The sequence below is a fragment of the Malus sylvestris genome, chromosome 7 (assembly GCF_916048215.2).
Source record: "Malus sylvestris chromosome 7, drMalSylv7.2, whole genome shotgun sequence".
NCBI lineage: Eukaryota > Viridiplantae > Streptophyta > Magnoliopsida > Rosales > Rosaceae > Malus > Malus sylvestris.
In genome coordinates, this window is record NC_062266.1 from 19,239,001 (window position 1) to 19,350,978 (window position 111,978).

General features: G+C 38.4%; 4 protein-coding genes, 2 long non-coding RNA genes and 2 pseudogenes across 9 annotated transcripts; 5 read left to right on the forward strand and 3 right to left on the reverse strand.

The window, feature by feature from the left end:
* The first annotated feature begins 16,799 nt into the window (after positions 1 to 16,799).
* On the forward strand, positions 16,800 to 19,988 carry LOC126630582 (probable serine/threonine-protein kinase At1g01540). The gene is made up of 7 exons (XM_050300710.1): positions 16,800 to 17,527; positions 18,378 to 18,482; positions 18,568 to 18,690; positions 18,802 to 18,972; positions 19,076 to 19,205; positions 19,301 to 19,510; positions 19,599 to 19,988. Exons 1-7 carry the CDS (start codon positions 16,974 to 16,976, stop codon positions 19,626 to 19,628), a joined length of 1,323 nt encoding a protein of 440 aa, XP_050156667.1. The 5' UTR covers positions 16,800 to 16,973; the 3' UTR covers positions 19,629 to 19,988.
* A 5,430-nt stretch (positions 19,989 to 25,418) lies between these two features.
* Positions 25,419 to 28,176, forward strand: LOC126627914 (protein BPS1, chloroplastic-like). Of its 3 annotated transcripts, none has more exons than XM_050297480.1 (2): positions 25,419 to 25,592; positions 26,892 to 28,176. In XM_050297480.1, the coding sequence occupies exon 2, from the start codon at positions 26,905 to 26,907 to the stop codon at positions 27,961 to 27,963; it is 1,059 nt and encodes a 352-aa protein (XP_050153437.1). In that variant the 5' UTR covers positions 25,419 to 25,592; positions 26,892 to 26,904; the 3' UTR covers positions 27,964 to 28,176. The 3 variants fall into 3 exon arrangements, with proteins under 3 accessions (XP_050153437.1, XP_050153438.1, XP_050153439.1); XM_050297481.1 differs by lacking the exon at positions 25,419 to 25,592 and adding an exon at positions 25,624 to 25,781; XM_050297482.1 differs by lacking the exon at positions 25,419 to 25,592 and adding an exon at positions 25,626 to 25,777.
* Positions 28,177 to 33,626: 5,450 nt separating this feature from the next.
* LOC126627913 (mitogen-activated protein kinase homolog MMK2) lies at positions 33,627 to 38,709 on the forward strand. The gene is made up of 6 exons (XM_050297479.1): positions 33,627 to 34,089; positions 35,232 to 35,361; positions 35,842 to 35,979; positions 36,812 to 37,144; positions 37,487 to 37,670; positions 38,017 to 38,709. The coding sequence occupies exons 1-6, from the start codon at positions 33,926 to 33,928 to the stop codon at positions 38,187 to 38,189; spliced, it is 1,122 nt and encodes a 373-aa protein (XP_050153436.1). The 5' UTR covers positions 33,627 to 33,925; the 3' UTR covers positions 38,190 to 38,709.
* A 3,901-nt stretch (positions 38,710 to 42,610) lies between these two features.
* On the reverse strand, positions 42,611 to 60,965 carry LOC126630151 (probable polygalacturonase; annotated as a pseudogene).
* Positions 60,966 to 61,506: 541 nt separating this feature from the next.
* Positions 61,507 to 63,178, forward strand: LOC126627912 (putative UDP-rhamnose:rhamnosyltransferase 1; annotated as a pseudogene).
* Positions 63,179 to 69,843: 6,665 nt separating this feature from the next.
* LOC126627915 (uncharacterized) lies at positions 69,844 to 71,950 on the forward strand. Its single transcript, XR_007625174.1, has 2 exons — positions 69,844 to 70,613; positions 71,825 to 71,950. It is a non-coding gene; the product is annotated as an uncharacterized LOC126627915 (long non-coding RNA).
* Positions 71,282 to 72,488, reverse strand: LOC126627916 (uncharacterized). The gene is made up of 2 exons (XR_007625175.1): positions 72,296 to 72,488; positions 71,282 to 71,442 (listed from the first exon to the last, which is right to left on the reverse strand). It is a non-coding gene; the product is annotated as an uncharacterized LOC126627916 (long non-coding RNA).
* A 20,428-nt stretch (positions 72,489 to 92,916) lies between these two features.
* Positions 92,917 to 103,777, reverse strand: LOC126627911 (mechanosensitive ion channel protein 1, mitochondrial-like). 2 transcript variants are annotated; one of them, XM_050297477.1, is made up of 7 exons: positions 103,514 to 103,777; positions 102,194 to 103,131; positions 101,808 to 102,085; positions 95,218 to 95,318; positions 94,445 to 94,552; positions 94,017 to 94,238; positions 92,917 to 93,938 (listed from the first exon to the last, which is right to left on the reverse strand). In XM_050297477.1, the coding sequence occupies exons 2-7, from the start codon at positions 103,018 to 103,020 to the stop codon at positions 93,837 to 93,839; spliced, it is 1,638 nt and encodes a 545-aa protein (XP_050153434.1). In that variant the 5' UTR covers positions 103,021 to 103,131; positions 103,514 to 103,777; the 3' UTR covers positions 92,917 to 93,836. The 2 variants fall into 2 exon arrangements, with proteins under 2 accessions (XP_050153434.1, XP_050153435.1); XM_050297478.1 differs by having other exon boundaries at positions 102,194 to 103,143.
* Between the last annotated feature and the right edge of the window lie 8,201 nt (positions 103,778 to 111,978).

The following is a 111,978-nucleotide window of genomic DNA, read 5'->3' on the forward strand; positions in this document are numbered from 1 at the left end:
GTGCACGGCAATGAAGTGTAATGAGTGTAATGGTGCATGAAATGAGTGCAAGAATTCTAGTGCATGAAGGGGACAAGGGTGATTATGCATGGCATAGGTGGAAATGTGAGTAAGTGGTGAATCAATGAGTGCAAGGAAGTGAAAGGATATTGTGCACATGGTAGACAAAGCAAAGGAAGTGGAATGATGTAACAAATGAGTCAATTGAAGGAACATGGATGATGATGCACGGCATAGGAATCCAAAGGGAGTGCAATGGTGGTGCACGACAATGATGGAAAGGTGAATAGTGGAGTGACACCTCTTTGTGGCTGAGCTCTTTATCCTTTTTACATTAATTCTTCTTTCTCTTTAACACATTCCTAGCCTCTTTAGTCTTCAATTTCATCCATCCACCTTGCTCCATGCATGTGCTATCCATTCCAAGCCCAAAACTGCTCCAAAATGCACCAAAATGTACCGAAATGCATCTTATTGCTTTATAAGGCCTATGGACCTACACACACACAAAAATAGCTTAAAATACATAATTAACTAAAAACTAACAACATAGATGCATGAGAACAAGCTAGCTCAGTCGCATAAATATGCTCTTATCACTAGGATTAATTAATATATTAATTAATCAAACAAATAAGTTCGTTTTAGACCTTGGGTTAGTTTTGGGCCTCAAGGCCCAATAGGCTTCGAATGTCAAGCCCATTGACTTAAGTTGTATGACAACTTAATGAATAAAGATTCAAGAGGGCCCAAACAGCCCAAAGACCATAGAAGGCCGGCCATATTGATGAAATAGGGTTTAGGTTCTTTTTGTCACTTAAGTGAAGTGACTACATAAAGAACTTTATAGCCAAAATTCATTTAGGGTTCTTTTAGAGGAAATTGGATAGAACAAGTCTCTCCTTCTCTCTAGGAGGCCGGCCTCTTGAAGGAGATTAGCTAGCAATTTTTTCTCCTCCAAGGTTACTCATCTCTTCTTCTAGTATCTCCTTGGTGTGGAGACTTAAAGGTTCTCTATTTTGGGAACTTAGAGAATCCATTCTACCATCCTCATCCAAGAAATCCATGGAGCTAAGAAGTAAGGAATTAAGGCCCTATCTCTTGGGTGATTAACCTTTGCTTATGCAAAGAGGAATCAACAAAGGTAAAATATTTCTCAACTCACTTTGTTCTTGAGTTGAGTCTTGGTTCACCACACTCACTAGGTCTTGAATTTCATGGGTAAAGTTTTGTTTTTGAGTGCATACAAGCATGATTCCACCTTTAGTTGTTAATTGCATGTTGTAGATGTTGCTCAAATGAACTTGTCTTCATAAATTTTTCCTTCAGTTCATACAGTGGGCAATCGACCTGGTAAGGCCAATGCCGCCAGCTACTAGGGGCAGAGGCATGATGATCGTGGCAACTAACTACTTCACCAAATAGGTGGAAGTAGAGCCTATGACAACCATAACTTAATCGGATATAGAGCGCTTCATATAAAAGAACATCATCTGCCGATTTGGCATCCCTCAATCCATCGTCACAGACAACGACCCGCAATTCTTAGGCAAAGAAGGTGAAGTTCTTCCAAACATATGGCGTCAAGTAGCACATGTCCACGTCAAGGTATCATCAAGGTAATAAGCAGGCTGAAGCAACCAACAAGACGATTCTCGACTGCCTCAAGAAATCCTTGTCCAACAAGAAGGGAAAATGGCCAGACGAACTTCCCAGATATCTATAGGCGTATCGCACAACCAAACGACGAGCAACCGATAAGACTCATTTCTCCTTGGCAATTGGTTCAGAAGCCATCATTCCTCCTAATGTCATTATGCCAAGTATCAGTACCTTACTGCCAAGCATCGAGCAAAATAGAAAGGAGATGGCCACAAACTTCAATATGGCAGAGGAAGAACGCAAAAAGGTCATCACCTATATCGTAGCCTACCAACAGCAGTTTCTCTCTAGCTATAACAAAAAGGCCAAGATCCGGCAATTCCAACCCAAAGATTAGTCCTAAGAAAAGCCTTCATCATTGCCCGTAGAGAAGGCTCCAAAAAAATGGATCCCACCTAGGAAGGTCCGTACAAGATCAGCAAAGTAAGCGGTAAGAGTAGCTACACCCTTGCCACCATGAACGACAAAGAGATCAAAAAACAATAGAACCCCTACAATAAGGTCCGTACAAGAAGTACCATGCATGACCTCCCACTAAATTAAGGTTCTATGACTCAAACAGCTTGATAGGTACCACCTCTTAAGCCGAGTATTATCCAGTAGTTATGCAATTCCTACCTTATAGCTAAGTTTTCATTCATTTCACTCGTTTTCAATAAGGAATTCAGAAGTAATTTACAACTTGGCTCGGTTGTATGCTTACAACAACTGATCATTCTTGCACTTCAAAAAAAGATCGCGCCCTTTTTAGGGACTTATCGCAGGAATTGCACCCCCTAAGGACTAACCATGCTCTCCAGTGCGAGAGGGTTAACCAATTCCCCGACACCCACATGGGTTTGCTCTCCAATGCGAATGGATAAAACACTCCGACTATCCATACGTGGATGAGTTGGGTTATCCTGGTGTAACTAGGTGCACGATGGCTTGTGCCAAGATTCCTAGAAGTAGCCACAATGGTATTTTTCAAGGCTTAACTAACTGAAGGATTTTTGATCTCTTGGCCTAGTCCGAGAGGAACCAAGCATTAGAGATGGATGAGGCACATTACGCAGTACGCCCAATGGACGGCTACCTTGGAACCCTAAAACTGCTACCGAGTGCACTAAGGTAGCTTACAGTTTCAAAAAGACTACTTATGGCTTGCCCTTCGAGCAGTAAGTTGCGCTAAACTCATACAATCGCACATCTTTATGAAAGGTTAAACAGTTAATGTGCATATACGAAGCTTTATCCATTGCCGACATGCTACGCAGTCGATAAGTTTCATCTCCGTCAAGCGCGGAATGATTGTTTAAATCTATACTAATTCCTAAAGTGTTGTGATACTTGATACGCAACTCACATAATTGGTTACATAAAGAGCAAAGAGTTTTCTCGGTCCTTTGCCTACAAAATTCCATACAACCACGTACTTTTGATACGAAAGGCTAGTGAATTTCATGTCCCAAAAATCTTTTAGTATGTTGTGATGCAGGCCACACATCTCAAAGGATTGAAGAAAACCAAAGTTAACAGCCAAGTGGTCATGCGAATTCGTCTGCTTCTGTAAGTAAAGTGTCCGGCTGCCAACCCTATGGCTAACAACTTTGCAAATGTTCTATATCAAAACCTATGGCTATATAGGCTACTTAAGCCTGTCCGCTTATAAAAAATAAGCATGCCTGCCGCTAGTTTAAAGGTCAAAGGTTGGGTATAAACAAAAGAAGTGAAGATAAAGAAAAGCGGATGAAGCAAGTTTATTAAATTTTCTAGCAAATTGATAGATAAATAGAAAAGGCCGATGAAGTTCAAGAAAAGAAAAAAGCAACAAGGAAAATAAAGAAAATCCTAAAGGCTACCTAGAATACTACTCTTCAGTAGCTTGGACATCTCACAACTACTTGGTCACCACACCTTCAGTAGCCGCCACACTCTCAGTAGCGGTATCATCCAACGCTTCACCCCTAGCTGCCACAGCCTGGGCACCAACTTCTCCGACTACTTCACTAATGGAAGCCTCAAAAGTAAAGGAAATAAAGTATTCCAGAGAAATAAAGAAAGTCTTGAAGTCTTTCCTAGCAAACTCAAAGTTTGACGACCTACCAAAGAGATGATATACATAACCTAACTTGTAGAAATTGGCCTGACTCTGAACAAGCGAAGCCTTAAGTCCAACCTTTTTATCTTTCAGCTGCTCATTCCCTCAAGTAGGCCAATATGGACACACTACAGCTCATCCACTTCCTTCTTCAAACTTTCATTGATCTTTAATGCATCTTAGAGTTACAACATTTGGGGTTCAAGCCTATTGATGATTTTCTGGAAGTGGATCACTTGATTCTAAGAAACAATCAACTCTTCATCTTTTGCATAAGCAGTAGAATGAAGCTCAGAAACGACATGCTCAAGATCTTAAATCTGAGGTAAGTAACGACCAATCTCCTTATTTTCACTTTCATACTTAACTTGGATCACGTCAAGCTTAGTCTTCAAGTCAACGATCTCCTGGCAAGCAGTCCCAAGTTGTAGAGAAGTAGGGGCAGAGGTATTGGACCCCTTCAAAGCGATGAGCTCAAACTCCAACTTTTTTATCTTCTCAGCGAAAGAATAAGCCTCAGTTGCCATAGTGGTTGCCACCTTCTTGGTAGCCTTGGTATCCACTTGGTCAAAGAGCATAGACTCAACAGCCAGAATCGTCATTTTCAGCATCATGGCAAGTAGAGCAATTCTCCTATACTAGGTCGTATGCTTTGCAAAGGAACTTGGGCAAACAACCCCTCTGACGCCATCAACAAGTTCAGCACACATGTCCATGTCTTCAACCAGTTTGGGCTTCAAAACGCACGTATCTTAGCAGATTCTCCAGAAACAAGCTTGGTGGATTTCTCGCAACTGCCCATTCGAGCAGTTTAGCAAAAGCACAAAATAGCCTAAAGACTAAGCAGTCTACCTACCGGTGATGAAAATCATCGAAACACGTAGCTCAGTGGAAGAATCAGACCCCCACTCTCCACTTATCTTTAAAGTCTCTTTGGCCAGTCATGATCTCCCTTGCTCGAATGATCGAAGAGCCTATGGCAAGATCTCAGCTACCCAACTCCATCAATATGGCCTATGTCAAAGAAGTACTAGAATTCATTGACGGTCAGATCCAAGTAAAAGAATTGGCTTAGATTGAGGAATCCCACCATCACACGGACCATATTTGGAGAACATTGAGCAAGGGCACACTACATGCAGCAAACCACTTCTTAGAAGAAACGTAACATAGGAAAAGTAAATCCCAACACGAAGTAGTAGAGGTGAAACTTGATAGCTCTCTAAGCCCCACTACATGGCTCACAGTTGCTACCTTCCTTGACACACTTCACAAGCATCCTAAACGAAATGGCATGCCTATATGCTTCAAGGAAATCTTTGAACGAGTCAATCGAAATTAATTTTGAAGTAGCCCACTTTACTCAAAAACCCACTTTGACGATACAACAACGGCATACTATCATTACTCTTGTGGCTTGAAGAAGACATACTCGAAGAAATTCTACAAAGATGCAAGGAAGAATTGTTAGACGGCTGCACCAAAAAAAAAGTGCATCAAGCCCTATGGCCCAAGGACAGCAGCCAATGGAGCCCAGCCCGCGCTGGCTCCCATCTCTCTCTCTCTCTCTCGACCTAACAGGCCTCTCGACACAGTCCAATTGGAGGGGGGCTAGTGCCTCCTTCTCTCTCTCTCTTATCTCTCACACGGGCCAAGTTCAGCGGCCCATAGGCTAAGCCAAGGAATAAGGCTCAAGCCTCCCTTCCTTTATCCAACACGGGTCGAAGTGTAGCGGCCCAAACCCAAGCACCCCAGCTCCCTGGATGGGCCAGCCACACGTTGAGCCCTAGGCTCGGGCCCTAGTCCTCGGTCTAAGCTGAGCCGCTACCGCACCAATCCGATGAAGTAGCCCCACGGCAGCAGCCATGTCATGGTTCCCCAACCATTTTTTGACACATCCTTGACCCCCGTCGAGCTAAATTTCAAGCCCTAAGACTCCTAAAAAATTAAGAAGACAAGGAAAAAAAAAATTCTTACCTTGGTGCAACGTGAAGACGCAGAAAGCAACGAAAGATGGTCCTTTGTACATGCAAGTGAAGAAGATTACTAGGGGAGGGGGAACAAATATCCTCTAGCTTTCTCTCTTTTGTAGGATAGAATAAATTTCTCTCTGAAGTTGATTTAATCATCTACTTAAGGTAGACTTAAATAGACTTTAAAAATAATTTATTTCTCTTTCCTAGAAGGATCTAATTTCCAATTAAAGTGGTTATCTACATCAAAATAGGAAACAATCTTATGTTTCCTAAAACAAATGAAAATCTCTACACATGTTGCCCTTTCCTACGAGCAGCCTAATAGGTGTGAGGGTATTTGTGGAGCCAAAAATAATCAAGAAAATTATAGAGGTGACACGTGGACTTTTGCGTAAAAAAGACTAAATTACCCACGAGGCACACTAGGATTCCCACGAGCATGCAATGGACAATAACGGCTCAATCAAGGAAGAGTCAAAGGTGATCAAAATGGTATTTTTTTTTCAAATCCCTCTCATCACTCCTCATCAAATCCTTATTCAAAAGGTAACTCCCAAATTTCCTATCCACAGCAACAAAGTGTACCTTTCCGTTACAACTACAAGGAGCGTAAGAAAACTCTATAATCTTCAATTGCATGGTTGTGCTAACTATATCATCAATTATGCCTTCAATCAAGACCTCCATTGGACATACTATGTTTAAAGTATGATGAAAAACATTTGTCTTCGTATAATTTCGGTGGTTTTTAGCACTATTCTAAAATCCATGCCTAGTGCTGCCTAGGTGCTAGGCAGCTGGCCACCATTCCAATTAATCCCTAAGCATTTGAAAATTAAGAAAGGGCACCTAGGCCTATGCAAGAGCCCCTCTAGACCGCCTAGTCACCCGCGTAACACGCCTAAACCTGCCGAGGTCGCGACTCTCACTTAGACAGAAATAGATAACTTTCAGCTCTAGGCAACTGGCCACCGTCCCGATTAATCCTTAGGCATTTGAAAATTAAGAAATAGAGCCTAGACCTGCTTAGGAGCCTGTCTTGACCGCCTAGGCGTCTGCCTAACCTGCCCAAACCCGCCTAGGTCACAACTCTCACTTAGACAGAAAATAGAAAACTTTCATTGTTGTGCATTTTATTTTTTTAATAAATTGTAATAGACTTGTTGAATACTTAGATGAACACACACATTATATATATATATATATATACTTGTTTCTCATATTTTCCTTATGTTCTAATACTTTATAATCTATATATTATTCTATTTTGCAGTTTCTCTACCCCAATGAAATTATGTATTTTTCAAGTATAAGCAAACACTTAGTTATACGATATGTAATAAATTTACTTAAATCTGCCTACTCCGTCTAGGCGTTAAGTCCCAACCCACCACCTAACTAGCGCCTAGTGTCTTTAGTTTTGAAACCTTGGCTTTTAGGGAAATAAGTTTCACACTCTCATTTTCTTCTCAAACGACCATGTTTCTTTTTTCTTTTTATTTTTCCCTTCAAATTGAATAAATCAATTGATACTGATAGATCAATTAACAGAAATTAAAATTAATATGAGTATGCTAAAGGAGGACATGAGTGTTTGAAAATCTTGATTTACGTTAAATAATTGCATGTATCCAAGATTTACCTAGACTTAACTATAAATTGTGTGATAAGGCAACGACACATGGTCCCACAGTTTTAAGCTTTGCTTACTTTGTTTTGGTTTTGTTGTTTTGATGGTTGTTAAGCTTATTTTTGTCTCTTTGCACTTTTGATGGTGGTTAAGGTTTGCTTAATTTGTTTTGGTTTTTTTGTTTTTGTGCTTATTTTTGTGGCGATGGGTCTAATCTTTAGTTCCGTTAGTTTTGTTTGTATCTTGTGAGCACATCCAACGGCCATATATCTTGCGGTCTTTCAATTTACAAATGATTGCATGTATTTAATTTACAACATTGTCTTGTGGCATTACCGAGTCTTAAGAATAATCATTTGTTACATAAATACTTATTCAAATACTCTTTATTCACACTAAAAACTATCACTTAGTACGACAATCTAAAGGTATAACTCTTCAATAGTAAGTGATATGTTTTATGTTCGATTCGAATCACGATATTGCTAGCCCATTATTGGACTTAACTCACTCTTCCACCCACTGAAGTATTAAAATGATACCTAGTAAATCTCTATAAGTCCTAACTTGTTTTTTCTCCAATGCATTGGAAGGTAAAACCTATATATACATTTGCGTTAAGTTGAAACTTATATTCCGATTTCAGTATAAGGTTTCAGTCTAAAGATGAAACTCTGTCAAGAAGAAAGAATGCTTTTTAAGTTTTTAACAAGAAAATAAACATTTAAGTTTTAGCTCCGACCATAAAGAGTGCTCAAATTGTTAAGCTATATATTTCAAGTGTTTGAGAACTCTAATGTTTCAGTTTTAACATTTGAGTGCATGAATTGAAGGAGGAAACAGAAAAACTCAAACCCACCATTTATTTTCCATATATAGGTATGAAAAATACATTTTCCATTGGAGATGCCGAACTTTTGAACAATTTTATGTTGATTAGAAAAATTCTTTGTTTGAATCCAAAAAAATAGATAATTCATCAAGATCACATATGTCACTTTACTGCAGTGACGAAAGGCAATTATTCTTATGCATCCTAGTGCAAGTTCGATCCCCTATCCCCCTCTCCCTACCAATTAACAATTTAACCCACTAACGCGATCGTTTGTAAAAAATAAATCAAGATCGATACGAATTTGAAAATGCATCAAATATTTCAAAAGTTGCAACAATTGATGTTAGTAAACGCTTTGCGTGATAGCTCAAGCTAATCTGCTAAAATGTTCACTCTACAACCAGCATTTGGAAGAAAGCCAGTGAGACTCCCACTGTCACATGTCCGCGTCTTGGACAAGGGACACACGCGTCATTTCCTCCAAGGACTTAAATAGAAAGAAAATAAAGACTTAGGTTTAAGTGCTAGCTTGAGATTGTTGTGTTTTTATTTAAAATTTGTTTTTGTTGTGCTTTAAGAATAATCAATTGAAAAATAAAGTAGATGAGCGTTTGAAAAATAGTATTTTTAAAGTGACGCAAGTATGAAAAGCATTGTAAATGCGTTAGGTGACTTTAATGTAAAAATGATATAACTATTTATAATAACAAAAATGGTATATAGTAAAGGAGGTGGTGGTGGCGACAACAACGATGGCAAGGGCAATGGTGGTGATGGTAGTGGCAATGGCAGAAGTATGGTGGCGGCGGCAATTGTAGAAGTATAGTGGTGGTGGCAATAGTGAGCTTTGGTGGTTGGGGTGTAAATGTAGTAATAGTGACAGGAGCGATGGTAGAGGCGGTGGTGACAGTTATGAGTGTGGTGGCAATGGTGGCAGTTGTGGTTATTGTGATGGTAGTGGCAGTGGCGACAACGATGGTGGTGGCAGTGGTGGTGGTATCGATGGCGTCGGTTGTGCTTGTGTTGGTGGCAACAACGGTGGTGGTAATGGTAGTGATGGTGTAAGGTTGTGGTGGTAAGTCGTGGCGGTCACTTTGTTCTCCAATGGATAAAATATGTGTTAAAGGATAATATGGGACCATGATTTTCTAGGGCCGGAGTAAGACGGATTGGAATACGTTTACCTCATAAGTCTAGGCATAAACTCAATAGCTTCAATCTAATTGAGCTACGCAAAAGGCTAGCGATGCCAACACATCACGTGTTCTGGAAAGGTAGGCGAAATATGTCGACTTCGTTAAGATCGACACTTGGAAACCTAATCCGATTGGGGATCAGATAAGTTTCCTACATTATTAAAGATTCCTACAATCCAGGGTTTGGCATGCACCACAAGTAATCACACTTCTAAAAGAAAGCAATATCTACCTCTAGATATCCTTTATTATTCTCTTGGCTTAATACAGATTGCATATCCTAAAAGGTTTTTCTTTCGACTAATATAAATACACTTATTTAGGGTTCATCACTAGTAACACAATTATCGTGCACTTTATTCTCTTGTTCATTGCTTGAGCCTCATATATTGCTTACTAACTTGACCATCAAAGTGCCTTTGGTTGGTACCCAACCGGTACTAAGGTTTGTCTTATGTATGTTTTATCTTTTACAAGTAGTCGAGTTGTGCATTCGCAATTTTGGTTAAAAAAAAATTGGTGTTTTTGTTGAGAATGAACTCATATTCCCCTTACCAAATCACTCTACCACAATCATGTTTACTAAAGAAAGTTCTGTTAACGTTGATGCCAACACCTCGATTGGAACAATCTGCCAATGGTATCACTAAAAACCCTTATACGAACTACATGTGATTTGATTCTTTCTCGACATGGAATGTCATTGAGCACCAATTCCTACCTGAGTCAAGGAACTTTCGTCAAAGATGAACACTGATGTAAAACACATTGTATCATCTTTTGTTAGAACTACACCAATGATTTGATTCTCATTCTCGGAGATATGTAGGCAATCCAATGCGGATTCAATCACAACCCTTCATCAAACCCTTTATTATTTGATAATAAGAATTTAGTTTGATTATCGCGTGACTTTTGTTTGTTCGTTATTTCTTCTTCTTTTTTTCTTTCTTTTTTGTGGTCCAGGGAATCCCCAGATATCCCAAATATCACACTGCTTTGAAAATCTGCAAAAGTGCAAGTCTAAATTCAAAGTATTGGTGTTACAGGAGTTTCTTATGGCCCATCATGTGGTCTGATGTTAGCTTGAGAGACTCGACCAGTATTAAGCGTGGTTACGTAAGGCATACTACAGATAATTGAACATGGCCCCGTTATTTGGAAGCTTCCAGTGCACCTTGCTTTTGAAAAGTTTATGCAACCTAAGAGTTGTAGGTTATAACATTTAAACCTAGGCTCTTGCCATTCAAGGGAATAATCGAAAAGGCGAATTAGAAATCAGCCGAGTGGTGGCTTTAAACTCTAGCACTGAGTATGATTACTTCTATTCTAGACCAGCCTACTAAGTCAAGTACGTTCAATGGTGATCTCGTGCCTAAAGCAGATCTGTATGAGGCATCCAGATTTAGAAATCTTCATGAATGAATTTTATTCCAAATGAGCTCTGTTACGCATAAATGCCTTAGCTAAGCCAGCTAAGTGTAGTTCGATCGAAAATGATCAAGTTAGATACATATAGGGTCTGACAAAAGGATTCTAAAGGTGTTTCTGATCCACATGCAAGCTACCAAGTTCCTAACGAAACTTTTGTGTAAGGTTTAGTAGGAAGAACACATAATTTGGACTAGGAAGTAAGCCCTTTCTTGGTGACACGTTGCAATTATTAAAATGCTTAAACCCGGAATATGGCAAGGTGAATGAACAAACGGACACAAAGTTATAAAACCTCTCACAAATACTTAGATCAATCTATTGCAAGTGTTAGCAATTACTCTTACTTAGCCAACAGGGCAATTAAAACATGGCAGACTGGTATTAAGATCTGGAGGTCATTCTGGACAAAGTTAATCACCTTCTTATCCTTAATCAGATCTATGCATCATAGCAAGTCTCGGAGTAAAAGATTTTTCATAGGGCATAGACTTAAAATCGGAATAGGGTGGTATTCCAACTATCGCACTAGAAATCTTTATAAACGCTAAGTTTAAGAAACAACATTTTTGCTTCAATGTTATCAAGGGAAAACAGAAGCCCCTACCATATAAGCTTATTCGTGTTTAACTTTGTTAGTTAACTCTCAGTTTGTGTACTCTATAAAGATTGTCAGATTAAACCTTATTCCACGATAAGGAAACAAAGGAGGAAAAGCTCTAATTATTCTGCTCTAATAATGACTTGGTAAAAAAAATATGCAAGACAATCCGGCCGCATAAATATAAACGGCCAAAGTCCCATGACTATGGCAAACAATAAAAACACTTGAAAGTCAACTAACGTAAATTCTCATCATCAGAGTTGGCTGCAATAATAGCAGTTTTACCCTTCTCGCTAGTAGACGAAGTAAGTGGAGCTTCTAGAGCGGCGTTGGAGTTGGCAGACAGAGTTGCTTCAGAATCCTCCTCGAGACCAGTGATGGTCCCGGTATATGCAAACCCTTCCAACTTCGTGATCTCGTTTTTAAGAAAACTAGGAATTGGAAAGTTAGCCCTCTTGAGCTCTTCCATCTTCTTCTATGGGGACTAATTATCACAATGGTCTTGATTGGTGTAACCAATGATATAACCTCGATCATGGCCCTTAAAGTATTTCAACTTCAATGCTTTCTTGAAGGCATCGCAGAGCTCCGCTAAATCCACCTCGCTCTTACCTCTCATATTTTGAAGAGCCTCAACATGCACTTCTTCCCTTAACTCTGCCTCACAGCTTAGCCCATCCAGCTCCGACTGAAGGATGGCACGGTTTGCATCGTAGCTGCTCTGTTTGCCCGCTAGTGGTTTCTCCAGCTCCTCAAACCTCTTTTCAGCTGCCTCTCCAATTGAATTTTACACCCAGTTCATCTTTAAGGCCACCTCAAGCTTACAAATCTTCCTAGCTTGTCTAAGAAACGTTGCTTCCATCCACACATAGACCTATTTGTACAAATGTGTGAGAATGGGGGCAAAGATAAATGAATTCGAAAGTTTAGGTTTAAAAGAAAGGAGTTTGAAGACTTGCAGAAATCTTAGAAGAAAAGTTGAATAATCGCAGGCTTTCAAGTCACCTTACCGATTGAATTTGGATAGTCTCGCCTCAGAATCTGCAAATCCGATGGTTGCAATTGCTTGGTAACGTAAAAAGCATTTCCTCATTTCTTGCATATGCACAACTAAGACACCCTCATCATTGGTTTTCTCGGCACTACTTTCGAGGCCACATGCCTTATCTGGAACATCTCATTTATTTTGCAATTGTTACGAGGCAGGTTCACCACATGGTAGAAGAAAATCAAACGGTATGTATTCCGATTTACTCTGAAAGGTGTGGTATTTGGATAACTATCCATCCTCACGTGGAACAATTCTTTCAAATGCATTAATAAGGGTAATTGTGGAACCATGATTTTCTAGGGTTAGAGTAAGACAAATTGAAATATGTATATCTCAGAAGTTCAGTCATGAATTCAACAGCTCTTATCGAATTGAGATGCTCAAACGGGTCAGCGATGCTACCACATCCTACGTTCTAGAAGGGTAGACGAAGTTCACCAACTTCGTTGAGATTGACCATTTTTGTTCTGCAAGACATGGAGACCTAATCTGATTGGGGATCATATAAGTTTCCTATACTCTTGGAGATTACTACAATTTAGGGATTGACGTGCACAGCAAGTGATCACACTCCTAAAAGGAAGCAGTATCAATCTCTAGATATTCTTTAGGATTCTCCTAGTTTAATACTAATTTCGTATCCTTAAATGTCTCTCTCCCAACTAGTATAAATATAACTATCTAAGATTAATCTCTCGTAGCGCAATTATAGTATACTTTATTCTCTTCCTCGCTACTTGAGTCTCATATATTGATTAATAACGTGACGGCTTGAGAACATTTGTCCAGTTCTCATCGGGGCCAAGGTTGTCTTACGTGTGTTTGATCTTGTACATATAGTGTAGTTTGTGCATCTCCTCCACACACGGTGGTGCACAAATTTGGTTCCAACATATGTTTTTTTTTTTTTTAAATTAAGGAGACTGCATTGGCGGGCGGGCACAATCCATTCGATGGGTAGCGATGGAGCTTGACGCCCAGAAGACAAGGTATTATAAAAATTGAAAATTTTCATTAGAGGCTCAACTCCGTTTTATAAAAGAAGCTTTTAAAAACTTACACGCATTTAAAAGTTGCTGTCACAAGGCATTGCTTTTAAAATAACCAAGATATTTTATTTTTATACAATATTTTTTATTGCTTAACTTTAAAGTGAAGCAGCTTTTGGTGAAAAAGGCAATACCAAATAGGGCCTTACCACCACCATATCGTCATGTTTTAATAAATAATGGCATGCATAAGGTTTTAACACGCCATGGTGAACCTGTTTCATGTAAGTTGCTCTCCTTAAAATGATGTTAAAATTCACATAGTAATACCATATAGTATTATTCATCTTCACAAGACGTTTTTTGTTTGAAAGTAAATGATGAATTCAATATGAATTTAGTCCATAAATTGTAAAATAAAATAAAATGAAGCCTTAAACATAAAGATAAAAGCGTAAAATACAATTTTCACTAGTTTTGAATCACTTCAAGGAGAGACAAAAACCCAACCCCAACAAACTCAACCTAAAAACAAGCAAACCAAAATTTTAAAATTTCAGCCATGCCCCGATAGCCAAAACTACAAGCTGACACCATCTATAAAAACTTCAAACTAATTCTTGATCCGTAAAAAGTAATTTTTTGCATTTTTGCAAGATAGGTTTCACAATCATGCACTTCTACAACATTAGTTTCAAAAAAAATTCCCTCTTGCAAGATTAGTTTCATAATTCATGCATTCCCGCAAGTTCAGTTTCAAAATTTTATGCATTCCTGCAATATCAATTTTAAAATTCATGCACTCTTCCAAGATTAGTTTCAAAATTTTATGCCCTTCTACAAGAATAATGTCAAAATGTCTTGCACTTTTGCAAGATCAATTTCAAAATTTTCTACACTACTAAAAGATCAGTCTCAAAATTCCTTGCACTTTTGTAAGATTAGTTTCAAAATTTTCTACACTTTTGCAAGACTAGTTCACCAATCTCTGCAGTTTTGTAAGATCAGTTTCCAAACTCCTACATCCAAATCAACCAAAGCTTCAAAATCAAACACTTTTAAAAAATACTAAAATAAAAAACCAAAAATCTAAAATCCCAATCATTCTAAAAAAAACTCATAAATTTACAAAATAATACGAACAAGAAAAAGAAGAATAGGAGGCGCGAGACAAGTACGGTGAAAAAAAAGTAGCAAAAAGAGGAAAAACAGAATGAAGGAGAAAGGGAGAAAGAGAAAGAGGTAGGATGAAGAAAAAGGAAGACAAGAAGTACATGCCACATGGATGGTAAAATTATAAATACAAAAACAATTAGAAAAACAAGCATTACATATTATCTCTCCTTAAAATAAATAAAAAACTTAGTGGGTGTATTCGATTAGAATTTTAAGGAATTTTACTAGATTTATAAATATGCAGATTTTGATGGAGTTTAATTGATTTTTAAATTATAACGGGAGGTGTGTGATTTTGAGAGATTTTAATTCTTTTTTACAGATCCAGGGGTATTCAATCAGGATTTTAAGTAATTCTCAAAAAGTTTAAGTATATTCAATTAGGATTTTGAAAGAGTTTATAACATTTTAGATGTATTCAATTATAATTGATTTAAAAGGATTTTAAAAAGTTGGATAATTCAAGGTAAATTGAAAGATTTTGTAGTGCAATTTAAGCAGTTTCGAATCTCACATCTCCCTTGAGAATTTGGAGGAACTCACTCAACGTTTACATATAATCTTTAGAAATCATTTAAGCTCTATCAAAATCCATGAATTTATAAATTCATTTAAATCCATCAAAATCTCGATTGGATACATGTAAAGTTTTGAGTGCATTCCTTCAATTTCTTAGGGGAGATGTGAGATTTGTAAATACTTAAAATAAACTACAAAATCTTTCAAATTCCATCGAATTCCTTGACTTTTTAAAATCCTTTAAATTCAATTTCTAATTGAATCATTGAAAATCCTCATTGAATACTTCTAGTTTTGTAAAAAGAATTATAATCTCTCAAAATCTCAATTGAATATACCACTTAATTTTTCTTCAAAATATAGTTTTATAATTTGTCTCTATTTTTAAATATTTTTAAAATTGATAATGTTAGGAAGACCAAATTTTTAAACCAAATTTTGTAGAGATTAGTTTTTTTTTTTTTTATAACAACACGATATTATATACACTAAGACTATCTCCAATGAATCAAACCATAGGGCTATAGGCTATCCTATAGTCTGAACTGAGAAAAAACCATTTCCCATGAAAGGCTAGGCCAAAGGGGAAAGGGACCCACAGGGCCAAAGAAAAGCCTGATGGCCAAAAATGACTCAGTCCCAACCATCAGTTCAACTTGCCCGTTCGATGACGTCAGTTATCTAGGCTACGACCTCAGACTCCCCTCCCACTGCTTCGACTCATTCATCAACTTCGAGTAGCTCAACGACTTCGCCCCCGATTCCCCAATCTTTCACGACTCCGTCGTAACCGATGCTTTCTCCAATCAACTTGCGTCAGAGGCCTTCTCTCCTTTGTCGATCTACGCCAAATCGAATGGCCAGGGCTTTGATAGAGGTTTTGGCGAGTTTTACCGCCTCCATTAGAGATGTTGCCTGAGGAGGGATTCGTTCCCAGAGAATGGAAAAGGTGGGGTTTCGAATTTCGATTGTTTGTGACTGAACCAATAGTTCTATATAGTAATTAAATTTTGACTCTTTTGTGCAATTCAGTTGAAAGTTCTTGGTATTAATTTGGTTTGATCTTTCTCTTGCTCCCAAAATTGCATGCCTAGGGAGCAGTGATTATATTTCTGATAACAACTTCATCCAAGGTTGAACAAATGGCAACCAGCCTTGATAAAAATAAGAAATATGGAGAGTTACTGGCTTTAGTGACACGTATCATTCGAAATCATATTCCGAAAAATTATTGAGATTATATAAAGATAAGAAATCCGAAAGCTTATTTATTTAGTGATAAGTGGCACTCAAAATTTCTTTGGAAACTTTATTTTAATATGGTAATTAAATTTAATTAACCAATAACATAAGATCTTTGATAAATATTAGTTTACAAATTTGGTTTAAAATTTTAATTTCCCCAGCATTACACTTAAAAAAAAAAAGTTTTAACGAAAAACTCATGGTACTGTTTATCTTAACGAAAAACCATATTTTTACACTAAAAAGTCAAACTTAGTACTCTTCATTTTACCCTTTATTTTATCATTATCGTTAAAACTCAAAATTTTTAAGATATTTCCATTAATTTTCTTTTAAAAAAAGGCCACCCTCCAAAAAATAATAAAATAGATAAAATGAAACTAAAATAATGACACAGAGACAGATCATTTTTTTCATATTCATATTTATACAAACCTCGTAACATCTCGAGCTTTCAAAACTCTGAAAATACTTTGCATCGATTCTCCGATGGCAGGAAAATCAAACTCCGGAGACCCAATGCGACGGAACCCACAATCCAAGCAGTGAACTGTCTGAGCCATTCTCTTAGTATTCGCAATGTCGTTGTACGACGCGGCGTTTGTGAACTCGCAGCTCTCGAAACCGACATCAATCTTCGGGCTCCGTCTCTGGGTCGTCATTGGAATCCTTGTCGGTTCTCTGATAGTCCTGATCCTCTTCCTCCTCTCCCTCTGCCTCACCTCCCGTCATCGCTCCCGGGCCCACAAGGCCAATCCCAAGCCCACCGCCGCCGACTTGCCCCCTACTCCAGTCAAATCGAAGGAAATCCAGGAAATCGTCAACGACCTCCACGTCGAGATCGGGAAGCCGGAGCACCGGGTGGTGGTGTATTCGGACCGGGCGTCGAGCGGGGAGAGCAGGGGGACATTGAATAGCGGGTGCGAGACGGCGTCGTTTGGGAGCGGGAATGTGGTGGGGCCGGAGGTGTCGCATCTGGGTTGGGGGAGATGGTACACTCTGAGGGAGCTGGAGGCGGCGACGAATGGGTTGTGTGAGGAGAATGTGATTGGGGAAGGAGGGTATGGGATTGTTTACAGTGGGATTCTCAGTGACGGGAGTAAAGTTGCTGTCAAGAACTTGTTGAATAACAGGTACTTTGTTTTTATTTATTTTTTACAATTTTCTTCTAAGATTGAAAGTTTTTTTTATTTTTTATTTTTTGTGAATTTTTTATTTCTGGATTGATTTGGATATGGGTTGGTGGGGTTTTTCTGATTAGATAATATTTTATGATGAATTTTTTATGTTAGATGATGAATTTTTGATGTTTTTATTGTAATATTTGACATTAGATTGATTATTTTCAGTTGAATTATGCTTGGTTGCTGAAAAATAGAAGTTTTTTTGGCGTTGGGATATGTCTCATAATTGTGATACAAATTTTTACAAGGATAGAAAGATGGGTTAGGTGTAACAGTATCAAGTTTTTCTGGTCTGAGTAACTGTAAGAAGTTGACTTCAAGGATTTTTGTTCTTCCTCTGTGTGTATATATACACATACATATATGTACTATATATTTTAGTTCTGTTTCTGCATTTTCTCGGCAACCAAACAGGGTACTTCTGTGTATCGGCGTTTCACTGTTCGGTTATCTTTTATTACTGAGTCCCTTTTCTCCGGTTATTCTTGTCTTGCGTTTGTTAGAATTGTGCTGCAAAGTTGCATACTCAACCCATCTTCTTTTTTAAGTTTCTTGTGCTTAGTCAAGCTTGAATTGATGAAGATGGCATCAGAATCAGTTTCTCACTTTACTCTCTCTTCACACTGCACAATTTGACTTATCTCAAATGTCTTTTCGTTGTCACTGTTCGTACTTTAATGTGTATGGCTGCATTGCCAACGATTAACTGATTGGTACTTTGCGCCTTGCCTTTTGGATATCCCAATATCTTTTATGCATGTGAGTTACGCATTTGCTTATGATACTGGCTGATCTTCAGGGGTCAAGCAGAGAAGGAATTTAAAGTGGAGGTGGAAGCAATTGGGCGTGTGAGACACAAAAATCTTGTAAGATTACTTGGATACTGTGTTGAGGGTGCATACAGGTACTGACGTTTTATCTTATAATTTGAGTCTGAGGTTCTTGTTGTGTGTTTAGAGATGTTATATAAGTTCTGGTTTCTTTCGTAGGATGCTTGTGTATGAGTACGTTGACAATGGCAATCTGGATCAGTGGCTTCATGGGGATGTTGGTGAAGTCAGCCCGCTAACATGGGATATCCGTATGAATATTATACTGGGAACAGCAAAAGGGTACTCGGATTAAATTAGTTTTGCTCGACTATTCTTTTACTTTCTCAAAAAGAATAAGATAGATTCATATTGATGTATATAAGTGACCTTTGGGGTTCCCTCATTGTGCAGGTTGGCCTATCTTCATGAGGGTCTTGAACCAAAGGTTGTTCATCGAGATGTGAAATCTAGCAACATACTAATTGATCGCCAGTGGAACCCCAAAGTATCTGATTTTGGGCTTGCTAAGCTCCTGTGCTCCGAGAACAGTTATGTGACAACTCGAGTGATGGGAACATTTGGGTTAGTTCTCATTTTCATTTAAAATTTTATTTACAAATTTATCTTATCATATGCAGAGTCATATGTGCTTGAAAATCAATCTTATATTTGGTGGTTACTTTAGTTATGTTGCACCGGAATATGCTTGCACTGGAATGCTGAACGAGAAGAGTGATGTTTATAGCTTTGGAATACTTATTATGGAGCTTATATCCGGGAGAAGCCCCGTTGATTATAGTCGACCACAAGGAGAGGTTAGGTTTTGACCCTTTCCGCCCACAACCCCCCTCATTTATCAAGTTTTCTTCCCCTGCTACTAACTGTAATTGAATTTAATGAAAATTATCAGGTGAATCTAGTTGAATGGTTAAAAACCATGGTTGGGAAACGAAAAGCAGAGGATGTGGTTGATCCCAAGCTGCCCGAGAAGCCTGCTTCAAAAGCACTTAAACGTGCTCTGTTGGTTGCTCTTCGATGTGTTGATCCTGATGCCACAAAAAGGCCAAAAATGGGACATGTGATCCACATGCTCGAGGCTGATGACTTGCTATTCCGTGATGTATGTACAATTGAAAACTAATCTCATGATTCTTGATCGCCGTCTGTTCTTAATATAAAACTCCTTATCCAATGTCATTGACATGCAGGAACGCCAGCCTGGTAGAGATGCGTCCTGATCAGACCCTGATTCTCAACAGCACAATCACGTTGTTGTGAAGATAAATGAAAACACTTGAGCGAAAGGACTTCTGATACTAGTGAAGGTTATACCGGTAGGAACCATCACCAACCTACGAGGTGGAGATAATGCCCCGAGAGGATTGCGTGACTAACATCTTTATCTCCAGGTTTCTGAAGCTCATATTTCTTCTACCCTGATTTTTGTTGTATGTTCAATAATTTAAATCCTCTTCCTGCTTAGTTGCATATTTTTTAGGACGTGCACCGAATTCGGATGCACTTGTACAATTCAAACAATTTGTTCTTCATTCTCATAGGAAATATAATTCATTACTGTTGCATCAAAAAATATATAATTATATATATGTGTATGTATGTATTCTTTCTCAGTTTAGGCATTGATAAAGTTACTTATGTGCATTCCCTTTCAATTTGATTGTCCACCACATTCCAGTTGCGTTAAGGAATGAATTGTTTAATACTTGTATTGTTCATGTTGGCTTCCAACTTCCTGTCACCATCAATGCCAGCCTCAATGTTAGATGGTGATGAGCTGTAGACCCCTTAACGAGGACGCACAAATAAAACTGGTTGTAAACTTTCAATTTGAGTGACACCATGTCGACAATAAATTGTATATGTAAGGGTTTGTTCCCTTTCATTGATGTCCTAGTGCTTCTCAGATCATTTTTAATTAAACGTTTTGTACAATTTCACGTTTGTGTATGCTCCCTAAATTTAACATGATGTTTAGGTCTACTTTTATATAAATCACTTTTGCTCATAAGCGTTTTTATTATTAGAAAGTGCTCTTATTAAATGTTGAAATTTTTATTGAAAATCCAACTACTTTTTGAAAAAGCATGTAGCAAGTTATCCATAAAACACTTCTACGACCCTTTTGCTTTTGGAGTGTGCTATCCACATATTTTATTTTACTTCTCATACACCTTTTGATAATTTATGTCTATTGATCTTCTTTAATTCATCCGATCTGACGGTCGATAATTAAAAAAATATGTGAAAAGTAAAATAGGATGTGTAGATCTCTGTTTTTGCTTCACCAATGCAATCGCCTGATTTGTTTTTCTTCTAGTGTTTATATTTTTGACCTTTTCAACGCATTTGTTTGCGTAGCGTAAAAGTTGAAATGTTTGACTTGGGCATGAATTTTAGTCAAAAAAGCAATGTGCAGCTGGGCCAATATTCCCAAGTAATTGCCTACAATTCTCAAACCTAGTGTGAGATTTACTACTGACACTTGTTAGCAAGCAATGAGTCTTTTGCTCTAACAATTACCGACTCATTTGTGCTTCATGTAGAAGCACCTAGGGGTGGAAAAAATTTCAAAAAATCCCGAACCGAACCGAAAAAATCCCAATCCCAAATCAAAAATTTCTCAAACCGAAATTTCCGAAATTTTTGGGATGCTATCCCGAACCGATCCTGAAATTTTGTATATATATATATTTATACATATATGTTATTCTTTTATAATTGATTATGGACTTTATGGTTTGAACTTATTACAGAGAATGGAATATGTTATGAATTATGATATGGCGTAAGCAATGTTGTTTTATTTATGTTGAAACCAAGAATGTTGGATCAGCTAGTTACTATGCTTGCGTCTCTTTACTGTTTACACCAATAAATGGAGCTTGTTGGCATTGTAAATATGAATTTTACATATGCAGATTACTGGTAAATGGACAGCAAAGCAGCGCAAGGTAGCAATGCTAGTCAATCAGGTTTCAAGCAAAGTTTACAGTTTGCAATCCAATGCTTGTGCCCCGATATGAGATTATATTTGCATTTAAACTAGCAAGAGATGCAATAGATTCTCAGTCTCAGACTAACCAGCCCGCACAATCTATCACTTCCAAGAATGTGAATGAGACTTGCTTGATATGTTTGCACAATCTAACAATTCATTCAATGAGTTACATAAGCATAATATGTCAATTTTAGTCCAAAAGCCCAAAACCATTTATGGATTCCCGATTTGTCCCGAAATCCCGAAACTATTTCGGGATTCCCGAAAATTGGGATTTCCGAAAATTTGATTTGGGATCAGTATTCAAATTAGGATTCCCGAAAAATTTGATTTGGGAATTGGGACAAGGGTTTCGGTATGAGATCCCATACCAAACCACCCCTAGAAGCACCCAATCACTTTTCTCTAACTAACAATGAAAATGACAACTGTTGGCAAAGATTAACTTTGCAAGTTGTGACCCATATTCCCAAATAATTGAACTTGCAGGCACCACTAGGGGTGGTTGGGTATTAGATCCCAAATAAAAAATGGGATCCCAAATTTCAAATCAAAAATTTTTGGAACAGGAATTTAAATACTAATTCCAAATCGAAATTTCAGTATTCCTAATTTTCGGGATTCTCGAGATATTTTCGGTATTTCGGGATGAATTGGGATTGCATTTTGGCTTTTGGTTCGGTTCGGTTCGGTTCAAGATTCTTGAACCATTGAATGTGTAATCCCTATTTCCATACCGAAAGGTTCAAGATCGGTTCGGTATGGATTCCAAAAAATTCGGTACTTTCGGTTTGAGAATTTTGCGGTATAGAATTGGAATTTTTTTTATTTGGTTTGGAATTTTCGGGAAAAATTTCCAGGCCTAGGCACCATTAACATTAGGAAAATCTTATTTAAACTCATTTAACCTGTCTTTACATCCAACTTACTCTTTGCACCCATATTATTTTTAATTAAACTATCAATATCTTTTTAAACCCAAATTTACTACCTAAACTACCTTCACAAACCCAATTCAATATGTAAATTTATCTTTTACACCCAAATGAAAAATAAAAAACCAAAAAATCAAAGCATTGTCTTCTCTGACATTCTCTCCTTCCAACAGTTACTTTTGATGGAGTCTCCATCACCCTCTACATCGTTGCTCTCTTAAGTTAGTTCGTATTTGTCAGGACTTTATAGTATTGGTCAATTTTCTCATTAGATTTGTTGAGGGGAGTCCTTGAATTGCTACTTACTCATTCGTTTCATTGCAAGAGCCAATTTTTAATATAATTAATTGCAGCACAATGCATGTTATTATTTGACATATCCTGGGTAGAATTTAAAGACTTAAGTTGTTAAAGATGTTTTTGAAATTAGGCTCTCACGTGCATCATATGTGCTGCATACAAGTTTATGTTTCCATGTTTTCAATTTGAGCTTGCATTAAACTTTATTAAGATTTTTATTTGTTTCTTCCCTCAACTCTGTCCAACTTTTAAGGGATTGAATATGATGGGTTTGCATGCACGCCATACCCCTCCACCCTTCCTCTGTACAAAAAAGGAAGAGAAAACTCCTCCCTTTCCCGTCCACTCCATGCGTTCCCATTTCAGTCGGGCATAGGAGAAGGGGTAGTTGGCTTAGTATAGATTGTCAATAGTTCAAAATTACTATCCATCCGTACAAAAGGGCTTGTTTTTCACTATAAGTGTGTCTTATGATTTTTGTCATAATAGAACGTAGGAGAATGATACTTGATGATGATGGTTAGATTTGATTATTGGGTGTGGGTTTATAATCATTTTTATTATTAGTTTTTATCTTGTACTTTAAGGTAATTATGCAATAAGATAATAAAGTAATTTACAGTTACAGTTTAAGTTGGGTGTAAAGAGATGTTACATGGGTTCAAATAAAATTTCCCTTAACATTATAATTCAAGATTCAAGTAGTTAAAAGCGTTTACCTATACGAAAATTTGTGTTAATTCTCTCATTTCCGACATGGCTTATTTTAGAGAGAGAAATATTATTAAAACCCTTGTTATATCAACCTCGCAAGACTACTACATTGTAAAAATAAATAAATAAAAAGATAAAAAAATCTTATATGTATTTTGTTTTTTAATATAAGCGATAACAAAATAGAAATTTACACAAAATCTCAATTGTAAGGATAATTATTTTCGACACATTAGTTTTGTCACCACCATGAGCTTCATCACCATTATACAATTATTACCTCACGAATGATAATAACGTACAAGTTTCTCTATATCATAAATCACAATTCAAATATATAAAGTTTCAAACGAAAAAAAAAAGGTTATTCGATAAGAAATTTGTAAATCAAGTAACTGTCTTTGCATTTGACGTTATATGTTCTATTCCACTCCCTAGTTGTATTAGTAACACTTGTATCAACGAAAAAAAGTCAATCTAATTTTTAAAGTCCCAAAAAAAAAAAAAAGTGAGAATTGGATTTAGACAGTAGCAAATTTTATCTTCTGGAAATGATTTCGAATTTTTTTTATAGGATTTATATACAAAAGATTTTTGAAATTGACCCATATCATTAAGATGGTATTTGAAATTGAAAATCAATTAATATAGTCCATAAGAATATGTATCGCAAATCAATGTGGTCCTTCTGTCACAATTCTGTAAAAAAAAATTGTTATGTACTGATGTGACACATAAATGGCTCCCACAAGTTTTGTTTTTTTTTTTAAATCATAATGGTCCCTGAAATTGACCCACACCATAAAGATGATCTTTGAAATCGAAAATTAATCAATATAATCCTAAAATAGATGTATCAAATCAATGGGGTCATTTTGTCTTAATTCTATCAAAAATTTGTTATGTGCAGATGTGGCACATAAATGGACCCAATAGTCTAACTAAATAAAAAATGAATTTCTTCAGCAAAAAAGAAAAAAAAAAACTAGAAATAGGTTTAATAATTTAATAGTTAGGTCGTACCCAGTGCACAAGGCTCCCGCTTTACGCAGGATCTGGGAGAGGTGAATTAATAATAATTTAATAGTTAATTAAAAAAATTGTCAACACAAAAACTCGGTCCCACAATCACCTATGAGCCCAACCCACTCCTCTACTTCCATATATGGTAGCCTTAGCCAACTCTTCCCTAAAAAAGAAAACTCTCAAGACACCATCCTTTTCACTCTTTGACACCCTTCATCAAATTGGACTAGGATGGAAACCACCTTTGGTTATGGCTTGGATTGGTAACAACTTTTGTGACTCTATCGTCTACATTTGGGTGATCAACAACCTTACAACCTTAATCTCGAAGAGCTTGTTGGGCGCTCCCCTAGTGATCTTGGTGACGCGAAGAATGGCAAGCTCAGCCTTGAGATAATCTCATTGTGTGAAAAGGTGTTTTGACAACTTTTTAAATTAATTATTAAACCCACATCAGTACATAACATAATTGTGACCGAATGACCACATTAATTTGTGACACCTATTTTTCAAGGACTACGTTGACCAATTTTCTAATTCAGGGACCGTCTTGATTGTGTGAGTTAATTTCACTGAGCAATTGTGATAAAAACTCTTACATATTGTGGACCCCATTTATATGCAACATCAGCACATAACATAATTTTTGATAAAATTGTGACGGAATGACCACATTTATTTGTGACACCTATTTTCAAGAACTACCTTGATAGATTTTCAAAATTAGAAATAATTTTAATGGTGTTAATCAATTTCAAAAACCATTTGTGATATAAATCATATTTTTTATATTGAAATTCAATTTAAAAGTGAAATATGAACAAATGTATACATGGAAGAAAACGTGCACGAAAAAATCAGGGCCCAAGCTCAAAGGCCCGTAACAAAACCCATCCTCTAACCATCAATACCGTTCATCTGGTGATGACAGCCACGTAACCCGGCCGCGTCGCACACAAAGCACAATCGAAACCGTCCGTTCCGTCAACGTGCAACCCCAGCATAACAACCGAAGGTCCTCGAACCTCAACGGAAATATCACCGACGCCCACGTGTCGCCCTCTCCCCTTACATCCTCGGGTGAGCCTATTACTGTCCTTCACCCACTTGTAAACAGCAGCCTCACATTTTCAACGAAGACATCCAAATACCGAGTCGCCAAAGCTCCAATCTTTCATCGAAATTTCTCGATTTCTCCTCTGAATCAGGTACAAATCTCTCTCTCTCTCTCTCTCTCTCTCTCTGTTTAAAATATAATTAGGCTAAATTGTTTCAAGTTTACTTTTTTTTTTCTTTCCCAATTTCTGTTTCGCATAGATTGACTTTAGGGTTAGGGTTTTTTGTTTTCAATTTATCAAATTTCGGTGTAGATTTCTGAAGATCTAACGGTTAGGTAGGTGAGTGGGTCTATTCCTAGAAATGTTAATTTGTTAATTTTTTTTTGTATATGTTGTTTGATTATGCTTGTATTTCTGATTTGAATTTTTATTTCTTTTTATGTATCTGTATGTGATTTGATTAGGTTAGCTTTAATTTTTGTTTAATTTTGTTTTAGAAGCTTATAATTTTGTGAGGTTGGTGTTTATATCTTTGAAGCTAAAATTTATGACTTGAAAGTTTAAACGTTTGTGTAGAAATTTGGGGGTTTTGTTATTAATTAGGTATGGGTAGGATTTTGAGTGTTGGTATTTGTTCGCTGCCCGTTTGGTACTGTACGAAATGGCCGAAAATAGGTAGCAAAGCATGTAAGCTATTTTTATTTTCGTTGTCATACAGATTTTTCTTTGCTTCGTTGTATTTTGGTTCTGTCAGGTGGAATACAGAATTTCAGATAAGGTTCAGATTAACTGTTTTTCTTTTTTTTTTTAAATTTTTTTAAAATTATTTTAATTTTTTATAATTCCGTAAAGAGAAACATAAGATGAAGAGGATTTGTTTTTTGGTGGTTTGGGGGAGGGAGTCATAGCTTATTGTATATGCTTAACTTGGTTAAATTGATTTTGAATGTTGCTTGAAGAGTGGTAATAACTCATCAAACACGCATGAAATTGTTTGAACTGTTGAAATTGCATGCTATTATAATGGAAGAAATGAACGGGACGTACCTGTGCTTTTCAGTTTATCTGTTTGCGGCTGATTTTGTCAACTCAACTGGGCTTATGTTTTCGGTGATTACTGCTTAGTTGGTCATTTACATAATTTTGTTATTCTACTGCCTGGAATCATGTGGAAGGTTGCATAATATGTTTGTTAGAATTCTCCTGCTGTCATCTCCCGGATGACTAGAGAGGCTGATTTACAACCTGATAACTCATCATGTTTATGTCTCCCGGATAATATGTTTGTTGAATTCACTTTTTCTTCTGCTGTCATCTCTCGGATGACTATAGAGGCTGATATACAACGTGATATCTCATCATGTTTAAGTCTTCCTCACTTTTGGTTTTGGATGCCTTTTGAGATTGATTTCCTATACGATATCTGATCACATTTTCTTCTTCTTGCAGTGAATACACAATAATGAGTCGTCCACAAGAACCACACCGACCGTTCTTCCATTTCGGAAATCCCTTTAAGATGATTGCACCAAAGGGTTCCCAGCTGTCTCCAAGGCTTCTTGGACTGTTGAACACTTTTGAGGAAACATTAGCTGGGAGGCTAAGAAAGCTTAACCCAAAAGACAAGGATGATGTCCTCAGCTTGTCATGGATGAAATTAGCTATGGAGTCTCTCTGTGGAACTCATAATGACATAAAATCTCTCATAGCTGAAATCGATCTCCCTGTGAGTAACTGGGATGAGAAATGGATTGATGTGTACTTGGACATCAGTGTGAAGTTGCTCGATGTATGCATTGCTTTTAGCTCTGAGATCTCACGTTTAAACCAGGGGCATCTTTATCTTCAATGCGTCTTGCATAATTTGGATTCAACTTCTTCGGACCAATTTATTCGGGCCCGTTCTTCACTTGATGGATGGAGGCATCATATTGGTTCAACAAACCCCAGAGTTGAGAACTGCAGCACCATTTTGGACAAGCTTGTGGAATCCCTTGACCTTCCGAAGGTTAAGAACTCAGCAAAAGGGAAACTTTTGATGCGTGCTATGTATGGAGTTAAGGTGTTGACAGTATCTGTTTGTAGTGTCTTTGCTGCCGCCTTTTCTGGTTCCGCAAAGAAGTTGTTAGACTTGAATGTTGCAGAGACATATTTGTGGGCACAAGCGTTTAACGATTTACAGGGTAATGTAAATGGGGAAATTAGAAATGTATTTTCTAGTGGAAGAGTCATGGTACTGAAAGAGCTGGAAGCAGTTGATGATGTTGTTAAGGAACTGTATCCCAAGATCCAAGATGGCGTTGGCCTCACTGAAGGGAACACATTCAAGAATTCTGTTTCAGACCTGGACAGGAAGGCGCAGAAACTTTCTCAAGGGCTAGATCTTCTTACAAAAGAAGTGGATGGCTTTTTCCAAATCCTTTTAGCAGGACGTGATACATTGCTTTCCAAACTAAGATCAGGTGGATCAGTCTCAGAACGGATGCTGACGGGAAATGTGGAAGGTCGGTTGGTGAGATGAATGATGATCTTAGCAAGCCAACCTCTCTTATATATAAAGATGGTTTTAGGTATGGGGTTTTATGTTTTCTTATTTTTGTTAGTATACGATCGTGTATGGTTTGTAATCGGTATGTTGTGAGTTATAGTAGTTATATTATTATTGTACTGGCGTGTCTAAGTGTAAAGTTGTACTATGGATTGCTAATGATATATAAAAGGGTTTGGTTTGAAATTGTGGGAGTCTGCTATTCGACTGCTGGTTCTGTACTGCTGGTTCTGTTCTGCGATATTTGAGAATCACTGTCAATTCCTCAGCGTTGGTCCGGGGATCGCACCACTCGAACCTTTTTTTTTTTCATACTTTTCCCAACTTTTCGCCTGTAGTTTATTATCAAAATTCACTTGCTGACGGTTTTTGATGTCTAGCTTCTGCCGTGGATGATTACCAGCGGGAAGTTTCTCACTCGGTGTGACAAACAGGTATTTGATACATTGAATTTTTGTAGACATGACTTTGGTGTGCATTTTGCAATCAGAAGAAGGTGTTCGTAGAATGTGTCCTTTGTATCTGGTTCTAACCACTTGCTGCTTCATCATCCTCAAACGTTTTCCATGGAAGTTTTCGGTTAATCCCAACTATCATTTAGGACTTTTAGAATGCATTTGTTGCACCGGACTATCTCGAACCGGACTAACTTTAGGACTAAGCTGAACTTGCTTAGAACAGATTAAACTGAACTGATTTAGTGAAACGTTTGGTGCATAGTTGAGCTAAGAAGCAGGACTCTTATATTGTGTTACTTAATCATTATCTATTAATATTTCCTTATTAATTTAATCTATATCTATTAATATTATATTATTACTGTATTTTTCTAGAATCATCTTTTTTCCTATTTGTTTATCCGCTCACTGTCTTCTTCCCCTCTCCCCTGTTTCCCCCATTTTCGCCCACTGTTATCTGTACCACTGTCTCCTCCCCTCTCCCTATTTCCTCCCGCTTCACCTCAAATTACTTTGGTCTTCTTTTTCTTCAAAGTTTGAAATTTTGTATTTATTTGTTTCGCCTCAAAGGAAACGACTTGGCGCAAGAGCTGGAGCTCTTGGGTCGCGGATGCTGCTGAATTGCGGAGATCGTTCTCGAGTCCTAAGTTTTCTGGGTCTGATTCCTGTTCAATCGACGAAAATGAAAACCCATTTCCGCATATCGATAAAGGCGTTCCTTTGTGAAGCAAAGAAGGGAAATCTGGGCTGTGGGTTCGTCGGGAAGCCAAGAGGGCGTTGGGTTCATGGGATGATGAAGATCGGTGAGAAGGCATGATTTTGGTGACTAGGTTCACGGGAGGTGGTGGAGACGGGATTAGCAATCCCCTAGTTTTCGGGGTCTCGTTGAGAACAACTAACGAAGGAATTAGTTGACACGAGTCCAACTTAGTGTCATTAATTGTAGTCCCTTCTTGCACCAAACACAGACTGGTAAACAACCAGTCTAGTCAAGATCAGATCGAATGTTCATCTACAGTTGGTTTGGATGAGATTCGAGAAATTCCAAAAAGCTTTACAAGTTTTGGTCAAGAACACCGGGTTTTAGAAGACAAGTCTTAGGGTGCCTTGCATGAGTATTCAATTTAGAATCAAGATATTTTGTCGCGCACTTTTGGGCAGATTCTGGTCATTATTAAGTGGCCAGATCAGCCCCTAAATCTCCGCTGGTGCGCAACTGAACTTGACACTACCCATAGTGGAAGCGCAAGTAAAGTAGGATTGGTGGCAAATGGCAACGGTAGGAATTTGGTGAAGTATTATTGGTTTCATCACTTGACAACTAGAGTTCAGACAATGTGTGTGCACACTAGTTCAGACAATGTGTGTGCACACGCATAATCATAACGGTCTTTATGCACATGATATAACTTGATTACTCGATATGACGAGGATCAAAAGAGGGCAAACACTTCCTTACCAACTAAGCTAACTTACGTCTACAATCACGCAATGTTTTAATTGAATGAAGACGTAAGGCGACAAGCAGGGGTAGATATATTGAGGGGCAGGGGGGGTCAGCTGCTCCCTGAACTTCGGTTAATGTCTAAGGATAACTTTGAGTGCTGACTCTTCAAACTTCAGTGAATGTCCATAGATGACTTGGGTGCTGCCCCTTTAAATGTTGGAGTTGCCCTTCATATATGCCCTTTAACTACTTGATAAAATGCATTAGAGAGGTGTTGCCCATTTACAGTCTAGTCCTAATATTATTTACCTTTTGCTTATTTGTTGGTTGTGATTACAATTGTAGGAAGAAAAAAAGAACCAAGTAAAAAACTATCCAAAAATGCATGCAAATGGTGATATTAGAGAATAACAAAACATCATCATTCTCGGACAAACATATTAATGGGATGCAATGATATCAAACATTGTTAGGGCTGGTTTGGTATTGCTGTGCTTTGAAAAAAAGCTGCTGTGAAAATAAGCGGCTGTGCTGTGAGAATAAGCGGCTGTGAAATAAATCAGCAGAGTGTTTGGTAAACTTTTTTGTAAAAGTGCTTTTGGAAAAAAAAGCAGTCAAATAGTGGGTCTTTTCATTAAAGAAGCACTGTAGCTCCGTGTGCTTTGAAAAAAAGCCATTTTTCCAAAGCTGCAAATAGCAGCTTCAGCTTTTTCCTTTGATTTCAGCTTATTCTCACTGCAGCTTCCAAAATAAGCCATTTTTTTTCAGTTTACCAAAGACCTAAAACCCTCACAGCTTTTTTTCATGGGTGCTTTTTTTTTAAGCACCTCACTCCCAAACTAGGTCTTAGTGTGTTCAAGATAAGTGTGTTCTTTGTTAAGCATTCATATGGGATGGCCTTGGAACATATTAGTTACCCACGCAAATGAAGCATTAACATGTATGCAGTATGCCTTTCCAAATGACTTCAGACCTACCAAGATTCGATGAAATGACGATATGCATGCTATTTATGTTTAAAAAAAAATTTGGACGCTGCGCGCGCTATTCTTATTGACCTCCCTAATATTATTTCTTGGATCCATCACTGGCGGCAAGTGCATTAAAATGATTCCATCAAGAATATCCCACCGGTCAATGATTGTATATATAGTTTGTAGGAAGCTTTTAAGGGAAGACATCTTCATTTTTTTTATAAAAATCCAAACCGTTTATTTTTTTCAAGTTGCATTTCATAGATCATTTTTATAAAATATTAGCCAAATTAGAAATATTTGAGACATATAATTGAGTTTAAAGAAATGGACAAACACTTGTTCTCTAAAAAACATTGAAATTTCACTGTGATAATTAAATAGGCAAATGGTTTCGAATTGAATTAAATTTTTTAATGATGATTTTTGAATTAAGACTTATAAAATAGGCGGTTCGGATCGTTGAAGTTGAATATGAAGTGAATTCCACAACTAATTCTCATTTTTTCTATAAAAAAATGAAAATCTCTTTCCTTTAAAGGGCCTGATAGTTTGTATATATGATAAAAAAATGTATGATACGCTTCCCCCAACCAAGACGTAAGACTCAACGGTTTAGGTTGAATAATATGCACCAGGAGGAAGAAAGTGGAATGTGGAATGTGATTGTCCAGTCTGCGTTTCTATTACGCAGAGACTGGTGCTTTCTAATTTCTTTTATTTGTCCAACACAAAAATGTCAAAAATGGCATAAGCGTTACGATTTGACTTGTAAATGGAAGACTTTGCTTTTGCATAAGAGCAAGTCCACCCCTAAGGACTTTGTGCAAGCACTCAATGCATTTATCCACTCAAGTGAACAGTAATAGACCCTAGTGAACAGTAACAGACCAAAGCATCTCCACCCCTAAAAAAATGCGCTGGCACCCAGTGCATTTATTTGGTATGTTTTTTTTTTTTAAGTTTATTTCGGATATGATTTTTAACCAATTTTGGATAAAATTTCAAATAAACTTAAAAAAAAACACACTGAAATAAAATTACATACTCATCAAATAAACTTAAAAAAAACACACTAAAATAAAATTACATAAACTCATTAAATAAACTATAGAAAGAAAAAAATAATTTTTTTTAAATTTTCTGTATTTTTTAATAATTTTTCTGTATTTTTTAATAAATTTTAATTAAGTTAATTAATCTGGACCGTTGATCTTTGATCGAACGGTCCAGTTTAAAAGTAAAATTTAAATTTTTTTTATTGTTGGAAATCCAACGGTCTAGAAAAACTAGCCGTTGGAAATCCAACGGCTATCGTGAAGCCACGTCGCTGAGCCCAAGTGGGCTGACACCTTTTCAGGTTTCCCTGAAACCCACTCGCGCCTTGCGCGCTTGTGTTGCACGCGCCTGAGAAATAGGCCGGCTTCTGGGTCAGTCCAAAATGTGCTAGGCTGTTGCCTGGCATGGGCTGGGTGCCAGGCAATGTAACAGGCTGGAGCAAAAAAACAAGGGGCTGGCCTATTTTTTTGGCTGGGTGCTGGGGAGTTGGTTTTGGGGTGGATTTGCTCTAACGTGAATGTATGCATACATAAGTTCATACGGTGGTAATTTAATTAGGTCACTTTCAACATTGCATATTCCACCTACCACCTACCAAACCAATGGATCAAATCCAATCTCTTTAGAAATCATCTACCCTCTAAAGATACCGCCCCAACCACCACCTATTCAAAGGGCATGAGTGCCCTACTTATCTATTTCAAGAATTCAATTAGAACCAAAGTTCAAAAGTTCAAAACTTCGACTTTTAGCCTTTCTCAAATTGTTTTTTATAGTATCGGGGGTGAGATAGTAGGCTTTGTTCACAATGAGTTAGTAATAATGTAGTTCACATTCATTTTTGAAGAGAATCGAACTTAAAATCTCTCACTTGCAAGTGAAGAGGAATATATGTAGTATTAAATAACTATTTCTTTCCATTTTGAAACAAGTAATTGGTGTATATACTTGAGTCATCGCCATTAATGAATTACTCATCTGTGATTATGCTTGAATCATCACCATTGAATTACTCATCGGTGAATGTACTTGAGTCGTACGTCACCATTGAGTATTAAATATTCTTGCTCAATGACAATCAACACTATCCGAATGACAGTCAATAAAATGCTCCCACATAACAATGTGACCAAAAGGGCAATATTTTTTTCAAAACGAGAGAACCTGTGCTACTTTATTATTACTTCATGTCATTTTTTTATGCACGCGTGAATGTGTGGTATCATAAATGATCAATATCGGTAAAAAGAATATTATTCTACTATTATAAAACATGAGAAGACTTTTGACTTTCCCTTCAACAAAACTTCTTGCTATTTGGAGTAACAAGTATTCTCAGTTGTTTTAATCGTTAGATTTGATATTTATATTTTTAAACTAAGATCTAAGGATCCAAGGAAAGCCCTCCTATCAAAACCCAACACGATTTTAAATTTTAGTTATATTTTTGGCTATATTTTTTTAACAAATGAAATCATCTACATTAAAGGGAAGGGATAAACTTAATCTCATAATTAGCTAGTAATAATGTGGTTTAAATTTTTCTTTGACGAGAATCAAATCTAAGACCTATCATATATAAGAATAATACTATTAGACCTTAGTATTAAGTGATTAATACAAAGCACATGAAATCAAGACGCCACACCAAAACCTCACAAAAAGAAGAGTTAAAAAGTCCATTTCTTTCACGGGTCACCCCAGTGTTTTCCAGTTCAAAAGCCCTCCTTGAAAGCTCTCTCTCTCTCTCCCCTTGCACACTACTCCCCAGATTTCTTTGGAATTTCCCAAAAACCCCAAAAAGAAAGAAAGAAATGTGAAAACCTTTTCAAATTACAGCTACAGACACCCCTCCCCGAATTTTGCATTAGTAGCAGCTCTCCTCCTCCATTACCTCTAAAGCTCCTCCACAGCTCTCTCTCTCTCTCTCAGCTTTCTAGACCCGAAATCCTATCTGGGTCTCGAACCTTTTCGGATTCGGACCCCCCGGGTTGACCATGGAGTCCGGCGCTACTCCGGCTAGTGACCACAACATCAGAGGGGTGCCGACCCACGGCGGACGCTACGTTCAGTACAATGTGTATGGCAACCTCTTTGAAGTTTCCAGGAAGTATGTCCCGCCCATTAGGCCCGTCGGCAGAGGGGCTTATGGTATCGTCTGGTAAGATTCAATTTTTATTGGGTTTGAGCTTTTCTTGTTATCTTTACTGGGTTTTGAGATTTTAGTTTTAATTTGTTATCTTTGGATTTCCTTTTGATTGTTTGATTGCTGTTGCTTGAAATCTTTGAGAATAGTTTTGTTATACTATTTGAAGTTCCTGCTGTTTATAGAAAGTGGATTTGAGTTAGTTTGGTTCAAGAAGCGGGAAAAGCACTTTCTGATCGTGATCTAACTTTTAGTTAATTTAATCTGAGTATATGTGGATTGTGAATTTTTTAAGATTTTACTCGGGAAATTTATCTGGATTTGTTAGGGATTATTTTTATTTTTGTGGGTTTTGTTTTCTTGTGGAGTTAATGCGATTTTTGGTGTTTTGCGGTGGGGAAGTTTTGTTGGTTGGGGAATTTTGTGTATGTAATCAGGAAATAACTTGAGGTGTATGGAAGCTTAGTTGGTTTCTTTGTGTGCAGTAATCCAGTTTTATTCATATTTCCATGTGGTTTAAATGAGATTTCAAAGCTGTTGATTTGTGTTTTTAAGCTGGGTTTAGTAATGTGCTATGTATCCTTTGGTGGAAGTTGTAGTCCACAAGTGGATTTTAGCTGTCTCAATGAGATTGCAATTCTGTGAAAATATTGAAGTTGAAAAAAACCGTGCGTCATCAATGTTCTTTTGAGTATATCTTGAAGAGATATATGCTCTGCTGAGCTCAGCTAAGCCATTATCCTAGAAAATCAGGATTGAGCACATCAAGTTGTATTCCGTGTTTTTTAGAGTTGTCAATGTGAATCTTTCTGCCTATTAGCCTATTCATAGCTCAAATATTTATTCCATCTCTAATTGAAATCCTTCCTTGCAAATTCCACCCATATTAGTTTCCATCTCCCCTTGCCCCTTCTTTCAATTACTGAAATTGACTCTGTCTTCCCTCTTGGTATATCTCTAAGTCTTCTATCTCTCTGTATTGGGTCATTGTGACTTAGTGAAGTAGTGTGTCTCAGATGCAGTCTTCTTTTTTTTGGTCGTGTGAATGATGTGATATGTAAAGTTTATCAATGAGAATTTGTTTTCTATTCATTTGACTTACATCTTATGAGTTATAACAAATTTGAAAGTAGATGATTTTTTTTGGTTGCATTCAGTGCTGCTGTCAACGCTGAGACTCGTGAGGAGGTTGCCATTAAGAAGATTGGTAATGCATTTGACAACAGAATAGATGCCAAAAGGACTTTACGAGAAATTAAACTTCTTCGGCACATGGATCATGAAAATGTAATTTTTTGTGACCTTCTGTCGTTCATGTTCCTATTGGGATCTCTTATGTCATTTATGTACATCCTATGTAACAGGCTTGCAGATATTTTGTGTTTGGCCCCTTAAAACAATTGGCTTTTCTTGTACATGTGTTTAAAGAATTCCATCTTTTGCAACCTGTGGTAGTAGAAGACTCACTTAAAATGATTATTTTGTGTAGTTCTGTTGATATACAAATATATTTCAGAGGCCTTGAGGGGGCATGTTTTGACTTCTGCTCTACCAGCCGCAATGCGGGTTTCATACAAGGGTTTCTAGAATGGGCAGTGTTTCCCTGCAATAAAACCCTGCCTTAAGCACCTCAATGAGATCTCTCATGAACTCAGTTCTCCCTGTTTGCACATATTTTGATAAAAAAACTTAAGAATCCAGATCATGCTAAATAATTTTTTCCTGTATTTCTGGAGTCAACAGCTTACAAGTTAGTTCTTTCTGCAGGTTATTGCCATCAAAGACATCATACGGCCTCCACAGAAGGAGAACTTCAATGATGTCTACATTGTTTATGAATTAATGGACACTGATCTTCATCAGATTATACGGTCCAACCAACCATTAAATGATGATCATTGTCGGGTTGGCCTTCTTTTCTTAATTTTTGTTGTACTTTTTGTTTTTGGTCAATCTGTTTATGTTATACTTGCTATGCCATTTGATTCTTGAAGTTAGTATTGTTGAGCATCCTATGGAAAGTTTTTAAGCTTTTAAGAATAGTTTCTTGGTTTATATTATGTTTGTAATGCCATTTGAATATAGTAACTGTACGTTCTTGTAGTTCATGTGGATGAGAATCCTCAGGAGGGCAATGAATTGTTGACATTAATTTCTTTTTCTGTTTGTTCGAACCGAGCACAATAGCGTTCTAGGATTCATACAACTGACCCCACTTAATGGGAAAAGGCTTTATTGTTGTTGTTGTTTTGTTCAAACAACCAAGATTTCATAGTTATATTCCAGATTCTATTTGTTAGGTTATCGGTGATGGCAATATATGCTTGTCACTGAAGTAGGTTGAATTAAGCAACTAATGAATATGGTACACATTGATAGCTTTATATGCAGTCGAATCTTTTCATATATATTTCCATAGCTTGATAATAAATCGTGAGAAATGATGTTCCTCTCATCTTAAAACCAAGGTTCTGGTCCTTTGCTTTGTTAGCTTGTAGATCAATGAGATGACATGTTTCTTTTATTCTTTAGTTGGAACTTGAACGATGGATTTACATTTCCTAGTTTTCTGAAGCTTTCATATTCGGAGTGACTATAGTTTAGAACTTTTACTTGCGATAACTAAGATAAAATTCTCTGCATTTTAGCCTTGATTATCAACCATTCTCATGACCATGATTTCGGTTATACATGTCTGAGATCTCACTAATTTGTTGTTTAAATTCAACCTTTGCAGTACTTTCTGTACCAGTTGTTACGAGGGCTCAAATATGTACATTCAGCAGGTGTTTTACATCGTGATTTAAAGCCCAGCAATTTGCTCATGAATGCAAATTGTGACCTTAAGATTGGAGATTTTGGTCTCGCAAGGACAACATCCGAAACTGATTTCATGACTGAGTATGTTGTTACTCGTTGGTACCGTGCACCTGAATTGCTGCTTAATTGTTCGGAGTACACAGCAGCAATCGATATATGGTCTGTAGGTTGCATTCTAGGTGAAATCATGAACAGAAAACCCCTATTCCCTGGCAAAGATTATGTACATCAGCTGAGACTCATAACAGAGGTATGATTTTTTGGTCTTTCTAACTGAATTTAGACTGTTATGCCACTGGTTTCTACATTACAAACAGGTCATACTTTTAATGAGAATTCGGAGAAAACCTTTTTTTTCACTTAACGAGCGGAAGAGGTTCCATCTGCTTTACATTTGGTTATGTTTCTTGTTGCCAAGTGTTAGACAGTGCATAAACTGTACTGATTCTCTGGAAAGTATTAATAATGAATTTCTAATAAGATTAATTTGTATAGTTATGGGTGTGAAGTAGACAATGAACGTGTCTCATAATAATAATCTTTCAAACGATCTTGGCCAACTGGTGCAATGTTTTCCTTTTGTGTTCAACAGCTCTTAGGCTCACCTGATGACTCCAGCCTTGGATTTTTACGAAGTGATAATGCTCGAAGATATGTTCGACAACTACCTCAGTACCCAAAGCGGAGCTTCTCTCTTGGGTTTCCTGATATGTCTCCTAGCGCTATAGATTTGCTAGAGAAGATGCTTATCTTTGACCCAAACAGGCGTATTACAGGTATACTTAGTTATTGTGTTGCACTTCAACCAGTTTGGTTATGACATAAATGATATTGGGGATCTCAGAGTCCTGCAGGATTTTCTATGAACTGGAACTTACTAGTTACCATTCCTATCTTCTGGCGGAAAGTTTTGTGATGTTTAGATTTAGAAACAGCAGTGCATGTATTGTCATTCTCAAATACGGAGTTCTGCAGTACTTTAAGAATGCTTGGTAAACAAATTGTGCATATAACTTTTGTGAGAGAGCTTATTAATAGAGCAACTGGAGCCATTTTACTCGCTGATGATTTTCTTCTTTGTTAATTGCATTGACGATTGTTTTTCTCCCCGGTGCTTTGCAGTTGATGAGGCTCTTTGCCACCCATACTTGGCGCCTCTTCATGATATAAACGAGGAGCCTGTCTGCCCAATGCCTTTCAATTTTGATTTTGAGCAACCTTCGTTTACTGAAGAGAATATCAAGGAGCTCATCTGGAGAGAGTCCGTAAGGTTCAATCCGGATCCTATTCAATGAGGGTCATCGTATGGTATAATCTGTCGTATGCTCTTAGAAAGTAATCTCAAAACGGATTACAATCATATTCTACATAGAACCCACTGGATCCTCCAGGAGAATGAAATTATAAAAACTTTGCTGGACCAATCGGGATTTCCTGAGAAATCGCCCTGAGATGTCATTCATTCAACATTAACACGTATTTGGATGTCTGTATCTGTTAAATGTGTGAAGGGGATTCTAATATGTGAGTCTCTAGAGCTCCAATCCCTCAGTGGTGCAGGTTCGTGCTGGTTAGCGGCTTATAATCCGATGAGGACTATCACCGGCCAGCACCGATGTAAGATCCGATAGTGTTGCAGTTGTATCTGTTTAGAATGGTAGTCCTAGTGTGAACAGTTGCTTTTTGTCATGAAAACCCTTGGCTCTGTATATTATGCATTTCGCCTTCGGGCTTCTTTCCACTGTTAGGACTCCTACGAGACAAATTCCCGCTTTGTTTCGTTGTGAAAATCTAATAAAATGCCTTGCTTAGAAACTTCTAATAACAGGGGTGTGTCGAAGGAGAAAGAGGGTGTGCAACAATCATTTTCCTTCCGAATTTCATGTACTCGAAATATTGCTGGAGGGAAAAAAATAGCAAGGGTTTATGGCGGTCTGATAATTTAGCTTTTACTAGACGACGGTGAAAAACATTAGTTGTTGATGCACAAAAACGGAGGTTTTGGAACAACGTAAATCTGACCGTGAATCTGCATGAAATGTAAATGTAAATAACACAAGATGTATCGTGATTCACTCCAAGGTTTGGGTTACGTCCACACTGATTGTATTTCTCTGAGAGTATTTGTGAGGGAGAGTGTGAGAGTTTTGCTCTAGATAGGAGAGGCTTAGGGTTTGTGAGGGTGAGGAGGCCCTTTTATAGAATAAGGGCTCCTCCCCTTTTTACATATTTGCTCATTCTTTTATTACATAATTACATTTGAGTCCCCCGATTATTTATACGAGGTCTAAATACGGATGCCCCAAGTATGGTATAAACAGTAGTCCTCCAAGTTTTCAATCAAGAGAGTCTTTTGGCTGGAGACTTGAAATTCAGTCTATGTGTGGGCTGAAGTAACTAGATGCTGCTTTGAACTGATGCTCGATATGAGGCAGTGCTCAATCTGAAATGATGCTCATCTAGAAGTTGCACATGTTACGAGGTTGCTTGGCTTGTGGCTTATGTTGCTTTGGTTGGCTCAGCTTGTGGCGTTGAAGGTGAGGGAGTCCCTTTTATAGAATAAGGGTTCGCTTCTTAATACATGAATGATGGGCTAGAGTTGATGTTCGCGGCGAGGCGGTTGCTCAGTAGGCGGCGACGCTCTCTAATGATGGTGAGGGAGTCCCTTTTATAGAATAAGGGCTCGTTCCTCAATACATGAATAATGGGCTAGAGTTGATGTTCGCGGTGAGGCGGTTGCTCAGTAGGCGGCGATGCTCTCTAATGATGGTGAGGGAGTCCCTTTTATAGAATAAGGGCTCGCTCCTCAATACATGAATAATGGGCTAGAGTTGATGCTGCTCTAATGATGGTGAGGGAGTCTATTTTATAAAATAAGGGCTCGCTCCTCAATACATAATTAATGGGCTAGAGTTGATGCTCTTTAATGATGGTGAAGGAGTCCCTTTTATAAGGGCTCGCTTCTCAATATGTAAATAATGGGCTAGAGTCTCCCAAGTATTTTTCATGAGGCCCAGTTGAGGCCCAATATATGGTACATAATGTAGTCCCCCAAGTCTTCGGTCAATAGAGTTTGTTGGCTGGAGATTTCAAATTGAATCCATGTATGGGCCAAAGTGGCGGTTGTTCGTAGGCGGTAATTGTATACCTAGCACTGAAGCTTTGTAGGTGAAGCTTTGTAGGTGAAGCTTTGCAGGTGAAGCTTTGCAAGTGAAGCTTTGAAGCATAAGCTCTGTAAATGAAGCTTTTAAAGCTAGAGCTTTGTAAATGAAGCTTTTAAAGCTGATTGACATGAGTGATGCTCATGAATGTTTATGTTGATTGACATGAGTGATGCTCATGGATGTTGTCATGAATGATGCTCATGAATGTTGACATGAGTGATGCTCATGAATGTTAACATGAGTGATGCTCATGTATGTTTATGTATGATTGACATAAGTCGTGCTCATGTATAATTTTGAAGTACTGGGTGTACTTTTGATCACCTGGTTGGTGGTAATAGCAGTAGGCTGCTGAATAAATTTGGAGTACTGAGCGTACTTTTGATCACCTGGTTGGTGGTAATAGTGACAGGTTACCGAATAATTGTGGAGTACTGGGCGTACTTTTGATCACTTGGTTGGTGGTAATAGCGGCAGGTTGTCGAATAATTGTAGAGTACTGGGCGTACTTTTGATCACCTGATTGGAGCTATTTTGAGCTTATGGGCCTTCGCCCTTCACATAACATTCCAGCCCATTTATTTTGAGCTTTGCCCTTTTTTAAAAAAAAATTGTATTTCCCTCTGACGGGGTTTATACAGATGTCTCCGAAAGATAAGAAAAGTAAATCACATCATACATCTGCCAAGAAAAGTAAATCACATCATACATCTGCCAAGAAAAGTAAATCACATCATTCTGGTGGGGTGTTTATTCCTTGCTTTTGCTTTCTGCTTTCCGTCGCACTCTCTTTGTCTCTTCACCTGGTAGATAAAAGGAATCGTAATAATAGGAAATTTATAATTTTGCCCATTTTCTTCTTTTCTCTTTTCCTTTTCTGCTTTACTTTTGCTTTTGTTTCTATTTTTCACTTTTCTCTTTTCTGCTGTTTGAACAGAAGCTGTTGTACTCCAGCTATAAAGAACGTAAACCTTGGATCCCCGACAACCCTACACTCTTCCTTCCTTCCCATCTCCATGAGCTTGTCCACTTGGTGAACCTTGGTGTCGTACTCCACGTGGTAGTCAAAGGGGTCTGAACGAAATACTCTCAATTTCTTCTTCTTTACCAATTCGTCATCAAAACACTATGATACCGTGATGTTTTGGAGTGCAGCATGGACTGCATAGCCTCTGTGCAAGAGGCGGTGGACAAGCTGTTGAATATGTTGATGATGAGATTGTCATTGGTGATGGAGTGGATGTTTGACTGAGAGATTTTGAAGCCGTTGGGACGGGTTGAAATTGGAGCAATCAGAAGAAAAAAGCAGAACTGCGGATGGTGACTTCAGTGTGGGTTTTCTGCTGTTCTAAAATGATGACGATTCGATCCCTCTAGAGCCGCACAGACCGGACAACGAAGCAGAATGAGAGCCCCCCGATGCACCACCCCTGATGGTCGTCCCAGATCATAACTTTATTGGTCGGGTACTGAGGGTCGGGTCCACCGCATAGGGTCAGAGTTAGGGTTGGGCCATGAATGTGTTGGTTCCAATCGTCTTCGTAGAGCTTGTGCAGCACGCAGTCGAACGACCCCTGATCTGCTAGCGAGCGCTCAGTGTCGATCCGAACGAGATCGATGCCCCGTGATCTGGGTAGGTTGACTAGCGATTCTTGGATGAAGCTTTGATGCTTCTTGGTGTTAGCGATGCCCCGCGATCCGGTGCTTTAGAAATACAACCCTCTTCCCCATGAACCTAGCAAGAATGACAACACGGCACCAGGAGTAATGCTAGCCCTGAGCCTTGTAAGCTTGGCCCTTGTTGATGAGAGGAATCAGATCTGAGTTTTTGACCACCACTGCAATGCTCAACTTCGGCGCCATCGCTAACACACAGAGGTGAAAGTGAAGATTCTCTCTCTTCTACTAGTCCTTCGCCGTTTACGAAAGGCTCGGCCACCAAACACACTGGGGAAGAAGGTTGGGGTTGATCTGGACCGTTCAATTTGTATCCTCACACCACAAAACGCTCTTTATCAGATCTCTTTTTGAGGATACAAAAATGAATAGAGAGAGAAAGAAAAAGGAGATAACATGGTGGCTTGCTGTTTGTGGGGGTTTTCTGGAAAAGATTTGGGTTCTTGGTTTCTGCAGATTCACAGTGGAGTGTGGTGAGGTCTCACAGTGGTGAGATAAAAAAATGAAAGAAAACCGACATAGTTTTTTGTGTCGATTCCCACAGACGGCGCCAAATGTTGATGCACAAAACCAGAGGTCTTGGAACAACGTAAATCCGACCGTGAATCTGCATGAAATGTAAATAACACAAGATGTATCGTGGTTCACCCCAAGGTTTGGGCTACGTCCACACTGATTGTATTTCTCTGAGAGTATTTGTGAGGAAAAGAGTGTGAGAGCTTTGCTCTAGATAGGAGAGGCTTAGGGTTTGTGAGGGTGAGGAGGCCCCTTTAAAGAATAAGGTCTTCTTCCCTTTTTACATATTTGCCCATTCCTTTATTACATAATTACATTTGAGTCCCTCGAGTATTTATACGAAGTCTAAATACGGAGGCCCTAAGTATGGTATAAACACTAGTAATAGTACATGATTTTAGGATTGTTTACAGAGAGCTCAACATATAAGTACATTGTTTGAGCTCCACCAAGTCAATTGGCAGATCATTTGCCAGAAAATCACAAGCTGTAGCTTTCTCAGCACCCTGATTCGGCAGCAGATCACAAGGGCGAGGCATCACACCGCTCGTTATCCCTTCAACATCAGAGCACATCCACGGCTGCTGCTTCGCTTTCGCCGCCAGTCTAATTATCATATTCGAGATGCAAATCCCGATGAACAGGTGGTTGGCTTGCAGCCATTGATCCGTTATCTGCCACCATGTCCTTGTAGTTAATATTATTGATCTCAGGCACTGCTTTTTTATCATATTTTCCATCAGCATGTGACCCGTAATTGTCGGTCATCCAAAACGCCCATTTCATTGTGCGCATGGTGAATCTTCTCGCGTATACGTCTTTCACGTACCCTCCTCTCCCTACGACTGTCTTGATCTGAACACCCGATTCAGTACGGATGGCCACGATGTCTTCGGCTCGGACATCTTGGATCCCGCTGGACATTTCGCTTCCTAATGCGATGGTGGCGCTGTAGGGAGAAATGCATGTGAGCCGCCGGATTACTAGTTGTTTTTTAGGCATTCCGAATGCTATGTAGCAGTCTTCTATTCTCGTATTGGTGCAAGAATCTGCAATAAAATACCAAAAGTTCGAGATATGAGTTAGGCCAGTTAGTGTACTCGGCCACTTGTATCTAAGTTCAGACCTACTTTCATGCAAATTAGAGTAAATTAGAACATCGATTTTGTAAAAAGAAAATACACAAATTAAAGGTCAATTAATGAGGTGGCTGAAATGATATTTCAATTGACTATAACCTGGGTTGATGCCATCCTGTGTTTGGAGATGAAATTGGAGCTATGATTGTAATCCCTTTCACAAGAATATTACTGCAACAACATAATTTCATAATCTTAATCATCTATCTAGCAAAGAGAATACACTTTGTGTGTGTGTGAACTTCTCTTAAATATAAGTGCATATTTTTTTTTTAATATTACATAATTACTGTTTTGTCCTCCTTATATAAATATTGTGTACAAAAATGAGGGTAAAATTGAAAAAATATGATTGTCATTATCTCAAAAAAAAAAGAGGGTAAAATGGGAAAAATAGGGATATGATTGTCATTTTGTCAGTAGGTACAAAATTACTATTTTGCCTTCCTTTTGTTAATATTGTATCAAAAGTGAGGGCAAAATAGAAAAAAAAATGGGAAAAAAAGTTGACAATGAGGGTTTTCTTAATAATAGTATAGATAATCTTGAAAGTGGGAAAAATAAAAAAAATAAAAACACCATTTATGGAGTGCCACATGGTTGAACTCATAATGAATACATGGTGATTGACACACCCCGACTGGAGTTGAGACGTGCTGGCCGTCACGTGAGAGTGACGTAGCCATGAGTGCAAAGCGGAAGCGATAAAGAGTAAGAGAAATACTAACAATTTAAAACCAAGCGCCTAACAATCCCAATTAAGAAAGGATGCTAGTGAGAGTTTAAGTGTGTAAATATACTTTCAGAGTAATAAGAAAGTCTAGTTGCAGTCAAGTAGGACAATTACTAAAATACAACACCCGAAGGTGAATCCTACTTTCTCGGATTCTGTCAGAACACCGTTGGATTCCTCGTGGCCACCAAACTCTGCTACCTAAGACCTAGAGGGGCGAAAAACAAAGTTGAGTGGGTTAGTAAAACACATTTACATGAAAACCTTATTTTCCTTTGAATATACTAACCCCTCGCCGTAAAACAAGTATATAGTACTTTCCCAGAAAATAGAATACATAAATATGTATATAAATATATCACTTCAAATCATGCTTTACATAATCATAATAATATGTATGCCATGTCAAGATATAACAAAGTAAATCATTTAGGTAAGAATAATTTCATAGAAATATAACATGCTAGCCGGAACCCCTGTGGCAGTTTGTACGGCTGAATTCATGGCTCAAAAGTCAATCTAGCCGGAGTCACTACAATGACCTATACGGCAATAAATTGCACAAGAGTCCGAACCAAATGAAAAGGTTTGTACGACAATAATTGGTGTAATATAATTATGCTCAATACTACTCTCACATAATAGTTAGGCGATAAATCTCTAGTCACCTACGAGTCGGAACCGTAAATAAGGTCTGTACGACAAGACTGTGCACTTAAATTGGATCCAATATGAGCATATAGTGCGGGAGGTGACATAATAAACAAGCCTGTATCATATCTCTGGCTAATTCACAATCACCCTAGGTGCAATTTTATGAGCTCAACATTATTCAATCACATATCATATCGTCGACAATTCACATAACCAAACATACTTACCTGGGCTTACATGAGCCTCCACAGCACTATGCAACAATATCCATAGTTATGATAATGCATATACTAAAATATGAGGCAGGTATGCCATGGCATTTAAATCACATTTCCTTTAAATACGTTTTCTGGAAAAAATGTCAAGTATATATATACTGAAAATAGCTGCCCACTCATAGATATGCAGCTGGGTCGTAACCCCCACGCCTAGCTTGGCTACGCTCGTCCTCCGGATAGGTCTCGCCTATATGAGAAGTACTGAAATAACGTCACTTTAATGCACATATACTAAACTATGTAATAACTCTTCATACATAGCTCAAATTGGGTATATGAATATACCACAATGACCTACACAATCTCAGCATCGTCCCCAAATTTTCAAAATAATTTTTCATCCACTCACGCGCCGCCACGCGCAGGCGAGTGCACGGCAAGACGCGCGGCCATGCGTAGGGAGCCCTAACGAAAATAGTAACGGCAGTTAGGGAATATTCCATTAAATCCTAATAGATTCCGTTAAACTTAATTGATGGCGTCAGAATATTCCGTCAGAATTGACAGAATATTCCGTCGTCTTCAACCTCAGACTCCGACGACCGTCGCCGTCATCGAAAAACTGGGAATTTTTCAAATCCTTATATGTTCGTCGTTTCTCAACCAAATTTAATGAAATTTGTACCCAAACGAAGCTTACAACATTTAGAATAAAATCATACCAATTTCAAGCTCCCAAAACCACTGGATCTCGCCTGAGAATCCCCAAACTTCCAGCCAAAACTTTAAACTTGCATATCTTGATATCCGGATGTCCAAAAACCTCCAACGAAGTACTTCAAGCCTCGTAAGGATCTCCTTAAGCTCCCTGTGAGTTCGAAATTTCAAAAAACACAAGATTTAACGTTTGCATGAATAGTGTTCAAATCTGAGATAGGGTTTCCACGTGAAATCGAAGGTTTCCTTATCTAAAAATGGTACCTTTGAACTCGTATGGTCCTCACGAACACAATGGTTCCCTTCTCCACTTTGATCCATCACATTTACAAGGCTTTTAGGTCTCGTCTGTACAAGAGAGAAGAGAGAGAGAGAATCTGAGAGAGAGAGAGAGAGTACGAAAGGGTAAGAGAGAGAGAGAAAGTGGGGCGTAATGTGTGTGGTCCAAAAGTCACCAATCAACCAAAACAAAACCAAATCCCTTTTTAGTTCACTTAGGTCCAAAACTTAGGGATTAGTTCAATTATACAATCACTTAGTTCCCATCAAATACACACCACAACACAAAATAACTCAACCTGTTCAAAGGCAAAACCGTCAATTCATGTCCTCAAGAATGAATATTCCAATATTTCGAGACGGGCTGTGGCAGTGATGTAGTACAAATAAGCTAGATTAAAGTGGCTAACATTACGATGCGAAAAAAAAAATATTATGTTCAATGATAAAGTATTTTGTGAAAAAAAAAATTATTGAAAGTGTTGTAAACTTTCTACTTTAAGTGTGATTGTGTAAATCTTATATTAGATTTTATTATAGTTATTTTTTCCTATATGGACTTGTATTCCTTGGGGATGGATGATTTCTTCTCCCTCTTATTACTATAAATAAATGCAATGCGCATACATTCTTCTACACAATTCTACAAACACATATCTCTATATTTTCTCTACTTGTGCCACTGGCCCCCCTTTCCCTTGTCAGATAAAATAGGTTATAACACATTATCAGCACGCTCCTACCGTTACGCTTAGGAATTTGACGTGGAGGCTTTCTACATCAAATCAGTTCATCCATATCATCACGCAATCAGGTTCTTTCAGAACAATGATTTTTATCTTGATATTTTTGCAATCCTGATAGTATGAATATTCACCATAATGCATGACCCAACTTTACGTTTTTCGAATTTTAGATTCTACATAAATTATGTAAGCATTATATCCATAATTGTTGAAGCGTCGTTGACTGGCCCTAAGGCGCTTGTTCTTGTTATGAAAGACAACTCGATGGATATCAAGTCGTGGTCTTCTGAAGTATCTTGGGAGGTGACAAATTTTGGCCGACTAACTATGAAGAAGAGGGCGTGTACATCAAAGATTCTTATCTTGAATCCTTCGCACCATGTTCGTGACAATTCACCGGCTTCGTTTGAGCTTCTTGGCGATCGCATTCGTAACAGAGTTATGACTTGGAATAACACCTTGTCGACTACTAGAGAAGCCGTCTTTGATTTTTGCTCATTTTGTAATACGGTTTTGTAGCCGAATTCTTCCTTTAAAGAAATAAAGTATTCACATTCTTGAATTTGCTCTTTATTCTTCAAAGTGTTTGTGTTTTTGTTGATGATGTGGTTGTACTTGAAGTTTTAAAGTTTCAAGTTGCCTACGTACCCTCGGTTGAGGAAGGATCAAGTCATGACGTAGTTCAAAGGAGTGATGGATTTATGATGGTTTTGATGATGATTTTGATGGTGATTTTGCCTTACATAGTTTATGCTCTTGCTGGCCAGGAGCGTTAAGTGTCGTCTTTTAAACTTGTGTGAACAATAAGCATTGACTGTTGCCTTTGAAGCTCGTGCGAACATGGAGCATTATGTAGTGTGGAGTTTAAGCTCGTGTGGGTGAGGAGCTTTGTGCCGTGTGTAGTTTAGGCTCATGCAGGCGAGGAACTTTGTGCCTTGTGCAGTTTAGGCTCGTGTAGGCGAGGAGCATTGAGTGTTGCATTTTCAACTCGTGCGAACAAGGAGTATCGAGTGTCGCCTTTTATGCTCGTGCGAACAAGGAGCATTGCTGCTGTGTGTAGTTTAGGCTTGTACAGGCGATAAGCATTGCTTATTTGTTTTAGGGGTAGTAACGCTTTAAGAATCTGCCATTGATGGGGCCGATCTTTAAGCCATTTTCCACCATGATTAAGTAGGCTCCGTTGGTGTAGACCTCTTGTATTACGTAAGGTCCATCCCATTTTGATGTGAACTTGCCTTTTGTTTTGTGAGTTGTGATGATGGGCCTTCGTAATGTTAAGACAAAATCTCTAGTTTGGAAAGACCTTGGGTGGACCTTCTTTTTGAATGCTTTAGATAGCCGTGCTTGGTAGCATTCTAAGTGTTGTTGAGCTTCGAGCCTCCTTTTGTTGAGTGCTTCCAACTCTTGCAGTTGTAACTTTGTATTTTCCTTTTTAGTCAAGCCTTATTATATAGCTATCCTTAGTGAGCGGATTTAACTTTCGAGCGGTAGAATAGCTTCCACGCCATATTCGAGAGAATAAGGTGTAGCTTGGGTGGGAGTCATATGTGTCGTCCTGTATGCCTAAAGTGCTTTGCTTATTCTTTCGTGCCAGTCTCTCTTTGTTCAGTCGATCACCTTCTTCAGGAGGTTGCACAACGTCTTGTTGAATGTTTCTGCAAGACTATTGGCCGGAGCATGATACATGGAAGACTTGTGCTGTTTGAATTTGTATTTCTTGTAGAGCTCGTCCATGAGTCGATTGGAGAACTGTTTTTCGTTGTCGATGATGATGTAGCGAGGCACATCATATCGGTGGATGATATGCTCTTTGATGAAACGGATGACAGTTTCATTCTTGACTTCCCTTAGGGGAGAAGTAGTCTGTTGTGGCTAGGATGTAGGCTTCTCAGGTAGATGATTTTGGTGTGATTGGTCCCACGACGTTCAATCCCCATGCGTCAAATAGTGATGAAACAACCGTAGGGTGTAATGGCTCAGGCGGTTGATGTATGAAGTTGGCGTGGAATTGGCATGCTTGGCATCTTTTGGCGTATTCCAAGCAATCATTCACCATGCTTGGCCAGTAGTAGCCCATTTGAGCTGGAACTGTAGCTTTGGTCCAGACTGATGTGCTCCGCATATGCCTAAATATGCTTCTTCTATGGCTTGATTGGCCTCTTCCTTACCTAGGCATCTTAGAAGTACTTATTCAAAATAGCGTCGATAAAGTGTTTCTTTGTAGTAAAGGAAGTGAGGTGCTCATCGGCGTATTTCAGAGCGATGTCTAGGATCGTGTGGAAGCTTTCCAAGCTCCAAGTAGTCAATTAACGACTGTCTCCACTCTTCAGTGTCGACTGGAAGTACTGAGATGAAGTTTATGTCATCTAGTAGTATTTCAATGACGAATGGGATCACCCATATTTGGCAAACTGGCATGTCTGCAACTTCTTCTTCTCCTAGAGCCATACTTGAGGTTAAGTTAGCGAGAGCGTCCACCATTTGATTTTCTTTTCTTGGCACATGTTCTAGCTTCACGGCCTTGAACTTTTGTAGCAGTTGAGTTGCTAGCTGGAAGTATGGGACGAGATCATATTTCCTTCATATTCAGTCAAAAGTTGATTGATTATGAGCTTGGAGTCGCCATACACTTCTAGAGTTGTGATTTCCGTGTCGATTGTCATTTGGAGTCTAATAATTAGTGCTTGGTACTCAGCGACGTTGTTGGAGCATATCTCACTTGATTGGAGGGAATAAGGTAGTACTTGTCTTTGTGGTGACATGAATACTACTCCTGCCCTTACTCCATCTACTCGTGCGGATCCATCAAAGAACATTGTTCACATCGAGAAGATGTCAATGTAGACAACCTCCTCGTCAGGCAAGTCGTTCGAGATTTTCCAATCAGTTGGGATTGGATGATCGACAAGGAAGCCCGCTAGGGCTTGTCCCTTGATGGCTTTAGCTGAAATGTAGATGATCTTGTGTTGGTTGAGAAACAATGCATATTTAGCTAGTCGCCTTGTCAGAATTGGCTTAGAAATAATGTACTTAACCGGGTCGGTTTAGCAACCAAGTGGATGGTGTAAGCATGCATGTAGTGTCTAAGCTTTTGGATGGCAAAGACTAAGGCCAGGCACATCTTCTCGAGTGAGTAGTTAAGCTCGACACCAGTGAGAGTTCTATTTAGGTAATAGAGTGCTCTTTCCTTTTGGTCTTCATTTGCTTGTGCCAAGAGTGCCCAAATGGAACCTTTCTGTGTAACAATGTATAGGATGAACGATTTTCCAAGCACGGGTGCTCCTAAGACAGGTGGGCTTATCAGGTACCGTTTTATGCTCTCGAAGGCATTACGGCAAACATTATCCCATATGAATGGAACGTTCTTCTTCATGAGTCGACTGAAAGGTTAACAGCGTCCATCGAGGTTGGAGATGAAGCGTCTGATGATGACAAGCCGCCCTTGTAGACTTTTTAGTTCGTGTAAGTTTCTTGGCTCGGGCATGCTTTGAATGACCTTGATCTTTGATTGGTCTACTTCAATACCACGGTGCTTGACAATGAAGCCGAGGAACTTCCCAGAGGTGACGCCAAATGCACACTTCAACCGGTTCATCTTGAGGTTGTAGTGTCGTAATTTGTCGAACACCATTCGTAAATCCTTTAAGTGATCGAATTTTTTCTTGGTCTTGACAACCACATTGCCTACGTAACATTCTATGTTTTTGTGTAGCATGTCGTTGAAAATCTTCTGCATGGCACGTTAATATGTAGCTTCAGTGTTTTTCAAGCCAAAGGGCATTACCTTGTAGCAGTAGGTACCTTTTGAAGTGCGGAAGGCTGTTAGTTCCTCGTCTTCGGGAGCCATGCAGATTTGATTGTACCCATATAAGGCATCCATGAATGATAACACCTCGTGGCTAGTGGTCGTATCCATCATGATTTCGATGATTGGCAAAGGAAAGTCATTCTTCGGGCAAGTATCGTTGAGGTCTCGGAAGTCTATGTAAACACGTATTTTTCCAGATTTCTAAAGGAAAATGACAATGTTGGAGATCCATTTAGGGTATTGCACCTCTCGAATGAAGCCTGCTTCGATTAGCTTGTCAATCTCGACCTCAATTTGTGGGATGAGCTTGATAGCATCGTTGAGTTTGCTTTACCGGCCGCGTTCTACGCTTGACTGCAAGACGATGCACAGCGATGGTAGGGTCAAGGCTGAGCATTTCTTTGTAGGCTTATGCAAAGAGTCTTTGTACTTCAAGAGCAGTTTGTAGTATTTCTCGATCTCGTCCGCACTTAGTAGTGCACTTATGAAGATAGGCTTCAGTTCCTCACTTGTGCCTAAGTTGAGCTCATTGAGATCATCAACCGTGGCTTACCCCTCATCCTCGAGCTGTGGTGGCGCAACAGTAACGTTCACCTTGGGGATTTTGTTTTCTTTGTCTTCTTGGATCTTGATGTGGAAGATGTCTTGGACCTCATCTCTAGTGTCATCTTCTTGGGCTTGTTGGCATGAAGATTGGCCAGTGTGGATGATGGTGTGCCTCTTTACCTTTAGTTGTCCTTTTGTGTCAACCTCCAAGGTTGATTGGTGCTTTATCCTTGAAGGAATCGAGCTTCAAATGTCATTTTTTTCTGCTAGATCGTCGAGCTTTTCTTCATTTGGTGTTGTCTTCCTCTTTCTAGAAGGCTTCTTGGTTTCTTCAAGTCTTTCCAAGGCTGACCGTCGTGGAAGAGAGCTAGTCGTGTTGCTTTGTTTATTAGGTTTTGACAACCTTTAGAAAATAGAGCTTTGGGGTGTTGGCGTGTTAAGTTGCTTGGAGATGGAAGTTCGGTCTTGACCACCAATTTGATCAAGTGCCAAAATTCTGGGTTTTGAATGATTCAGTCTATCAAAAATTGAGGTTCGAGGGGTGGGTTTAGGCTCATCTTGATTTTGGTCAACGCTCATGCTGATGTGTTGAGTGCTAGCGTTTTTCACCTTTCTTGAAATCTTCACAGGCATATTTGGTGTGAAGCCAAGTCCATCTTTGTTATTGTCAACTCCATAACCATGTTCCCTCAACTTCTTTTGAGCCTTGGTGAGGTCACGTTCTTCGTTATTGACGGTGTTTGAAACCTTCTTTCCAAGATTTGAAGGGGAGGCAAAATCGTACCCATCCTTTGACATGAGTTTGTAAGCGTTTAGGTCGAAACCTTCTTCGGTCCTTTTGGTTGGAAGAGAGCTTGGTTCTGCCCCCTTTGGCAGGGGTTTTATGAAACCTTGCGGTGGTTTTGAAACTTTAGTGTCGCCTAACTGTATCAAAGGTAAAACTGCTTTTGTCTTGAGCAGTTTTACATCATCCTTGTGCAGATGTGTGTCGGCCTTGCTTTTTTCAGTTTTAAACGAGGATTGCCCATTTTTTCTTCTCGATATTAGGATGTATCGGAAGACAGGTGTGTTTGATCCTTTTGAGGGCGTCACACTCCTTTTGATTGTTACGAACTTGGCAGACTCGTTATCATCTTTGCTTGAAGATGGCATGGCTTCCCCTTCTTGCTTCTTGGGCATAGCTTGCCACTCTTTCTTTTTGGGTGCGGCTTTGCCAGTGGATTTGATCTCCTTTGGAAAAAATTTGGGTACCATGTCTTCTTCCTAAAACTTGGTGTCCACGAAGTGTGATTCGACTTCGGTGAATAGCTTGGTGTCGTTTTTTATCACCTTCACCTTTTCTTGGTAGAACTTTAGGCATTGGTGAAGAGTGGACGATAGTACTCCATTTTTATGGATCTAAGGCCTTCCTAAGAGCAAGCTATAGGAAGTTCTTGCATCAATCACGTGCAATAGCGTGCTTGACTTGAGTTCGCTAATGGTTATCTCAGCTCGGATCATACCCATTGCTCTTTGTCCTCCTTGGTTAAAACCTTGGATTAGGAGGTGGTTTCGGGATAGTTCATCCACCTTGATGCTAATTGCTATCATTGTTGACTTCGGCATGATGTTTATGGCCAATCCACCATCCACAAGCATGCGGTTAACTTTGTGCTCCCTTACGTACCCAAAAAACAAAGAGATAAAGGTTGTGAGGCTTTGACCCTAGCAGCAAGTCTTCGTCAGTGAAGTTAATTGCGTCGTGGGTGGCACAGCATGAGGCATATTCATGTGGCTGAAGCTTCAAGCCTTCGTCTTCGTTTTCTTGCACCTCGTGATCGTCAGGACTCGCCAAGACCATTACTAATGCTCTTCGCATCTACTTGAGCAATCGCAGCGCCTCCTTGATGCTAAAGTATGCCGACATGCTTTCTTTGGGCGTGGAAGTTTTCTCTTCCTCGATGGCGATAGCTTTGCCTTTTGACGGTTTTTCTATCTCCACTTCAACCATGTGACAGGCAGTTGCAGTGCACTGTTGGAAGAAGTCCATTGGGAAGTACTCGTGTAAGAAGATAGGAATGTGTGGCTTTTGCTCCATAGGTTCCTCAACATATGTTGGCTTAGCAACTCTTATGCTTCTTTTGGGCTTCCTATTATTATGGCGGCGATGCTTTCTCCCTTGCTCCACCTTTGGCCTTGTGGCTTGCAGTCTTGGCTTCTTCATTTTTTTTAGGTCACCAATGTCTACCCTTCTTCATCATCGATAGGTGCATCTTGGTCGTTTGCCCTAGCGATGGTTGTGTAGAAGGTGTTGTGTAGCTTGAGTATGGACGGGAGTGGTCAGACGTCACTTGGAAAGGCACATGATCGAAGGATCCAAATGCAATCGTAGTAGTATGCGTTGCGGCTATGTCTTCAAGGTCAAGTTCAATTTTCCCTTGTTGTGCTAGCTTCATGATGAGCTCCTTAAGGACGAAGCACTTGCCAATAGGATAACTCACGATATGATGGTACTTGCAGTACCTAGGATCGTTAACGTGATTCATCTCTTTGGGGTGTTTGCATTTAGGTAGCTCGATCACCTTCTTTTCCAGTAAGTCGTTCAGCATTGCAGCCATATTAGAGTCTAGAAAAAGGTATGTCTTCTGCTCTAGTTCCTCAAGGTGTTTTTGTCCCTGTCTTGGGTGCGAGAAGGCTCAACTCTCTTTATCTCTTTCGTTTTGTTCTTGGGGAAGATCTTGATGGGTGTAGAGGAGGTCTTGATGGGGGTAGTATTGGCGGTAAAAGCTTCATTGGCAAGCTTCATCCCAGTTTTGTCTACTTTTAGGGCGAACACATTATTCTTCTTGAAGTCAGTGATCGGCTCATTTTTCCTATTATTGGAGATACTCAGCTACATGTTGTGGGAACGAGTTGCCAGCTCCTAAAATGTTCTCGATTTTATGCCTTGGAGGATGTAATGTAACCTCGAGTGCATGCCTTGAACGCATATCTCAATGGTGGAGGTTTTAAAAAGTTGAGCTTTGTAATCCAAACTTAATGAAGGACATCTATTGATGTAGTCGACGACAGGTTCATCATTCCATTAATTCGTACTTGTCATATCCAACATGCTTATGGTGCGGCGGGTCCTGTAAAAGCGGTTGAGGAATTCCCTTCCAAGCTGATCCCAGTTATTGATGGACTTGGGCTTGAGGTCGGTGTACTAGTCAAAGGCATTACCTTTTAGCAAGCGCATGAACTACTTGACGAGGTAGTTTCCCTCCGTCCTAGCATTGTTGTAGGTTTTAATGAAATAGGTAATATGTTGTTTAAGATTGCCTTTTCCATCGAATTGCATGAATTTTGGCGGTTGATAACCCCTTGGCATCCTCAAGGCGTCAACCTTTTTAGAGTAAGGCTTTGAATACAGCACAGAGTCATGTGAGCTTCCTTCGTACTGCGCCTTGATGGTGATTGTGATCATTTCTTACAGTTGTTGGATAGAGAGAGATCTCATCAGCGTCGGAGCTCGGTCCACCTCTAGCTTCTCCTCATCTTTGTCCATCAAAGGCTCATCATTTTTGTCACTTTTCTCTTTTGGTGGATCAACCTTCGGGTTAGCTGTCTCATCGCGTTGCATCTCCAGACGGTTGATGAGTTTAGAAATCTGTAAGTTCTTTTCCTCCATGGCTACATGATACGAGTTGTTGCTTGAGTCGGCATCAGAAGTCAACGACTCAGAGTACTTCCTCGAGCTTTCTCCTATTGCGCTCTTAGCGAAGCTAGGGTGATCACAGGCTCTTACCTTGGGTGCACTTGCTTCTTCGGTAGAGTTGATGTAGGGGTGAAAGGCACGGCAAAGAGAGCTCTTGCCTTACTTCGGGTTGTGACACCCAAAGTACCACCACTTGCGGCAAGGATGTTCTTGTTCTTCACGTTGATTGTGGGATTAACTTGATCCTTTCTTGATGCCATGTGTGTTTCTTATGGATTTGAAGATGGAGATGAGAGAAATAAATGATCCCACCGGGCGTGCCAAATTTGTAAGCACGAAAATTCTGTAATTAATGAAACGAGAACATGTGTACAAAGTAAATTTGTATTGATAAATTTGTAGGGTTAGAATCTCTTACAATCTCTGTTTACAATTTTCCCTAATTTAGTCTTCATATTTGATGTAGATGAGTAGGCTGTTGATCCAAAGGTCGCGATGACTTGATCTCGGATGAACAATTGAACGATTGCTTCAAGTTTTGAGCTTGAAACGACGCTTGGATAGTTTTCACCTCAAAGTTGCGGCAAAGGGTGATGTTGATGCATGATTTCGTTGGTTCAAGGGTCTTGGCGACTTGATCTTGAAATGAACGTTGTTACAAGTTTTGAGCTTGCAACAAAGTCTTGAAGGAATCGGCACGAGTGCTTGTTGATTCTTCAAGAGGAGTGCTTTGGCTTTGGTTGAAAGAAAGCTTCGGCTTTGGTTGTACGTTCTTCAAAGAGAGCTTTGGCAGCATATTCGTCTTCAAAGATTTATGCAGAGGTTCTTCTCCGTATGTAATTTTTGACCCCTTTGTGTGTCTTGGATCCTTATATTTATAGACTTCCAAAGCCATGCCTTTGGATAGATTTGGCCTTGATTTGTGTCTTGATTCATCCATGGGAGAATTTAGGCATGTTTGGTGTCTTAATTTCAACCACCTTCGTCATATTGGCCTAAATTTATAGGCCTTGTTGCCTATTTGTGAGCAATATTCAATTCTTGCTTATTTTGTGAAGATGATTTGGCTTTCTTTCTAGTTTTGAGAGATTTTAGGCACCTTGCTGATTTTAAGGGGGATTTTCTCCTTTTTGCTAAATTTTGGGAATGTTTTATAGTTCATTTGCTTGATTTGTGCCGCATGTCATTAATGACTTGTCCATTTGCGATGCGTCATATGCCACGTGGAGCTTTGTGATGCATCATTTGTATGCAATGAAATTTATATGTTTACAACGAGATCACATATACCTACTGCAAACGCACATGCAATGATCGACGTACCTAAAGTACGCCGTAGCATCGCCCCAGAAGGATGAACCATCCCCAAAAGAGGGTCGGTTGCACCTCCCACACAGCCTGATACACTAGCGTCTAGCCAATCATTTGCTCCTACCTTCAAACGTGGCAGACCCCTTGGTTCAAAGGATTTACAACCCGGAAGAGAAAAATAGCACAAACTAGTGAACCTAGTTTGAATCCGACCATCGCTTTCTCATCTATTCCAACGCATGAGGTTATTCTAGATTACAGTGTTATCTTAGACGAGACAAATCAGCCACTTGAGAATCGTGAGATTTTGGTCCACTACTCAAAATTGGATGAGGTTTGGAATCGGAATAAGATGATCGTCGACGATGCATTTACGTACTCAATATTGGATGAGGTTTGGAATCGAAATAAGATGATCGTCGACGATGCATTTGCGTACATAGTAGCTACTGACATCATGCTTAGCGATGACATTGAACCACGTTCTATTGATAAATGTCGACATAGAACTGATTGGTCAAACTAGAAACAAGAAATCCAAGTTGACCTCGATTTGCTTGCGAAATGTAAGGTGTTTGGGCTCGTAACTCCTACTCCACTATATGTGAAGCACATGGGCTACAAGTGAGTTTTCGTAAAGAAGCGTAATGAGAAGAATGAAATAGTGCGATACAAAGCACGTCTTGTAGCGCAAGGCTTCTCTCGATGCCCTGGGATGGATTACGAGGAGACGTATTCCCCCGTAGTGGACGTCATAATGTTCTGCTACCTTGGTCCTCTGCTTGATTCTCACCTCGTTGGTTATGCAGATGTAAGTTATCTGTCCGACCACATAAGGCACATTCTCAAACGAGTTATGTCTTTATCGTTGGAGTCACCGCAATATCTTGGAAGCCTACCAAGTAAACACTAATTGCGACTTATTCGAACCATGTTGAGATTCTCCCCTTGCATGAAGCCTCACATGAATGTTTTTGGTTGAGAGCAGTCATGGAACACATTCAAAGCACTAGTGGTCTTTCTACTACCGTTGACCTTCCTACGACGATCTTTGAAGACAATGCAGCATGTATCGAGCAGCTGAAGAAGGAATAAATCAAGGGGGATAACACCAAGCACATTGCGCTAAAGTTTTATTACTCACCAATAACAATAACATCGGAACATTGAAGACAAGCAAATATGTTCTCAGTCAATGTTCTAAAAAACGGCCTAGGAGGTTGCCTAGGCGCTGGGCGGGTTGGAACCGAGGCGATTTCGTGCAAAACGGCTAGAAAAATCGGGGTGGCTCTATGCGGCGGCTAGGCGGTGCTAGGCGGTTGGAAATGTGTCATCCTGCATTACAATACTCCTCACTATAGTTATATGGCATATATGCTTAATGAGTTTTTAAACTTTGGACTTGTTGGATGTCTTTTTGCATTTTATCATTCTTTTATTATCTTATCCATGGATTTCATACAAGTATAATTTTTTTGTAAGTGACAATATGCACTTATTTACAAGATATACAAGAAATTTACCTAAATCCGCCTAGGCCGCCTAGCCGCCTAGGGGCTAGGCGCTAGCCCGCCGCCCGACTAGCGCCTATCATTTTTTAGAACCTTGTTATCAATACAACCTGGCTGATCTCTTCACGAAGTCATTGCCCAAGTCTACTTTTCAAACGCTCGTCCAAGGAATCGGTATGTATAAACTATCTGAGTTAAATTGCTTGTAGTTCTCTTATTTGGAAGTTATGTCTAACTCAGGGGTAGTATCCCGAAGTATACTCATTTGATCTTAATGTACTATTTTTCCTACTATTAAATCTCTCTACTCTCTCTTGCCGCCGGCCCCCTCTTCCTATTCCCTACCGTTAAATTTTAATAAAAAGGACAAAAAACTTAAGTTTTAATAAAAAGGACACAATAAAAATTAAAAAAAAAAACCTAAAGCGCGGGACTTGTACATTGTGTATGAAACTAAATACTATTTATGAAACTGCACTATTTATAAAAACGAACGGTACTATACTATTTATTGGTCAAATTTCATAAATAGAGCCTAATTTTTTGTCCACTTTCATAAATAATGTCTAGTTCTTGGTCATGTTTCATAAATAATGTCTAGTTATTATATCCATTTCCATAAATAATGTTTAGTAATTGATACAGTTTTATAAATAGTGTCTCTTTCTTGGTCTGGTATCATAAATAGTGTCTAGTTATTAGTCAATTTTCATAAATAATGCCTAATTCTTGGTCATGTTTCATAAATATTATCTAGTTCTTACTCCAGTTTCATAAATAGTTTTCACCTATATTGGTATAGTTTTAGAATCTTGTTTTTGTTTCATAAATAGTGTCTACTTATTAATTTAGTTTCATGAATAGTGTCTACTTATTAGTGAAGTTTTACAAATAGTGTTTAATTCTTGGTTTAGTTTCAACTTAGACCCTTTTTGGTCCTGTAAAAGCACCCATTGCGCCAAAAACGATGAACCCATATGTGACTATTTTGATCAAAACCTTGAGAATATTATATTCTCAGTAATTATATTAAAAAACCAGTTTTCAATTACCAAATTAAAATTTCGTCACATTTTTTACATACCTACAATAGTAAATGTAGCTCTCCATCCAATTTCTTGAACTTGGGTGACTCATCTTGGAGAAATTTTTCCTTGTGCCCGTAACACAAATGATATATCATATGTTATTATGTAAGTGGTGGAAATTTATCTTTTGTGTTATTAATTTTTTAACACAAGAATCTCACCACTTGTATAGAATGTACCACCTTGTATTCCGGGCATATTGAAAAGTTTCTCGTCATCATAACTACTATTGGGAAATAACACGACAAAAATAAAACTGAAGAATGTAATTCAATTTGAAGTATTTTTCTTATTTTAAGAAAAAAAAAAGAAATAAAATAAATCTATTAATGTAGCTGACAATTGTGAGCCAACTACACATTCAGAATCGCACACAATATGTCAATAGCCTTTAAATTAAAAACCAAACCCTAAATCAGTTAAATCAACTCATCAATAGAAAAATATGAATCATATAAAAGGAGAAACGATAAAAGTAGAGTAAAAAGAAAGAAAAAAAAAAAGAATTTTGCTTACCGTGGAGCGTTCATTGTTGGATGAAGTAGAAAATAAGGACGATCGAGAAAAAACGAGATACAAAGAAAACGAGAGAAACAGAGATGGCGTGAACAGGGAAAGAGAAGAAAATGAAAAAAAAAAAGGAATAAAAGAAATTAAAATAATTGTCAATTAGTTTAGGTTTAATTCATTTAAAACTTAAGAGAGGGAATTGAAGTTTTAACAAAACTCTTCCTCCCTTTGCAATTCCACAGCCGACAATTTTCCAAAACAAATTCCAAAATTAAGCTGTCTATCAAGCTAAATAATTTTGGCACAAAAATAAAAAAGAAATTTAATTAAAAAAAATAATATTAAGTGCAAAATACTTAAAAAATAATAATAAAAACATTAGGGGTGGATAGTACCCCACCTATTTATTTAAAATGACAGCTAGAAATTTTTGATGAATTTTTGTTTACAGCAATCTTCCCACCCAATCCCTCTTTAATATTGGATGCTATTTTAAACGCACCTAATACTACTAATAAGGGCAATTAATATTTCTGTCACTCATTAATAGATGCAATTATTTTAATTTGCCCCTAATAATTCATTTTCCTGTTGTGATAAGTGGTCCAAAGTCTTCTATGCATACCTTATTAATTTTTATTTTTTTATTTTTTTATTTTCTTAAATTCATTTCATTCCACGAATGAAAACTAAAAAAAGTATTTCGAAAGTAAAGAGAGCGTAAATAACATCCTATTTATAGAGTTTGAGATTGGAAAGGGAAAAATGGACGATGTAAAGGAGCAGAGAATAAGTGAGAGTGGTTTACTTATTTTTTACTCATTCATATCATTTTTTTTCACTTTTCAATCTCAAACTTTATATGGTATCAGAGTAAGTTGTCTCATGTGTGAAGTTTAACAGCCACACATACGCTATGTCACCTGAGTAGTGTCGTTCACGTGTTAGATTTAAAAATTCATCACATGTGAGGGGACGTGTTGATAATGAATCCCACATTGATGAGAAGAGGGACCTTACATGTACTTATAGGGTGCGTTTGTTGCACCGGATTATCTCATACTGGACTAGCTTCAGGGACTAAGCTAGACTGACTTATACTAGACTAAACTGGATTAACTTAATGAAGGGTATGGTGTTGTATCAGACTAAGAAGCAGAATAATTAAAAAAAAAAAGGAAAAAACAACTAGTGATATAAAAAAATATCCATGTTATTTGTTTCAACTTCAATTTTAACCAACATCAAAATTTCAACCAAAATTTCCAGTTCCCAAATTCTACCAACTTCAATTTCAACTAAAATTTCCAGTTTCCAAATTCTACCAAATTTCAATCAATTTAAACTAACCTACAACCAAATTCTAAATTGCATATTATCCAGAGGAAGAGTTGGCAAATTAACTCATAATCTACCCAAAAAATTCATGTTCTCTATTAACAACCAAAGATTTACAGCCTCAATTTCTCAAAAGCCACGCATTGGCAATACATTTCCCACGAAGGGTAAGCAAATTAGGCCTCCATGCGAGCCTCCATTTTCAATTGCGGATCTCAGTCAACCAAATTCGTTCATGTTCCTTCGACCCCACCATTGTCTCCTTCTCCAAACCTCTCTTCTCTGATGACCCACCCCCATCCCCTCCTCCAATCGACGTGAATGGCCATGCCACCAGCAGTGGAGAGCTCAGACTCAGCCTTGCGCCTGTCATCATCGTTCTCATCTTTTATGTAGCTCAGATTAAACCCAAAGAAGCGTAAAGCCGAGAATTTGTACATCTCGTTGACGATCGTCGCGGTCAGTGAGGTGGTTATGCGAGGTTGGTCGAGCAAACTAGGACAAAGACACGAGGAGGACAGCTGGACGAGGACGCGAGGAGGAAGGGACGCAAAAAGTCTTAGTAGTCCCCTACTAATTGGGGGGTCTTGCTAAGCCCTTCTAACGAAGGACTTAGTCGGAGCATGTTCGATCTAATCCCATTAAACCTAATCCTTGAGCAAAACCAAACATGAGACTACATTAGCAATTAGTCTAGTCTAGTCTAGTCTAGTCCCCCTTAATCCGGTCAAACAAACACACCCATAAATAGTCGGACTATTCTCCATATTATCAATTGGTTTTAGGATGAAATTCCAATTTTTTTTAAGTATTTAATATGATAAGGTGATATAGCTATAGGAGTTAGTGCACCACCGCTCACCCAAATGTGATAATTGTGCATTGCAGACCATCTTGCTTAATTAATTGTAAAACGTGACGGATGGAGGCAGGTTGCTGGGCACTTGCCATGCTTCACAACCTACAAATAAATGGACAAGAAGCATGATTTATTAACTTGGCAACTCATTTCTTCCGGAGCATCATAAAAAAAGAAACCTCCAACTGCAAATCCCATTCCAATTTCCAACCAAAAAAAACAAACACATGGGGAAAAATCTGAGAGTTGTGATGCTTCCATATTCCGCCTTCGGCCACATAATGCCTTACTTTCAACTCTCCATTGCCTTGGCAAAGTCCAACGTTCATGTCTATTTCATATCCACCCCAAGAAACATCCAGAGGCTTCCCAAAATTCCATCTGATTTGAACCCTTTTATCCATTTAGTCCCCATCCCATTTCCTCCGCTGGATCCCGACTTCTTGCCAGAAGGAGCGGAGGCCACGGTGGATCTACCCTTCGAAAAACTTGACAACTTGAAGGTTGCATATGATCTGCTGCAGCAACCCCTTAAGCAGTTCATTGGGGAGGAGTTGCCGGATTGGATACTATCTGATTTTGCAGCTCATTGGGTGGTCGACATTGCCAAAGAGTATGGTGTTTCAATTGCGTGGTTCTCTCATTTCTCTGCTGCTTGCAATGTGTTTTTCGGCTCAATGGAAAACCTCTTGGGTACGAATAGAAATCATGCTATCCCAACACCGGAAAGTCTAACTTCACCCCCGGATTGGGTTAGTTTTCCTTCATCGGTTGCGTATAGAGACTTTGTGGCGCCTTATGTGGCGCGAGGCTTTTTTGGAGTCAATAAAAGTGGGATAAGTGATTCTGCAAGGCTTGCCAAGATTTTATCTGCAAGTCAAGCGTTAGCCATTCGAACTTGCAATGAGTTAGAAGGAGAATATTTGGAGGTTTTCAAGAAAATTACAGGAAGGCCTGTGTTTTCCACAGGTTTGCTTCTTCCGGATCTACCTGCACAGAGGGAAAAAGGGGGAATTTCTACCAATGATGGGATCTTTGAATGGCTTGATAAGCGAAAAAACAAGTCAGTTGTGTTTGTAGGGTTTGGGAGTGAGTGTAAGTTGAGTAAAGAGCAAGTCTTTGAGATAGCTTCTGGGCTGGAGTTATCAGGACTCCCATTTCTTTGGGCACTCAGAAACCCCAACTGGGCAAATAGTGATGCTGATGCTTTACCTCCTGGTTTTGCTGAGCGAACATCAGAGAGATGACTTATTTGTTTCGGGTGGGTGCCCCAGATCGAGATTCTGGGGCACCCGTCAGTTGGTGGTTCTTTGTTTCACTCTGGATGGGGATCTGTGATTGAAACTCTGCAATTTGGGCATGTTCTTGTTGTGCTACCATTGATTATTGATCAGCCTCTGAATGCAAGGCTTTTGGAAGACAAGGGTCTGGCTGTGGAGGTGAAATGCAGCGGAGATGGGTCGTTTAGTAAAGATGAGATAGCCAAAACCCTGAGACATGCAATGGTGGAAGAGGAAGGAGAGCAGCTGAGATCCAATGCAAGGAAAGCTGCAGCTGTTTTTGGTGATCACAAGCTGCACCAAGACCACTACATCGGGCAGTTTGTCAACTTTCTAAAAAGTACGGTAGCAGCATAAGGTCATCCTAAAGAACGATATTAAGCAATAAAAATGGTGTGTCTAGTCACGTGGATGATGATATTAAAGAATTTAAACTATCAATTGCCATATCATGTAATATGCTATTATCTTCTTTCTTTTGTGTCATGTAATAAGATTTCAAACCTTGAAATTAGTTTTTCGTCGGGTAAATTACACAAAACTACCTTAATTATATATCAAACCACAATGCATACCTCATATTTAAAACATGACAATGTCATACCTTAACTTATGATTTCGTTGCAATGTCATACATATGTTAACTTTTCTGTTAAATGCTGACGTGGTATGAGCGGGGCCCACTATTTTGCTAATAAGAATAAAAAATTAATTAAGTAATAAAAAATTATTTGTTATTTATTTAACAATTAAAAATTAATTAAAAAAACAAAACCCTTCTCTTCTATTTTTTTTTCCCAGAAACCGTGCTTTCTCCCCAGCTCCCCTTCATCCTCCTCATCCCCCTTCTTCCTCCTCCATCCCCTTCATCCTCCTCTTTAAACATAGGTTTTGGATCTTTTCTGGCCCACTTCGACCGACCCATAGAACGGCCATCTTTTCCCTCAAACTATCCCTTCTCTCTCACCGCTCACCATCTTTTCTTCTCTGCGTTCACAGAGACGCCAAGCCCCAGAGAACGGCCATCACCAAACCACCACCACAACCATATCACTCTCTCTTCTTTTCTCCCTCATCGCTCAACTCCCCAGTTTTTCTAACCTTTCACCTTCTCTGTACAACAACATAGATGGACTAAACTAAACGACCTCGCAATTTTCAAATGAAAATCCGTCAATTCCTGGTTAGATTGGACGAGACTTGGACCATGGATCACTTCCCCTTCATCTTGAGGTTTGGATTCGAGCATGCGAGACTTGAATCTCCCTCAATTTCGCGAGAAACCAAAAGCTCAGTTTCTGGCTGACAACCTCAGGCCATTCTCAGGCCATTATCCGACCAGGACTTGGCATAAAAAGGGTATATTTCTACTCTTCGATCTATGATCTTCGTTTTGAGATAAATTTCATGTGTTTTGGTAGAGATTTTAGGGTGAACGGAGCAGAAATTTTTCCTACTGGCTGGTGCGTTGGGAGAGAAGGGAGAGTTTGAAGGAGAGAGATTGGGATAAGGGGGCCAAAAATTATTTGTTTATAATTAATATTAATTGTTAAATAAATAACAAATAATTTATTATTAATTCATAAATTTTTTATTTTAATTAGCAAAATAGTGAGCCCTGGTCATGCCACGTCAGCATTTAACAGAAAAATTAATAGAAAAGTTAACAGAGGTATGACATTGTCATGTTTTAAACATGAGGTATGAGATTGTGATTTGACCCATAGTTAAGGTAATTTTGTGTAAATTTGATTGAATGTGCTTCATCTTCTCTTCTTCTCTTCTTCTCTATGTTTCTGAGTTCGAATATCTCTCATTTTTGTATGCTTCTTCTTCTCTTCATGTTTCTGAGTTCGAATATCTCTCCTTTTTGTTTAAATTAATTGAAACCAAAATATAATTTGTATAAAAACAAACACCCACGTGTACCCCGTCACCCGTCACATAATGGTCCCTAAGATGTGTACAAAATATAAGTTTTATAAAAAAAATTATATTTTGTATAAAAACAAAACATAATGGTCTCATCAAGAATATGTAGGCTTTTTAGCCAAAATGGTCCCTGAGATTTGTATAACACATCACTTTGGTCCTTGAGATTGAAAATCAATAGAAATGGTTCTTGAGAATGTCCACTATCCATTATTTTGGTCATTCCGTTAAAAACTTTGTTAAGTGGTTACGGAGCACATACCGGAAACTGAGATTTTTGGCCGGAAGTTTGGGCAATTTTTAAAGCTTCGTAACTCAATCATTTGTTAACCAAATTCGACTCATAATATATCAAATGAAGATAGCAAAGTGTTGAACAAGATTATACCTATTTGGAAGCCCAATGGTTGCCAGAGATGACTGGAAAATAGCCTGAAAGGTGACTAGTCCGCGGAAAACTGGAAAACTCGCTGGAAACTGGGTAAATTTTAAACGTTCATAACTTCTTCAATACTTAACGAAATTGAGTGATTCCAAAACAAAAATCATATTTCTCGACGAGACGAAGAGAATGGTACCTTTCTAGATGGCTAATTCGGTCAGCAGAAAAACTGGAAAACTCGTGTGGAAACTGGGTAAACTTTAAACGTTCATAACTTCTTCAATACTCAACGAAATTGAGTGATTCAAAAATGAAAATCATACTTCTCGACAAAACAAAAAAAAAAAAGAATAGTACCTTTTCAAATGGCTAACATGCCATGTTTTGGCCGAAAAATATCTTGAAAGCTTACTGGTCAGTGGGAAAATTGGAAAACTCGCTAAAAACGGGGTAAATTTTAAATGTTCATAACTTCTTCAATACACAACGAAATCGAGTGATTTAAAACCGAAAAGCATACTTCTCGATGAGATAAAGAGAATGGTAGCTTTATCAATGGCTAACTCACTGTTTTTTTTCTTCTGAAAAACGGTTCGAAAGTGACTATCTTGATCTCATCTAGTTAGTCAATTTTGAGTTGTTTTCCGGCAAAACCACGGCGAGTTAGCCATTGAAAAAGTATCATTCTCTTTGTCTCATTGAGAAATATGATTTTCATTTTTGAATCATTCGATTTCATTGAGTATTGAAAAAGTTATAAACGTTTAAAGTTTACCCAGTTTCAGGCGAGTTTTCTAGTTTTCACGCGGACAAGTCACATTTCAGGCTATTTTCCGGCTATTTTCTAGCCATCTCCGCCAACCATTGCGCTTCCAAATTGGTATAATCTTGTTCAACACTTTCCTATCTTCATTTTGATATATTATGGGTCGAATTTGGTTAAGAAACGATTTAGTTACAAAGCTTTGAAAATTGCCCAAACTTCCGGCAAAAAATCTCAGTTTCTAGTATGAGCTCCAAGACAACTTAACGGAGTTTTTAACAGAATGACCAAAATAATGGATAGTGGACAATTTCAGGGACCATTTATATTGATTTTCAATCTCAGAGACCAAAGTGATGTGTTATGCAAATTTCAGGGACCATTTTGGCTAAAAAGCCTACATATTTTAATCAAGATAATGAAAAAGGCTTGGGCTAAATTTATTTTAACAAAAAATCATGCTATAACTTTATTTAATGAAAAAAAATTAAATTTTAATGAAAACCCTTAAATTTTAATAAAATGACAAAAAAAAACTTAATTTTAATGAAAAGGACACAATTAAAAAAATTACAATAAAAAGGTCGTACCCAGTGCACAAGGCTCCCACTTTAGGCAGGGTCTGGGAGAGGTGAATGTCGGCTAGCCTTACCCCCATTTATGGAGAGGCTGCTCCTAAGTCTCGAACTCGAGACCTACCGCTCATGGGCGAAGGCACTTGCCATCGCACCAAGTGCGACCTCTAAATTACAATAAATAAAAAAAAAAACGTAACACCCACAGGATATGTGCACTGTTTATGAAACTGAAATTATAATAAAAAGGTCGTACCCAGTGCACAAGGCTCCCACTTTAGGCAGGGTCTGGGAGAGGTGAATGTCGGCTAGCCTTACCCCTATTTATGGAGAGGCTGCTCCTAAGTCTCGAACCCGAGACCTACCGCTCATGAGCGAAGGCACTTGCCATCGCACCAAGTGCGACCTCTAAATTACAATAAATAAAAAAAAAACGTAACACCCACAGGATATGTGCACTGTTTATGAAACTGAACACTATTTATGAAATTGAACGGTACTATACTATTTATTAGTCTAATTTCATAAATAGTGTCGAGTTTTTTGTCCACTTTAATAAATAGTGTCTAGTTCTTAATCATGTTTCTTAAATAATGCCCCGTTATTGGGTCCAATTTCATAAATAATGTATAGTAATTGGTACAGTTTCATTAATAGTGTCTCTTTCTTAGTTCAGTTTCATAAATAATGTGTAGTTATTGGTCCACTTTCATAAATAGTGTCTAGTTTTTTGTCGTGTTTCATAAATAGTCTAGTTCTTACTCCAGTTTCATAAATAGTATATAATCCAGTTTCTTAAGTAGTTTCCACCTATTGGTTTAGTTTTGGAAATAATGCCTAATTCTTGTTTTCGTTTCATAAATAGTCTCTACTTATTGGTACAGTTTCATAAATAGTGTCTACTTATTGATCTAATTTCATGAATAGTGTCTACTTATTGGTGAAGTTTTGCAAATAATGTTTAATTCTTAGTTTAGTTTCATAAGGTTTGAAACTTAGACCCTTTTTGGTTTTGTAAAACCACCCATTGCACTGAAAACGATGAACCCAGAAGTGACTCTTTAGATCAAAACCTTGAGAATATTATGTTTTCCGTAATTATATTTAAAAAGATGTTTTCAATTACCAAATTAAAATTTCCTCATTTTTTTCATATAGCTACAATAATAAATGTAGTTCTCCATCCAATTTCTTGAGCTTGGGTGTCATCTTGGAGAAAATTTTTCCTTGTGCTTGTAACATAAATGGTTTACCACGTGTTATTATATAAGTGGTGGAAAATTTTAAGCTTTGTAGCCAAAATGGTCCCTGAGATTTGCGTAACACATCACTTTGGTATCTAAGATTGAAAATCAGTAGAAATGGTCCCTGGTCCACCATCCATTATTTTGGTCATTTCGTTAAAAACTCCGTTAAGTGTTCCGGAGCTCTTGACTGGAAGTTTGGGCAATTTTCAAAGCTTCGTAACTCAATTGTTTTTTAACCAAATTCGACCCATAATATATCAAAATGAAGATAGGAAAGTGTAGAACAAGATTATACCTAATTGGAAGCCCAATAATTGCATGAGATGGCCGGAAAATAGCCTAAAAGGTGACTGGTCCGCAAGAAAACTGGAAAACTCGCCGAAAACTGAGTAAACTTTCAACATTCATAACTTCTTCAATACTCAACGAAATTGAGTGATTTAAAAACAAAAATCATACATCTCAATGAGACGAAGAGAATGGTACCTTTCTTGATGGCTAATTCACCATGGTTTGGCCGAAAAATGGCTCAAAAGTGACTAACTTGAGACCAAGAACTCTTTTTAAGCCATTTTCCGGCCAAACCACGGCGAATTAGCCACCAAGAAAGGTACCATTCTCTTCGTCTCATTGAGAAGTATGATTTTCATTTTAAATCACTCGATTTCGATGAGTATTGAAAATGTTATGAACGTTTAAAATTTACCCAATTTTTCGGCGAGTTTTCCTGTTTTTCCTCGGACCAATCACCTTTCAGGTTATTTTTCAGCCAAATCACTATGAATTAGCCTTTGATAAAGGTACCATTCTCTTCGTCTCATCGAGAAGTATGATTTTCGTTTTTGAATCACTCGATTTCGTTAAGTATTGAAGAAATTATGAACGTTTAAGGTTTACCTAGTTTCCTGCGAGTTTTCCCACGGACCAGTCACCTTTCAGGCTATTTTCCGACCATCTCCGGCAACCATTGGGCTTCCAAAAAGGTATAATCTTGTTCTACACTTTCCTATGATATATTATGGGTCGAATTTGGTTAAGAAACGATTGAGTTACGAAGCTTTAAAAATTGCCCAAACTTCAAGCCAAGGCTTCGGGACACTTAACAGAGTTTTTAACGGAATGACCAAAATAATAGATGGTGAACAATCTCAGAGACCATTTCTATTGATTTTCAATCTCATGGACTAAAGTGATGTGTTATACAAATCTCAGGGACCATTTTGGCTAAAAAGCCAAAATTCTACTTTTTATGTTATTAATTTTTTAACACAAGAATCTCATAACTTGTATAGAGTGTACCACCCCATGCTCTTGGCACATTGAAAAGTTTCTCGTCATCATGATTACTATTGGAAAATAACACCACAAAAATAAAACAGGAGAATGTAATTCAATTCGAAATATTTTTCTTATTTTAGGCAAAAAACAAAAAGCAAAAAAAAAAAAACTATTAATGTAGCTGACGATGTGACAAAAAGGTGGGAGAAAAAAGTGGAGTGTTTGAAGTTTTTTTTTGTGGTGGGGGGGGGGGGGAGTTTTACGCTCCCAGTGCATAAAAATTAGTGGGTAGTTTTTTTTTATTAAAATGTAAAGATTTGAAGCCTTTTTCATTAGCCTTATTCCTTTCCCATCTCTTTTCTTCATCAACTTTTTTTCATAACCATATGTCTCAGGAAACGAAATCAAACCACCCACATTTGGTTCGATTTTGAATTTTTCAAACCCACTCTTACTTTGTGCCATTTCTCTCCCAATTTCCAATCTCACTCACCCTTATAAAAAAATAGACAAATTTAAAATCATTAAGACATTTATTTATGGGGAAGAAAATGAACGAATACAATTTTGCAATGAAACACTAAAATGATTATCATTTTATCCCACAATCGAATTTGAGTATTTTTGACAAACATGATATTTGAGGAAAGACCTCAAAGATAGGCAGTTCGATTGTTAAAAACACATTACAAAGTAGACCTTACAAAATATGTGTAAAAAATATGTCCACCAATCATAATTCATTCAAATATATACACACACACACACATACATATATACATATAATATTAAATTTGAATTTCTATATTTCAAGCAAGAGTTACTAGTGATGAACAACATTGAAGAAAAATCACCTCATTTAAAATGTAAATATATATTGTATCATAGTACTACGGTTTAATTATATTTCTCTTTACTTGTAAGTAAGACGTCTTAGGTTTGATTTTCGTCAAAAGCGAATTCGAACTAAATTATTATAGTTAATCCATTGTGAGGCTTAGCCCATTTTCCTGCCCTTTAGTATAAACTAGCAGGAATGCCCGCGCTTTGCTGCGGGTTTTCAAACTATAACCAACAACATACATGAAAATATCCACAGAAAAATTAAATGAAAATCCTGCAGCAATACAGTCGCATTCTTAAATGCAGCAATTTAGACAACCCACGTTTTACCTAAGCAACACTCACAAAACCACAAACAATCCCAGAAAAGTTACTGACTTTAGAATTAATTCAAGTATATTAGGAGCACGTTTGCACTCAATACAGGGAACCAGTCGAAAGCAAATCCGTAGCTCTTCTAACTTTTCTAATTGAAATTTGTGGGCAATAAAAGCCGTCGACAAAATAAAACAAAATTTTCACAAATTATCAAAAAAAATTCAGCAACAAATTGCCAATGAAAAGCACACAAGTCATAAACAATCAAAATTAAAAGCAGGAAAGAGTGAGAGTAGTGTATCAGGCCGATGTCCGACTCGTCATGGAGAGCTTCAATCACTTATCCTGGCAACTCGGCTAAAAGAGCTTTGAGAGAAAAATAGGCATTATCGCAACTATCTTGAGAAGTGAATTTCACATGCACAACTGAAATTTCAAAACCCACCACTGAAGCACCATATGGAAACAACAAAGAAGAAATTTAGTCAACTTTTCCATGAAAATCCACCCGTAGACTATTTGTGCATTCCTTAAACAAAGTTATTTTCTGATCATTAGTATCCTAACCAAAGCAATTTCCAACTTCAACATTCAAAAGGAAAACATACAAAGTTTATATTAATCACTCAAAGTGATGTTTATATTTTGTACCACTACTGATTAACCTTAATACATACATTTCGAGGGTCCTCACTAACACTTGAAACCTCTTTGACACATAAAGCTGAAAAATGCAAATAAGTAAATTGCTTTGAAAAATATATTAGGATGATATTACCTTCCCAATCACAGCTTATTTGCATCTTGCCAAAATTTTCGGACTCGGATTTAAAAAATTTCGACATTGTATTGCTAGGACCACCCAATTCGCTTGATTAAAAAACATTCCTTTCCCAAAACCTTTGAACTGTTCAGAGTCCAAATTCTAGAAAACAAATGCTAATCAATAACAATTAATGCTGGGTAATCACTGAAATTAAAGTCCAGAATTTACTAATGTCAAACTTACAGCCAAAGGAGCAATCAATGTACTGAACTCCAAAGAAAAATCTTCACATAAAGTATCTAATTTCCAAAATCTTTTTCATTCATAATTTGAAATAATTCAAAATTGCAAGCAAGAAAACGCTCCAATTCGAAAAAGCTCTGCAAGGTCATGAAATTACCCATGAATATCGCCACAAATTGTCACTGGCCTTTTCACATGCATGCAAATAAATAATAATAAGTGCCTACCCATATAGTTTAAAAGATCCACAGTAGTGTTACCAATTCAAAATGAAGGACAATAATAACGCTTTTTTCCCATACAAAATGAAATAACAGTGAAATATGTAATGTAATACAAATATAATAAGAGACTAAAGAGACCAAAATTTACACCTGAACATTGATTTCTCCCATTAGAATTTCCTTGGCTTTCTCGCATAACATTCTCACCTACAGTGAAGCAATGAAGAAATGATCATGTATAGATAGACGGTTCTGATACCAAAAGACAGGAGATAACTTCTTCTCTTTTTTTCTTTTTCTTTTAAATAGAAAACATAATATAACTTAAAAGGTGCTTAAACAAACCATTCTGGCATATAGCCAAGTTCTATACTGAAGTAAAAGTCCCTGATTATACTTTAATCCATTTCACATAGTTTTGTATGAGACAATTCACTTTGAAAAATACAACTGCCTTATCTTAAAGTGGTAATGCAACTGCCTTATCTATAGTCAATCGCTAAAATATTTATAGGAATCCAATCCATTTTTTAAATAAATGAGAAGCATGCTATAAGACAATTTGGTTCTTCACCTAATCAGCTCAAAGTTCCCTCGCCAAAATGCATTCTTCAACTGAAATAGATTTATGAGACTATAAGTATCCCCTCTTTTTATGCCATATCCAACTAATTTCATGTCATTCCAAAAATGGCCTATTTACCATTTCCCGCAAGATACAGATTATAGATCTTGTAGTAAATTTAGACAAAGTAAGGCATTTGATTTAAAATCACAATAAACAGAACCAGCATTACATCACTACAAACACAAATAAAAGTAACTTGCTTGTAGTCAATTAGGCTATATGATCTTTGCTTGCGGCATCTCTAACTATTCGGTTAGCGTCCTTCACTTAATGAATCATGCGTTTTTCAAAGCATTACTAATATACAATTGAAAATCACAGAAAGAACAAGAAATGAACATTTCACAACGAAGAACTAATTTCTAATTATTTAAAAATTAGTCATCAAATTTCATAAATAAATAAACCCAAAAGAATGCAAAAAATTGGAACCTTTGGGTGAGCAAGTAATGTCTTGTATCAAAATCCTTTCTCCCTCCGGTGCTGTCGCTGCACCCAACCATGAATCAGAGAAGAAGCAGAGGATTGAGCATGGAGTGGAGAGAGTTCCATTGCGAGAGAGAAAGAACAGAGAGTGTGTGCATCTAACAATTTAAGCATGATCTGATGGATTTTTAAGAATGAAATTTCATATCATAACCAACTTATCTTTACAAATTTGTAATCTTCTCCTATCAGCCAAACACAAAATTTGAAGATCCTTCATATCCTTCTTTCTGTTATAATTATGATTATCTTAATCATAGTTTAGCAATTAAATAAGAAGTTGTTTTGTAATTAGTCATGCCAGCTAGCTTTGAGAGTTTTGGGGAACCATATATGTAGCCACTTGTGAAAGAAAAGGCAGAACGAATATTCAAAAAGAAATATATTAAAAATAAAAAAAAACTCTTCGCTCTCTAGCTCTTCTCTGTATTCCTCCATCCTCCATTGTTACATACTTGTAGGTCTGAGTTAAGATTCTGAGTTGTGATCACAACAATTGGTATCATCCTGCTCGATCCTTGATTCCCTCTTGTATGCCCCGTCACGCTCCGACGACTCGTTTCACAACCATGGTTGACCGTCTCACTGCCGTTGAAGCTACTTTGGCGGATCTCCCCAACCTTCTTCGCAATTCTATTACCGCCGCGAACGCCGACTTCTCGGCCACGATCACTGCTGACTTCGATGCTAAGTTAGCTTCCTCCTTCGCGCAACTCCAACGTGAGCAGTCCTTGGTCGGTGGTGCTGGATCTTCCCATATCCCTCCAATCACCGTCGATCCTATTCCTCCGCCAGTTCCCGTCACGGATGATGCTGATCTCCGTCTTTTGGAGACTCCTCGACACCCTCGTCGTGATCCATTTGAGCCCGGGGGAGGGCCGCCTAAATTTCAGTGGCAACAACGGGTGGATTTTCCCTGTTTTTCCGATGGCGATGATCCTATCACTTGGATCTACAAGGCTGAGCAATATTTTGCTTGTTACAACACTCTAGATCCACAAAAGGTCCTTACAGCCTCCTTCTACTTGGAGCATGAGGCGATGCAGTGGTTCAAATGGCGCAATTGCTTATTCACTACTCCTATTTGGGAGGAATTTACTAGTGCACTATGTAGGGAGTTTGGACCCTCTGAGTTCGAGGATTGTACTAAGTCATTATTTAAGCTGCGCCAAACAGGTACTCTGAAGGAATATGTGACTAAATTTCGTAGGCTTGCTAATCGTGCTTCCGGTGTTGGTCCTGCCCTCCTCAAGAGTTGTTTCCTTGGGGGTTTAAAAAGGGAATTGGTTTATGATGTCAAATTATTGAGGCCTGCGTCCGTCCATGATGTTATCTCTATCGCTGTTCAGGTTGATGCTAAACTTTCTGCGCTGCGTTTCCACAACCCTCGCACTATACCTGCAACTAAGGTCACTTCACTGCCCATCATGCCACCCCGACCTAAAACTACCAATTTACCATATCGTAAGCTCACTCTTGAGGAAGTACAGAGAAAGAAGGACCAGGGGGAATGTTGGTTTTGCCCTGAGAAATGGGTCATGGGGCATAAATGCACGCATAAACAGTTGCTTTTATTAGATGTGTGTGATGCTGGAGAATTGTGTGAGGAGAATGACGAGGTTGTGCAAGCTGAGTTGCAAGGAATGGCATTGAGTGAATGTGCATTTTATGGCATGAATGCTAAGCGCTTCCTACAAACTATGAAGGTTTTGGGTAGTGTTAAGGGCCAACCCGTGTGAATCCTCTTCGACTCGGGTAGTACCCACAATTTTATTGATTCTAGGTTCACTAAGAAATTGGGGTGGTCTTTACAAACAACCAAACCATTTGAGGTAATGATAGCAGATGGCGGAAAAATCAAAAGTCAGGGTTGTTGTAGACACATTCCGTTGGAATTGGGAGGATACCACTGTCACACTGATTTGTTTGCATTGCCTTTGGGAGGGGTGTGACTTGGTGTTGGGGGTGCAATGGTTGTCTACTGTGAGTCTCGTACTCTGGGATTTTCAATTACTCACAATGGAGTTTTAAGTGGGCCAAAACAAGTTCAAACTGTCCCATAGTACACCACCACAGCTGGCTGTCCAGGAAATGTCATTACAGCAGCTCAACAAGGAAATCTATGCTTCTAATTTGGGAGTTTTATTGTATTCATTGAAGTATACACCAAAGGATACTAGCACCCTCAGTGCTCAACAAAGGGAAGAGTTACAGGCAGTCTTAATGAGATTTGATGAAATGTTTCAGATTCCTTCACAGTTGCCTCCACATAGAGCACAGGATCACAAAATTCCGCTTCTCCAAGGGTCTAAGCCTCCAAGCATTCGGCCTTACCATTATGGCCTTGCACAGAAAGATGAAATTGAGAAAGCAGTGCAGGAACTTCTAAAAGTAGGGTTCATCAGGCCTAGTCACAGTCCATTCTCATTCCTTGTGCTGTTGGTGAAGAAAAAAGAAGGGGCATGGAGGTTATGCATGGACTACAGGGAATTAAACAGACTCACAATCAAGGATAAGTATCCGATTCCACTGATTGATGATCTTTTGGATGAATTATATGGAGCTCGCTATTTCTCAAAGCTTGATCTAAGGTCTGGCTATCACCAAATTCGAATGCATAAGGATGACATTGAAAAAACAACTTTTCAAACTTATGAGGGCCATTATGAGTTCCTAGTTATGCCCTTTGGCCTCACTAATGCCCTTGCAACATTTCAAAGCCTCATGAATAACATTTTTAAACCTTACTTACGAAAGTTTATCCTTGTGTTCTTTGATGACATATTGATATACAGTAAGTCGTGGGAGGAACACCTGGTGCATTTGGGAAAAACTCTAGAATTATTACAACAACATCAATTGTTTGTCAAGAAACAAAAGTGTTCTTTTGGGCAGCACCAGGTGGAATACCTTGGCCATATAGTATCCTGTGAGGGAGTCTCTGCGGATCCTGCAAAAATCCAAGCTATATTGGAGTGGCCTACTCCTAAGAATGTGAAGGAGTTAAAGGGGATTTTTGGGGTTAACAAGTTACTACAGAAAATTTGTACCTGGATATGGCAAAATCTGCCAGCCCTTGTACAAACTCACTGGAAGTGAAGGGTTCATGTGGTCAGAAGCAACTGAGACAGCATTCCAGAAATTGAAGCAAGCCATGACTTCACCCCAATTGCTAGCCTTACCCAACTTTGCAGAACCATTTATAGTTGAGTGTGATGCTTCGGGTTTAGGTATTGGAGCAGTTTTGCAGCAACATGGGAGGCCTATTGCCTTTGTCAGCCAAGCTTTAGGTCCAAGAAATCAGGCGTTGTCAACTTATGAAAAGGAGCTAATTGCCATCGTTTATGCAGTAAAAAAATGGCAAAACTACTTACAAGGGCGCCATTTCATTATCAAAACAGACCATAATAGTCTGAAATATTTCTTGAGTCAAAGAACCAACACCCCATTCCAACAAAAATGGGTGTCCAAACTGTTGGGATTTGATTATGAGGTGCAATATAGACATGGTAAGGAAAACATTGTGGCAGATGCTCTTTCTCGGGTTCCAGGGTCACCACCCCTTTCTGAGCTACCTTTAGAGGAGCAGGGAGAATTACTAGTTGTTACTTATCCTTATTTTGGGTGGTTGGATGACCTCAAGAGAGATTTGGAACATGATCCGTGGGTTAGATCAAAGAAACAAGAAGTAGCGGGACAAGATCCTAGAACTACTATCACTGCTACTAAGTATCACCTGGATAATGGCTTCTTGAAATACAAGCATAGGATTGTATTGGGAGTTGATTCTAGCTGGAGGAGAAAAGTTTTTAAGGAGCATCACTCTACTCCCACAGCAGGTCATGAAGGGGTATTGAAGACGTACCAACGATTGAAAAGAGGCTTTTATTGGGTTGGGATGAAAAAAGATATAAAAGCTTGGGTGGATGAATGCAGGGCTTGTCAACAGAATAAGTATGAAACAATATCACCACCTGGGTTACTGCAACCTCTTCCAATTCCACAGCAAGCCTGGACAGATATAAGTAGGGATTTCATCTGTGGATTACCTCCATGTAAGGGGAAGTCAGTCGTTCTAGTGGTGGTGGATAGACTCTCTAAGTATGGGAATTTCATAGCATTGGGGCACCCATATACTGCTAGCATGGTAGCACAAGAATTTGTGGAAAACATTTTCAAGTTGCATGGCATGCCACTGACCATAGTGAGTGACAGGGATCCCATTTTCCTTAGTGCCTTTTGGAGGGAGTTTTTTAGACTACAAGGATCAAAGTTATGCATGAGTTCGGGTTATCACCCACAAAGTGATGGACAGACGGAGGTTGTCAACAGATGTTTAGAAACCTATCTGAGATGCTTCACTAGCTGGCAACCCAAGAAGTGGCTCCAGTGGCTTCCTTGGGCTGAATGGAGTTACAACACTTCATTTCACACTGCGTCCAAGTTCACACCTTTCGAAATTGTATATGGCTACCCTCCTCCACACATTGCCTCTTATGACTTGGTTCTGCTAAACTGGAGAGTGTTGAACAAGGACTGATGGCAAGAGACAAAATGTTGACAATGCTCAAAACCAATCTGATCATTGCTCAAAACAGAATGAAGGTACAGGCGAATAAAAACAGGAGTGAGAGAACATTTGAGGTGGGAGATTGGGTCTACTTGAAACTCATTCCCTACCAGCTGTAATCATTAGCAACTCATGCATTCCACAAACTTCACCCAAAGTTCTATGAGCCTTTTGAAGTATTAGAGAAAGTTGGTAGTGTGGCTTACAAGCTAAAACTTCCTGAGAACTCCAAGATACATCCCGTCTTCCATGTCAGTTGTTTGAAGAAACATGTGGGTCCTGATGTTAATCTTGTGTCACTGTTACCACTAGTGACTGATGATGGACTACAAGCTCAAGAACCTGTGGCAGTGCTACAAAGAAGGGTCTACAAGAAGAACAAGGCAGCTGGGGTTCAACTGCTTATTCAGTGGAAGGACAAGAACGTTGAAAAATCTACTTGGGAAGATTATGATGAGTTCACTGCAAAATTTCCAGGATTCAAGTTTTAACAGCAACCTTGAGGACAAGGTTTAATTGAAGGGCGAGGCAATGTTATAATTGTGATTATCTTAATCATAGTTTAGCAATTAAATAAGAAGTTGTTTTGTAAGTAGTCATGCCAGCTAGCTTTGAGAGTTTTGGGGAACCATATATGTAGCCACTTGTGAAAGAAAAGGCAGAACGAATATTCAAAAAGAAATATATTAAAAAAAAAAAAAAAACTCTTCGCTCTCTAGCTCTTCTCTGTATTCATCCATCCTCCATTGTTACATACTTGCAGGTCTGAGTTAAGGTTCTGAGTTGTGATCATAACATTTTCTTTTCGTTTCGGGTTTCGACCTAAAACCCTAATTTGAACCAAAATGCATAGAAAGAAGAAGAACATCAGATCTACTACTAACATTTGTTCTAATCATTCTCTTTGAACTCGTTTTCCAAAGCTTTATCGATCATGTCGACGAAGCTGCCTTCTATGGGCTTGGAGAGCGAGACACTGGACTCGGCGCGTTGGCGTTAAGGAGGAGATCTGAGTTAGTGACCGAGTCGTCAGCAGCAACATTCCCTACTCCTCACCCTCCCTCCCTCTCTCTCTGTCGCTCTGTCTCTTCACCCTCCCTCCCTCACCCTTTCTCCCTCTATCCTATCTCTATCTCTATCTGAGAGGCATGACCTCCCATCCCTGCAACCCTCACCGAATGATAACACACTCTCTCTCCATCTCCCTCTTTTCTCTCCCTCTGTTTGCGCTAAGCCATCCAATCCGTCCAAAACCATACGGACAAAATTACCCTCCTAACTTTTGATAATTACCTTCCAACCCAGCTAGAGATATGATGGTAGTGATGTAAATAAAGCAAAATCGAGGGCCAATCATTTACTACAGTCAATTCATTCCTCAATTTTAGAATAGATAATAATATAGTATATGTCAAAAAAAATGTTTTTATTTTAAGGACCGAGAAAAATAAATTGATATCAAATTCTTCATTAACGATATTTAAATTTAAAGCATTTTATTTATAAATGAAAAGAAATAACATTAGACTATACTAAACAACAATAAATCTATGCTGTAATTTTATAGGTGGAACTTTATTTTAACATCAGGAACATGGCAGGAGGAGCACAATCCCCAACAGTAAATGCATGTCATTTAGTCCATTACACCGACAATCTAGAGAGATTTTTCAGTGTAACCGTCACACAAGGTGGTACACCACGTGTTCCTATAGAAATGATGGGTTATGTGTGTTAAAAGGTTAATAGCTTAAAAATTAAAATTTTTCACTACATACATAAAACACGTGATATACCATCCGTGTTTCCGTCACAACTAAAAATTTCTTGACAATGTGGCGCAAAACTACGTATGAAGTCTCTCATTGCAAATTCCATGCCACAGAAAAACGGTATTGTGATGCTCCCATCCTATCCCACGGTCTGCTTTTGGCCACATGGTGCCCTTTTTCCAACTTTCTATAGCTTTAGCAAAAGCAAAAAGCTCATGTCTCCTCCATATCCACACCAAAAAAACATCCAAAATCCATTTCCATTTCCACCTCCGTAAGATTTTGGGGGTGAAATGTCGAATTATCATAGACACAGGTTAAAATGTCTACTTCTAATAACATTGATATTTTTTTTTGTCATTAGTTAAATTTGGGGGTGGGGAGAATCGAACTTGAGTGAGGTGGGAGTTTTCTTGGCTCTAGTGCCACTGCAACTAGGCCCCCATCCTCAATAACATTGATATTGTCTACAACTTAATAATTATCACACGCACAAGACATTAGATGTGAAGTTTTATCACAATTAGTTGGAGTGGGATTAAGATATTTAAATTCATTTTTTCTCACAGTTACAATAGATGTGGCATACATTAACATATTATATGTATTTAATTATTGGCGTTATACTCTAAGTAAGAAAAGTGTCATCTCTATTACTCCCTCATATTATCATATATAAATTAGTAACACCAAGTGACGATGTGATTTACCATTCAAGAATTCCTTGCATTAAGAGTACTCAGAAAAATAAATAAATAACTTTTTAAGTTCTTTGCTGCTTAGTCCTGATTCTAATGACACAATTCTTTTTTTATTTATTTAAAGACTTATAAAAAGTACTATCTAGAATTAGTTAGAAAATAAAGAGTAAAGAGTAATAGTAAGAGGCTACATATAGTACATTGGTATATTATCTAAGGGCTCATTTGGAATTGTTTTGTAAAATGGTTGAATGCATTTTTATTTTTTTTGTGAAAATATTTTAGAAACGAATCTTTAGTAACTTTATGTGCTTTTAGAACTCATAAATAATTTTTCTAAAATTTCTTTCAATTAATTTTAAAATCACTTCCAAATGAGCCGTAATGTGCCTAGTGATGCATATACAATCAACACTAATGAAATAAATTTATTTATTACCATAATATGTACACATCATTTATCAAATTTGGTAATATACCAATATAACAAAAAAAACATGTAATTTCTTTAATATTACTCGAAAATAATATCAATCAAATTCTTTGTGAACCGATGCAAAAATCCCAAGATTTTTAGCATGTGCATGCACCGATTGATAGGTGAAGTGGAAACACAAGGAACGCCATTGTTGACTGTTTGGTGGAATTACTATCCGTGGTGGAGCTAGCAATGGGGTGTCTTGTTTCTCTTTGACTCCAACAAAACTTTAAAACCCTCATGTATATTTGTTTGTATTGGTTTGATCCTTATAAATAACTAAAGTAAACTAAATTACAACTTCCTCTTCCTACTTTTATTTTCTTCTGTTATCTTTGTTTTCCCTTTCTCTCTTCTTGTGTGCAACTCTATTATGTGCACCATGTGCTTGACGAAATAGATTTGTTTCAAGCCTTGGCAATCTTCAAAATTACTCCACAGTGTTCTGCAACTACCATCGACCAACCTCTACATATAATGGTAGTTCTCAACATATGTTGGCATAAGGTTTCGGCATATGTTGGTAAGAATTAGCAGCTGCCTACTAGGTGCTCGACAAAATAGTCCAATGAGATGTTTTTGGTCGATGTCTTGACTCCATTATATAAAAATCCTGACTCCACCACTACTGACTATAGAAGTTGAATGCAAAGAATCTCAATTGCTCATGTGCTTTTTTTCTTACAATAATGTGGTCTTCATAGTATTCAAATTCAAAATTCAAATGGGGTTTATTTTCATTGTTGGCCCCTATAAACACGAAAATCTCGTGACAAATGAGACAAGAACACGTGTACAAAGTAAATGTTTATATTAATGAATTTGTAGGGTTACAATCTCTGTTTACAGGTTTCCTCTGATTCGATCTCCGAAAGATGTGTGGATGTGTAGGTTGTTGATCCAATGGTCGTGATGACTTGATCTTGGATGAACCACATGGTTTTGGCTCTTGGCAATGTAGGAACCAGCACGTGTATGAGTGCTTGGTGGTTCTTCACAAGATTTGACGAAGACAACAAAGGGTTTTCCGAGTCTACTTGAGTGTTTTAGTGTTTGGGTGCTTAAGAGCTTCAGCATCTGGGCGTGAAATGATTTTTGGACCCTGATAGGATTTTTAGGTACCTGCGTAAAAACGTTAAAATCACACAAAATACTTGCAAGAGAACAAGGTAGTTGTAGTATAAACGGCTCAAGAAAGGTTGTTTTCCGCAGAGATTATTTAAAACAATTTATACAAGACCAAAATCTTAGTTAATTATTTGAAAATAAAGATTGGAAAAGGTTGATTTTGAATTTAAATGTAATAAAAACGAATTTAATAAAAGTAATTTAGGAAAAACAACTAGTAACCAATTAAGAAATCAAAACAAAAAGACAAGGTTTTGAGAAACAAATTTGGAAAAGCACTAGGGTTCCGCCATAACAATCCTATGTAGATTTACTAATTACTTATGAATTACCCATGCAACTTTGAAGGTTAGGTTTTCCTAATACATATTCTACTCGTGGTATTCAAGCTAGAATGTACATCAAACATGCAATCCGCTTGTGGTATTCAGATCAAATATAAACATGCATGACTCATTGCGCTTTGTAAAAACCCTTTGAAAAACCATGCAACCCCTAAGACATGGTATTCACCCTAGGTGAAATTACAACTATTAATCACAAGAAGCAATACTCAATTCCCCAGTGGTATTCCGACCGAATTGCATCCAATTACTTATCTAAACATCCTAATGGTTGCGAATCATTAAGACACAAAGATAGTTTAAAACACAGTGATTAATAATTCAAAGTATGCATGCATAATATTATAAGCCATTAAATAAAAACTACATATTCATGCTAAGGCTCAAGGCATTGCCCTAACAAAATAAAGTTAGCTACGCATATTCATAATTAAAATCAAAAGAGTTATATTAAACTAGAAAAAGATTGAAAATACCTTGTTGAAGAAAGTATGAAAATCTCTAAGCTTTAGCCAAATTCTTCTCTCCAATATTGCATGAAAGAGAGCACTCTAGGGCCGGCCAAAAGGCTTATTTATACTATAAATAAAATCCTCCTAGTAAAAGGTCTTAAACTAGAAAAAGATTGAAAACACCTTGTTGAAGAAAGTATGAAAATCTCTAAGCTTTAGCCAAATTCTTCTCTCCAATATTGCATGAAAGAGAGCACTCTAGGGCCAGCCAAAAGGCTTATTTATACTATAAATAAAATCCTCCTAGTAAAAGGTCTTAGAATCGACTAGGAAACCAAATAAATTGAAATACATTAGGAAACATAATCCTAAATTGACTTGGTAAATTCGTCCAAATTTCTTCATAGCCATGTTTTGGACCCATATCAGTTCCAAAACTTGTCCAAAATAACTGGATTTAAAGCTTAGACTATTCTGAACATTTCTCCAAAAGGCCACGAACCCATATGATGTCATCTTGGGCTCCAAAAAATTCATTTAAGCCCAAAAGTGTCACTTTCCAGCAACACGCACTACTTCTTTATTTAATCACCATAAAATAACCGCTTGGTAGAAATTGCTAAAATTTTGATACGAACAAGCTAAGGAACACATAAATATCCTCCAATTTGAATCACTCCAAAATCGTCCGTTTGATTACGTTTCTCTCTTGAAGAAATCGAATGTCCTATGTTGAAAAAATAAAACAAATTATCAATTCTACCAAAATAATTACCAAATTATACTAAGAATATGGTAAAATGTATAATATAATAGTGAATCATTACACCCCTTTCTTTGTCTTGGAGCCTCCTATTTATAGACTTTCCAAGTTTTAACTACGGATGGATTTGGCCTTGATTGTGGGCTTGATTAATTGACGAAAGAACGAGAACTCGATTTGTGGGCTAGTTCGTGATTTATCTCCATCAATTAAGATTTGATTTGATTTAATTAAATTAAAATCAAATAATTTCTTTCCGCTAAGTGTTGACACGTGGCTTTCTTGATTACGCGTATGATTTTGATGGGTCACATCTATGTGTACAATTTGTCAGACACCTGGCAAATGCCACGTATGCCCTGGCATGTTGAAACTTTAATGTATTGGTGAACATTTATTTGACCGAAATTTTGATGTCTACAAATGCCCCTACTTCACGGCGCGTCATATGCATGTGCTTGTCACATGTAGAAGATGTGTTTTGAAGTCCCTCGCATAGTGAATGTATTTGACCACTATACTTTGAAGTCCCTCAACTTAGATGTCGGTTCAAGGACTGTCGAGGCTTGATCTTGAATTGAGTTGGAAATTTCTTCAAGGGTTGTAGAGGCTTGGTCTTGGATTAGGATGGAAGTTTCTTCAAGGGCCGTCAAGGCTTGGTCTTGGCCTGGGTTGGATGTTTCTTCGAAGGCTATCGGGGCTTAGTCTTGAACAAAACGGGACCACGAGGAGTTTCATGTGGTGGCTGATCTTTGGCTTTGGTGATGGATGAATGGGCACATGTTTGTTGTGCTTGTTGATTCTCCACGAGCTGGATGAAGAACACAAGTGTTTTCTTTGACTAGAGAGCTTTCTGGTTTCCTCCAAAGGTTTGGCTTTGCTTCATTTCTTTGGAGTCGAAATTGATCCAAGGGTGGTTAACACTTGATCGTGAATCGGACTTGTCATTTCTTCAAGAGCCGTCGAAGGTTGATCTTAAATGTAATAGGACCACAAGGAGTTTCACGTGGTGTGTGATCTTCGACTTTGTTGGGTATGAATCAACATGTGTATTTGTTGTGCTCGTTGATTTTCCATGAGCTTGATGAAGAGCATGATTGTTTGGAAGTTTAGGAGATTTCTGGATGTCCGGGGCTTTCACTTGCTTATTTTTTTTGCTTCCCCACTTTGAATGAGTGCCTAATATTTATAGGGAAGGAATTTGGCTTGATTTGAAATACCCAAGGTATTAAATATCAATGATATCGGAAATATCGGTAATCCAAAAACACGGAAATTTCGATGGAAATATCGGGATATTATCGATATTGATAAAAATTGAATAAAAACCATGGAAATTGTAAGAAAAACTTGGAAATTTTTATTGAAACTTTGCAGAATGTTTATTTAGTCAATTATCTATTAGTTTATCACAAAACATTGGAAGGAAATGCATTGCATGATGGATTTAACTGATTTAAGTTGATTATATAGCGAGCTGGCAAACATTGTGAGTGTAGAAAATACGTAGTAATTAATGAAAGAAGTTTAAACACACCATAATCATTTATATATAATGAATTACTACAATATAAGAAAGACATGAAAAATATATTAATTTTTTTACAAAAAAATAGTATATGTGACGTTAGAGTTTCAAGTATATAGCATGATCTAATCTTCAAAGAGAATTTCAAGGTCTCAAAGATGGATTTCCCAAATAAAACAATTTAATTTAAAAAAATAAAATAATAAATATAAGATATTTTGAATGAAATTAGTGTTTAACATTTTCTTTAAACCACGTGATGAGCCTTCACCTCACCTCCCTCACATAACCCAAGGTCCCAAATTAAGACTCCCAATCCTATATCTGACATTTTCTTTTTCGTATCATGTTCCTCCTCTCTCACTTCATCTTCCTCTACTTTATTTTCTTCATTTTTGTATCCCATAAGTCTCTCTCTCTCTCTCTCTCTCTCTCTCTCTCTCTCTCTCTTTTTCCAGAAACCTCTAGCAAAGCAACCATGGCTATCTTTCTGCAACTCTCTTTCCCGAAGCACAGACACACCACATCCACCCCCCACCGTGACCTCCACCACAGTGGCGCATACTCCGGCGAGCACCATCACCACCTGTGGACCGTTCCTCCTCCCTTTCTCACCTCCCGACGAGCACCATCAGGCAAGGGGATCCATCAAACAGTTTGATTCAAACCCGAGTGGGTTTTGGGATCCGGAGAAAATGGATTTTTCATTTCCGACGACGGAGGCGCAACGATTGTTTCAATAATATCGAATATATCACGATATTATCGATAATATCGCGATATTTTGACGACAATTAGGGAGATACGTGGGAAAATATCGGTCTCTTTGAAAAACGATAATATCAGCGACATTTCGCCGATATTATCGATATTTTAGTCATTGGAAATACCCAATTGAAGCTGGACTTGAGCTGTTGCTTTGTGCCATCCACGTGTATATATATAACATATACATATATGTACATATATATATACACACACAGCACCATCACTTCTTTTTTTTTATTATTATTATTGTTTTTTTTGTTGGCTTCCCACACGCCACAATCACTTATCAAATGATGGCTATCATTTATTTATGGCCTAATCGGATAAATGGTCCCTGTGGTCATAAGGTATTCGGATGACAACCCCTGTGGTAAAAAAAATCGGATTTAAACCCCTGTGGTCACAGTCTGTTAGGATTTAAACCTATGTGGTCTAAGTCTGTTAGGATTTATGCCCTTCTGTCATTCCTCCATTAGGTTTAGGTTTGCCAAATCGGATAAATGGTCCCTGTGGTCATAAGGAATTTGGAAGATAGCCCCTGTGGTAGAATTAAACCCCTGTGGTCTAAGTCTATTAGGATTTATGCCTTAAATTAAAGGTTATGTCATTCCTTCATTAAGCTTACAAATGGAGCAGAGTTTCTCTAAGTATCTATCAATAAAAAATATCTTACAATAAAAAAAGGGGGGGGGGGGGAGAAGATTTCAGTTTATGGTAAAAAAATTCATTCATCTTAGTTATTTCACAAGAAGAAAAAGACGAAAACAGAGGATCTGTTGAATTTCAAATAGTTAGTTTCACCAATAAGATATGAAGACTTACTTCACATTTACAATTACACAAAAAAACTATTTATCTCAGAGAGGTTTACGTAAAATTCTGGGAAAACGCCAACGATTACTGTCTTATTTGTCAAAGAAAAATAGAATATGTATAAAGAATTAATTAATCGGTTGGACATTCGGGAGTCAAAAACTCGTTAATTTTATAAAGGCATTTTGAATTATTTGATTTATTAGATCTTGAATTTTAATGAATTATGTGATTTATTAGTTCCACCTGTAAGCTTAGCGGAGAAATGACAAAACCTTTAGTTTCGGGCATAAATCCTAACAAACTTAGACCACAGGGGTTTAAATCCGATTTTTTTTTACCACAGGGACTATCTTCTGAATACCTTATGACCACGGGGACCATTTATCCGATTTTGCCAACCTAAATCTAATGGAGGAATGACAAAAGGGCATAAATCCTAACAGACTTAGACCATAGGGGTTTAAATCCTAATAGACTATGACCACAGGGGTTTAAATCCGAATTTTTTTACCACAGGGATTATCATCCGAATACCTTATGACCACGGGGACCATTTATCCGATTAGGCATTTATTTATTTATTTTTGACATTAGCTTTCCGCAGCAACCATCACTCCATTTTTTTTTCTTTTGCCGGATTAGCCTCTGTATTGATCGTTCCTCTTCATTCCTGTTTTCAGACGAAAATCACGTCTTCATTCCTAACTTGGACGAAAATGCCACTTTTGCTCCTGATTTTCCTTTTTTTAATTTGCAGAATTAGATTAGGCAGGGCCGGCCCTAAGGTAGCCCAAGTAGGCGTCCGCCTAGGGCCCCAAAAAAATTTTATATCCTGTAATTAACATATAAATACAAAAAAAAAGTAACAAATATCGTAATTCATTTGTCAGTGCAGTGGAAATGTTGGCTTCATTTTTCGTTGGGATGTTGAGTTTGAAACACGAAGCAGCCTTTCAGTCACTAGATTTTTCTTAATTTTTCTTGTTTTTCAAATTTACTGCCGATCCATCTGTCCAAATGCATATAAAGTTATAAAACTCAAGTCTCTTTGCAATCTTTTTTTTTTTTTTCAACTTCTCATTCTCTCAATTTCTATCAAATGTTTAAACCAACTTCCTATTCTCTCCATTTCTATTGAATGTTTGAACCAACTATCATATGGTCTTAAATATTGTACTTTAAGGTAATCAAAACTTTGAATTTTATATATTTCTTTTCAATAACTTTTTATTCAATGGATTATTTTAATATTTAATTTGTTAGTGTGATGTTGATTTTAGAAGAAAAAAAACACAAGAAAAATAACTTTTCAATAACTTTTTATTGTTATTTACTCTCGTGATCATCAAGTTTTATTGTTCTTCACTTTCAATCTTAAACTTTTGACTACAAACATTTAGTACATTTGTATCTAAAAACGTGAATCGTGTAATGTTTAAATAATGTTTGCATATTTATCTTCTTTTTATATTAATTTTTAATGATATTTAATGTGAAAATAGAACTTTTTATCTATTTAACAAATTCTTTTTATACAAATTAATATACAAAGGACCGAAGATCAAAAAATTTTAAGGCCCCACTTCGAATGCTCGCCTAGGGCCTCAAATTCTCAGAGTCGGCCCTGAGATTAGGGTTGACATTTGTGATGACTTTCTTCATTATATAGCATCGGCTCGAGAGGCTCTTCACAGCCACTGCCTTCACCTTCTTCGACGGGTTCTAGGAACATGTGCCATCAGATGACCAATTAGTTACACCACTCCAGTTGCCACCCCTTTACGCCTTGCCGTACTTGATATTTCGCAAAGCGGAATGCACGGTAGTCAGTGTTGAAATCGACGGGCAGAGATTGATCGCGAACCACAGGCTTGAGGGGAAGTGACCTTCTTCGCAAAGCGGAATGCACGGTAGTCAGTGTTGCCCCATATTGCTTGAGTTTTTCTCAACAAGCATGTCATTCAAATGTCTGCTCTTGGAGATGCTGGTGCCTGCATGAAGCGGTGCGGAGGGCACCGTTTCCTTTTTTTAAAAAACCCTCAGCGTCTCCACCATGCGGCATACACATTTTGTTTTCCTCTTCTGATTATTAGTCTTTTTTTTTTTATTGCAAGTGCTCACCACATTCATGGATTTCCTTGCTGTTTTGACAGAGATTTCTTTTTCCCTTGCTTACAATTAGTGGCGGCTTTCTGCAAGCTTGCAATTAGTAGCGGCTTTCTGCAAGTTTCCAGTTAATGACGACTCTTGCAAATTTGTAGTTAATGGTGGTTTTCTGCAAGTTTCTACAGTTAGTGGCGGCTCTCTCCATGTTTTTGCCTTCTACATATCAAGTTTGCGTGTCGTCCTCGAGCGCAATTTCCAACCGTAGGTGGCGGCTCATTTTTTTGGGTTTGATGCAGGCTTCAGCATTGGTTTTGCGATGCCCACTGGTACTGTCGTAAGGAAGGTTGCTTGCCATAAGGAAGTGTGATTGCTGCAAGGGAGACTGCTCGCCATAAGGAAGACTACTCATCACAAGGGAGGCTGCTCTCCTATAAGATGGCTACTCACCGCAGAAGAGTTGCTTGCTACAATGGAGGCTTCTTGCCGCAATGAAGTGTGCTCGCCACAAAGAAGAGTGATCGACGCAAGGGATTGTTATTCATCACAATAGAGGGTTCTCGTTGCAAGGCAGTCTGATTACCGCAAGGAAGCTTGCTCACCACAAAGGAGTCTATGTGCCGCAAGGGAATGTGATCGTCGCAAGGGAGTGCTACTCATCGCAATGGAGACTGCTTGCTACAAGGGAGTCTACTTACAGCAAGAAAGCTTGCTGCAAGAGAGGCTGCTTGCTGCAAGATAAGGTGCTCGTCGCAAGAAGCTGCTCGCCGTAAAAGAGTGTGCTTGCAGCAAGAGAGTGTGCATGCCATAAGGGAGTTGCTAGACTGCACATATTGCCGCTACTGCAAGGAAGTCGTCTGACTACACGCACTACCTTTTCCTAGAAAGATAAGTCACTGTGATGACAAGTTGTGAGGTCATTATGAAGACAAGTTGTGATGACAAGCTTTGATGCTGCTGTAACGACAAGATGTAGCGTCGCTACTGGCTACCACTGATGTAGGTGTCGCTTCTGAGCTCGCACCGCCTCTGGGACAGCACTGCCTCTGATGCACATTGCGTATATGGTTGCACCACCTCCGGGACTTTCTACTTCACATTGATCTTACCGCTTGCTCGTTCATTGAAGACACTAATGCATTGAAGACATTGGAAGGCTAGCTCATGATTCAGCTGCACAACTTCAAAGACTTAGTCTCAAAGTGATGACTTGATCTTGCATCTTCGCCTCAAAGGTTGGAACATTTATTTTTTTCATTTTTATGTGACAGAACTCGACTTTCATTTTCGAGCTTCCTACCTACCCTTCTAAAAAAGAGAACAAGTCATAACATAGTTCAAATATGTTTGTTTGTTTGTACATTTTTTTCTTTTTTGTTTTGTTTTTGTGTCCTAACTTTTGCTTGAGACGCCCTTTCAGGTTTTTAACTCAACGAACTTTTTTTTTTTTTTTTTTTTTTGTGTCCTAACTTTTGCTTGAGCCGTCCTTTCAGGCTTTCAACTTAACAAACTTTTTTTTTTGTGCCGTACGCAGTTTTGACTCTTACGGGCCAAGAGCATGTCTTTTTCTCAAGTGTAGCATTGCTTTAAATGTGGCAAAGCTTTCTTTAAGTCGTTAATGGTTGCTTGCCCCCCGTTCTTGAGTGGTGGAACTTCCTTAACATCTTCTCCCTCGACCTCTTCAATTGTGACATGGTAGACAGCTCGTTGGCTCAAGCATTGACCAATGTGTATGATTGTGCGTCATTTCACCTTAAGCTGACCATTCGAACTCACGTCTAATGTTGAACGACGTTTCATGCGTGAAGGGATTAGACTACAAATTCTATCATCCTTACCGAGTCGATTGAAGACGGGAGTCTTGGCTTGATCATCGATGCAATCAAACATAAAAGTTCGTGGCTTTTAAACCTTAAACGCTTTCTTATGTGCCGACTATGTCATCTTCGTGGTTGCTTTGGGACGGGTTTACTCAGTGTTGCAATGAGAACTTTCTTTTTGTATCTCCTTCTTTGCTCGAGCAACTTGTGGTTGCGGCTTACACACTTTCCTTAGGGTCACCAGTGTCCGTCCTTCGTTGCCATTAATTGAAGGGTCGTCGATGAGGTTAATGTCGTTGAGATAACTTGCTTTGTCTGCATTAACCACTTTAGGCTTTACATTTGGCAACTGCAGCCATGACATGATTGGCAATAGAGGAAGAGCCACATGATCAAGGGGTTCAAGTACGACGCTTGTCGTATTTGCCATTGCCGGTTCTTCAAAGTCTAGCTTATTCTTTCTTTCTTGGGCGAGCTTCATGATTAATTCCTTAAGAACAAAACATTTTGTCACCGGATGACTGACAACACGATGGTACTTGCAATACTTTGAATCGTTTACTCGATTCATTTCTTTCGACCGCTTGCACTCGGGCAACTCGATCACTTTCTTCTCGAGCAAATCCTCCAACATGGCAACCACTTTGGTATCGGGGAATGGGTAAGTCTTCTCCTCAAGCTCCTTCAAATTATGTTTGTACATTTGCTTGATCATGAAAAGGTTCGTTCTGTTTCACCTCTTTCTTTTTGTCTCTTGTGGAGATTCTGACGGGAACCGTGTTAACCACCATTGCTTCTTAGGCAGGCTCTTTCACAGATTTGTCCATTTTATGCCCAAAGAATTTGTATTTCTTATAGTCAGTGATCGACTCTTTCTTTTCACGATTAGCGATGCTTAACTTCATGTCATTGGCATGGGTAGCCAACTCTTCGAAGGTCTAGGGCTTAATGCCTTAGAGGATGTAGTGTAATCCCCAATGCATGCCTTGTATGCATATCTCAATTGAGGATATCTCCGAGAGTCTGTCTTTGCAGTCGAGACTCGGTAAGTGCCATCGATTGATATAGTCGACGATTGGCTCGTCCTTCCACTGCTTTGTATTTATAAGCTCTATCATGCTGACGGTGCGATGGGTGCTGTAAAAGCGATTCAAGAATTCTCACTTCATCTGCTTCCAATTGTTTATGGACTCAGGCTCTAGGTCTGTGTACCAATCGAACACATTTTCCTTAAAAGAATGGATAAACTGTTTTATGAGGTAGTCTCTTTCCGTCCCACTGTTGTTGCAAGTTTCAACGAAATAAGCGAAGTGTTGCTTTGGGTTTCCCTTTCCCTCAAACTGCATAAACTTTGGTGGTTGGTACCTTGTCGACATCCGCAAGCTATCAATTCTCTTGGTGTATAGCTTCGAGTACATTAGTGCATCCTTCAAAGTGCCTCCATATTGTGCCTTGATGGTGTTTGTGATAATGTCTTGAAGTTGTTGGATGGAAAAAGAGCCCATTAATATGGCTCCGGACTCTGGCTTTTGTTTCCATCTAGCTTTGTCGATATGATACGCTTTTTCCTCACCAAACTCCTCGTCATGCTGATTCTTCTTTGGGTCAGAGTCGGCTTCTCTATCACGCTGCGATTCCAACCTACTCATGAGTGTAACAATCTGCATATCTTTCTCCTCGACGGTCTTTGTCAGCTTCACGATCGCCTCGTTCATTTGTGCAAGTTGCTCCTTAATAGAGGTGGCGCTGGTGGTCATGACCTACGCAACCAAAGAATGTGACTCTCCTCTAGGCATCGAAGGTGCTGGCGAAGTCTCCGTGCAGCGGTTGCTGGTTGGTAATCTGCAGCAGGCTCCCGCGCTTGAGTCTGCGTCCAAAGTTGGTGACAAGGAGTGCTTCGTGAACCTTCTGGCGTGAATGAACCTTGCTTGCCGCTCTGAGTTGTCCTAGCACGTGCCACATCAACATGCTTTAATGGGCCTAACAAGGCCAGGCTAATGACGGGCTCGAGCCTCTAATGCTCTCCTTGCTTCCTCAGCAACACCAACTTTGAAGTGGCATGTTAAAGAATGGTGATTGCCTTTGCCTTGCTCTTACTTATGACACCAATGGATTCTCCGCTTACGGAAAAAGTGCTGATGCTCATTCCCTTGGTTGTGAGAACGACTTGTCCCTTCTTTCATGCCATTAAGTTTAGAGTGTGCTTGGATTTCTTGAACGGAGAAAGAGATGAGAGGTAGAGATAACCCAGCCGACATGCCAAATTTGTAAACACGAAAATCCTATGACAAATGAGATAAGAATACGTCTACAAAGTAAATGTTTGTATTAATGAATTTGTAGGTTTACAATCTCTATTTACAGGTTTCCTCTCATTTGATCTCCAATCTCTATTTATAGGTTTCCTCTCATTTGATCTCCGAAAAATGTGTGGATGTGTAGGTTGTTGATCCAAGTGTCGCAATGACTTGATCTTGGATGAACGAATGACACAAGGTTTTGGCTCTTGGCAATGGAGGAATCGGCACGTGTAGGGGTGCTTGGTGGTTCTTCACAAGATTTGATGAAGAACACGAAAGGTTTTTCGAGTCTACTTGAGTGTTTAAGTGTTTGGATGCTTGAGAGTTTCAGAGTTTTAAAGCTTCAACATCTGGACGTGACTCGATTTGTGGGCTGGTTCGTGATTTATCTCCATCAATTAATATTCGATTTAATTAAATTAAAATCAAATAATTCCTTTTCGCCAAGTGTTGACAGCTTTCTTGATGACTCGTCCGATTTTGATGGGTCACTCCATGTGTACAATTTGTGAGACACCTGGCGCATGCCACGTATGCCTTAGCATGTTGAAACTTTAATGTATTGGTGAAAATTTATTTGACCGAAATTTCAATGTCTACATCCCCCTCTTTACCCACTTTTTCTTTCCTTTCTTTTCTTTTAGGAAATAATTTCTACATTTTTTCTTACTTTCTATACACATGTTTAATTATTTATGTTGATTCTCCCATATTATATTATATGATTCAAATGTAATCATTCTTTAGATCCCTTTGTTTTGGCCTGCCAAGAATTGCTTTTAAGATCTTAGCAATGCGAACTTCGACATATCTACAGAGAGTACTTTGTGGCGGATAATTTAGCGACCTATAACCTTGATCTAGATTTAGGTAATTTTTATCCTAATACTCCTCCTTGTTCAAATAATTTTATTCGTGAGGATCAACTTGGGATGTCTCAATCTAAATTTATTATTGAGTAGGTTTGTTTGGATTCTTGCTTTTAACCCTGTTTTTCATAAAAAAAAAAAACCAAGGGAGCACATAAAGGGAAAAGGGCTTGACCAATCGTAATTTTTGTCTATTTACACTGATAATAGCCCATCTCATAGCTGAGAGTTCATGACTATTGCTCAACTAATAATGGCTGGCGTCTTCGACTGTTGATTGATGTCGTAGATGTTACTGTTGACAAGCAAAGCAAGTTAACCTGATGACAAGCCACTTGGTACCATGCAAAACTCATCAATTTGGTCCCAAAAGTTCCGAATCAATGTCGGGTGTTACTTCAATGTACAAGTGTTTTAGTAATTATATTTGATTTATGCACTTGTTAAGATCTTTATTTTCAATCTCAGCCATTCATTCTTATATCATTCAATGCTAAGTAGTTATCGAAGATATTTCCATCAATGTCGTCCTCATCCTTTGATAAATTGTTACTACACCTCAATTTGGTCCCTAATATCAAACTTTACACAGAATTTAGTTGAAATAAATGGCGTTACACGCACATAATTAGCTTTCAAAGCGAAATACGTTCGACCGACATTAATCCCGTGCCACACGTACGATCAATTTTGACAGAATTGGACATGATGTGTAGTATCAAAGGACCTGTGAAACCTGATTTATGCAACAGTCCAATCTCACCCGCCATACAATGGATAATGACCCCATATAATCTTTTAAAAAGGCATAAAAGGTTTAACGTTGAGACGTGCGTCAACCAAAAAAAGTCAGCTTCGACGTTTCTTCATGGACCACATAGCAATGGATATTTCACAATGGATCCTATTTCAGCTTTCTTGGCAACTCAATAAAAACTATGACAAACTAGTGTGAGGTGTAGTGACTCATATTTTCATGAAAAACTCTTCTCAGTAAGATGACAATCAAATATATCTTGAAAGAGATGTACCAAATGCAGAGTTCCAAAATGCCATTTTCGAGGCTACTGAGTGGTCATATCTGGTAGGTGCTGCCCAGCTTAGCACCATGCTCCTTAATTATCTGAGCCGAGCGCAGGATAATCTCTTCTTCAGTAGAGTATAGCTCTCCTTTGCTCTATAATCACAAAACAAACATTGAAGCATATGCTGAACCAATCAGTGTAATAAGAATATTGAAGGGAACAGGGCTTACCATATGTTTGAGGTTACATCCGAGAGTCAATTCAGCAAATGAACTTTCTAAACGAGACAGGAAACAGTAAGGGGCCTCCTTTCCCAAGAACACCTTCGAGTGTGACCTTAGCATGCTCTTTATATCAGTCGATATCTGGGGAATCTTATCCAAATCATTAATTTGCAGGGGAATTTTGGTCACAATGGCACGCCATTGCGCACGTGACTTGTTCACAATTACCTACAAAATGTACATGAAACTATCTGAGATACTGTAGAAAGAAAACAGTCTAAATGGGTTGATCAAGCCGCTATCTTAATGTTAATCCATACCCCGGCTATACTTGTATGATGAACTTTGGTCATTTCAACCTTAAATGATTGATGGTTTTCAGCATAATAGGTGCCCATCTCTAAGTGTTATACCAAAAATAGAAAAGCACCAACCTGACTAGAAAAGAGTGAATTAGGAACTATGACAGGGAACTTCTCGGCATTTAGTAAACAAGTAGTAGTAATTCCCATTTCCACCACTTGACCTTCAATAGATCCAGCCTGCAATAAGTACATTTTTAACACCGTGAAGAAACAAAGTACCAAAAAGAGGAAGCAGATACTACATTATATATCACACAAAATACCAGAAATCATTGAGTCGGAACAAATACAAGACGGTAAATGTCTACCCAATGAACGACAGATCCCTTTACTTATATGAATAAATCTATGATTATGTTTGGCTAATAATTTACACTTGCAAAGAGAGTTAGAACAAAACAGGCATAAAACTAGTTGAATTGCAATCTGAGGATTATTAAATCTTCATTTCCTAAATGGCTAACCATTCAGAAACAAGTGTTGTTCTATTCAATGTTGGGTTGAGATCACTGTACAATGTAGCCACCCAGGGGCCGACTAAAAGATGCTCGATACTTGTAATGATTGCACAATTCTGCAACCGTCAACAAATAAAGAAAATTGAACCATGTAAATCTACTCTGGTCATGCTGACATGGTAATTCGTACAACCGGAATATTTCCTTAATCTCATTATGGTGCTCAAACTTGGAGAAACGATGACACTCGAGGCACAGTTCTTTAACTAGAATCACAGGAAATCAGCGCTTAAGGATAAAAAAAAAAAAAAAATATCTTTGCCTATGAAAATGACAAATGGAATCGAGTAGCTGAAATGCACCAAGAAACACATAGAAACATACTTTTATAGTATCTCCAAGTGAAAACGGCTTTGAAAACTGCATAGACAACCCACTCAGAACATTTCCAAGGATGTCTCTGGCAGCAAATGCGGTAGCAACTCCTGCATTAAGTGCAGCAGGGAAAAAATTCAGGTTTTTATAATACCTGTTTATGGTTATTATTAATGGCAATAATTGACTAACAGTTCAATCCCAAAATAAGCATCCATATATGTAGCTGTCATAGAATCAAGAGATGCAACCTTCAGGTCTAAATTAAAACCAATAACTATCTTTACATATTATAACAACATAAGTATTACAACAACAACAATAAAACCTTTTCCCACTAAGTGGGGTCGGCTATATGAATCCTAGAATGCCATTGCGCTCGGTTTTGTGTCAAGTCCTCCGTTAGATCCAAGTACTCTAAGTCTTTTCTTAGGGTCTCTTCCAAAGTTTTCCCAGGTCTTCCTCTACCCCTTCAGCCCTAAACCTCTATCCCGTAGTCACATCTTCGAACCGGAACGTCAGTAGGCCTTCTTTGCACCTGTCCAAACCCATTTTGCGTACGTGTTGACGCTTCACCGCCTAACATTCTGTGTCATACAGCATCGCCGGCCTTATTGCCGTCCTATAAAATTTTCCCTTAGAGCTTCAATGGCCTACGACGGTCACACAACACGCCAGATGCACTCTTCCACTTCATCCATCCAGCTTGTATTCTATGGTTGAGATCTCCATCTAATTCTCCGTTCTTTTGCAAGATAGATCCTAGGTAGCGAAAACGGTCGCTCTTTGGTATTTCCTGATCTCCGATCCTCACCCCTAACTCATTTTGGCCTCCATTTGCACTGAACTTGCACTCCATATATTCTGTCTTTGATCGGCTTAGGCGAAGACCTTTAGATTCCAACACTTCTCTCCAAAGGTTAAGCTTCGCATTTACCCCTCTTGAGTTTCATCTATCAACACTATATCGTTTGCGAAAAGCATACACCAAGGAATATCATCTTGAATGTCCTGTTAACTCATCCATTACCAACGCAAAAAGGTAAGGACTTAAGGATGGTTGATGCACAAAATCAGTGAGGACTTTGGTATAACAGAAAGTATTAAGTTTGTGATCTTCGCTAGATTGCTCTGGTCATTAGTGTGGATAAGTATATAAATGGATAGAGACAGGAAAGCAAACACAAGATGTACGTGGTTCACCCAGGTTGGCTACGTCCACGGAGTAGAGGAGTTCTCATTAATTGTAAAAGGTTTACACAAGTACATAGGTTCAAGCTCTCCTTTAGTGAGTACAAGTGAATGATTTAGTACAAATGACATTAGGAAATATTGTGGGAGAAAGATCTCGTAATCACGAAACTTCTAAGTACCGAAGTGTGGTATCGTCTTCACTTGCCTTATCTGTCTCAATAGGTAGATGTGGCATCTTCTCTAGAAGTACTCTTCCTCCATCCAGGGGTGGTATCTTTAACTAGTGAAGATGCACAAGGTAATGTATCAATTTCACTTGAAGCTTACTTGTAGTTTCAGGCTTGGTCAAGCGCGATACAAACCATGTAGTAGGAGTCCCCCAAGTCGCCGAGCTAGGGGATCTGCTGAAAGAGGTGACAGACAAGGTAAGCAATCAGAGCTCCAAGCAATCAGTCCCAGATTAGAAGTTTGATTTTGAGTTCCGGCTGATTGTTCTCATTCTCCCTATCTTGCAGACAGCATGAAGGATAAAGAGAAGAAAAGGAGAATAGATGATATGAGATACTTTTGCTTTTGAAGAAGTAACTTTCCACATGCTTATTCTTGAACTAGGCTAGAGGGTTTTCTAGTTTCCTCCAGAGTATAAGGCCGACTGAAGAATTTGAGGGTCAAAACATGTCCATCAAATCTAGAGTACGTTCGACCTGCTGATATGGGATACTTTTGCTGTTGACAAAGTAGTGGATGTATCGGCACGTGTTCTGTTACGCTTGTCTCCACATGCTTCCTTGTATCCTTCTCACTTTCCTTATCTGTTCCTCAGGCAGATGTGGTATCTTCTCTGGAAGCATAAGCTGTTGAAGATGAGTACTCGAGAGCAATGCCAGGTAAGTAATCAGGTAAGGGGTTCCAGGCAGTCAGTTCCTGACTGGAAGCTTGATTCCAAGTGCTGACTGATTGCTCTCTTTCTCCTTGTCTTGGAGGTAAGAACAAGGCCAAAGGAAAAGACAGGGAAAAAGCATGATATGGGATACTCTTGCTTTTAACCCTGATGATATGAGATATTCTTGCTCTGGTGTAGCTTGTTTGCAGAGGTATTATCGGGGGGAAAGAAAGTTGAGTATTTCGAGAGGCTTCGTTGGGAGTGGCCTCTCAAATATGAGGAAGGGTTGAGCATTTTTGCAGGTCTGCCTGTCCGTTGAGGATGGAGGTCGACATATATAGGAGTCTCCCTAACAACAAGTAGTAATGCTATTCCTTTACCCTGCTTGGTCATAGCACGGTAGTGGGAGCTGTCAGCTTCACGTGTGTCAGAGCACTTTGAAAAAGTGGTCTGTGGTATTTGGAAAGCTGATGTTACGTGTGAAGATTACAGACAAGCTTTATCCAAGGAAATCTGGCTCTCGAAGTTGAGAAAGCGGTGCCTCTTCGATTTTCGAACAAGCAATCCTGTCGGGGATCTGGCTCTTGAGATTCTAAGAACGGTGCCTCTTGAATTTTTGAGAGAGCAATCCTGCTGGGAGTCTGACTCTTGAGATTCGGAGAGCGGTGTCTCTTCAATTTTTGAGAAAGTAATCATGTTAGGAGTCTGGCTCTCGAGATTCGGAGGACGATGCCTCTTCAATTTTGGAGCAATCAATCTTGTTGGGAGTGTTTTCTCGAATGTGAGTAAAGGTTGGGCATGTTTGCTAGTCTACCTTGCCACGGAGCACAGAGTTTGACACACAGGGACTTTCCAATTATCCAGCAGTGGTGATGTTTCTTTACCCTTGTGGGTAATAATATGGTAGCTAGACCTTCAAAATTTATGTGTCTAAACTTTGTTAGTGTTGTTTCTTTGCTATTCTTTTACCCTTCTTGGTCATAACGATGTAGTGGGAGCTGCAAGCTTCACGTGTCTTAAACTTTGTCAGAGATCTTTGGCAAAGTTATCCGTGGTACCCATGAGCTGATGATGCGTGTAGAAAGTGGATGAATGAACAGTAAGATTCACGTACTTTCTACTTCACCAAAAATCTTCAACAGAATGCCCGTAATTTCAGCAAAGCTGAGTGTGCATGTGACAGATGCTAACAAGGCTGAAAAAAGCAGGTGCCTCTTCGATTTCTGAGATCGACCCTCGTGGTCTCTGGACTGCGCAGCTTTTGAGAAAGCAAGCGCCTCTTCAATTTCTGAGATCGACCTTCGTGGTCTTTGAGCAGCCCAGCTTTTGAGAAAGCAAATGCCTTTTCGATTTCTGAGATCGGCCCTCGTGGTCTCTGAGCAGCCCAGCTTTTGAGAAAGCAAACGCCTCTTCGATTTCTGGGCAGGCGCCTCTTCGATTTCTGAAGCTCCGTCGAGTGCAAATTTTTATAGAGGCTAGCATTAAGTTCCAAAGCACACTTGAATCTTCACCAGTAGAAGCTCCCTTCTTGCACTTCTAAGATCTTGATTTGTTCGACCTCTTCTCTCTTCAACACCTTTGAAAATGTCTGGCCCCTCCGACCATCGTTTTGACTTGAACCTTGTTGAAGAGGCAGCCACACCTTCTCCAGACAACATATGGCGCCCATCCTTCTTATCCCTTACTGGTCATCTTACCGTTGGGGATTCCGTGATGAAGAATGATATGACCGCTGCGGTGGTGGCCAGGAACCTTCTCACTCCCAAAGATAACAGACTACTTTCCAAACAGTCTGATGAGTTAGCTGTTAGGGATTCTTTGGCTCTGAGTGTTCAGTGTGCAGGTTTTGTGTCTAATATGGCCCAGCGCCTATTTGCTCGAACCCGCCAAGTTGAATCATTGACGGCTGAAGTGATGAGTCTCAAACAGGAGATTAGAGGGCTCAAGCATGAGAATAAACAGTTGCACCGGCTCGCACATGACTATGCTACGAACATGAAGAGGAAGCTTGACCAGATGAAGGAATCTAATGGTCAAGTTTTACTTGATCATCAGCGGTTTGTGGGTTTGTTCCAAAGGCATTTATTGCCTTTGTCTGCTGGGGCTGTACCGCGTAATGAATCTCCAAATGATCAACCTCTGATGCCTCCTCCTTCTAGGGTTCTGTCCAGTACTGAGGCTCCGAATGATCCCCCTCTGGTGCCTTCTCTTTCTGGGGCTCTACCGACTGCTGAGACTTCTCCTAAGCAACCTTTGTGAAGGCTCCCTCTTGTTTGTTTATTTTGACTCATGTATATGTACATATTTGTAACTTATCGGAGATATCAATAAATAAGCTTTGCTTCATTTCAACATATTGTGTTAAATACACTAAAGCCTTCTTCACTGAGTGGGGTCGGCTATATGAATCTTAGAACGCCATTGTGTTCGGTCCTGTGTCATGTCCTCCGTTAGATCCAAATACTCTAAGTCTTTTCTTAGAGTCTCTTTCAAAGTTTTCATAGGTCTTCCTCTACCCCTTCGGCCCTGAACCTCTGTCCCATAGTCGCATCTTCTAACCGGAGCTTTAGTAGGCCTTTTTTGCACATGTCCAAACCACCGTAACCGATTTTCTCTCAACTTTCCTACAATTTCGGCTACTCCTACTTTACCTCGGATATCCTCATTCCTAATCTTATCCTTTCTCGTGTGCCCACACATCCAACGAAGCATCCTCATCTCCGCTACACCCATTTTGTGTGCGTGTTGATGCTTCACCGCCCAACATTCTGTGTCATACAGCATCGCCGGTCTTATTGCCGTCCTATAAAATTTTCCCTTGAGCTTTAGTGGCATACGGCGGTCACACAACACGCCGGATGCACTCTTCCACTTCATCCATCCAGCTTGTATTCTATGGTTGAGATCTCCATCTAATTCTCCGTTCTTTTGCAAGATAGATCCTAAGTAGCGAAAACGATCGCTCTTTGGTATTTCCTGATCTCCGATCCTCACCCCTAACTCATTTTGGTCTCCATTTGCACTGAACTTGCACTCCATATATTTTGTCTTTGATCGGCTTAGGCGAAGATCTTTAGATTCCAACACTTCTCTCCAAAGGTTAAGCTTCACATTTACCCCTTCCTGAATTTCATCTATCAACACTATATCGTCTGCGAAAACCATACACCAAGGAATATCATCTTGAATATGTCCTGTTAACTCATCCATTACCAACGCAAAAAGGTAAAGACTTAAGGATGAGCCTTGATGTAATCCTACAGTTAGGGGAAGCTTTCGGTTTGTCCTTCATGAGTTCGTACGGCAGTCTTTGCTCCTTCATACATATCATTTATAGCTTGGATATATGCTACTCGTACTCCTTTCTTCTCTAAAATCCTCCAAAGAATGTCTCTTAGGACTCTATCATACGCTTTTTCCAAATCTATAAAGACCATGTGTAAATCCTTTTTCCCATCTCTATATCTTTCCATCAATCTTCGTAAGAGATAGATTGCCTCCATGGTTGAGCGCCCTGGCATGAACCCGAATTGGTTGTCCGAAACCCGTGTCTCTTGCCTCAATCTATGCTCAATGACTCTCTCCCAGAACTTCATTGTATGACTCATTAGCTTAATACCTCTATAGTTCATGCAATTTTGTACGTCGCCCTTATTCTTGTAGATAGGCACCAAAGTGCACTTTCGCCACTCATTTGGCATCTTCTTCGTTTTCAGAATCCTATTGAAAAGGTTAGTGAGCCATGCTATACATGTCTCTCCCAAGACTTTCCACACTTCGATCGGTATATCGTCTGGGCCCACTGCTTTTCTATGCTTCATCTTCTTCAAAGCTACAACCACTTCTTCCTTCCTGATTCGACGATAAAAGGAGTAGTTTCTACACTCTTCTGAGTTACTCAACTCCCCTAAAAAAGTACTCCTTTCATGTCCTTCATTGAAAAGATTATGAAAATAACCTCTCCATCTGTCTTTGACCACGTTCTCTGTAGCAAGAACCTTTCCATCCTCATCCTTGATGCACCTCACTTGGTTTAGGTCCATTGTCTTCATTTCCCTTGCTCTAGCTAGTTTATAGATATCCAACTCTCCTTCTTTGGTATCTAGTCGCTTATACATATCGTCATAAGCCGCTAACTCAGCTTCTCTCACAGCTTTCTTCGCCTCTTGCTTCGCTCTTCTATACCTTTCACCATTTTCATCAGTCTTGTCCTTGTATAAGGCTTTACAACATTCCTTCTTAGCCTTCACCTTTGTTTGTACCTCCTCATTCCACCACCAAGATTCCTTTTGGTGTGGAGCAAAGCCCTTGGACTCTCCTAATACCTCTTTTGCTACTTTTCGGATACAACTAGCCATGGAATCCCACCTTTGGCTAGCTTCCCCCTCTCTATCCCACCCACACTGGGTGATTACATAAGTATTACAAAGAACGAAAATTTAAAATCTTACTTGCAAACTTTTGTAACTTTCATGAATGAAATAGAGATGAAAAGAATATGTAATCAGAAGCAAATCCTCACCTCCTATGCCACCAACTGTCAAAATTGATTGCACAGCCACCCCACACGCCTCAGCTAAAGCCATTATCCCAATCACAAAAAGACCAACGGATGAAATGTTGTCCATAGCTAGCAACTTGTCCCGATCAAGACCAAGCAAAGCTCGAGTCGCTAATGCATGAGTGAACACGTTTGTCTTCCACCGATGTAGAAACCACACAAATGAAAGGATAAGCGCACCTCTCCATGCTGGTGCAAGATACTGCGCAGCTATAGTGGTTGGTGCTACCATCACGCCACTGCAAATCAAAGTCATCTTAATCATTTAACAATGTAGAAAACGAAACTGCATAAATGTGAATAGAAAAATGATTATGAAGCATATACTGGAAGTTGGAACCACTAACATTTGAGAAAATGCCATGAACGTAACTAGATATCGCACTGGGTCCTCCAAAGCACCCCAAAAACTTTTCTCATATGGAACTTGCTCTTCAGATGGACTTGCAGATAACAAAGCAGCGCGCCCTTGATTTCCGTAATTGTGAAATCTCCTGAAAAGCCTCGGCATCACAAACCAAGCAAATATAGTACCTACCAAAGTACAACCAACGGGAACAACCACATTTCTAAGATGTGGATTTGAATCCAGCAACTGCTGAATATAAGGAGACAGTTCAGTGGATGTTTCTTTAGCCTTCTGTCCAGTAAAAGTTGCCGCATCCAATGCACTCTGCCATGCATCCTTAAACTTGCCAACCCAGTCACTTCCAACAATGCCACTATTACCAACATCCACTTCACTTCCACCAGAAGCAGCCGGAACTCCTAGTCCTGGTTCCCCAGTTTTATCAGCATTGCTACCAAAAAATGATGAGTATGAACGGCTACTAAAAATTGGGTTTATCAAAACCAGTGGAGTAGCACCCCTAATCTGTGTACTCGACAATGTAGATGAAAATGCTGAAATGGGCTTCGTAGTGTAAGATTGGATATTGACAAATGATACAGAACCCAATGCTCTAGAATGAACCCTTGCAAAGGTTTTATGAGATTGTGTTTCCTTCGAATGGTAACTCCGATTTACAAAAGCATAGGCTGGTCTTATATGACCCGGATCAGTGTAGTTCACAATTTTCCAATAAGAAGTATACGACTGAAACGACTGCAAGTTGAGAGAGAAAAGGGTAGACTTGCGAAGTGATTTCAACATGGAAAGCCTAACTCCAGCCATTACCGAAAACTTAGTACAGCAGAATATCCTACAATAATAAGGGCATTGTTCGATCTCTACAAGCTTAAGAGGACCAGATTGAATCCAATAAAACTCTCATGGCATCTCAATCTGCAAATTTGGCTGGAAAAATAAAGAAAGTAAATCACTAATAGTGATTATAGAAACAAAATGGAAAATCCTAGTCAAAATCTAATGAAATTCGGGTAATAACGCATGGATTCAAGCTTAACAATGCTGACTACACATTTGTACATAAATCCTAGACCCCTGTTCGGATGCTGAGAAAGTCAAGGTAAACTAAAAACAAAACAAAACCCATGAATCAATGAACTCCTTCCTTCAAGTTGGTCTCCAAAGATCAGAATTTTTCTTAAATTCCTTCAAATAAAAAGCTAAAAAACTATTTTTGAACTTTGAAATTCTGGGTTTCTTTTAAGTCGTTTTCTGGGCAACCAAACAGAGAATTATAGTGGGGATTGGTGATACAGACCTGCGACGGTTGATTTTGGCGGTCTACATGGACATTCTGAGAGACCCAGAAGAGCGAGCGAGCGAGCTTCTTTACTTTGCTTCGGAAATACGAAAAGCCGAGAGAGCTTCGGACCTCCGCTGCGTATAAAAGAGAAGCGGTGTAAAGAATGATGTGACGAGCAAGCGCTGCTACAGCTTCCGATTCTTTCCTTCTGTTCCGATGGCTTTGACTGACATGTTAGTATGATGATCTAACGGTGGAGAAAAATAGGCTGAAAGAGTCGGATCTAATTGCAAATTTGCAACGTACCAATTTCTCCAATTATTATTATTTTTTTTTTTTATATACAAGCAGTATTTTATGTTATCACACCTAAATTTTAATATAAGAATACTTGTTTTGTCTAACTATGTGACATTTTAACCACTGCAAATGGTTCAGTGAAATTACGGTAAACTTTCAAATCAGGTTTACTTTCTGGTTTGAGGCGCAACGTTAGCAAAAACACATATGATTCCTTGGCTGAAAGTTTTGAAATGATTTGTGCCATTGAATTGTTGCCAGATGTGAGTTGAAATGCTTTTAGCTTTTCCGAATCCCACTGAGGGTTAGTCTTACTCTATACCCTTTAGGGTGCCGCATAGTTCAATCTTTGACCAAAAAAAAAAAAACTAAACTGACATATTAAAACTTGTTTTCATTAACACAAAATGATTGTTGCTGTCATCATAAGTGTCAGTGTTTTATAGCAATCGAACTCTCATATAATTTTGATTCATTATAATTTATTATTGTTGTTTGCCTTTGACCCAAATATGAAAAATAATTTATCATAATATTATACCTAACCAACCTATGCTTTAGAGGTTTAAGAGCATCTCCATTGATGTCCTAAAAACAGTCCTACCATTGTATTTCCTTAAATGTAAGGACTTGGTGCTTCCAATGGAGAGGAGCCCTAGTCCCTTTAGTAGAGGGACTGTCCAAAGCCTTCACTATCTCCAAGTTGCTTTTCTTGGTTAAAGCTCTTGGTTAAAGCCCTACACTACCTCCAGGTTGGATCCAAAAAACAAACTACGTGTATTCTTGGGTTACTCTTAATCACAAAAGTTATAAGTGTCTTGATCTTACAACCAACAAGTTATACATCCCTAGGCATGTTGTATTTGATGAATTCAGTTTCCCTTTTCATCAAATGCTTTCAAGTTCTTCCACTACCACCTATCCCATCACATTTTCTTCCATTCCATCTCATCTTACCTTTTTTCTATCAACTCTCATACAACTTTCATTGACGAATTCATCATCAATCACCTCCTCCATCATCATTATCCTTTACTGCCACTACTAATGCAAACATCTATAATTCATCCATCACCACCACAACCTCTACCACCTTTCATTCCTTCTACTAAAGTCCATCCAATGCAAACCAGATCAAAATTTGGAATTTTGAAAAGCCTTCATTGTCACTAAACATCATGTTTCATCTCATCTTGCTCTAGATTATGTACCATTTACCTATCTTCAAGTTTCCAAGCACTCTCACTAGCACTAAGCAATGCAAGATGAATTCAATGCCCTACTTAATAAAGGCACTTGGTTCTTGTTTCCCTCTTCTCCCTCTTGGAACCTTGTACGGTGCAAATGGTTTTCATAATCAAGAGAAAGCCAAATTGGTTTATAGATAGGTACAAAGGAAAAGGTAGTTGCAAAAGGTTCTACCAACAAGAGGGATTGGACTGCCACTGAAACCTTCAGTCTTGTGGCAAAACCCATGACAATAAGGCCTCTTCTTACTTTGATCTTAGTATGATTGGTTTCTCAACCAACTTGATGTCAGAAAATGCTTTCTTGCATGGTTCTCTTACAGAATCTGGCTTTATGCAACAATCTCCTAGCTTTGAGGATTCTACAAAACTAGCTTATGTTTGTTAATTGCACAATTCCTTATATGGACTGAAACAAACTCCCAGAGCTTGGTATGAGAAGTTACATAGTGCATGTTATCACTTGGTTTCATTGGCTCACAGTATGATCACTCTATCTTTGTCAAAAGGGATCCTACTTTGGTTTTCATTCTTGTCTATGTTGATGACATTCTTGTCATTGGTCCTTCATCTCAAGCCTGCAAGCAAGTTATCACTCAACTCAGTGCACTATTTTTTTCCAATGACCTAGGTTTATTGCACTATTTCCTTAGTTTTGAAGTCAAGAGATCTTGCAAAAGCATTTTTATCTCTCAAACCAAGTATATTCTAGATTTACTGAAAAAGGCAAGACATGGTTTGTGAAAACTGTGTGTCACTCCTCTTAGCATCTCCAAATTAGATCATGCCTATCCTCTTCTAGAAAATCATGTAGAGTACAGATCCTTAGTGGGTGTCTTAAAATATTTTACTTGGACTAGACCAGATTTATCCTTTACTATAAATCTTGTTCGCTAATTTATTCATAGCCACGATTTTCTCACTTTCAAGTAGTTAAGCGAATATTAAGGTACCTCAAGGGCTTCATTGATCTTGGTCTTTGGTTTTTTAAGTACCCCACAACTCCTTCCATCAATGGTTTTACAGATGTTGACTGGGCAAATTGCTCTATAAATAGAAAATCAATTGGTGGTTTCTGCATATTTTTGGGAAATTCTATATCAGTTGGAGTGCTAAACAGCAACCAACAGTGGCCAGTTCCTCTATAGAAGCAGAGCACTCCTTGGCAAGCACTGTTGTAGAAATCACATGGATTTGTAAGCTACTGATTGATATTGGTCTTACACTTCCTTATTCTCCTACTTTGTGGTGTGATAACATCTCAGCCATCTCTTTGGCTAAAAATCCTCTTTTGCATGCTCAAACGAGCATGTAGAAATTGACTACCATTACTTTCGTGAAAAGGTTTTGGCTTAAGAAGCCTTTGTTCACTTTGTCTGTTCACATGATCAAATTGCTGATATATGTACCAAAGTTTTACCCAAGCTCAGGTTCAATAGTTTTCGAGACAAACTTTCCCTTCGAAAACCTCAGTTTGAGGGGGGTTATTAAGGTTAATAATGATCCTGCTAAAGGTAAGACTAGGCCTGGCCTAGGCCCAGTGCGCACAGGGTGACTATCCGGGGCCCAAAAAAATTGGAGGCACCAAAATTATTAAAGCGGTATATTTATATATGTTTTTATAAGAGTATAAATTTATAAAATTTGGTTTAGTGCCAAAGAAATGTAACTAGAATTGGTGGTTTTGTTGTTTAAAATTAAAGAGGAGGTCTTAGGTTCAAAACACCATGTGTGCTTATTTACATTCCAATTTTTACAAATTTCTTTTCATAACAGTATAAATTTATAAAATTTGGCTCAATGATCAAGAAGTTTAATTAGAAACAATGGTTTTTGTTGTTTAAAATTAACGAGATGTCCTAAGTTCGAAATGTTATGTGCATGTTTATTTTTTTTCAATTTTTACAAATTTTTGTTTGGTTGTTAATTTATTTACTAGCTAGTAACTATGTGGGTTGTTATTTTTAAATATTTGTTCCAATTCAAGTCTAATCTTCAACAAAGAGTAATGCGTAGACTAAATTTTTAGACCAAATTTGCAAATAATATTACGTGTCATTAAAAAGTTTAATTTAGTGTTCATTCATTACTACATATCCTTAAAGACTCGAAAACAATATTATATTTTTACTCTTATATTGACGAGGTTAGTAAATAAGAAAAAATACCTCACGATTTAAACAAAAACACTTTAAAAGTTCATATGGAAAACAAAACTCATAATCTATCTACTTGTAAGTCCAAAGTTTTTTGGTTTCCTCCTCGCAATACAAAATAAATTAGTTATTCCGTATTTTTGAATTATTGAGTTTGAAGTGTTTTTCTAATATAATTTTATCAATGTCTTACGTGTGAAAACAAATAATTTTTTATATGAAATGATGGCACACTTTTTGGCATCACCATAGGCCTTAAAAATCTCAAGAATAGCCCTGAGTAAGACTTAGATATTGTAGAGTTTGTTATTTTTGGTTATAATAGTTTGGTTAGTAAGAGTGAGATGTAGTCTCAATTGCGTAAACGAGTTGTATATATATACTCAAGATGTAAATTTTATTTCTTTACATGAGTAAAATCATTTTTCTCTAATATCCAAGCCCTACAAAGGCTTAACGTCCCCATGAAGATCGACCCAGCCAAACTCGTGCAACAATCAATTTGCTACGACAAGACCCGATCCTGGACCGTATCTGTTTAACGGGGCTATGCGGTTCAAATATTTTGGGGCATTTTCTCTCCTCGAGAACTAGAACAACCAGCCAGGATGTTCATCAATTGGTACAAGAAAGCTGACTTCACTAGCTACGAATTCAACATCCGTCCCGTCAGCAGACACCCTTGTCAAAAACCATTTGGGTATTACTTGACGAATGTTGTGTACAGAAAAAATACAAATCATACGGCAACTGAACATGTTCTTGATGAAGTATCAAATCCTCAATGCAACTGGTAGATGAAAAATCCCTCTCGCATTGACCGAGTACGTAAATCTTACACCAATCAACGATTTAGAGCTGTATTGACAGTGTTATATACTAGTCTGCATATTTTTTTTTACTTCGGGTGCAGGTAATCTTCACATTTAATTTATTTCCATTTAATTGACATCCATTACTAAAGAAAATATGTTATTGTAATTTGAACAGTGTAGGAGAAGAAATTGTTGCAAAATCTTGCCAAGTAAAAAGAAGAAAGGCTCCATGGCCATTGAGGTAGGAGCATGCAATGAAGATGAAGTGGCTCAAGTGCGGTAATGTATATATGATTCTAAAGAGCCTTCCTAGCCATTCAGCCATTCACAATTTTGTTCATTTCAATTTATAAGTTGTGGTTGGGGATAAATTTCAAGCTTGTATGATGTGGTAGAAACTAACACACAAATTAAACCTTATATATTATGCAATCGTAGCACGAGTAAGTAGAGATCGTTCTATTCCAGGGATTAGTAGAGATGCTAATCAACACAAATTAAACTTGTCAAACTAAAAACTAAGTTAAACTAACATCAAAACAATGAGCAGGGAGATTTTGGATGAATTTAATGAAAACAAAAGTAAATGCAGCAAGTAAATTAAGTTGTGAATGAAATATGGATGAAAGGACAGTTAAATGATTCTTCTCCACACATGAAACATATACATACAAATCGACTTCCAGTTATTCTTCCTATAAACTATGAATGACAATGCCAGAAATTAATTGTGAACAATACTAATTAACTCTCAGATTTTCCTAAGTTCATTGAATTAGACTCAGCGATGCAACCAAAGTATTCTTCTCAAGTTCCCTAACTATGAAAAGCATGATAGAGATACATCTCAAAGATCATTAAGTTTTGTGAAAATCATAAGCATTGACAAAGCATTCGTAATTATGAAAAACATGATACTCCTGCCAAGAATTTACTTAACTCAATCATGACTAGTGACTTTTACTACTTACAAATATAAATTCATAACGATTAGGTGAAATTCCCTTATATTCTAGCACCAAATCCCTACAAGCAAACTAAGTTTGCATCCTTAATAAACATACAAGAATAAGTTCTCTATAAAGCAGATAAGTAAAACACATTCATGATTTATGAAACAATAACTGGATGTAATCAATTTATATAAAACATATGATCATGGCTTCGAATTCACCTCTAACTAAAAAGAAACTTAGTTACACATGTTCATCATAACTGAAAATCAATCTAAAATAAACATTGAAACTTAAAACAAAGATAGAAAGAACTTTGAAAATTCCAGCGACTTCAATGGATGAATGGTACGCACGGCACACCCCAAAAGCGCTGCAGGAATTTCATATATGTAGGGAAGGAAACAGCTGAATCCATGGAGGAAAAGGTTTTGGTATTTTGAAATTATTTTAGGACTCTAAGAATCAGGTAGAGAGTATTGGAATGTGATTAGGATTCCTCCTTGCAGCCAGAAATAAGATAAGATAAGATAAGATAAGATAATGTTGGATAAGATAAGATAAGGTTGGATAAGATAAGGTAAGATAATGTTCCTCTCCAACTAGGATTCCTCTTTCTTGTGTAATTTCTTGCCTTCCAGGCCTCAACTTTAATTCCTCCAGATTTTAGCACATGTCTAACACCATTTAAACACCAAAAATGTCCAGCTCTTATGCTATCCACGCATGTTATCCAATCCAAGTCCAAAACTACTCCAAATTGCTCAATTTGACTATTTATTGTCATATTTACCAAATGAACCTACAATAATACGAAAATAACTTAAATTACTACAATAAATGGAAATTAACTAAGTAATTGCAAAGAAATAAGATAACAAAGTTGCATAAATATTCTCCGATCACTGTATTCCACACGGCATGTCCTGAGTTCGATTCCTGGCTGTAGTGAATCGTACAATGGTGGCCAGATGAGGCTGAAATGCCTATATGAGTCTTCCTGGCCCACTCTAGAATGGAATGTTGGGATGAAGCCACCAGCTAGTCCATTTTTTTATAAAAAAAAAAAATTTATAAGTTATGGTTATGTTGTATGGGGATGGAAATTACGAAACTGTCGCAACTTTGATTAGAACGCTTCTAGTGTAGGAAGGCCCCCCATGGCAATTGGCAATTGAATCTCCTCCACTGAATAGTAACTGCATTTAATGAACAGTAATTGCCTTTTGCATCTCCATCCCTAAACTGAATGGCCATGGTAATAGACAATAAAATATTAGTATATTTTATTTTATAAAATAATAAAAAATTTATTTGTAATTTCGAATTGGATTTTTAACCAGTCTCGTTACACCATGTGTCATTATCCGAAAATACAATTTTTGGTGATAGATTTCGATAAGAATTTTTATCCAATTCAAGTCCAAGTGTGCTCAAAACCCTCAACAACAACAACATCAACGTGTTACGTGTCACTGTCATTACGCATCCAGATAAAACGCCGATCCTAGATTTATCATATCAAACTTTTACCAAACTCCCAAAATACCCCTACTACACCTCCCATTCTCCCACCCCAGCCACCAACAATCCCTGTCATTTCAGTCCCAACCTAGGTCCTCTTTCATCCACCCAAAATTCCCCCACCCTTCTACTATGTCCGAACTCCACCAAAAACCAAGAAAGGCAGATAGGGGAATGTGAGAGAGAGATATAGAAGAGAAAGAGAAGTGGAGTTCAATTTCAACACTAACAAGGTGAAAGCAGAACGGTGGCTGAGCACCACTTTGAAGCTACTGTTGGTGCATGACTTGTAAAGGACCAAGACTATCGCAATCCGAGCTCGAGAGATCGACCCCAGGCTCAAGGGCACCGAGCAGATAATCGCCGTCACCGACACTCACCTCACCGCTGAATCCCAGATCAACAACCAAAACTAGCAGCCCGACTAGTATGCTATTCTTCAACTCACCCAGTACACTCAAAACCTCGAAATCATTGTGACTCAGTATCGCCGACTCGCTCTCCTACTTAACCCCTACTTGAATCGCTTCCCTTATGCCGATCATGTTTTTCGGCTGGTCTCCGAGGCCTAGAACGTCATTTCTAACCCCACCAAGAAGGCCATGTACGACCACGAGAAGAGCATGTTCAACCAATTCAACTCGCCCATATCCGGGTCGACTCAGCATTTCAGTTGTTCTATAACGTCAACCTTGCATCACTCCCCTTCAGGCACTTGGGCCTTGGACTTCCGTCTGCCCTCTTCCATGGGCTCCTTCATAACCCAATTGCCTGAATAGGCTGGAGCTAGTTTGGGAGGGGAATCGGTTGCAAATGTTCCTTGTCCACTGGGTTAAAGAGCACGCTGGAAGTGCTCTTATTGTGGTCATTCCTGAAAAAATAATTTTTCTTGTTCTAGGACGAAAACCATTTTATCATTTAAAATCCTTGCATACTTAACGAAGGTGATGAACTAAGTTTTTTGCTATAGTCTAAACAAGTATGGCAAAGTGAGCGATTACTTCACGATCAAAAGAATCATTTCATATTGAAATTCATTGCCACAAAAACTCTCAAATAATAATTCAATAGAGAGTACGATGTTCACGGGTTGAAAAAAAAATTCCAAAACCAACAAACTCCTAATGGGTTTCAAGAAATATACAAAATCAACAAACTCCTAATTGTTGTAGCCCTAATTTACTGAATTGTATTTAGGACTAGAGAGGGAGAGGCCAGCGGCAAGAGAAATAGATAAGAGAGATGTAATTTTGAAGTGTGTGTTGTATCACCCAATTGTGCCTTTATTTATAGTAGTAAGATAGGTTAAATCCTTACCTTAATAGGATTACAACTTTAATAGGATAATATGTACTAAAGGAAATGTTCTAAGATATCCCTAGATACATTAAGATTTATAGAATCACATTCTTAATCTAATAAGAGGCAACATTCCCCTTTGAGTGTGTAAATATTCAAACAAAACTTTGCATTAGGTTTTCAGCA

Coding starts and splice junctions, on each gene's coding strand:
- LOC126630582 (XM_050300710.1), top strand. CDS start 16,974: ATGTCGTTGTACGACGCGGCGTTTGTGAACTCGCAGCTCTCGAAACCG. Junction 19,206..19,300: donor ATAGTCGACCACAAGGAGAG/GTTAGGTTTTGA, acceptor GAAAATTATCAG/GTGAATCTAGTTGAATGGTT. Junction 19,511..19,598: donor ATGACTTGCTATTCCGTGAT/GTATGTACAATT, acceptor ATTGACATGCAG/GAACGCCAGCCTGGTAGAGA.
- LOC126627914 (XM_050297480.1), top strand. CDS start 26,905: ATGAGTCGTCCACAAGAACCACACCGACCGTTCTTCCATTTCGGAAAT.
- LOC126627913 (XM_050297479.1), top strand. CDS start 33,926: ATGGAGTCCGGCGCTACTCCGGCTAGTGACCACAACATCAGAGGGGTG. Junction 34,090..35,231: donor GGGGCTTATGGTATCGTCTG/GTAAGATTCAAT, acceptor GGTTGCATTCAG/TGCTGCTGTCAACGCTGAGA. Junction 37,671..38,016: donor CCCAAACAGGCGTATTACAG/GTATACTTAGTT, acceptor GGTGCTTTGCAG/TTGATGAGGCTCTTTGCCAC.
- LOC126627911 (XM_050297477.1), bottom strand. CDS start 103,020: ATGGCTGGAGTTAGGCTTTCCATGTTGAAATCACTTCGCAAGTCTACC. Junction 94,553..95,217: donor CACTTGGAGATACTATAAAA/GTATGTTTCTAT, acceptor TACTTATTGCAG/GCTGGATCTATTGAAGGTCA. Junction 94,239..94,444: donor ATTCACTCTTTTCTAGTCAG/GTTGGTGCTTTT, acceptor TACATTTTGTAG/GTAATTGTGAACAAGTCACG.